General features: G+C 45.5%; 4 protein-coding genes across 4 annotated transcripts; 1 reads left to right on the top strand and 3 right to left on the bottom strand.

The window, feature by feature from the left end:
• Positions 1-13,321: 13,321 nt before the first annotated feature.
• Positions 13,322-41,196, bottom strand: Vangl2 (VANGL planar cell polarity protein 2). Its single transcript, XM_027418962.2, has 8 exons — positions 40,879-41,196; positions 26,950-27,211; positions 26,697-26,817; positions 23,375-23,982; positions 22,519-22,655; positions 21,915-22,050; positions 18,148-18,379; positions 13,322-17,154 (listed from the first exon to the last, which is right to left on the bottom strand). The coding sequence occupies exons 2-8, from the start codon at positions 27,018-27,020 to the stop codon at positions 16,894-16,896; spliced, it is 1,566 nt and encodes a 521-aa protein (XP_027274763.1). The 5' UTR covers positions 27,021-27,211; positions 40,879-41,196; the 3' UTR covers positions 13,322-16,893.
• A 23,870-nt stretch (positions 41,197-65,066) lies between these two features.
• Nhlh1 (nescient helix-loop-helix 1) lies at positions 65,067-65,468 on the bottom strand. The gene has a single exon (XM_027419078.1). It carries the CDS (start codon positions 65,466-65,468, stop codon positions 65,067-65,069), a length of 402 nt encoding a protein of 133 aa, XP_027274879.1.
• Positions 65,469-76,681: 11,213 nt separating this feature from the next.
• On the bottom strand, positions 76,682-93,602 carry Ncstn (nicastrin). The gene is made up of 17 exons (XM_027418961.2): positions 93,438-93,602; positions 91,976-92,080; positions 87,072-87,195; positions 86,555-86,676; positions 86,026-86,171; positions 84,082-84,232; positions 83,718-83,827; positions 83,359-83,511; positions 82,736-82,840; positions 82,534-82,611; positions 81,156-81,328; positions 79,606-79,708; positions 79,401-79,496; positions 79,029-79,116; positions 78,614-78,768; positions 78,150-78,362; positions 76,682-77,400 (listed from the first exon to the last, which is right to left on the bottom strand). Exons 1-17 carry the CDS (start codon positions 93,520-93,522, stop codon positions 77,278-77,280), a joined length of 2,130 nt encoding a protein of 709 aa, XP_027274762.1. The 5' UTR covers positions 93,523-93,602; the 3' UTR covers positions 76,682-77,277.
• A 28-nt stretch (positions 93,603-93,630) lies between these two features.
• Copa (COPI coat complex subunit alpha) lies at positions 93,631-142,188 on the top strand. Its single transcript, XM_027418960.2, has 33 exons — positions 93,631-93,788; positions 99,601-99,714; positions 101,109-101,182; positions 103,504-103,584; positions 105,391-105,467; positions 106,439-106,548; positions 111,966-112,075; positions 114,264-114,363; positions 115,840-115,975; positions 117,097-117,179; positions 120,946-121,096; positions 122,030-122,096; positions 123,528-123,603; positions 125,520-125,602; positions 126,469-126,608; positions 127,130-127,215; positions 127,319-127,457; positions 128,474-128,636; positions 128,735-128,881; positions 129,925-130,114; positions 130,230-130,325; positions 134,263-134,351; positions 134,627-134,750; positions 136,378-136,467; positions 136,634-136,743; positions 137,646-137,723; positions 137,891-137,959; positions 138,825-138,961; positions 139,183-139,369; positions 139,454-139,564; positions 139,806-139,967; positions 141,098-141,292; positions 141,553-142,188. Exons 1-33 carry the CDS (start codon positions 93,749-93,751, stop codon positions 141,610-141,612), a joined length of 3,675 nt encoding a protein of 1,224 aa, XP_027274761.1. The 5' UTR covers positions 93,631-93,748; the 3' UTR covers positions 141,613-142,188.
• The last annotated feature ends 717 nt before the right edge of the window (positions 142,189-142,905 follow it).

The following is a 142,905-nucleotide window of genomic DNA, read 5'->3' as shown; positions in this document are numbered from 1 at the left end:
GAAAACTGATTCCCCACAGACCAATCTGAGGGTGGCAATTCCTCAGGTGAGGATTCCCCCTCTCCAGGTAACTCTAGTTGTACCAAGGTGACAAAAACTAACCAGTTCACCATGCTTCGTTTTACAAACACAAAAGTTCATGCTTAAAGAAACTAAGCAAACAGGTTCCTTGCTTCTACACCAGTGTTTCACGGGCCACTCTGAGCTACCTCTAGGGAAGTTAAGGACCAATCATGAGCTATTTGAGGCTGATGGCATACCTTATATGATGCAGCAAGACCAGAATGGTATCCAAGACCAGAATGGTATCCAATGAGTGTCTATGAAATTGCTTCTTTTTTTTCTTTTGGTTTGGTTTGGTTTGGTTTTTTTGAGACAGGGTCTCTCTGTGTAGCTTTGGAGCTTGTCCTAGAACTCACTTTGTAGACCAGGCGTGGCCTCAAACTCACAGAGATCCGCCTGCCTGCCTCTGCCTCCTGAGTGCTGGGAGTGTGCCACCACCACCCAGCTTTATATGTGGCTTCTATTTTTCAAATTCTCTTCTTTGGGTGGCTGTGGTAATGGTGATGGCTATATAGCCCAGGGCCTCACACTGCTAGGCAAGCACTCCACCTCTGAGCTACATCTCCAGCCCAATACTTTATCATTTGCATATCTATTACCCCATTTGTGCTTCTCAACAAGCTCATATAATAAACAAAATCGCTATTGTGCTTTCCTTATTTGTAAGTGAAAGAAACATGTTTGCAGAGGTCCTTATCTTGCCCTAGGGCCTCACAATGACTCCTAGAGGCAACTTCATGGGCCTTCATCCTTGCTTCTCAACTCTACATTTACTCTAAGCAGGGGAGTTCCTTTCCTGTTTCTCCCTACATGCATGCATCCGTACTGTTCTCCCTAAAGCAGAAAGAAATCAGATGTATATTCAGTGCTCAATCTGAACAGGTGCTATGAGAAGATCTGGAGCAATGGGAAAAGAAACCAAAGGATGCTAAGATTCCTGTATCCACACAGGAAGATGGGAGCAGAGTCCTGCTGTATTTTAAGAAGTCTTAGAAAGACATTGAAGCTCATGTAGTCCAACACTGAGTCACACACATAAAACAGCGGGGAGGGGGAGGGGGGCCCAGATTTTCATTTTCTATCTATGACCAGTACTCAACTTCTACATGCACTACTCATTGGTTTGCTGTCACAATCCTCAGCTTGCTGACTTAAATCATCCCTTATACTCCTTAAAATATCTAAAGCAGGTGACTCGCACTTGTTTGACTTGATGGCAGGCTGGCAAACAGTGTGAAAGGGAACTTGTGAGTCCTCCCAATCGTGATATCTGCCTCAGCTGCCTGGGGGTGTTAAGAAGCACTCCATACTGAGTGTGTTGAAGTGTCCTCAAGACACCATAATTGCAAAGTGACCACATGGAAACAATACATGAAAAAGAAGAAAGAATGGACACACAATTAGCAATTCCATTACTCTCGCTTTTGCACAGGGAACACTGATGACTCAGACTGCAAAAGTCAACAGGAAGGTGATAAACAGCAGAGGTGGCAGGGGAGGGGAGAGGATTGTAACTTTTGTATCATTTAATAAATCACATTAAAAGGAGTGGGTCTCCATCTCTGCTACTTGTCAGCCTGCATGACACTGAATTCCGGGAATGCTGTCAAAATGACGATCTGAAAAGACTCTATATAAGATCTCAAAAGAACCACCTAAGTCAGAATACCTTCGTGACTTAGGCTTAAGAAGAGATTTTTTTAAGAGATAGTCTACTAGCCAACCTACAGTCTTTTCCGCTCTACCAACTGAGCTCCCTAGCCACTAGGGTAAAGATTAACAACCCCATGTAATCACAGATAAAGATAAGGTATGGTCAGGCAAGACTTCCAGGGTACCAGGAGCAGCAGCTGGGAGTCTGCAAGGCTGCTTTCTTCTAAGGGGTCTTTCTGCCTCGCCAGGGCTAGCAAACGGCTCAGTTGTTCTACTCTGAAACAACTAAAAATAAAACAAAAAAGTTTTACAAACTATTTCTATAACACATAGGAAATAGGAGGTACATGTTATGAAAACAGGATGGACTGTAACAACAGCTCCCACCCCACCCAACTACTCCACCCTACTGCGTTAGCAGGAGGCATAAAAGGTGGAAAGTTCAGTCCATATCCAGAAGAATAAGAAAATTTACAATCCCGAGTCTCAACAGGCTTAGTCTTAAAACAACAGGAACAAAATATAAAGTATGTTTGACAATTTTGCATTAAACCCATTACTTTGTATGCTGACAAAAATAATAATAGTAGAGGCATGTTGCTGGGCACAGTGATTCACGCCTTTGATTCCAGCACTTGGGAAGGCAGTGCCAGGTAGATAGATCTCTGTGAGCTCCCAGCCAGCCAGTATTTAAAATAATAATCCCCTAAGCCAGTGGTTCTCAACCTGTGGGTCATGCCGCCCTTTGAGGGAAATTGAATGACCTTTTCACAGGGGTCGCCTAAGACCATCCTGCATATCAGATATTTATATTACAATTCATAACAGTAGCAAAATTTCAGTTATGAAGTAGCAACAAAAAATAATTTTAAGGTTAGGGTCACCACAACATGAGGAACTGTATTAAAAGGTCACAGCATAGGAAGAACTACTTAGGGCCTAAACTATGATGCCACCAATATTAAAGTCTAGCTTCTGAGACACTGTTTTGTTGAGCTAACCCTTTATTGACATGAAAATTACCCCCTGGCAGCTCCCACCATAAATTATAATCAAATTTAATAAACTCAGAACAAAATAAACACTAAAAGCCAGGAGTGGTAGTGTTGCCTTTAGTCCCAGTCTTGAGAGGCAGAGGCAGGCAGATCTCTGTGAGTTCCAGGCCTGTGTGGTCTACGTAGCAAGTACCAGGCCTGCAAAGTTACGTAGTGAACTCTTGGCACAAAACAAATGAAAAGTAAATCCATGAATACTAAGGCTGAGCGTGTACTCTGAGAAATAGTGTTCTCACTATTTTTCTTTTATCCGGATGATCCTCCTTCAAGACACTTACAGAGATATATGTGACTCTGTGCACAGTGTCTTGACTTATCATGAATGATCAGTGCCTTTTGCTTTGTGATTCTGGTGAGCCCTAGCTTTAAAGTGTGGTCCAGCAGAAAGACCTTCTTAGCGGTTTATCTAGTGCTGACTGGCAGTTACGACCCAGCCATGGACCCAGCCTCAGTACCATATGAAGCACTTTTTTGAGACAGGGTCTCATGTATCCTACACTGACCTGAAATCTTTACATTGACCAAGGACAACCTTGAATTTCTGATCCTCCTACATCCACCTCTTGCGTGCCAGATTACAGGTATGTGCCAGATTGCAGGTATGTGCCACCGAGTCTGGTTTTTGTGGTGCCGGGGACCCAGAGTCTAGGCAAGCACATTCTTATTTACCTATTAAGTAAATTCATTCTTGGATGGTAATAGTGAAGGTAAATTTGAGAGATATCATCCCATATCACTTAAGAGGATCTAACTGATGAACTGGGAGTAACAAGCTGCCAGTGATGGGAAACCTGGAAAATGTTAATGAACACTTTGGTCCTCTTCAGCCATCCCTAGGCTGTTGGCTATTATTTGGATCTAATAATTACCCTGCAGTGGATGAGGGCCACAGTAGTAGTTAAGGTTTTAACTCATAATTATTAAATAAAACACCAACCTGCCCAGCCCTCCTGTCTGTGATACACTGCGCCCCAGAGGTGCTTATGATGTTGAATTCTTAAGTGGCAAACTTACTGAGGTCCCAGGGAAAGCCCTCCCTTTGGTGCCTGAATAAAGTCTGTCCTGAGGAAGTCTTAGCCCTGTGCTTCTGTGTCTCTGGGGGTTAGCTTGAAGCTCCACACTCCTGCATTCCTGTTGAAAACACTAATTTTATAAGTGAACAAAGGGTTGTGACCTGATTGCCAAAGGGAAGGTCGAAAGCATCTCTCCTTAGTATCTCTCTCCCTTCCCAGGGCCTCAATGAAGGACCATGATTGCACCATCACTGGTCTTAATAACATGCCATTCTTGGTTCTAATGCCAAGAAATCTTTGAGCAACCTTGTAAGGTTCAGTGCGACTTCAACACTCACTTCTTAGCAACTACTTGGACAGTATCATCACAGAACACAAAGGATAAAGTCTCTTGGACCAAAAAGGATGGTTTTTGTTTGTTTTATTTTGGGGTGTGTGTGTCTGTGTGTGTGTGTGTCTGTGTGTGTGTGTCTGTGTGTGTGTGTGTCTGTGTGTGTGTGTGTGTATATGTGTGTCTGTGTGTGTCTGTGTGTCTGTGTATGTCTGTGTGTGTCTGTGTGTGTGTGTCTGTGTGTGTGTGTGTGTGTCTGTGTGTATATGTGTGTGTATGTGTGTATGTATGTGTGTGTATGTGTGTATGTGTGTGTGTATGTTTGTGTATGTATGTATGTGTGTCTGTGTGTGTGTGTGTATGTGTGTATGTGTGTGTATGTGTGTGTGTATGTTTGTGTATGTATGTAAGTGTGTCTGTGTGTATGTGTATGTGTGTGTATGTGTGTATGTGTGTGTATGTTTGTGTATGTATGTATGTGTGTATGTGTGTTTATGTGTATGTGTGTGTTTGTGTGTGTGTGTGACCTGTGCATGCATTCATGTGAGTGTAAGTGTGCTCATACCAGGGTGCACACGTGCCATGGTACACAAGTGGTCAGACGACAATTTCAGGCATCCATCTTCACCTTCAACCTTATTTATGGCAGGGTCTTTTCTTGTCTGGTTGTTTGTTTGTTTGTTTGTTTGGGGTTTTTTTTAGTTTTTTATTTTGGTGTTTTGGTTTTTGGTTTATTTGAGACAGGATTTCTCTGTATAGTACTAGCTGTCCTTGTTCTGGAGAACAGACTGTCCTTGAACTCACTCTGCCTCCCAACTGCTAGCATTTAAAGGTGAGCACTACCACCACCCAGAAGCAGGGTCTCCTCTTGTTTTTCCACTATGCATATATAGCCAGGCTTGCTGGTCCTGGGGCTCTTGGGAATTCTGCCTGTCCTGTCTTTACTTTCATTCTGCACCTATTGCAATAACTATAAATATCTGGAATCCTTTAAACATAGTAGAAGTCCCGAATACCCTTTTGTTCTATCAGTAGTGTTGACAAGAAGTTTCTGGCAGAAGATAAATCACACAGTATGTAAGCTGCTGCTTTAACATCATGGTGTTTTTTTAAGATTTATTTTCAACTTTTTAAATTGTGTGTGTGTGTGCATGTGTGTATGTGTATGTGTGTGTATGTGTGTGTATGTGTATGTGTGTGTATGTGTGTGTATGTGTATGTGTGTATATGTGTGTGTGTGTGTGTGTGTGTGTGTGTGTGTGTGAGTGCGGTGCCTGTGGAAGTCAGAGGAAGGTGTCAGGTCCCCTGGGTTGGAGTTACAGGTGCTTGTGAGCTGCCACACGTGTCTTCTGGTAAGCTAACTCAGGTCTCCTGTAGGCAGAGGATTTCAGTGATCAAATCCCAGCATCATGGCTCTTATTTGAACCATTATGCTTTTGTATAAACTCCACATATAAGGCCATCTTACAATGTATCATTTTAAAGTCCCACAGAAATCACAATTTGATGCATTTATGCAATCATATAACATGAGCAATAGTGACTTTACTGAGATACTTATTATAGTTATGAGGCTTTCTTATAATAATTTTTGTATTTTGAGATAGGTCAAGCTAGCCTGAAAGACATTATACAGTGATTCTCCTGCCTCAGCCTCTCAAATGCCAAGAATACAGATGTGCACCATCCACACTCAGCAAACAATTTTGACCTCTTGTGTCAAGCATTATTTCTTATTAAGGCAAGTTTGATCCCCTTAAACTTCACGTGTACATAAACTTTTTCTTAGGGCCTTGCCACTCTAAGTAAGGACTGACTAACAGCATTTCCCGGCACTGCAGACTGAACTGTGTGATCAGAATCCAGATGCTGAAACCTCACCTAATTTGATGTTCTTTGAGGAAATGAGGGCATGAAAGAGGGGCCTCATGATAGTATTAGTGACCTGGCTAGAAATCAGAAACTATCTCTTTCTCTCTCTCTCTCTCTCTCTCTCTCTCTCTCTCTCTCTCTCTCTCTCTCTCTCCAACGTGATACAAGGTTTTAGCTTCCAGAACAATAAGAAATTAAGAAGTTCTGTTAAGTCACCCAATCTGTGGTATTTTGTCATGAGAACCCAAGCCAACTAAGACACCAGACCCTCAAGATGTATACTCCCAGCCTGGTGGTGGTGGCGGCGGCCCACTCCTTTAATCCCAGAAGTACAGGCAGGCAAGCAGATCTCTGAGTTCGAGGCCAACCTGGTCTACAGAGCAAATTCCAGGATAGTCAGGGCTACACAGAGTCAGAAGCTGCATTCCCAGAAGGTGCTGGAGTGATCTGCCTATGTGTCATAGGCACAGTGACAAATTGAGACACTACTTGGGGGAGCTGTTTCAAGGTAGAATAAAACCAACTGAACATTTCAATTCATGAAAGAAAGATTCCTTGTGTCCAGCTTTTTAATATGCTCCAAATCAAGAGTCACCGATTGGGCGTTGGTGGCACACGCCTTTAATCCCAACACTCAGGAGGCAGAAGCAGGCGGATCTCTGTGAGTTCGAGGCCAGCCTGGTCTCCAGAGCTAGTGCCAGAACAGGCTCCAAAGCTACACAGAGAAACCCTGTCTCAAAAAAAAAAAAAAAAAAAAAAAAAAAAAAGAGGCACCAATTGATTCCATAGCAGTCCTTGCAAGCGAAATCTACACATTAGCTGTGCCTGCTTTCTTGCCAGCTTGTTGACCCCATCTTTGTGGGGCAAGGTACTGTGTTAGGAGATAAGGGCAGAAGCAGAAGATAACACCCCCCACTGGAATTCATCTAGACTATAAAAACTCTCCCAGTCTATTCCACCCTCGAATTACATGTTAAAGTGTCAGTGGGAACTAACATCAACGGGAACTTGTAAAGGGCAAGACCCAGCCCTACCCACCTTATCTCCCAGCATAGTGAGACTCATGCAAATTTTGGCATCTGTGGTACATCACGAGGCCCAACCTTCCCTCTTCAGATGCTCCGGTTACACTTCCATGTCTAGAACTACATACACATGGCTGTACTGGGTGTTTTGCTTAGGGTTTTTTGTTTGTTTGTGTTTTATATAGACTTCAGTTTTCTAAGAGTGTGATTTCTCAGGAAAATTGAATCTAATGCAGATATTTTCCTTACCCCACCCCCTGCTCCCTCACATACACAGCCTCCCCCGTTCAGCACCCTGTACTCAAGGCGGACATGGGTCACAATTGGTAACCCTACAACGATGCACATTATCAAAGCCCATAGTTGACATTGGGGTTCAGTCTTGTTACGGTACATTATGGATTTGAACAGAGTATGAGAATGTGTTCACTATAGTAACATACACTACCACTATAGTAACATACATAGTCTCACTGCCCTAGAAAGAAGCCTACTTTTCCAGTTTTAACCACATATTTGCCCTGGTCATGCTGCAAGCAACACAGACTGGTTCTGTGCAAAAGCAAAAATGAATAAGATACAACCATATCCAAACTTTTTTCAGCCACGGATTCTCTCTCTCTCTCTCTCTCTCTCTCTCTCTCTCTCTCTCTCTCTCTCTCTGGCAGATTTTTTTATTTGAACTAGAAACAAGATTGTTTTACATGACAATCTCAGTTCCCTCTCCCTCCCGTCCTCCCCTACTACCACCCCGCCCCCCAGCTAAAACCCTATCTATCACATATCCTTTCTGCTCCCCCTGGATGGTGAGACCTTCCACAGGGTGTCATCAGTGTCCATTGTAACCTTTGCAGCCACAGATCCTCTTACAAGATACCAGAGTACAGACAGCCTTGCAAGGAGTGGCTTCAAGATTTACACACTCACACACTGCTTGCTTCAGTCGGCCTGTGCCTATGCCATGGACCTCCTGTAGGGAGAATGCAATGTGTTTCCTTAGTTGTCAACAGGAGACAAAATGACACTTCCCCACTTGTGCTAGCAAAAGTCCTGGAAGCTCCTAGGGAATGGGAGTGATGTTTGATTTACCTTTGCATCCCAATATCTAGTACAAACAAATGTCTTCCCAAAACTTACTGAGGTAAGAATCCGTTGCATTGCCCAGGTTTCATAAGTCATCTAAACCAGTATCTTTTCCCCCTATTCTACTTAAATGTGGCGTTTACTACGTATTATGTCTGTCCTGCCCTTTGTAATAATTTCCATTGTAGCAGGCCTTTTCTTTGGGGCTACCAACCAACTCCCAAACCATGACACGGAGACTTATTATTAGTTTTTAATGCTAGTCCTTAGTTTAGCTATTATTTTAATCTGTTCCTCTTTATCTACATTTTGCCTTGGGCTTTTACCTTTTATCCTTCTTGTATATCTTACTTTCACTGCTTCTTGTATCTGGCTGTTAGTTGTCTGGCTTCTGGCCCGGGATGTGTCCCTCTCTTTTCTTAGTTCTTCCTCTCCTGTCTAGATTCCTCCTCCTATTTATTCTCTCTGCCCTCCAGTCCTGCCTATTCCTTTTCTGCCCAGTTATTGGCCATTCCACTTTTTATTAGATCAATCCTGTGCTTTAGGTAGGCAAGATGAAACAGCAACACATCTTTACATAGTTTAATAAATGCAGTATAACCGAATATAACACATCTTTACATCGTTAACAGAGACAGCAGAAACAAATGTAACACACCTTTACACATGTAAAGTAATATTCTGTAGCAAAAACAAATGCAACACATCTTTACCTAGTTAAAGTAATATTCCACACCATTTTACTCGCTATTTAAAATGATGACGAGCTACAGAGCGCTATCTACCGTGTGCCCTGGATTTCTCCCTCTCTCCCTCCCTCCCTCCTTCTTACCACTTAAAAATACACTAATGCTGCAGTGGTTTTCCAAAAGCTGACTTTCTCCCATCCAACCTTCCCAGCAATTGGAAGAGACTTTCCATCACTTGCTTAGACTGATAAATAAAATCAGGAGCTCTCAGTAGCTAGCTCTCATCTCCATAGAAAGGAGTGAACTGTCTGTCCTGCTCCCCCAAAACACAAGTACCAAATCACTAAGAACTAGGCACAACGTGTCACTTCACCAAGAACCGCAGCCGGCTATTTCTTTTTTCCAGCTACATTGCAAAGCCAAAGACTACAGACATCACATCTGAGCAGTAACATCAAGTAGTTTGGTCATGACCTTGACAATCCGCTAAGCTGAGTGCCTATCTTCTTCAGTGATAGATAAAGTGCTTCCAAACTGTACCTTCTCAGCTAACGGTTACAAATATGCTTTGTTTACGTGACAAATGGCTGAGATCATGACTTTCACTCTTAGCAAATCCCTAAATAAGGTCTTCCTGACAAGTATTGAGCTCTGGCCTTAAGTTGATTACTTCCTGCACTAGCCTTTTTGGTTAGTTTTGGTTTTTGGTTTTTTTGGGTCAGGGTTTCTCTGTACAGCCCTGGATATCCTGGAACTTGCTCTATAGACCAGGCTGGGCTCAAATTCAGAGATTCACCTGCCTCAGCCTCCAGGGTGGTGGGTCTAAAAGCATGGTGTCCCATACCCAGCCTGGACCAGCTTTCTTTTTTTTTTTCAAGACAGTGTTTCTCTGTGGCTTTTGGAGGCTGTCCTGGAACTAGCTCTTGTTGACCAGGCTGGTCTTGAACTCACAGAGATCTGCCTGCTTCTGCCTCACAAGTGCTGGGATTAATTAAAGGTGTGCACCACCACCACTGGGCCTGGACCAGCTTTTAAGGAAAGAGGTCCATTATGTTAAAGAGACTGCTTAAAGGTCCACACAGGTCAGTTCGGTGAGAGCAGTATCACGGCCAATATCTTTACCAGCCAAGGTAAAATACTTTAGTACCAGACATCAAGTCACCAAACAAAAACTTAGTGTACTAAAAGGCATTTATTTTTTATTTCAATAATTTCAAATTTTTGAGGTAGAAATCTGGTCACAGTAAGTCAAAATTTGACTGTGAGGTGAACTGAAAACAGTAAATAGAAGTTTTCTTCTACAATGATGCAGTTTCAAGAGAAGTATTTTTGTGTTCACATAAGAAAGACATTTTAAAGGAGAAGCAAGGGGCTGGGATGCAGCTGAATTGGTAGAGTGCTTGCCCAGCATCCATGAAAGCCCTGGGTTCAACCCCTAGGGCCACCTAGATTGAACATGGTTGTGCAGGCCTATAAACACAGCACTCGGGAGGTGAGAGCAGGGCAATCAGGAATTGAAGGATGGTGGATGAGCTCTCAGCAAGCCACAGCTTAGAGTTCCCCATCGTCTTTTGGGAACAAGGTTGCAGAGCAGCAGGGGAGAGCTGGTCTCCCAGTGGGAACAGTGGAGCAGCTGGTGACACAGCCCAGATTCCTCATTCTGTCTTGTAATCATTGTGCACCCATTTTGATATTAATAAAAGGTAACACAATCCCCAGACTTCCCTCATTACGTGACGACCCTCATTGGACATCAGATGTAAATCAAGGCAGGGCATTTGTTTCCTGGCCTCCCAGTTCCGAAATAATCACATAGAGGCTTAATGTTAATTACAAACTGCTTGGCCTATAACTCAGGCTTATTGCTAACTAGCTCTTACATTTAAATTAATCCATTTCTATTAATCTGTGTATAGCCACATGGCCGTGACATTTACCAGCCTGCTGGCATCTTGTTTCTTGGACAGCTGGCTTGCATCACTGACTCCACCCTTCTTTCTCCCTGTATTCAGTTTGGCTTTCTTGCCTAGCTGTATCCTGCCTTGCTACCTAGCCAAAGCAGCTTCTTTATTAACCAAGGAAAAGTCACACATATTAACAGTGTACAAAAAAGTTATCCCACAGTATTTATTGAGACAGGGTTTCTCTGTGTAGTCTGGCTGTTCAGGAACTCACTCTGTAGACCGGACTGGCCTCAAACTCAGAGATCTGCCTGCCTCTGCCTCCCGAGCGCAGGGATTGACAGCTGCTCCACCACTGCCCAGCCCAGGTGCGATACTGAATGAAACACTCCACAAATCGAGGGAGAATATCTGGAATCCGGGAATTCAAAGCCAGTTTGGGGTACATAGTAAGACCTTTCTCCTCTCTCTTAAGATTTTTCTTTTGAACATTTCTTTAAGTGTTTCTCAGCCATTTGAGATTCCTCTATTGAGAATTGTTTAGATCTGTACTCCATTTTTAAATTGGATTATTTGATTTGTTGATGTCTAGTTCATATATATATTATATATATATATATATATATATATATATATATATATGCCCTCTATCAGATGTGTAGTTGGTAAAAACATTTTCCTATTCTGTAGGCTGCTGCTTTGTCCTAATGACACTGTCCTTTGCCTTACAGAAGCTTTTCAGTTTCATGAGGTCCTATTTGTTAATTGTTGACATTAGTGCCTATGATTGATGTTGTTATGGAAGTTGTTTCCTGTACCAATGCATTCAAGGCTATTCCCCACTTTCTCTTCTATCAGGTTCAGTGTATCTGGTTTTACGTTGAGGTATTTGATCCACTTGGGCTTGAGTTTTGTGCAGGGTGATAAATATGGATTTATTTGCATTCTTCTACATGAAGACATCCAGTTAGACCAGCACCATTTGTTGAAGATGCTTTCTTTTTCCCATTTTGCATTTCTGACTTCTTTATCAAAAATCATGTGTCCACGGGTATATGGATTTATGTCTGAGTCTTTGACTCAATTCCACTGATAAACATGTCAGTTTTTTAGCCATCAGTAAAATGCAAATCAAAATCGAGAGACCATCTTACACCTGTCAGATGGCTAAGATCAATCACACAAGCGACAGTTCATGCTGGTGAGGATGTAGAGCAATAGAGCAAAGGGAACACTCCTCCATTACTGCTGGAAGTGCAAACATGTACAGCCACTATGGAAATCAATATGGCAGTTCCTCGGAAAATTGAGAATTGATCTGCCTCAAGACCCAACTCTACTACTTTTGGGCATATACCCTAAAGATGCTCCATCCTACCACAAGGACACTTGATCAATTATGTTCTTAGTGGCTTTATTCATAATAGCCAGAAACAACCCATGTGACCCTCAATCAAAGAATGGATAAAGAATATGTGGTACATTTACACATGGAGTATTACTCAGCTGTTAGAAAAAATAACATCATGAAATTTGTAGGCAAATGAATAGAACTAGAAAAAGATATCATCCTGAGTTATATAACCCAGAAAGACAAACATGATCGGTGCCTAGCCCAATCATCATCAGAGAGGCTTCCTTTGGCATCTGATGGGAACAGATGTAAAAACTCACAGTCAAACATTAGGTGGAGCTTGAGGAACTCAAGGGGCGGGGGAGATTGTAGGAGCCAAAGGGATCAAGGTCACCAGGAGAATTAGTTCAGAGAATCAACTAAGCAGAGCTCATAAGGGCTCACCGAGACTAAAGCAACAATCCCAGAGCCTGCATGGTCCTCTGCATAAATGTTATGGTTGTTTAGCTTGTGGTTTTTATACGACTCTTAACGGTGGGAGTAGGGGTGTCTCTGACTCTTTTACTGCTCTCAGGACCCTTTTCCTCCTACTGAGTTGCCTTGTCCAGCCTTGATATGAGGATTTGTACCTAGTCTTAATTGCAGCTTATTATACCGTTTTCTGTTGATATCTCTGGGTAGCCCACTCTTTTTGAAGGGAAACAGAGGATCAGTGGAACTGGGGGAAAAGGACTGGAAGAGGTGAGGGAGGGAAAACTGTAGTGGGGGGTGTATTATGTAAGAGAAAAATAAATAAAAAGAAAAAATGTGTGTGGCTGCATTTCTCACAGGCCTTAAACTCAGTCCTCTGTAAGAGCAACAGTGCTCTTACCACTGAGCATCTCTCCGGCCCCAGGATTCCATCTTTTAAAAATAAACACAACCAGGGGTGACGTTTGGGGACTTTTATAAATAAAACATGTGAGGAGCCATGACATCAGTATTTTCTGGTTTGGAACGCCCACTCCAGTCCTTCACTTGGACACTATGCACACACAAGCTTACTAGGGAAGACACAGACTGAAAGCAATCCCTCTCTCCTCATCCCCCCAAAAGATTAACCATTGCAGCTCTCTCTGCTCAGAATCAAGCAGTTTCCTTTCTCCCCTCATTCTTCTCCACTCTGCCTGGGGCCTGTGGCAAGACAAGGCTCACACTGCCCCCTACTGCCCAGTAACATATTCTCTCTTCCTTGACCACCTTTAGTCCCACTTGAAAAAAGAAAAGCAACAGAATACCCCCACAAAAGTCAAATGTCTTTATTTTATATATAAAAAAAATTTGTACAGTTTTAGTTCCTATGTTTAAGAAAAAATCCCTAAAATTGCCATAATGTTTAATCCACTGCAAACTGTAAAAACAAGCTTTTTATATATTAAAAAAAATTTACATTTTACAATTTTCTACATGCATGCACAAGGTCTCAGCTCTGTAACCAAGAAGAAAGAGGAAGAAAGAGAGGGAAGGAAGGAAGGAAGGAAGGAAGGAAGGAAGGAAGGAAGGAAGGAAGGAAGGAAAGAAAAAGGGAGGAAGGAAGAAAGGAAGAAAGAAAGGAAGATAAAATGAAAGGGGGGAAGAAAACAGAATTTAAAAAAGTCTAGATCCAACCATGGAAAATTCTACATTTACAATCTCACTTGGAAGAGACTCAAGAAGTCCCTTCCTTTTGCACACAGAAGAACAAATTACAACAATCACACACAGAACAGAATCCATCAGTAGATGTTGCCCCACAGGGAGAACGGGGGGGGGGGGGGGTTGACAGACACCGGGGAGGGACAAGGGAGAGCTAGATCCAACCAACAGGGAAAGCACAAACCCTGGGAAACAAACATTTGTTTGTGAGGACTTCCCAGGAATCCTGTCTCCTTAAATCAGGGTTTGCTGTGGGAACGCTGTGGCTGGCTAGGAGCAAAAGCATAAGGTAAGAGATGGGAGGAAGGGGTTCGAAGGGAGAGAGATTGGAGGGACATAAATAAAAACAAAGAGAAACTAGAAAGGGACCAATGGGGACAAGTGACAGAGTGGCGAGGTAGGTGAAGGACTGAGGCACGGTGTCCTGGTGTGGAGGGAAGAGAGGTAAGCACTCCAAGGTCATCAAAACAAAGGCCAAGTTGTGCAGTGGAGATGAGCTAGGATGCCACACAGACAGAGAAACAAGCGCACTGAAGTAGCCCAGCAAAGCATCCCCTATGGGGATGGCGCTGGGCTGGGTAGGCACATTCCTACAGTGGAAGAATAGAACCGAGTGAGTGCTGGGGCAGGATTGGAGGGGGAGGGGCTGCTCAGAGGAACTGAGTCAGCTACCCACCCATAGCAGTTCACAGCATGAAGACAGCGTCCTATTCTGGAGAAGCAAAAGACAGACACACAGACACACATCTCTCTCTCCTCTCTCTCTCTCTCTCTCTCTCTCTCTCTCTCTCTCTCTCTCTCTCTCTCTCTACACACACACACACACACACACACACACACGCACGCACGCACGCACGCACGCACGCACGCACGCACGCACGCACGCACACGCATGCACGCACGCACAGAGCTATACACCTGACAATTCATCCTGACATTTTAAAACCTAATAACAACCGAAGTAGACAAAGATACCACAGTTCTGACACAAAGGACCAAAACGCTACCATTCTTAGTCACAGCCCTTAGTGCTTAGACAGGGAGTCAAGGAAACTCTTTCTCTTCGTTTTAGGGAAAAGGAATGAAAATATCACAGTGATTTAAAAACATGGCAGGTTCTTAAAATAAACACTCCATGCCCCTAACCCTAGGGCATCAACTAAGATCCCAAATATTTTCCTTCTGCCCACCCCCCGCCCACTGCTCAAACCAACAACCACACCCCATTCTTGCCCACAAAGGCAGCAACCCCAATCACCATCCAGGCCCTGCTATTCCAGGGTAGTGAAGTATTCACGGGACCCAAAAAGGACTCCTCTGAAACCTGATTTTCTTCCTTTTTTTTAAAAAAAAAAAAAAGAAGATACCATCCCATGACCCACGTACAGATTTATTTCTCTGGAGTCTATCCAGGAACCTCTACCACAGCCCTAGGCTCACCTTGAGGCCCTGTCTAAGTCAGCTCTAAAAGCCCATTCCCGTGGGAACAAAATAAGCGCTAACGGATGAGCCCCTTAGTAAGGGGTAGGTGGGCTGTGGATCCCACAGCCTCTCATCGAGATCAATGGGGATCAAATCTCGGCGTGTGCTTGGCACAGCAAATGCCAGTAACATTTCCAGGGAAGCGGAGGGCCTATGCAGGGGCTTTGGGACTGGTTTACAGAAGTGGCCCAGAGGCATTGCTCCACCCCAGCCCTCAGGACCATCCTCCACAGGGATCCCGGAAGGATGGATGTGGATATTTCCTATTTCTATTCCTTGTGATAAAAAATAATTTAAAGGTGTCTGATTTAAAGGCTCAAATTGGCTCTGAAAATATCCAAGAAAGGGTTAGTGAATCCTGCTCAAAGTGAGCTTTAAATTACTGAGATTCAGATTCGGTGCAAAGACTCTGTTAGTTAAGATGGGGTGAGGAGCCACAAAAGGCAGGAATCCTGGTCCCTCACTCCAATACAGAGCCTAGAAAGCGAGGCAGGGAGAAGAGGATGGGACCCTGGAAGGCCATGGAAAAGAGACCCCTGAGGCAAAGAACTGGACTTAAGGCAGGGCATGAAAAGGAGCTGCTGGCCCTTCCCCTAAGAAGAGATGAGGCCACAGGTCTCTAGAGCTGGAAGTTAGCAGGACTGGGGTAGCTGGAGCAGAAAAGAAAAATATCTTAGACCACAGGGTTGGTCGGGGTCCGCATATCATCAAGTCAGCATGCATCCTTCACGGGTAAGGGTGGGAATGAACGGCTCAGAAAGGATGAGGGTAAGTGACAAGGGTCTCTCCAACCTCAGGGGTCTATCCTGCCCTTCCCCTCAGGAGTTGTCCACAGCCCTGGAAAAGTGGTCAAAGCAGTTTGCCTATGATCATGTGCTCACACAAGTTAGAAATAGCAGTGAAGACTCCTGGGTAGAAGATGGGACTTCCTGCTTGGGGTGTGTGTGTGTGGGTGTGTGGGTGTGTGTGGGTGTGTGGGTGTGTGTGTGTGTGTGTGTGTGTGTGTGTGTGTGTGTGTGTGTGTGTGTTTAGCAGGAAAGTACAGCTGTAACAAAGGGAAGCTAGTAACACTGCAGGGAAAATACTAATGCTGGGACTATTGTCACAGGTGCATCCTTGCCCAGGGATTCAGGGCTATGGGAGGGGACAGAGAATAAGGTTAGCTGCTGTCCTGCAGGAGTTTGGCACCATGGCTCTCTGGGGTCAAAGCTGTGCCCCCCAGAGAAACCCTATTAGGGTCCACTGGAGAGCAGGGCTCTAAGAACTTAGGTTTGCTAAGTGGGAGCTTAGGGTTAGGGTACAATCAAGAAGGCCCTGTGCCCTTTGAGAAAGGACTTCCATCCAGGGGACACTCTGGGGAAGAACTGGGTAAGAGGCACTGTTTCCTGCAGAGCCTGGAATGATACAAACTTGGGGGGCAGGGTGGTTCCCAGATACTGTTAAAGCAAGGTGGTCTCTCCAGATTTACACGGGAAAACTGGGGAAGAGGGGTGGAGACCAGATATAGGATAAGTTAATTCAAGTAAAAAACAAAACAAAAACAAGAGCAAGAGGAAGTAGGGCGGCAGAAATGTGACAGGGTCAGAGACCCAAGCCACTCCCACTCTGCAGGACCCCACATCCCCCTCCCCTGATGCTGCAAAGTCACACAGAGCACTCTGCAGGAACCCCACATCCCCCTCCCCTGATGCTGCAAAGTCACACAGAGGTCTCCGACTGCAGCCGCATGACGAACTTATGTGACTTGGGATCCACAAATTCCTCAGAGAGTTTGAAGAACGGCACCTTCTTGGTGCTCACCACCAGGCTGAAGTCCTGGCGCTTTAAGAGGAAAACGATGCCATCCTTAAGCCCATTGGTCACCGGCTCCTCGCTCACCAATGTCCACTGTTTGGCCAGCCAACGTTCCTTGTGGTATTGGATGGTGGGTCCAGCTGCCAGATACCGCTCCAGGAAGGCCTGAGGAAGGGAGAAGACACTGCCTGGGCATCTTTCCTGCCCACCCATCCTTCAATCCTTGCCACAAAGCTTCCAAAGTTAGCCAAGATGTTTCGAGCTCATTCTATCCACGTGAACAAGCTTCTTCAAATGCAAGAGCAGAAGAGGGCCTGAGAGAAGCCTGATGTATAGATGAGGAGGATGGCATGCACAGACGTGATAGAGCTCCAGTCAGGAACAGAATTCACCCCCATCCTTGCCAGGCTGTTCCCAGGGCAACTCGACCCTCATTCTTCCTTCTTCCTTCCTTCCCTTCCATACAGCTTATATGATTAGCACCATGTAGTTCTGCACGCAGAGGGAAGTAGGCCAAGCAAAGATTCCAATGCAAAATTGTGTGCATATATACCTGTGTGTGTTTACGTGTGTTTACACATGTGCACATGTATGTGTATGCATGTATGTATGCATGTGTGTATACATGTGTGTATGCATATCTGTGTATGTGTGTATATACATGTGTGTGTGTATGCGAGTGTGTGTGTGTGTGTGCACGCGCGTGCATGTTTTTGCTGGTAACTGAAATCAAGAACTCAGCTAGAGCACTGAGCTACATCCCCAGCCTCTTTATCACCCACTCCCCAAAGAAGGCTCCGAGAAAGCCATTCTAGGAAGCTGGCAGCTGGGTTGAGGTAAGCAATGGCTAAAAGGAAGCACAGGCAAAAGCTTACTTTGTGGGCGAAGAGTCAGGAGGTTAAAGGTGAGACTTGGAATGTAGACATTCCAGAGCCTTATAAAGAAGAGAAACGGGCCTCTGACATGCCCCAAATGGTTCCGAAGCCTAACCTTGCCTCCTCCACTCCACAGACAGGACAGATGGAGTGGGGATGAGAAAAGAGGTTACAGAGAAGACAAAGAGAGGGAAGGTGAGTGAGGAGAGAACAGGGAAAATGGCCAAGGACAAAAGGAACGAGACGCTGGACACAGAGAAAAGTCTGGAAGCAGCAGGCCTACCTTAGGCGTCATGTCGTGAGTGATGCAGAACTCCAGGTGCTGCAGGATGCTCTCCATAGTGTGGTAAGGCTGCTGCTTGGTGGTGCGAAGGTACTTCTGCATGGCGCGGGCCATGGACGCAAAGATGGCTTGCGCTGCTTCCCGGGGATCCATCACCTCCCTGGGGTTCTTCTGCTCCTCTTCCTGCAGCCGCTTAATGTGAGTGAAGGCCTCCTCCACAGCCACCACGAGCCTGGGGGACAGGCGGTATCTGCAGCACATGCCCACTGCTCATCCTACCCTCTACCCATTCACTGGCTCTGACTGTTGCAGCCACAGTGAGGTCAGGCCTCTCTGCTCTCCCTGAAGTGACTGAGGCCCATTTGGAGCCAAGGGCTCCAATGGGGATTAGGAGATGGGATCGGTGTTTTCCTCACAGGCAACAAGTTGTAGAACTCAGTGGACTCAGACTAGGGACTTAAAGTGAAAAGGCCTAGCATCAAATCTAGAAAGACACCTAGGAACTATGTACTGAGAAGGCCAAGTATCCCATAGGACCCTAGGAAAAGACTCCACACCACACTACACTATACAAAAATTGATAGATATGAGTCAAGGGAAATGGCTCATCATCATTATTTGTTATCATTATTACAGTTATTTATATGAGGGGGGCATGTACATGCCTTCTGTGAAGGTTACAGAAGTCCCTTCTCTCTTTCCCACATACAGATTCTGGGAATTGAACTCAGGTCATCAGGCTTGGCAGTAAGAGCCTTTACTCCTGGCTCTGGAAATGGCATTTCTATTCAGCCACAGTAGCAAGGCAGGGCTGACACCTGACTGGGGCAGATGCGGGGTGGGGGTTATCTACAGCAGCTAAAGCCAACAAAGAACTGGTATCTGAAATATACAAAGAATTCACTACAAATCAGGAAGGAAAGGGTAAGAATCTTTAAAATAACGAATAAAAGAAGAGGTTGGTAAGGTAGTTCAGCAGCAAAAGGGACTTGCCACCAAGCCTGACAACCTAAGTTCTGTACCCGAGACCTGCATAGTGGAAGAAAACCCACACCCAAAAGTTGTCCTCTGACTTCCATACGAACCCTGAAGTGTGTGTGGCCACATATACACATAAACAAATACATGTAATTTTTTTAATGGGCAAAGGAGCCAGGAATGATGACACATTCCTATAATCCCAGCACTTGGTAAACAGAGGCTGGAGAATCACAGATCCAGTCCAGGCTTATCTACATAGTGAGACTGTTTCAAAAAACTAAGTAAATTCAAATAAAATCAGACCAAGGAAGTAAAGGATTCATATGAAACCTGAAAGAAACTAGGCAAGTAGAGATACAAAGTAAACATTAGTAAGGGGTTGGAGAGATGGATCAGTGGTTAAGGGCACCAGCTGCTCTTTCAGAGGACCCAGGTTCGGTTCCTAGCCCCCACACGACAGTTCACAGATGTATGTAACTCCAGCTGCAAGGGATCCCATGTCCTTTTCTACCTCCCTGGGCACCAGGCACACACATGGTACACACACATGCAGGCAAAACACTAATTCACATAAAATAATATTTTTAATTTTTAAAAATAAATAAAACATTAATAAGATGCTTCTTCATCAAAATGAAAGATAACCAGCCAGGCAGTGTTGGTGCACGCCTTTAATCCCAGCAGTCTGGATGCAGAGGCAGGTGGATCTCTCTGAGTTCGAGGCCAGCCTGGTCTACAGAGTGAGTTCCAGGACAGCTAGGACTGCTACACAGAGAAACCCTGTCTCGAAAAATTTAAAAAAAAAAATTTTTTTAAAGGAAGCCAACTATAATCCTAACAATGGATAGGAAGTCAGAGGCATTCTATGAATTACAGCGCACCAACAACATGCCATGAACGGGGCATACAGAACATATGAGTGAACCTCAAAATACATTAAAGAGGAAGAAGAAAAAACTCAGTCTAGCAGGAAGACCTGTATGAATTCGAGGTCAGCCTGTCTACATAACGAGTTCCAAGCCAGCCAAGGCTATATAGATGACTTTATCTCAAAAAAAAAAACAAAAACAAAACAAAAGTCAGTCTACACTAACTACACAGAGCCAACAAACCAACAACTCATCATTTGTACAAAAACACAAGCAGATTTTTAAGGAACTCAAACTAGACTCAAGTAGATGAAGAAAGACTACGAAGAAACTAGGACCACAGAGCTGAGGACAGTAAGAAATATTCTGTACTCTAAGTCCAAAAACCAAAATAAAACCCACTGCCCTAAGAGTAGGACTGGCCTGGAGTGACAGGACAAGAAAGGATGTGAGGTCTATATCCCAGAATCAGACACCTCAGGACCTCCCATGAGCTGATGAGGGAACTCTGGGCTGGTTCATGCAATCTGTCTGCATGTCTCCTTTCTGTGCATCCTTTTGCCTCCCTAAGTTTCTTAGCCAAGTTTCTTTTGAAAAGATCTTTTTGTTTCAGGTGAACTAACGTTTCCTATCAGCTACAAGCGAGATAACGGGGAGAGGAAATAAACCCATGTGCCAAGATATCCAGGACCCTAACCAGGGGGAATGTCACAGAATTAGAACTGGTGGTCTTTGTTCTCCAGGGGACACCAGCTATATTAAGACCAAGACTGCATTGCCTCTCTGCATTGAAGCCTAGAATAGGAAGTAGGCAGACGGCGGGGTGGATGTTCTAGTTCCACATTTCTGCTCATCTCTTCTCTGGTGCAATCCTGGAAGCTCCAGGTAGAGCCTGGCAACAGCAGGCATTGAGAAAGATTCTTCCAGCATGATTTAAGTTCTTATGACAAAGAGAAAAGTGAAGACAGCATTTAAGAATTTACCAAAAGAGGCCAGGTGTGGTGGGACACACCTTTAATCCCAGCTCTGGAGAGGAAGAGACAATCAAATCTCTATGAGTTTGAGGCCAGCCTGAGCAACACAGTAAGTTCCAGGCTAGCCAGGGCTACATAGTAAGACCCTGTCTCAACAAAAAAAAAAAAAAAAAAAAAAAAAAAAAAAAAAAAATCCAAGGATGATGGCCTACACTTTTAATCCCAGCACCAGGGAAGGAAAGACCAGCAGATCTCTGGGACTTGGTGGTCAGCCAGCTTAGTCTAGCCTACTTGGTGAGTTCCAGAGCAATGAAGGACCATCTCAAAACACAAAGTGAACAACACCTGAGGAACAATAGCTCAGATTGTCCTCTGGCCTCCACATGTATGCACATACAAATACACACATCCAAACACAAACATACATACACACACACACACACACACACACACACACACACACATAACAGATAATTATCCTTTTGGGCCTGAAAAACTAGTCTTCCCTGCAGATGACAAAAGTCAGAAAGAGTAGGCTCCTGTTAGAAAAAGCTGGAAACTGTGGGGAGACATGACATGAAAGTGGTTCCATCAAAAGCCAGGGAGCTTGGAAGAGAAGCCCAGGCTCAGAGGAGAGCTGTACAGATTTTTAGCCTTCAAGGTCCAAGCAGATGTTCCAGAACACCTGAACCTGACCCATGGAACAGAGTGATAGTAAATGTGCTATTTCACTGCTGCTGAGTCTGTGCTAACCAGTCACGGAAGCACCAGAAAATGAATATGCAAAACACTGTTCTATCATCACGCTCTATTTCCAGCAGGTATAAGAGCCTCTTGGACTTCCTCTCCCCAGTTCATCCCACAGGCACCCCATCCCCTTTCTGTTGGCTCTTCCCCTCCCTCGGGTATTACCAAGCCCTGAACTCACACAGCCGGTACCCACCTGGCCCTGCGCTTTCGCACTCTGCGCTCATGCTCAGCTTCCTCATAGTAGTACTCATTGTGACTGTTGTCCCGCCGCCGTGCTGCTGCCGCAATCACAGCCCTTGACTGGCCAGTGGAGTTATTGGTGCTGTTTTCTGCACGGGATCAGGATAGAGGAGATGGTCAATAAAAGAGTATAGCCTCTGCGCTTTGTTGGAGCTCTGGGAAAATGGCCTGACACATCCAGAGGATATGTCCCCACCACCCAGCAATGCCTCCCAGTCCCAGCCCTCCTGGCCACCTCTGGGAGAAACCGCAGGAAAGCAACCAGGAAGGCATTGGAAGGGCAGAAGTCCTGCTTATAAGCCTCCTGATGCAGAAGGCTTTGCAGTTCAGGGCCGAAGGACAGAGAGACCAGGGCTCTGAGAAGACACAGGTGCTAAACCAGGGAATACACTGTAGCATAAAGAGGATCAGCAGCTAAGACCAGCTACCTGAAGTCAAGGGAAATGACAGAACAGAGGGGGCTGGGACACAGGCCAGAGAAAGGAAAAGGCAAGGGAAGTAGCTTGGAGTCCTGTTTAGGAAGAGGCCGGGAGGGGCGGAGGAGCAGGGCCGCTCACCCTCTCCGAGAGAATACACCTTGAAGCCAGACACTTTCTTGGCCAGGACGGACTTGGGCAGGTTGAGGAGGGCGGGGTTGTAGACAGGGAAGTCATGGTAATACTTCTCCAGGATCCACACTGCCACTCGCTGGATGCTGTTGGGGAGACGGTAGGGGGGAGGGAGAAGGGACAGACAAGGGGCGCAGGGGAAGGGACACATCAGGGCAGGTCGGCAGGGCTGGAGAGGACACATGACAGGGACAAGCTGCTTCCAGGAAGCCTGGCTCAAGCCTGAGGTCTACTTACCAGACCCCTAACCTTTCCCAAGGCCGGGTCTTCTAGTCATTTCCTAGCATGCTGAAGCCCAGGGGTTAAAGGGCACCAGCCAAAGGTCTCCTCATCCCCCTCTAACAGCCTCCCAAGGTTACTGACAGGACCTGGGAGGTGCCACTGATGCTCTGCACAGCCAGGAGGAGGAAGGGGGACATCCTGCCCACAAGCCTGGTGGGAGTGACTTTCTATCTCTAGTAACATTCACTGACTTCTCACCGGAAGCTGTGCCTCCAAGAAAAGGTTAGAAACCTTCTGTTTATGCTCCACACCCCTCTCCCCTTTGATCCATCCTCCTCTAAGATTTTGAATTGCCTATCACTCCCCATTCACAAATCACAGGCATTTTGCCCACAATCCAACATATGACTTTGCCATTAGGCTGAAAATGCCACTGAACTCTCTTATTGTGTGCAAACGTCCTTCCACCCAGCCCCTCTAATGCATCATTTATTGTCCTCACCATCACACCCTCCCCCTCCCCCCAAACCCTTTCAGGTCTCATCTTCCTATGCAAGTCCCACCTACTGCCACGCACCCATACCTGAGATGGCCGACGTTGTAGAAGCGGCTGGCCCCATCTGTGGACCGCACCACCTTGAGTGTGAACTGGGGCTGCAGCTGGCGCAGCTCCAGCAGAACTACGGCCAGGTAGTGCACAAAGAGTAGGGCATCCACCAGCGAAACAGCAAACTGAACCACACCCTGGTAGCTGCGCTCGCGGGCATCCAAGATGCGCACGCCATAGAAGAGCCAGTAGGAGACAACAAGCAGAAAGACGAGCACCATGAGCAGGGCGCGCAACACGAAGACTCGTGGCAACGAGGCCTTGGGACGGCGGAAGAACAGAGCCCAGCTGCCCAACAGCAGGATGAGCAGCTTGAAGGCCACGGAGATGAAGAGGCCCTCGCATGCTGTCCCACACGGTTCCAGCTCCTCCCGCCACAGTAGTGGAGGCAGAAGCAGGAAAGCCAGCGGGGTGAGGAAAGAGAGCAGTGCCAGAGTGGCCCCTGCTGCCACGCCCAAGTGGCGTGAACAATCCAGCGGGACACTGTCCTCCATGTCCTTTGCGATGCGTGTGAGGTCATCGTGGGAGATACTGTGCTCAGAGGTGCCTGTGACTACAGTTGTTGTTTCTCCCCAGTTGTCATCCTACAGTCGGAAAGGGGAGGAAGAAGAAAGGGTAAGCAGAGAAGACAGAGGAGCACATGGGAAAGCAGACAGCAGAAAGAAGGGAGGAAATCAACAAAAATACAGTCATCAGAGAATTCACTGAGCTCCACCATGTGCCCATCGCATCGCTGCAGAAATCGAAATATAAAACCCAAGTCCTTGGGGAGCTGCACAGAGATCGGGGAGGAAAACATGACATGTGCGGTGACGACCCCCAAAAAACAGAGCACAGGACAACTGGCAAGGAAACAGCTTGGGCAGTGACAATGACCCAAGGGCAGGTTTGCCAGGCAAAGCAGGACCCGAGATGACCTCCAGCGGCTGGTGACACGCAAAAGCTCATCTGAATTAGTGGTTCCCAAACCCAGCTGCACACATTAGAATCACCTAGGGAGTTCGGAAAACATACCAATTATGCAAAGTGAGATCTGCTTGTCAACCTTTTTTTAAAAAGCTCCCGAGATGATTATAATGCTCAGCCACGATTGGGAACCCTGAACTAAATGATCTCCCGGGGCTGCTGTCAGAATGCACTCTGCGGGCCAGCAGTGTGGGAGTCACGTGGGAGCACGTGAGAAACGCAGAACCACACGCCGGCCCTCGTTTACTGAGCCACAGTCTGCACTTAACAAGATGCCCGGGAACTATTTCAACTTAGGGCTCTCCTAAGTTTCTTCCAGCTTTTGCAGAAGTCCATGGTTTCAACAGAAGACAGACAGAGATTTGGGGAGCTGGAGATGCAGGGGCAGAGAGCAGAGAGCCTAGGAAAGGGAAGTCAAAAGCCATTTGTGCAGGCCATGTGGCAATGCCAGGCTAAGCGACAGACATCTATCCCATCAAGAGAGGTTACCCATGATGATCCCAGCACACAGGAGGCTGAAGCAGGGGGACTGTGTGAGCTCAAGATTAGCCGGGGCCATAGATCAAGACAGTCTCAAAGAAGAGAAAAAAAAGGGGGGGCTGTAATCCTAGCATTTGGGGAGGTAGAGGAAGAATGATCAAAGGTTCAAAGCCATCCTCAGTTACATTAGTAAGTTCAAGGCCAGCCTGAGCTACATGAGACCTTGTCTTTTTAAAAAGCCATCCACCCTCCAACCATGAGACGCTACCACTGTTTGCTCACTAAGGGACAAGAGGAGATAGGACGAGCTGTGAATGATCTAAATAGGATATGGGAAACACTGCAGACTCAGGGTCACCGTGGGTCTCTATGAAGCCAGCTCTGCTGGGCAACCATCTGAAGAACCATGGTACAGGGTCTGTGGAGGTAAGCAGTGGACAAGCTGGGCTCCTCGGGTGCCCTTCAGAGTGTGATCTACCCAAATCTGTTTTTCTGGCTAGAGACCATCCTACAAAGAAATCTCGAGACCACCAGGACTTTCAGTACCCACAATTCACTTCCAGGGCAGCCTGGGCACATGGAGTCATACCCTGAAACCAAGGGGATGCAGGTTCCAGGACTGAGCCACACAGTGCAGGGTAGGGTAGAGGGTGTCCTGGAAGGGCCAATGACTAGCAAGTTGAGGAATCTCCTCTCCCAAGGATGGGGAAAGAATCCCATCTGAATATAGAAAGCAGAAAAGCTGGCCACTGTCAGCTGTGGGACTAGAACCACACCCTCACTTGGTGACCCCAGATACACTGTCTACCCTCTCAAGGATCAAGGCCTAGTCATGTCTCAAGATCACTTCAAAAATCTCCGAGGCCTGGATCGCTGAGGAAAAAGAAGCTAAGCGTCTCCATTGCCTGATGATTCCAAGAAGAAAGTGCAGGAAAAATAAGACTTGGGCAATCTCAGTGTCACTGCAAATCCTGTCCCTCCTAAATTCCAGGACTGTGTTTTGCCTGCTGTCCTCTCGACCCAGGGAATGCAGTGAACCAGAAGTTAGGGCAGAAACAAGGGCTCCCTCTGCCCCGGGGAATTCTTTTCCAGGGTGCCTCCTTTAACTGCTCAGCCTCTCCTCTTCTAGCTCCATTTATTCTTCTTCCCAAAGCTCTTTTCTCTAGAACCTAGATGATGCTGTTTCATATGCTAACAGCAGGGGGCGTAAACCTCAGACTATAGGGACACCTGTGGTCTACGGCTGTCCTACTGCAGCCTGCACCAGCCTGACTTGCTGACAGGGGCTTCGGAGAAGTTGAGACATTTCTCCTTACTCAGCAAAACCCTTGAGAAAGGGTAGGAGCTAGTGCTTCCGAAAGGGTTTCCTCTAAAATCCCCTGAATTCCAACAAGGCTCCACTGTAGAACACTAAACAAAGGAAGGGAATAGTAGAGCACACCTGTAAGCCCTACATTTGGGAGTCAGAGGCTGAAGGATTCCATTTTTAAACCAGTCTGGAGGCCAGGCATAGTAGCACACACCTTTAATCCCAGCATTAATGGGGCAGAGGCGGGCAGATCTCTGTAAGTTCAATGCTAGCCAGGGCCACACTCTGAGATCCTGTCTCAAAACAAACAAAACTACAAAACAAAACCCAAGACCAGTCTGGGCTACATAATGAGTTCAAGTCTAGCTTGGGCTACAAAAGGAGACCCTATCTTGAAAAACAAAAAGATACCCTTCTGGATCCTGTATCTACCCTAGGAGACCAGATATCTCTCTCAGCCCTTCCCTTGCCTAGTGGAGTCTCCACATCCCCGAAAGGGATCAGGAAATGTCAACTCTAAACCACTTTATCCCCAGTACTCACCCGTTCATCTCCCCTCGTGGACTCATTGTCCAGCAGGGGCTCTCCTGGAGCTTGGATTGTCACCGATTTATCTCCACGGCTCCCATCCCGGCTCTTAGAGCGGTGTCGGTCCCGGCGGTCCCTGCAGCAGGAAGCCAGAGAAACAGACCAAAAGGTCAAGAGGGGAATCTTTTAGCGGTCCCCTGCCCCCGCCCACCTCAACCTATACCACCTCTCCACCAGCCAGACCGCTCCACCATTCAGCCGTACCCACCTGTGCTTTCGGGAGCTGCGGGAATGGCCCGACTTGTAAGAATAGCCCGAGTACTGGGACTCGGTGTCCATGGCGTCTGAACGCCGTGCCTTGTAGCGCTCCAGGATCGCGGGCTGGGGCCTCTTGGGGGGCCCCACAGCCACCTCCTTCAGCACGGGCTTCTTCAGGCCAAGAGGCACCTTTAGGAAGTCAACTGTCACCCTGAGGGACTCTATTTTGCTGGACGAGTGGGCTTATCTCAGAGAAATTCAAGCGACGATCCCTAAGGAGATAAAGCAGTTGCTTAGGAGTAGCTGGGGCTCCCCATGGGTGAGGACACAAAAGAAAACTATCCCCAAATGTCACCAGAAGCTCTGGGTAGCCCAGACACAAAAGTGAGAATACCTCATTTTTGGTTCCCATTCTGTCCAATAGGTTCAGCTCCTCCTGCTCTGCCAGCTAGAAAGATCCTCCATACACAGTGTCCCCAGTATTCAGGGATGGGGAAATGCTGGTACAAGCTCCCAGGGCAAGAAGGACACCCCAAATAACCCAGCTTGGATGCCCCATTGGGAAGAATCAATATAGTACTTTCCTATTCTCAGCCAGGAAAACATTAACTTACAGACATGTGTATGTATAAGCTCACAAAGACTCTCTCTCTCTCTCTCTCTCTCTCTCTCTCTCTCTCTCTCTCTGTCTCTCTCCCTCTCCCTCTCTCTCTCTGTCTCATTGATGGGTGGATGGAGGATGAAGACTGACAGCATGGTGAAGTAATAGAAGCATCCTCCAAAACCCTAAAACCTCTGGTTAAGCAAGATCCAAGTCTCTCTCCACTCTGGGCTGATGGGCAGCCTTCTTTATCTACACTGCAGTCTATCTCTGCAGCAGAGTATGGTATCTCCTCCCTAATTTTCCAAGCGCCACCCACCATCCTCCAGAGCCCAGCCCCAACTCTCACAAAAGCCCTAGCTACTCTAGCAACCTGGGTCATCTTCTCCACTGCTGCTGGCAACAGGAACTTCAGTCATCAACCGTGCCCTGAGCACTTCCTGTCTTCACTCACTGATGGAGCAAGCCTCTCAAAGTCACCTACTTTGAACTACGTACTTTGCTATGCCCTGGGTATTGTGGTGTAACTGACTCTGAGTTTATGGTCTGGGAAGATGTGCACTAAACAGCTAAGCCAATAAATACAAGCAGCCATGTGAGTGGGGTGAGGGTTAGATGACAACAGGCAAGTGTATCGGGGATTGAACCCTGTGTTCTCAGCAAGCATGCTACCACCGAGCTAGCTACATCTCCAGGCCCATGGAGATAAACTGAGTGTCTGGAAACATGAGAAGAAAGACACTTAAACGGATGCCCAAGAAAGGAAGAGAAAGTCCCAGGACGGGAAGGAATTGATAACCACATCAGGGAAGGCCAGATCAAGAAAGGGCTCTGTGCACTTAACAACCAGCACAGCTGAGGACAACAAAGGACGACAGAAGCAGCGGGAGGCAAGCGAAGAGGTCGGGTTTTACTCGAAGGTTATCAGGAAGCCTATTTAGCTGTCCAGATTTGGGTTGGAAAGAAGAAAAGGCAGAAATGGAAAGATCAGTGAGGAGGTCTCATGGCAGGAAGACTTGGCCACCAGAACCAAGGAGGAGGTAAGAAATGGACTCACAGAACCAACCAGACCCGATGAAAGGCTGACTGAGTGGGTGAGTAGCAACAAAACACCCAGTCAAGCACCACAAGATAAGTAAGTAAAATGCAATAAAAAAAAAAAAAAAAAAGTCTAGCTTGAGCAAGGGAGAAGTTACTGAGTATCTGGTAAGGCGGTGGAGAAGGAGAAGACCCATTTGGGAGGACAGTGTTTATGAAACAGCATGTGTGGAGATGAGCAAACGTGTTGAGGAGGGCTGTGAGTACTGGCTGTGGGGAATGCACAGCTGGGCATCCAAAGAGCTGGAGTCTGAGCTGGAGGTATGGGTCACAGGCAGAGACCGCACACTGAGCTCAGGAGAGGACCATGTAATTGGATGCAAGGACTCCAAACTGCACATGGGGGGGGGGGGGGGGGTCAAGCAAAGAGGCCGAGAAGGAGAAACCAGAGGCCAGCACAGTGTAATCTCAAGGCAGTCAACAAGACAAGCGGACTTCCAGGGAGGAATAGGTACAACCAGGTCCAACGCTGCTGAGAAGTCCATTGTTTTACCCACTGGAACAGACTTGCTTTTTGGAGTTACCCCTTTTCCAACCACTTTAAATCACCAGCAACTGGAGAATGAGCAGAATAAGTCATACGTATTTGCAGACACCTCCCCTCCTGTGGGTACAGGGCAAGTAACCGATTACCCACCTAGTAAACGAATACGCTTGTCTGACCATCAGGGAAACTGCCTTTGCGGGGAGATAAGCATCATCAATGTGAAATCTATTCATTTCTCCTCCGAACAGAGTCACATGGAAGCAATCCATGAGCCAGTGATATAAATACCCCCACAACAAAGCAGTAGGTGATAGAGACATACTTTGGGGGCAGATAGACTTCAACCCAAACCTGAACCTCTCTCTCTAAGACAGGACCACAAACAGGGCCCATGCCATGTTCACCCCTCAGTCTACAAATTACATGTTGGGTTCCTCTACCCCTCCCCTGGGAACCCACTCTACTGGTTTACTCCTCCATACGGTTTAGACAATCGCGGCTGCGATGTTTTTGATGTGGTTCCCACCTATTCTTTCTAGTTCTCCTCTTAAAAACTGAACTTTGCCAGGAGGCTCTAAGACCAACAGATGGTGGGGTAGTGGTGGGTGAAGTAAAATGCAAACAAGTGCCATAGATTAGATGCAGACAGACACGAAAGCCCTCTTGCTCATCATCCTCACCCCAAATACCTGCACTCTATCTGCCAGAGCCAACAGCAGAAAGAGCCTGGGATTTACACAAAGATCTGGATTTAAAACGAACCTCTCCCAATGCTGAGTTTTGTGACTGTGGACAAGTTTCTGACCCTTCTGTGCTTACCACCTGGTGCGCCCTTTGGTAAAACAAGAGGTGATGATACCTCTCCTTCATGGGGTAGCTCTGAGGAACACAGGGATGAAGGAAGTGTGCTTCCATAGAACGTGCAGCCACTAATAGTTAAGCAATTAATAAGCTCTCAAACTCCAGTCCCCAGCCACTTCCTCTGAAACTAGGGAAGGCGGTGGTATAAATAAAGTATACGACTAAATAAAGAACTCTCTCTCGAACACACCCCTACCAGACCCACTACTGCAAACACACCCAGATGTGAGGTGAAGCTGCTCTGTTTCCCCTGCAGATAAATTTCAAGCCACACAGGGTGCCAGCCATCTCCCAACTCTTTGTTCTGAGCTACTTAGCCTGCAGCCCCCTCCCATTCTCCCTAGCAAAAGACAAACCCCACATAGAGGGAGCTACCCAAAATGCAACAATACATACTCTTCCCTCAACTACCAAACACAGGGGGCACAAAGGACCATAACTTATGAAGCCTTTGCCTGCTATCCTTTTGGGTACCCAAGGCAGCTAATCCCAGCATTGGGGAAGGATAAAAGGTAGGCAGAAAGATGGGCAGAAGTTCCCCCTTACTTAATCGGTCTCAAGAATCAGATTTGGAGGGTCTCCCGGGTGGGCAGCGTTCCCAGGAAACAAGCTGGGGGAGGGGACCCATGGATGAGATCAACAAGTAGAAATGTCAGAGCGATGAGAAGACAGGAGAGAAGTCTGGACTTGGCACAGGGCAGAGAGCTGCACCCAGCTGAGGGGCAGAGGGTGGGAGGCTGTAAAAAGCAAATGTGCCCCACTTTCCACTCACCCCCACTTCTCAGGACACAAACACAGGCACCTAGTCCCCTACTCAAACCAGCCATGGATTATCTGGGGTTAAAAGGAGGCCAAAGAGGAGAGAGGGAGAGCAGAGAGAGCCCCACACAAAAAGGAGACCCTTCTCCCCTCCAAAGGCCTTTCAGAAATAAAATTAATGGAATGTCTCAGTATCGTCCCAAGGGAATTGGGGGGAGGGCTGAGGGGAATGTGGGGGCTTTTGTCCCGGCTGCCCAGCTTCTCCCACATTGATCACCATAGCAACCAAAGCCCCCTGTTGCCTAGGTGATGGCAGCCAGGTCCTGGAACCCATACCCAGCATCCAAAGCGAGAAAGGTTATAGAGGTGGGGGAATGGGACAGGGGGAGAGAATGGGGTTTCTCCTCTGGCAGCCCCAGCTTTTGTCTGAGCTCGGGATCGGGTTTCTTCAAGAAACAATCGGAGGCCTCTAGAAAAAAATAAACTGAAAACCTGGCAAGAGGGCCCTGGGGTACATGGAACTCGGGTGGATGTGGGTGTGGGGTAAACACAGAACATAACAGGACCAAATGACCCTGCCTCATTGGCCACTCACAGGCACAGCCGAGTGAACAGTCGTGTTCTGCGTGTGCGCACGCATGCACATACACACAAGGCGCCTCACGTGTGGCAGGTGCTCAGGACAACAACCAGGCATAGGAGTCTCTTGTCACCGCCCCCTTTTGCCGCTGCTCTAGCCCAGCGGTGCAGTTCAGGTCTTCAGAGCTGGGGTGGGGACATGAGGCAGAACACAATGAAGATACGTCTGGGAAGAAGCCAGGGTGACTCAGCCAGAGGAGAAAGGTGGGGAAGGGACCGGTCACAAGCGCACACCTCAGAAGGGGCTGGCTGTTCTTCATCTATAAGGATGTAACAGGGCTGGAGTAGCAGGACTATGGGGCAGAGGGGTGCCTGGGTTTCATAAGACAAGAAGCTAAAAGTTCTGCGATTCTTTGACAGAGATCTGTCCCTGCCAGGCCCCATTTCCTCTTCTCAGCCAGGGACCAGGAAGGGTGGTCCTGCCTGGGCACAGTTAATCCTTTGGGGCCTCCTGAATAGGCATCCATCTGTGGGACCTTGCCTGTTACAGCCCTCTGATTCCTACACAAGAGACAGACAGGGTCTTCCTGTATCTGGCCTGGCCCCATTTCTGCAGCACAACACGTACACAGGTGAGTGACTCCTAAGTTGCAGGCACAAGTGCTGAGTGTCTACTTTGGGGTTTACTTAGCTATCTGGCCAGGAGCGGAACACCTAGTCATAAGATCATCAAGACATAGGGCAAAGGTTCAGAGGTTCATCTGGTCTTCACCGCACTATCCCCTGAGTTTCAGAGATGAGTCCAAACAGCTGGCACTGTCAGGCAATAGTGGAGGCTCAAGGCTTTTGATTTGGGTGAAATACACACCTAGCCTGGATCCCTAAAGAAAGTGGTGGAGCTCTCTGGTTCTCCTTCATCTCTCCTACACTAGGAGACAGTGAACTGACCCACCCAATTCTCTGGGCAGCTGCAAGCATTAGCTGAATAGCAACTCAAGAGGGAAATTCTGGTCAGTGTTCACTACTCCATGACAGCCCATTCTGGCCTCTTACTGCTGGCAGAAATTCTCTTGAAAGGCACTGAGATTCTTCTGCAAGCCTCCCTCTTGCCCTTTCAACAGACACCACCACAAGAAGCTGAGGGAAGTGGGAGATTTGCTGTCTCCTGCCCTGGGCCTTCCCATCAGGGACAAAGAGTCAGAAGTCAGGCAGGCCTAAGCCCAATGGCAAAGAATCCATACCTAACCAGCCACCACTCCAAAGAGCCTTAGCCCTCCTTCATTCCTCCCCACCCAACCTTAGACACGGACAAGCCACCCATGCCAAGAGACTCATGCTACATCCTTCCCATCTCAGAAAGAACCAAGGCACAGAATGGGCAAGAGCCACCCTTGGCCTAAAAATGGGCTCCAGACTCACTCTTCTGCCCTCAGAAAAGATCCAGTGACTCTAGTGACCCAAGAGGCCAAAGAAGGAAGCTGGATCTCAGGGGGCCCAGTGGGAAGGCTTCAAAGCTAGGTGCCCAGGAGCTGGCACCAGGTGCCCCACCCCCGTACTGCTAACCAAGCACTCTCCTGAGAGGGCCAGACATGAGCTCACCATCCTCACAGCCCCGGGGTGGGGGCAGGAGCCTTCTCCTAAGCAGGGGAGGGGCAGAATAGCAGGGGAAGTGCCCACAGATGGGCTCCTGCCAGGGTACCAGATACTAACTAGAAAGGAGTTAGAAGGCAGAGCCACACCCCTTTCCACCTTCTGCAATATCTCTAGATGTAAAGCAGGGAAGTGTGGAGGATACCCTCCACATCTAGACACAAAACACTGACACACATACACACACGCACACATTCTAGTTCCCCTTCTGAAACCTGGAATGGTTCCTGCCTGCCCCACCCAGCTCCACCCACCCTGGCTAGGCAGGTTCTGTAGAGACCTGTTCTGCTCTCTCTGGCACCCCTACCCCCATCTGGTTCTCAAGTCCCTGCCCCCAATCCAAAACACACACACACACACACACACACACACACACACACACACACACACACACACCATGCACGCATGCATGCACACATACAAACACACGCATAGCCCATAGCATCCCATCTTCTAGTTTCCCCTAGCCCCATGCCTGGTCAGTCTGGAGTGGGATATTGAGGGATGAATATTCCCTTTGGCATCTTTCCCAGGTTGAGGCTACAGGGAGAGAGAGGACACAGAACTTGTACAGAGGCAACCAGGACTGGAATGCCAGGATGCTCTATTTAATTTTCACCACCCACAGGGCTTTAAGCTGCTGCCTCCCAGGCTGTGGCAAAAGAGGCCCCTCCCCACACACCAGGTGAGGTGAGGATGGACTAAGGAGGAAAATGGCAGGACAACAGGAAGTAAATGAGCTAGGCAGACCCACAGGCCCACTTCCCGCACACAGTCATCCAAATGCCTCCCTGTCTGCATGGCCTGATATCCTAAGTAGGCCTCAACTGTCCTTAACCCCAAGAAACCTCAAAGCCTGCTCACCCAGCCCCTGCCTCAAGGAAGGAAGAGTTATTTAGGAAAGGGAAGTCAGCCAACCTCAGGCTGGCAATGTGGACCAGGAGAGCTTAGATGTAGAGAAGGAGTGTGGGGGAAGAAAGACATATGGGACGCTGTGGGTGAAGGCCGGATTGTATAGGAAGCCGTAGAGTGAGCCTCAAAGTGTGAGACACGGTGTGCCGGGTGTGTGTGTGTGTGTGTGTGTGTGTGTGTGTGTGTGTGTGGCAGGCCTGGGTTTCTCCATAAAACCTCCTCCACCTACCGCAACCCAGGGCCACTCATATCGAGGAACACTGAAAGGCCTCCGCCCCCCCCACACACAACACCCACCTCCCTCACACCAGATTCTCACTGAAGATTATCAACTCCCCCGTCCTTCTAGCTCCCACTTCCATTCCTGGAGTAAAGCAGGTGACAAAGTATGTGTTTCTGTTCACACATGACTGTTTTCTGAGTTACCACCTCACGCCTCAGGCTTGGCACCTTTTCTGTCCGACCTCCTCCTTTATCCTAAAAAGACAGAGCCCCCATTCACAAGCCCCCTCTTGTCTTCTGTCCAGGCTGGGGGAGCCAGGCACTGTGAGAGTAGAACTTGAAGTACTTCAGTTACAACCATGGGAAAATCCTATGACAGTGATGGCCAGGTCCCTCTCCACACAAGACTCCAAGAGCTACGGCGGCGAAGTGTTAACCGCCAGCAACAGTGAAGCTTATTCTCTGAGCTGCAGCTCCTGCTCCACACAGAAAGGAAGAGAGAGCTTCAGCTCCAATGGAGCCTGACGTGGCCTAGACAATGAGGTGCCCATCCTGGGAAAAGATGGGGTTTCTCCATAACACCCCATCTGGTTCTCATCCTTGGAGGATGTCTCCACTCATCAGGCTATATGGACTGGAGCTAGCTTTCCAAGGCGAAAGAGAAATTAGTCACGTCCAAGATTAAAGCCAAGAATGAGCAATCAGATAGAACTGGGATGACAGCATGGACAGATGACAAGAGCACTTTGGGAAAAGGAAGACCAAAGAGCAAAGAAATCACAGAGATCAAGCACAGCCATCTTGAAGACTCCCTTGCCTTCTCTAAACTTATTTTCCTGTCTGTAAAATGGGGAAAATAGTTCCTTATATAATGTATCCAGTAAATCACACAAGCTGTAACATACAAGATGCTCAATAAGGCCAGGTGTGATGGCCACGGCTGTGTGATTCCAGCACTTGAGAGGCAGAGACAGGCAAATCTCTGTGAGTTGCAGGCCGGCCTAGTCTACAGAACAAGTTCCAGGCCAGTCAGGGCCACACAGTGAGATCTCTTAAAAAGGATAGATAGATAGATAGATAGATAGATACATACATACATACATACATACATACATACATACATACATACATGGATAGATGGTAAATGGATGGATGGATAGACGATAGATGGTAGATGATAGAGAGATACATGCATACATGGATAATAGATGGTAGATACAGAGATAATAGATAGACAGACAGACAGACAGATGATAGATGGTAGAGAGATAATAGACAGACAGACAGACAGACAGACAGACAGACAGATGATAGATAGACGGTAGATAAAAACTAATGCTCAGTAAAATGTTGGTTTCCCAGCTGCTTTAGTTACTGCATCTACTTCCTTTCCTCAGGCTTCATTATTTAAAAGTAGATTCCATTCAGAATGAGGAGGAATCATCTTTGGGTACAGAGGTGGTTCCTCCCCAACATAGGCCTCAGCCAGAAACTAATCCCATAGTAATCTGTTTCCTAGGGAGCTCTTGGATCCCTAGGAAGAGATCCAAGAAGCTTCTCTCTTCTCCTCCTCCCTCTTCCTCAGTGAGGTCAGGCCTAGGACCCAATGGCTTCCCACTGTCTTAGGCTCTCATCCTAGCTGCTCATAGATGGGTAGAGGAAGGAGGCACCAAGCCTCCTGCCCCAGCCCCCGGCTACTGCCCACTCTCCCCTCTCAGGGCCGCGCCCTGATGACCAGGATAGGCCCAGTGCTGCTGAGTCCATGCTCACTTCTCCCAAACCCCATTCCCAGCTGTCTTGTCTGTAATTACCAACCTTGCCAGGGGCATCAGACTGGCATTGCAACAGCTCATTTCCAAAGGGCCCCACCATTGAAGCCTGTGCCTCCCACTCTGTACCAAGCAGAGGGGGGGATAAAAGATGAAAAGAATCCTGCCCCGCCCACTGTAGTTCTGTCCAGATCACAGCAGAGAAGGTGACAAAGGGTTGTCGAAGACCAAGCAGGATAGACAGTCCGTCGGCACCTCTGCTATCAAAACCACGTGGAGCACAGGATTACCCACCTGTAGAGGGTGGGAGGTTTCAGGTCAACTCAGAGAGGAGGTTGATCGAAGGTAAAGCAGGAAAGAGCGTAGAAGGGCACAGGTGGGAGCTTCGAGGAGAGAAGAGCAAAGAGTAGGTTTAAAAAAAGTCTGAGAGGAGGTAATACCATCCCAGTTTCTCTCCCTGATGCCAACAAACACCACAGGACATTTTTTAAATTTGCTAATTGTTAATTTTGTTTTATAGCTAGGGAAACTGAGACCAAATCCTAACTTTGTACTTCAAGTTCCAGCAGTAACAAACACAGTCCTTGTTTATGCTCAGCCTCTACCAGCAAGCCCCTCCCTGTCTTCTATGCTTTAAAAATGGGTACAAAGGGCCCGGCGGTGGTGGCGCACGCCTTTAGTCCCAGCACTCGGGAGGCAGAAGCAGGCTAGTTCCAGGACAGGCTCCAAAGCTACACAGAGAAACCCTGTCTCAAAAAAAAAAAAAAAAAAAAAAAACAATGGCTATAAAGGGCCTTGCGTGATAGCACAGGACTTTAATTCCTGCACCTAAGAACCAGAGAAGCAGGCAGATATCTACGAGATCCAGGCCAGCCAAAGAAAAAAACAAGATGATGTAGATAGATAGACAGACAGACAGACAGACAGACAGACAGACAGGGTCATCTAAGGAACATGCATGTCGTAGAATATTACTAAGGCATAAAAAGGGGTGAGATATATATATATATATATATATATATATATAATAATATATATATATGCTGCCACATGAATAAGCCTTGCAAACATGCTGAGCAGAGGAAGCCTGACATTAAAATGATGAAATTTAGAGGAAATAGCCAGAACAGGTAACTCCACAGAGACAGAGTGCAGGTTGGCAGTGAACAAGAGGGCACTGGGAACTAAGCTTAAAGTGTCTGCAGTTCTTTCGGGGCTAGTGAAAATGTTCCATACCTAGACAGAAATGGTTGCCCGGTATTGTGTGTGTGCACTAAATCCCATTTCTCTTTAATGTTCATTTCATGTTAACTTCTAAAACTCCAATGGCCAACACATCTCCTTCAGGAACCTCGCCCAAAACTCCACCTCAGAACCAAACTCTCCGCTGCAAGGGCCTCCAGAATACACCTCCATCCGGCACTCAGGGGCTTACGGGGATCGACGTGTTCAAGCACGTTTCCCCCTGGGAACAGTGTCTTCTTCACCCTTCCATCCCCCGTGCTTCATACAACACCTGGCAGAAAGCGGAGTGTGCTGAATGTGATCTGCCAGGAGTGCACAAAGTAAGCTCGCTCCCCCGCCCTACTGCCCAGACATCCATCCCTTACTACATCCGTCATTCACTAAGTCATTTCCCCTGTGCCAAGGCACTGAGGAACACACTCCTCCCAGGCTATTTCACTTGCTCCTCATAAACCTAAGAACTAGAGCTTATCATCAACCCCAGGGAACAGGTGAGGCTTACAAAAGTTATCCGTTTTGTCTGAGGTCACAGAATTAGGATGTGGCAAAGCAAGAAGTTAAGAGCAAACTGTCAACATGGGAGAGAGGGCACAGAGTAGGAAGAGGGACTTGGGATTCCTTGTGGATGGGTTCAGAGTGGGCTTGGAGGATGATGTCTTAAAACACCTGGGAGGCTAAGGAATGAAGCTTAGTTACATGAATCAGGTCACATTGCTCTCAGCACTAAGTGAAACTGTCTGACTCTTCCTTTTGTCCTCATAGTGGAGGAGCCAGCAAAAAAGAAAAGTGTATTCCCTAAGGCTCAGAGGGAATGAAGGGGCCAGGGAAAGCAGGATCTTCCTCCTCAAGTCCTACAAGAAGGTGAGAGACAGAAAGGAAGGCAGCCCAGTGGGAACGAGAGAAGTAGAAAGCAGGACCAAGACAACAGAGAAGGGGGGGGAGGGCAATGTGGCCACTGGTTCCCAGTCTGGAAGTACTTTTTGAAATGGCACTTCCTATTGTCTAACCACAATTCCTCCCGCTTGGAGGACAACTCCTACTGGTAGGGAGCATAAACTGAGCAAATAAGGTATGCCAGAAAGCTAGGGCACTTGCCTTAGACACAGCGTTTTGCCGGCTTGGGAAAAACCATCTGATAGGCATCTGGTTTGAAGAAATGGAACAATTGGGGGAAAAAAATCTGGTCTTTTCCTTGCCTGCTCCTCTTCCTAGTCCAACAGTTTCTAAACCCCTCCACTCTTTCCCCAGGCTTTATGAAGGGTAGGGAGCTCTGAGGGCTAAAGATGGAACATTCCAACTGCACATGCCCATTAGAGACCAACATTCCAGTTGCAATTACCCAGGGACTCTAATGGCCATGTGCAACTACAGCCCCTCTCTTAAAACCGGTGTCTCCGCCTAACTAACCTCTGGCAGCAAGAGGAAAATGGTTGAGAACATGCAGCTGGAAACAAGACCTGGGTCCCAGAGGAGATGACCACCCCTTTCTTCTCTTCACCCCAAAAGAGAATGAACAAGAGCAAAGAGGAAAAGGAGGTAGCTGCTGCTTCTCAGGGAGGAAGAGATGTCTTCATGGCCTCTGACTTCCCACCCACTCTCATGATGACGAACACAGCCCCTTCCCACCATGTGGATATCTGGCCTCTGGCAAGCTCAGCGCCAGCACACGAGCACACACACACACACACACACACACACACACACACACACACACACACCATCCAAAGAGTGCTTCTCATCAAGAAACTGCAGGATAAACTACGCAGACACACTTGCAGAAACTCCCAGAGAAGCACTCCATGTCACTCGCTCAATCCTGCAGCTCCTCCCAGGTCTCATGCCACTGTGCATGCTTCTTCTCGCCTCCAGCCCACACGCCTCAGGATCGGATTGTATAGACAGGGCAGAGTTGGAGGGCTCTGAAGTAGCCACCTTCAAGATGGCTTTCCAAGAGAGCTGTGACCTCAGAGAAAGTAACTGGGGCAGAGAAGCCAAGCATGTGGCCTCACTACGCACTAAAGTCCATCCTGTAACAGTGGAGAAGGTCATTACTCTTATTTGTGTTCTTGACTCCTTGAATCCCAAAATTTCTTTAGGACTACAGAGCCCCTCCACCTCCCCTGAACCTATTTCCCATTCCCCACAATACACACCGTCTTCCAGAAAAGCCCGTCTTTCCAAATAAGCACCACCTAAGACAATGCACTACAACCCAAATGCACAACCCCCAATAGGGTCTCAGATACTCAAGACAGTACCCTTGAACCAAACAGAGCCATTTAAATCCTGCAGACAGCTTCCCTGTGGGCTTTCTGCCAGGAAAATCTGCCTGCAGAGACAAGAGGTACCCCAAAAACACACTCAAAAATACACGCCCTAGCAAAGGCAGGCACACTGACATCTACCCATCAGTACAGGTTACTCACAAGAGCACAGATACACACACACACACCCCTTCCCACCACACAGGTGCACACACACCTACCCACACACACTAGCCATTCTGCTCTTATAAACCCACCTTCTCTAATACCTACCCACATCTTTCCTATAAGCCTCTCTCTCAGCACATACACACAGATACACACCCCTTCCCTAGAGTATACACACAAATACATACCCAAACACAGCAGATACGTGGTCAGCTCTCTCTCTCTCTCTCTCTCTCTCTCTCTCTCTCTCTCTCTCACACACACACACACACACCACACACAGAGCAGAGAGAGAGAGAGAGAGAGAGAGAGAGAGAGAGAGAGAGAGAGAGAGAGAGAGAGAGAGAGAGAGAAACATCTATACATCCAAACCCAGGGCCCACCTGCAGGAACACGCAGCACGTCAAGGCGTGTGCACACACACACACACACACACACACACACACACACACACATATAAAAACAAAGAATCATGCATACTGATCCCCCTATCAACCCTTAAAACTCACTAATATAGTGCTAAAGGCCTTCGATGAGTAAATAGGACGAGGGAGAGAGATGATGTCGTCTCCCCACACACCCCGACACACATTCCCCGGTATCGCCGCAAGTCCCATCCTTGGGCTACACACATACACATACATACATACATACATACATACACACACACACACACACACACACACACACACACACACACACACACACACACACACACACACACACACACACACACACACACACACACACACACACACACACACACACACACACACACACACACACACACACACACACACACAGCTGTCCAGGGCCATCTCTCAGGGATCCACTCTACACCCTGAACATATACCTGCCCCTTCCCTCCCCACACTTCAAAGGTGTATATGCATCCCTCCATACCTTCTGCTTCCAGTACCTCCAGCCTCCAATCCTTCCACGGCCTCTCCCACCACCTCCAACACACGCTTCCCAATCCCCGGCTTCAATGGGCTCCCTTGGGATCGTTCAAGCGCCCGACCCGGGCCCCCGGCCCAGGAAAGTCCCCGGCTCTTAAGGCCTGGGCTCCGCCCCTTCCCCACGCGCCCCTTCCCCTCCCCAAAGTTGAGGGTACTCCGCGGTGCAGTGGAGAACAGACCGGAAGGGGGTTGCCGCAAGCCCCCCTTCCCCCAGAAGCCACCCCGCTTTCTCCAGGGCCGGGCGCTCACTGGTCCTTTGCATGATTTCCTTCTTTTTTCTGCGGCTTTCTTTCTTTCTTTCTTTCCTTTTTTTTTTCTTTTTTTGCAAACTTTGCCCGCGCCCCCGCGGCCCGCCCGCCACTCACCCGCCGCTGCGAACAGCCGGGCGGACTAGGCGCACGCCCCGCTCCTCTCCGCTCCGCTCCGCGCCTTTGTATCCGCAGCGCACCGGGTCGCTCCGAACTCCGCGCTCCAGGAGCGGCAGCGCGGCCGATGGGGGTTGTCGAGGGGGGCTCCTGCGGTCGCTCACCCCGGCTCCGTCCCACACCACTCGCCTCTCTCCCCCTCGAGGCCCCGGGGGCAGGGGGCCGGGGGACTGCAGGGTGCTCAGGCTCCCATGGCGGGACCGAGGACCGAGCAATCGGGGATCAGGAATCGGATCCCGAGCCGGCGGCGGAGGGGGAGGGGACAGAGGGGGAGGGGACCGGAGGGGGGCAGGGGGCGGGGAGCGCGCTCCCAGGTGCCGCCTCCCGGCTGTTCCCGCGGCCGCCGCCCCTCCCGCCGCTGCGTCCATTGTCTGCGGCCCGGCTCTTCCCCAAGTCGCGGCTCCCCCAGCTCTGCGCCTGGCCATGCCCTGCGCCCTCGGGATCCTGGGAACCCGCTCCGCGTTTGCGGACCTGGCCAGGAAGGTGGGCTTGATGCTGCCTCGGTTCTTGGCTTTGGTCCAACCCGCAGCCCCTCTTGGAGCTGTCTTCTGAGACCCCCCCGCTCCCCACCCCCGTTGAAGACCTTTCCCCTAGGCCCTGATGCTGGCCATATTCTCTTCTTTGGGACCACAAACCCGGCCACACAAAATCCAATGGAATCTGAGACGTGGGAAGAGTGATCCCCCTCCCAACCCCGGCCCAGAGCTGAGTGAGAAAAGGGTCATCCCTGATTTTAATTAGTGACAAGAGACAGGCCCCACTCCTATGTATACGGAATTTCTCTGACACCATCGCCACCATACCCCCCCTTCTTCCAAAAAAATAATTTAATTACTTGGTGTTCTAGCTGTGAGCGACGACCGCCTAGTCAGACTGGGACGCTCTCTCATTAACACGTTTTCCTCCCCTCTGGTTTGAGTGTTGGGATTAATTACAAAGGGAATTCTGCCCTACGGGAACGGGGGAGGGGGAGACGGAGACGTGGGCCCGCGACTTTGGGCGGCGGAGGGGAGGGGGCCTTCGCCCAGGAAGCCTAGAGTAAAAAATGCCTGGGTCGGGTGCGTAACTCTTAGCTCCCCACCCTAGGACTTTTGGGTAGTTGAGGGTTGCAGGTGGGATCCGGGGAGTAGTATAGGTTAGCATAACATATTTGGCACATTTAAGGCATTCCCACTTCGGAGCACACTAAGAAACAAACCAGTTCCTAAAGCGAGAAGGAACCCAACAGGGGTGAGCCCATCATAAAGTGACTGTTTGAAGGCCAGACTACCCTCCGAGGGAGTGAAAGCAAAAGTATTATTACACTGCCGCTAGTATTATTTACCCTGTAACCTGCCACTTACCTAGAACAGTACCGCTTCAAAAGCATCTTCACACAGGTCTCAACACCCCCACCTTTCAATTCTGATACTTACCCTTCCCAACCCTGTGATTAAGAAATCCCAGAGAAGGCCACTCCTGGCCCCTGTTCCTTTCTCTGATTGGAGTCTTTCCTAAAACTCAGTCTCATCATCCTAACCAGTCCCCACATTGGGGACAGATTGTCTTTGTCTGCGTTATGACTGTTCAAAGGTGAAGAGTCTAAACAAATGCATCCCATCTACCTTGCCAAAGCCTTGCTTTTCCTCAGCGACTGTTCCCCCATTAGCACCAAGACTTCAGGTAACAGCCATCCTTTCAAGTACCAGACTCTGTGCAAGCACACTGGCCCTCATTCACCTATTTCCATCATGTGCTGACACTGGGCGGCTCTGAGGAGGTCCCATAACACCAGGAATGTAAGGGAAGGACTCTTAGCAGCAGAGCAGGAGATAGGAAAGACATCGGAGTCCCCAGCCCTGTCCAAAGCACACATCCAATGCTGAGTTTGTAATTTGACAGTATTGGGGCTGCCACGTCACTGGCAGGCTCTCTGTTATGTTTAGTGTATATTATATTCATGTTTTGCCAGCTGGTTTCCCAGACCTCAGAAGGCCCCAAAGAATTGGAAATGAGTTTCTGAGGTCAGAATTACAAATGATTTTGTAGACTGACCCCAGCTAAAGCTTGAAATGTATGTCAAGATGTCATGTTAATACATGAGACTTCAGGATTAAAATCTGTTAGGTGTGAGCCTGGAATACACTCAGTCCTTCCTTTCTCCCCTCTGAGGATGAGACATAATTGAGAAATTATGTCTGCGATGAAAATACTGTCTTATAGAGCTTTCCGACATTAAATGTTACTGTTCTAGTGTGTCCCATCCAACAGCTCTCTGCACCACCCTCCACTCTCACCCTTAGGATGAATTTCACTCATCCTCAAATCACAGAGTAGAAGCCAAGACCCAAAGACAAGGGTCATGTATTCAGGTCTTAGCCTAATTCTTTAGGAAGAAAAGCACTGAGGCAGGTGATATCTAACCACAATTTCCCTGAGTAAGGCAACAAGCTGGAAACTAGGGAGGCCAGGAGCCCGAAGGACCAAGTACAATTGGACTTTGAGGGTATCTGTGTGTGTGTGTGTGTGTGTGTGTGTGTGTTTGTTCTGTTATATAGTCTGGGTCTCTTTATGTAGTCAACCTCGCTTGGGATTTAAAACCCTCCTGTCTCAGCCTCCCAAATACCACCACGTCTGGCTTACCATTCTTGGATGTGAATGCACAATCAACTTACTGATTTATTCAAACCTCAATTCTATTCATATAAAAAGTACTAATGAGGTAACAGAGAGAGCCCACTCCATAGACCCACAAGGCCCCAGTGAATTCTCAGTCAAGCTTCCCTTCCCTTCCCTTCCCATTCCATGCCTAGGGCACCCTGGTTCTTTCCTGGTTTCTTTCTTGTTCAGGGAAGGAGATTCCTAGTCCAAAGTCAAGGCCTTTGGCAAAAGCTCTCTTAAGTCCTTGCCAACTCATGGTCCTGGGCAGTAAGGATGGAACAAGCAGACATCCCAGGCATGACTCAGAAACCCTGGGAGGTTTTGTCTTTCAAGAAAGATTCAAAAAGTGAGACTAGCTTCGATTCAGGAGGACAGTCCAGGCTATAGAAAAAATGCCTGCTTCCTGTGGCAAGAAAGCTGTCCTGTTCTTATGATAAAGATTAGGTCTTCTGCTTTAATGGAAAGTAGGACTTTAAAAAAAAAAGTTTTGCTCTTTAAAAAAATTATCATCTTTATTTTTTGTATATGAGTGTTTTGTCTGCACGTATGCCTCATGTGTGCCTGATACCTAAGGAGGCCAGAAGAAGGTTTTGGATTCCCTGCAACTAGAGTTATAGGCAGTTATGGGTGGCCATTAAGTGCTGGGAACACAGAGTGTTTCAATGTGACTGACTAGAGATTTTAGGTACTTATCAGGTTTGGTGACCACAGTGAGGTACCCACAGGCCAGATCTCCATCTTCTCGCTGTTTATGGATAAAACCTAGGGGTAAGACAGTGCTCCTCTTAGCCCTTGCTCACCTTCCTGGAAGGGCTGTTCTCAGTTCTGACAAAAGTATTTGTAAACCAGAATGATGACACACTCAGTGTCCCACAGATAGATAGATCGGGACATTTCAAGGCTACCTTGGGCTACATACTGAGTTCCAGGCCAGCTTGAGTTGCATAGCATGACCCCATCTCAGAAAAACAAGGGACTGGGGATATGGCTCGATGATTGGCACAACCAATGTAAGCTCTCTGTTCGACCGAGCATGGGTGTTTCTAAACCCAACCTATACTATAGAATTGCTGATTTCTTATCTTTTAATGAAATAACAAAAACCCTTAACTGGTCAAGACCTCTTCTAACACTCTAGAGTTGGTGTAAGGTGCCTCTCTCACAAAAGAACCTGACTTCTTTAAGAACAAGGAATCAACTGGAATGTGCCGGGACACACCTTTAGCCCCAGTGGATCTCTATGAGTTAGCCTCTCATTTCTACCAGGAGAGCCTGGTCTACATAGGGAGTTCCCAGCAAACCAGGGCTACATGGCGAAATTCAATCTCAAACAAAACAGAAACAGAAGAAGGAGAGGAAGGAAGAGGAGGACTGACTGGCACGGTATCTAGACCTCTGGAGTATGAAAACCACTGGGTTGCTGCCCAATCCCTTCCTTTCTAACTTCTTTCTTTCCTCTATTTTCATCTGTCTCACGCTTTTGTGGCTCTCTCTACTCACTTAGCCCTTCCTAATTGTGAGTTTCCTCGAATCCAATTCCATTATCACCAATCTAAAAAGTTACCTACAAATTAAGCCAGTGGTTCTCAACCTTCATCATAGATTACAATCAATCTCAGGTGAAACCCTGAAAGTATAGCAATGCCCAGGACTTATCCCATGCTAATCAAACCAGAAACGTCCAAGGTATCGTCCAACTATGGGCAGTTTTTTTTAGTTACCTTAAGTGATAGTTCCAATGTAAGAATCGCTACTATAACTTTGTTTTTGTTACGTTTCTGTTCCTGTGATAAAACACTATGACCAAAGCAACTTATAGAAGGAAGGGTTTATTTGGCTTGCAGTTCTAGAGGGATGAGAGTCCACTGCGGTAGAGAAATGGGGCGGGAAACAGCAGACGTGGTAGCTGGAGCAGACACTGGCGGCTCACATCTGGAACTGGCAGTAGGAAGCAGAGGGAGCAAGACTGAAGTGGCACCGTGCTTTAAACTCTTAAAGCCTGCCTCCAATGGCATACGTTCTTCAATAAGGCTATACCCAGATCCTCTCCAAATAGTGCCGCCAATTGGGGACAAAGCACTCAACTGCCAGGTAGTGTGGGGAGGGGGGCATCTCATTCACCACCATAAAATTTTTGATTTCCTTCCTCCTCTCTGGAAGAACAAACGACTGTCCTACCTTTTTTGGGACTACTGCCCCCACCCCACCCCACCCCACCCCTGCAGGAGACAGGTCTTGTCCTTTTCCACTTCTGTCAGCCATCCCCAGTCTCTCCCATACCCGACTTTGACCTTTTCACTCTCCTGCGTCTCACATAACAAAATCAAATCCCAGCCAGGCAGTGGAAGAGCACGCCTTTAATCCCAGCACTTGGGAGGCAGAGGCCAGTGGATTTCTGTGAGCTGTGTTCAAGGTCAGCATGCTCTACAGAGCAAGTTCCAGGACAGCCAGGGCTACACAGAGAAAGCCTGTCTCAAAACAAGCAAGCAAACAAACAAACAAACCTCCACTCAGTGCCCATCTTTGCTTCAGCTTTCTCTTCCTTCTCTTCCCTCCCCCCACCACAACCCACCCACCCACCACAGCTACGTAACCAAGGATGGTCTTGAACTTCCCTTCTTCCTTCCCGAGTGGTAAGTGCTGGGACTACTGGTAAGTGCCATGATGTCCAGTTTATATGGAGCTGGGGACCGAGCCCAGAGTGTCACACATGCTTGATAAGCACTCTGCCAACTGAGCTATACCCACAGTCTCACCTCATCTTCTTAAAGGAACAGCTTCCTCTTCAGTGCCCTTCCTTCTGCCTTCGCTATGAAGCTTGCCGGGTGGGATGTCCTTCCTCCTCTTAAATGCCCGGAATCCACCCCTGTGCTCCTTTAGTCTTCATACTGCTCTCCCAGAACAACGCCGTCTTCTGTCAATTTAGTCAGTGCTCACGTACTGACACTTCAGACTCCGGGTCTCTCATCTTAGCTTCAAATTCAAGTTTCCAACTCCCTGCTAGGCATTTAGACATGTATATTCTTTGGCCACCTATCCTAGTTAGGATTACTATTGCTGTGATGAAACACTATGACCAAAAGCAGGTTGGGGAAGGGAGGGTTCATTTGACTTTATGCTTTCACGTCACTGTTCATCATTAAAAGAAGCCAGGACAGGAACTCAAACAGGGCAGGATCCTGGAGGCAGGGACTGATGTAGAGGCCATGGAAGAGAGCTGCTTACCGGCTTGCTCCCCATGGCTTGCTCAACCTGCTTTCATATAGAACTCAAGATCACCAGCCCAGGGGTGGCCCCACCCACAATGGACTGGGCCTTCCCATATCAATCACCAATTAAGAAAATGCCCTACAGCTGTGGTTCTCAACCTATGGGTCTCGACCCCTTGAGGGGGGTTAAACAACACTTTCACAGGGATTGCCTAAGATCATCCTGCTTATCAGATATTTATGTTACCATTCATAACAGTAGTAAAATTACAGTTATGGGGCTGGAGAGATGGCTCAGAGGTTAAGAGCACAGGTTGTTCTTCCAGAGGACCTGAGTTCAATTCCCAGCAACCATCTGTAATGAGATCTGGTGTCCTTTTCTGGCCTGCAGGCATGCATGCAGCCAGAACACTGTATGCATAATAAATAAATAAATATTTTTTAAAAAACTTTTAAAAATTACAGTTATGAAATAGCAACAAAAATAATTTTATGGTTGGGGGTTACCACAGCATGAAGAACTATATTAAAAGTCACAGTGTCAGGAAGGTTGAGAAGCAGCTGCCTGTGAGGCTTGTCTACAACTCAATTTCATGGAGGCATTTTCTCAATTGAGGTTCCCTCTGCTCCAGTGACTCTGCTTTGTGTCAAATTCACATAACACTATCCATCACAGTACCTAAAATATACAGTTTTTCAAAGGAACACATTATCTTCCTTTAGTGCCCAACTTGATTTATTCAGAACACCACCACTTCCAAATCCATTTCATCCCCTCCAACCCATCCTATTACCAATGGGATTTTACTTTAAAAAAAAAAAAAAGGTTTCTTTTGGGGTCTGGAGAAATGGCTCAGAGATTAAAAGCACTGGCTGCCCTTCCAGAGGTCCTGAGTTCAATTCCCAGCAGCCACATGGTGGCTCACAACCATGTCTAGTGAGATCTGGTGCCCTCTTCTGGCCAGCAGACATACATGCAGGCAGAACACGACATTTTTTCAAAAGATTTGTTTTGTTTTTTTTTTTATGTGTATTATGTATGTGTATGTCTGAGGGCATGTCATGTGTGTGCAAGTGCCTGCAGAGGCTAGAAGAGAGTGTTAGATCTGCCTGGAATCACAGGCAGTTGTGAGCTAATCAATGCAGATGCTGAGAACCAGCCTCCAGTCCTCTGGAAGAGCAACCAGCTCTCTTAAACCAAGAGCCAGCTCTCTGGACCCTCAGTGTAAACTCTTCTACAAAACTGAAGCAGGAGAAACTGAAGCAGCTCATTTTATGAGGACAGGTCAATACTGGAAAACCACTTTTTGCCAGGTTGGGTGGCCCTGTTAGCTACTCTGGCGGCTGAGGTAGAAGGATTGCAAATTCAAGGCCTGCCTAGACTGCAGAGTGACTTGAAGGCCAGCCTGAGCAACTTAGAGAAACCTTGTCTCAAAAGTAAAAAGGGGTGGGGGCATGCACATTCAAACGTCGCACACAATGACAAAGAGGGCTGGGGATATAGAGCAATGGTACAGTATGTGCGAAGCCCTTAATTCAAATTCCAGAGATGGTGCAGGGATCGACTATTTCTATATACACTAGTTGTCTTGGTGTCCTGGAGCTGCCCTAACAATGACCACAGACTGTGATGGCAAGCAAGGTCAAATTCACAACTACAAAAGGTTAAACTTCAGCAGAGTTCTCTCTCTCTCTCTCTCTCTCTCTCTCTCTCTCTCTCTCTCTCTCTGTGTGTGTGTGTGTGTGTGTGTGTGTGTGTGTGTGTGTGTGTGTCTATCTATATGAGTGTTTTACCTGCCTGTATGTCTGTATACCACATTTATGTCTGGTGTCCAAAGAGGCTGGAAGGCATCAAATACCCCGAAACTGGAGTTAAAAACAGTTGCAAACTGCCATGTGGGTGCTGGAAGCAAACCCAGATCCTCTGGAAGAGCATCCAGTGCTCTTAACCTGAGCCACCTCTCTAAACCCCAAGAGATCTCATAGAGGAATACAATACAATCCTTAACATTAGCAGTGATACACACACAATGAAAATACAGTTTAGCTGCTGCAGTGTTGCAAGCCTATGCTTCCAACCACTCGGGAGACTGCAGCAAAAGGGTGGCTGGAGGGCAAGGCCAGCCTAGAGATCATAGCAAGACCCCTGTCACAAAAGCAGGGAAGTGAGCAGGGCTTGAAGATATACCCCAAGGGTAGAGATCATGAGGTCCTGAATTAGTCACAATACTATAAAAATTCTATTTATAAGAGCATAAAACAGGGACTGGAGAGATGACTGCTCTTCCAGAGGTCCTGAGTTCAATTTCCAGCAACCACATGGTGGCTCACAACCATCTGTAATAAGATCTGGTGCCCTCTTCTAGCATACATGCAGGTAGAACACTCTATACATAATAAATACATACATACATGCATTCATGCATATATACATACATACATACATACATACATACATACATACATACATAAATCTTTTTTTTAAAAAAAAAGGCCATAAAACATTGCAGTGTTATCAGGCAGTGGTGGTGCACGCCTTTAATCCCAGCACTTCAGTGAAGCTTTTCTTAATAGAGATTCCCTCCTCTCAGTTTACATCAACTTGACATAAAATTATCCAGGACAGGATCTTACTGCCTGCCAGCCCTAATGACCTGAGTTTGATTCATGGAACCCACATGACAGAAGGAGAGAATGGACTGTAAATTGTCGGACCACATGTTCACCATGGCATATGTACACACACACACACACATACACACACACACTAAATAAATATTTAAAACTTTTAATACATTTTTTAATGTCCCAAAACTAAAGCCGGGGCTGGGAATGTAGCTCGGGTGCTGAAGTGCTTGCCTAGCATGAGTGAATCTCTGGGTTCAGCCCTTGATACAGCATACATTGGCATGGCTCTGGACACCTATAATCCCAGCACTAAAAGGCAGGTAGGAGAATTAGAAGTTCAATGACAACCTTGACTACATAGGAAGTTAGAGGTCAACCTGGACTACCTGAGGCTCTGTATCAAAAAAAAAGAAAAGAAAGAAAGAAAGAAAGAAAGAAAGAAAGGCTAGAAAATGAAAATAAAAACATTGCAAAGTAAGAAGTATTTTTTAAATATTGATATTTTATTAAATGTATGGGGTAACTGGGTGACCTGTGAAGAAAATAAAGTTGGGTTACTACCTGGGTTTTACATCTAATGAAATTCAGAAAGTGGGGCTGAGAATGGCACTCAGTGGTAGAACATGTACTTACCAGGCATAAAGCTCTGGGTTCCAACCCGAGTACCAAAGGACAAGAAACAACAATAATTATAATGGAACATGTAGAGTTTTTTTTCTGTTACGATTCTAGAGTAGAGAAGACTAAGACCCAACATGCAAACATTTTCTTCATAAACTGGGACTGGTGACTGTAGCCTGTAATCCCATCTACTTAGGAGGCTGAGGCAGGAGGCTCTTATCTGGGCTACATGAGTTCATGTCCATTCTGGACCATTTGTTAAGATCTTGTCTCAAAATAAAAAGTAAAATTAGGGCTGGATATCTAGTTCAGTGGCACAGCACTTGTCTACTCCTTTATTTAATCCCTGGCAACACAAAAATTAACTAACTAAATTTGGCATGGTTAAAGTTACTATCTATAACCCTGTGGCTCCTGCAATTTTATAATCCTAAAGAACTTAGAATGAGTTAGAAAATTCCAAACAATCAAGCAGAAAAATAATATCTTTCCCTTTATATCACTTTCCCTAAGTAGTAAAATTTAATAGTCGGATAATATGAAATGTTAATGAAGTCTTCCTACCAAGGAAATGGAACTCAACATGAGCTACTGGTATGGATATAAATCTGTGTGTTTTATAGGACAATTTAGAAGTATCTATGAAAATTGAATATGTGTATAGTCTATGATCCAATTCCATTTTTAGGAATATATTATTAACTAACCCTGAAAATGATACACAAAACAACATAATCAAGGACATTTATTGCAGAAAATGGGGAAAATCTTATATTGTAGCTTTCAGAGTATGCACATAGTATATATATCTATAGATATAAAACATGAACTATATACCATACATTGCATTTGAAATTCTATCCCTTGTAAAAAAGCAGAATATTTGGGCTAATAATGCTATCATCAAGAACTCCCCAAGACTATCTAACAAACACTACAACAGCAGACATGATAGGCTCCTTTTGAATTGTTGGTCGGGGCTGTCCAGAAGACTTCCAAAACATTATTGGCTATTTGCTGTTGCCTTTGGTTGCCTACCAGAAGGTGAAAGGTAAGTCCCTATTGCTGAAGATATATGCACTTTGGACACAGGACCCAGAGGGCCTGAGCTGGATCTGATTTGAAAGTCTCCTCCCTGATGAACAGCTTTGATGGTACCGGAAGGTATCATCCAAGCCTCCGAGAGAGGGAAGTAACCGACAGTCCTACCCAGGCTTGACACCTATGAACCGCAATATTGGCTAACATGTCACAGTAACATAAGAGTGTAATAGTGGCATACATATCTTAGAGGAACCAACAGCCCTCTAATTGGATTTAGGAACTGATCAACAAGAGGGAAATCATGCCTGGTACTGTAAATACAACCAACAACCCAGGACTAGAGAAGTCATGGGTCTTGGAAGAGAACCTAAAACCACCACTTTACTAAACCAACAGAACCCCTAACTGTAGCCTAAATATTTATCCTTACATCCACAGATGCATGTAGCTCCCACCCCTCATCAAATAAGCTTCTATTTTGTAGTGGTCATTATAAAAACCACAGCCGATCAGGTTGGAGAGATGGCTCAGCAGTTAAGAGGACTGGCTGCTCTTCCAGAGGACCTTGGTTCAATTCCCAGCACCCACATGGCAGCTCATAACTATCTGTGTCTCCAGTTCCAGGGGATCTGACACCCTCACACAGAATATACACAGTCAAAACACCAATGCACATTAAATAAAGAAATCTTTAAAGAAAAAAAAAGGTACAACTGATCAAAATGCAAATAAGAGATTGTGTGGTACTCAGCCCTAGATGATACACCTTCAACACAATTCTTGCATATAAGACTCGGTGATCATTCCAAAAGAAGGGGCAGAAAGATTGAAAGAGCCAGAGGAACAGAGGATTTTGCTGTGAGATTATGTTACCTAGAAATGTCAGAGAGGCTACACAAAGGAAATCTCATCAACATGGCTGCCTAAACAAGATCTGCACAATGACACCAATAGACATGCTAACATGCAAGGGGCCTAACCCTAGTCAAAGGACTACAGGCAATTAAAGAATGCTGGTGTCATTGATTGAGGGGGCCATGTCCCAGCTCCAGCACGCAATAGAGTATATACAGCTTTAGCCACATGCTTCTGGCTTTAGAGTCAAGGATACAAGAAAGGGGTTATGGAATCACCCTCTGCAACTAAGGAAAGCATATACCAGGGGTATTCCTGCATAGAGGCCTAGAGAGGTCATTAGATGACGCTGTGAAGGTGAAGCCTGGGAGACCCTAAGATTCTGGAGATGCCAGAGTCATGGGATACCTGCAGAGGAAGGCTGCTAACAGGAATGGAACAAGCCTAGAGAAAAAAATGTGTTGTAGTCAACAATGCTGAAAGGAGTTGGAGATCTGAAGAGCACTTTGACATCTGACATGGAGATGCAGAGTTTGGAGTTTGCCCTGCTGGGCTTCAGTCTAGTATTTCCTCCCTATGATCCCTTCCCTCCATTTTGGATTGGCAATGTTTATTATTGGTATTCAGGCATCTGTACTGGCCTGCCCTTGGGATCCAGACAGGATACACCCTCAGCTGCAGCCACCAACAGCACTGCCTGTGCACATTTACTTTGTTCCCTTGCTCACCTCCTCTCTCTCTCTCTCTCTCTCTCTCTCTCTCTCTCTCTCTCTCTCTCTCTCTCTGCACCACTTTTGTCCTCAGGGCAGTCTCTACCCCTTTTTGCCCCCCTCTCTGCCCCCTTCTCTCTCCTCTTCAAATAAACCTCCCATGTGAGCCTTGTTGCATGGTGTGACTTTTCTTCACAGCATTTTAAAATAAATTACAACATATATCTGATGGGAGAGCTTGTAGGTTCAAGATACCTTTATTCAGATAAATACCAGCCAAACGCAAGCCAGAGCATGCCAGGGGCAGCTGAGCAGTGAGACCAGGGATAAGGGGAAGAAGGGCTTCCATGAGCTCTGTGGTCCCTTAAGAGTCCATGCCGTATCATCCTGACCTTACCTTGACCACGCCTTTACAGGCGTGGTCAGGCACACCTGTAGCCAGCCTCTAACAGGCGTGGCTTACTGTCCCCTACATATATCCTGTGCCATTGTATGTTGGAACTGTGTGATCTACTTTTTATTTTGATTTTACAAGAGACCACAGTTAAGAGATTACATGAATCTCAGAAGAGACTTTGAACTTCGGACTTTTAAACATGGTTGAGACTGTGGTAGACTATGAGGACTTTTGAAGATGGACTGGATGCAGTTTTGCATTACGATACTGCTACAAGTCTAGGAGGGCCAGGGAGTGGAATGTGGTGATTTGAATGAAAATGGATCCCATAGGCTCATAGGGAGTGGGACTATTAAGAATTGTGGCCTTATTGGAGGAAGTGTATCAATGGGAGTAGGCTTGGAGGTTTCAGATGCTCAATCTAGACCCAGTGTCACTCTCTCTTCTTGTTGTCTTCTTGTTGTTTCAGCTACCTCTCCAGTATCATGTCTGCTTGCATGCTGCCATGTTTCCCACCATGACAATAATGGACTAAACCTCTGAACTGTAAGTGAGACAGGCCCAGTTAAATGTTTTTCTTTAGAAGAGTTGCTGTGGTCATGGTGTCTCTTCACAGAAATAGAAATCCTAACTAAGACAGAGGGCAATCATGGAGACAAGCTTTCACAGAGAAGGAGCACAGGGGAGCAGGGTCTGGCTTGGGGTTATTGGAGAAACATGCCACATCTAAGAGGGTTTTAGAGGTGAAGACATCCGTGTTGTCTTGAAAGGTGAGTAAGACTTACACAGATGAAGTGCAGAGCATGTAAAGGACTGGAAGAGAAACCATGCAAAAGTAGGAAATACTTTGGAATATGCCAGAGAGTGCTGAGCTCGTGAGAGCTGCCAGACCATAAAATACAAGGATGGAATGGCATCTGGGGATGGACAGAGTGGCAGGAGAAGCACCATGAAGGGATTTTCATCCCAACTGAGAGAATGTGAGTTTTATTCTGGAAATCATGGGGAGCCATGGGAAAGGCCTAACGCAGATGAATACTGGTTAGATTTGTGGTTGGGTAAGTCTGATGTCAGACTGCACTGTGGACTCAAGAGGAGGGATCTGGGAGGTAAGAGGGGCATCTAAGCAACTGCAAAAGTTCCATGGAAATAAAACAGAGGCACTGGTGGACATACAAGACAGTTCAAGCCCCGTTTAGGAAGTTAAATCATAGCCTGTGATGACAGGCTGCAGGCGCTGTGGGATATTCGATCACACTGTGAATCCTGAGTTTGAGTTTGTGTTAATTAAATAAAATCAACCTTGGGTCAAAAGGCAGAGCCAGCAACTAGTTGACAGAAAGTAGTCATAGAGAATCAGAGGGAGTCTGGAAGACAGACAGAGAGATGGATAGGAAGTAGTAGGGAGGGACTTTGAGTGTGGAGGTCTTTTTTGGTTTGGCAGAGCAGAAGGAGGCTCTCTTTCTGAGACAACAGTGAAGAGGAAGGTCAGCTGGTTGCTCCTCAGCCTCTCTGAGCTAGCAGGTTTTCACCCCCGCCTCTGACTCCCGAGTCTTACTGATTAATAGAAGATAGAGATTTAGTTAAAAACTACATTTGGTGGCAGCAGCAGGAGGCAGATCTGGCCAGACACAAAAGTCCCACGGATTGCTGCCTGAGAAGTGAGCCAGTAACCGTGGCACCATACTCACTGGCTGAAGCAGCAGTAGCTTCAGGAGCAGCCACTGTGCGGAGGTTAAACAATGTGCAGTCGGGAGGAGAGAAAGAAAGTGTGATAGCCAGGGCAATGGAATGCTGGTGGTGTGCTGAACTGCCAGCTCTGGTGGGGAACAGCAAGAGAGGTGTGGGAAGAAGATAAAAGAACCTCTTCGGGCATGTAGAGTTGGAGATTTCTGGAATGATCTCGGTAAAGAGACCCAGATCTTCAGCTACGAACCCAAGAAGGAAATGTCCTCCTAGACAGCGCCACAGAAGGAGCCCCAGACATTGGTAGTACAGCTTGTTCTCTTGCGCCATCACCGCGGCCACCACACTCATCACAACCCCCACCACACTCATTACCACACCCATCACGACCCCCACAAAGCTTCTCCTACTTTGTGCTGTGCTTTGGAAAGCAGAAACTCACTTCCTCCAGTCACCCTTACTATAAGGCTGGGAGATCTCTCCCACTATATATGTGCACTAAGTTACTGCGTCCTGTTGAATTCACCATTTAAAGAGCTTTCCTAAACCATTTTCTCTTCCCCATTGCCACTGCCCAAATACAAGCCCTTATGCAATTAGCTTTGCAACAGCTCCCTACCCAGATATAAGCCCTATGATTGTGTGTGTGTGTCTCATTGCCTGTGTGAGATATATATCATAATATATCTCTATTTCACTATATACATCACTATATACAAAACTCTCTCTTCAACTCTCTCTTCCTATGTCTTTGTGGTGGTGGGGGATTGGAGTCAAGGCTGTTGTCTTGGTTTGATTGGACATTATCTACCTTACCTGACCATCATCCAACCCTCTCCTGTCCCACTAGCCCCTAGAATTTTTGTCCCAGTGATACCAAACTGCACACTTTTCTATTGCTGGAAGAGATGCCATGACCAAGGCAACTCATTAAAAAAAATTAATTGGGGCTTGCTTACAGTTTCAGAGAGTTAGTAGAGTAGGTGGGAGCATGGCAGGAGGCCAGCAGTCATGGTACATTTGATCCACAAACAAGAGACTGAAAGAAAGAGTCGAGTAGAATGGTATAAGCTTTTTGACACCTTGAAGCCTACCCCCAGTGCACATTTTCCAACAAGACCACACCTCCTAGTCCTTCCCAAACAGTTCCACCAACTGAGGACCAAGCATTCAAACATGCAAGCTTATGGGGGCCATTTTCATCCAAACCATACTTACTACAAATCCCAGGCTAGCCTTGAACTCAAAGTACTCAGTATTTAAAGTACCCGGGTTATAGGAGTGCACCAGTATGCTTACCCTAAAAGTAACATTTAGTTTTTTTAAAGATTTTATTTTATTTTATTTTTAATTATGTGTGTATGTGTGGGTATGTGCACACCAATGTAGTGCTTTCAGAGGCCAGAAGATGGCATCAAATCCCCTGGAGCTGAAGTTTCAGGCAGTTGTGAGTCTGAGGGCTGGGAACAGAATTTGGGTTCTTTGCCAGAGTATTATGCATTCTTAATTGCTGAATCATCTTTTCAGCTCCTTAAAGTGACATTTTTAAGGCATAAAATAATGGTGGAACCTATGTGCCCTATTAGAGCCTGTCCATGTTTGCTTTCCCGTCAATGTGTAGCAAAGGATTAGACATCATCTACCTTACCTGACCGTCATCCAACCCTCTCCTGTCCCACTAGCCCCTAGAATTTTTGTCCCAGTGATACCAAACTGCACAGTAAACCTTCTCAGGGATCCACACCCTCACTTCAATCTCACTTCAATGACACTTTCTCCCTGGAATATTGCTGTCCCAGAGAGAGTTCCCCAGGAAATGGATGTGGGTTTTTAGCTTCAAAAGCAGTGGGATTTTCCACACTCTGAAAAAAATTTTAAAAAAGGCTGTTTTCTTTTTTGGTTGTGTTTTATGTTTTCTGCTTGTTATTTTCATTGCTGGAGACTGAACACAGGGCCTCACACAGACATCATAAGTGAGCATTCTATCGCTGAACCGTATCCACGGTGGGAACAGGGCTCTTTGACTCTGACACTGTACACGGTTAAGTGATCCCAGGAGTGAACGTGTTGAGTGTGAGGCAATCTCAGGATTGCAACAGAGGCCTCTGGTACTCCCACAAGGACTCTCAGGCACAGGACGGCCGTACCAACCAGTCATTGCTTGCAGACGCCCCCGGAGAGAGAGCCTTCTTCCTCCCAAGGCATGTCCTGGAGAGAGACTCACCTGTGAGTCAGCCCTCCCACACCTGGGAAGAGAGGGCCTCTGTCCAGTGAAGAAGGGAACTGCAAAGGGGACTCTTGGCGGCATGCTACAGCGGTCACAGTAATCACCTTGCTGACCTGAGGGGCCATTGACCCTCAGAACCCACTCAGATTTTACCTGTCCCTGCCCTCATCAGTCTTCCTCCCATCACTTCCATCCCTCGAATATAACTTAGTTGTCTCCGTGTCTATGCCCACACAGCCCATCCTAAATAGACGGGGGAAGGGTGCTGAGCTTGGACTGGAACCTGCAGCAGCACTGGAAACACACGGCTTTTCAGTAGATACTTGTTGCCTTGTACGGAATAGAATCCTCTAAGATTATAAAAGGGAAAACTGGACTTGAATGCTGTGGAAGATAAAAGAAGAAAAAAAAAAGAGGTAACTAGCAGACAGGCTGTGACCTCGGACCCTTACCTCTCCCCTTGCTTCTCTTGGAAGATCCAAGCCCTCCGTGTTAGAGGAAAGCAAAGATCTGATCTCAGAATGAAGCCGGGGCGGGAACCAGAGAAACCAAAAACTGCAACATGTAAACAGCCATGTGGCTGATGGAGCTGAAAGGAAGAAGTAAAACACAGAGGGAGAGAAGGGGCCTCCAGGCAAGACAAGAGCACCGCGCCTTGTTCTTGCTGCCTACCTAACAGCCGCCACCCAGGTTCCTACATAAAAGAAAGGCATGGAGGGACTGGACAGTGGCTCAGAGGTCGTGCGTGTACACTGTTTTTTCGGAGGACCAGAGTTTGATCCCCAGGACCCACATCAGGTCGCTCATAATCACCTGTAACTCTAGCTTTGGGGCACTCAGCACTTCTGACCTCCACTGGGGTGGGTGTGTGTGTGTGTGTGTGTGTGTGTGTGTGTGTGTGTGTGTGTGTGTGTGTGTGTTTGTGTGTGTGTGTGTGCGTGCACCCACAAGAAACAAGCATCAGGGTGCAGGTGCATACACACACCAAATGAAACAGCCACAGACAAAATTATTTGAAATTCTAATCTATGAACAGACGTAATAAAACACAAAATCTAGTCATGCCTAGTCAACACCCCACATTCCCCAATTTCTCAGGAACAGAAACCCAGGTTGCATGTCCCGCCAGCAATTTCTCTGCTCTTTGTCCCAAGACTGAAAGTTTCTTCCCTTTCTCAGTTTCTCAGCTTCTCTCCATCAGGAAGAGGAAGACTGAAGACCAGCTCTACTAGTGGCCAGCAGGGGGCAGTGTTCAACAAGCAATGACCAAGGTTTTGCAGAAAGGAATTGGAGAAGCCAAAGAAAAAAGTCCTTACAGACTTCTCTGACACCCTGCTCTAGATCTTCAACCACCCCCGCTTCCTTGGCTATGATTTCTCCAGTCTGAGTTTAGTATATCTCACAGCTTTCTTATTCCCAACTCTCCAAAGAGGATTGACTCGGAACCAATTTTCAGGAACCTTATAAGAAAGAGGCTTGATTCCAGGGCCTCTTCTCTAAGGCTGGATACACCCTCCCTAATGCATAGCTGGTCTGGTGGAAGAGGAGCTGCATGTCAGACCCTTCCACCACTGTATCCTGTTACCTCATATAGTGAACAAAATATACAGAAGTGCAGGTTGACCCTGCTGGTTACTGCCCCCGTGGTGTCATTTGATGAGCATGTGTGGAACAGAGCTCTCGCGCGCGCGCTCTCTCTCTCGCTCTCTCTCTTGCTCGCTCTCTCGCTCTCTCGCTCTTGCTCTCTCGCTCTCGCTCTTCTTTTACTGAGACAGAGTTTCTGTGTAGCTCTGGCTGTCCTAGAACTCTCTCTGTAGATCAGGCTGGCCTTGAACTCAGAGACCCATCTACCTCTACTTCATGAGTTCTGGGGTTAAAGACTTGCCCCACCACTCACTGCCAGGCATAGGGAGCACTTTTATGCCAATCTCGTTTAATCCTCCTAGCACTCTGACAGGTCTTAATTATCTTCCCACTCTACAGATGAACAAGTTGACAGCAGAACAGGCAGTTTGTTTATAGTCACGTAGAGTAAAGATGAAGCAGGTGTGGTGGCCCACACCTGTAATCCCAGAGCTCAGAAGCCAGAGGCAGGAGGATGGCAGCAAGTTCTCTGTCTCAAAAGTACTAAAAGGAAGAGGAGAGGGAAGAGGGGAAGAAAGAGGAAGGGAGGGAGGGAGGGAGGGAAGGGAAGGGAACTGGGTCACCACCAGTCCTCTGGCTGCCAGGTATGGGCTGGGCTTTCTCTCCCTCTGTACAGTGCTGCCACTGCCTGGCCCTGTTTCCTCCCCACCCCCAATCGTACAGACAGGGGTTTGCATGTTCTTTTCCCGGGTTAATGACCTGTGGTGGCGACTTTCTTGGTAACTCACCTTCCATACCTGGTCAAATTTGAAGGCACAGGAAAGGGCATTAGAAAGAAGCAGAAAGATAAAGGATGGGGCCTTCCAGAAGAAAAGAAGAGGAGGCAAACAAGGCAAGCACTCCATGGGGTACGGAGAAGGAAGGGCTGGGTGAGCTGAGAGAGAAGCACCAGCATTCTATGCCCAGGCTGAAAGGGGCACAGACAGGGCCTCCATTGTGTGGGTACAAAGGAGCCATATGTCTGCCAGTCTACCGCACTCGTGTGTGTGTGTGTGTGTGTGTGTGTGTGTGTGAGTGTGTGTGCGCGCTCGTGCACGCTCGCTCTCTCTCTCTCCCTCTCTCTCCCTCCCTCTCTCAATCTCTCTCTCTCCCTCCCTCTCTCAATCTCTCTCTCTCCCTCCCTCCCTCCCTCTCTCTCCCTCTCCCTCTCTCTCTCTCTCTCTCTCTCTCTCTCTCTCTCTCGTGCGCACACGCACCTGCACACGCATGTGCAAGGACTGGCTTAGAGACCCTATTTGAAGCCCTTGGGGTCTTGCCTTCTGCTGTCACTGAGTTAAGGCTTTCTGAGATAGAGGGCAGGGGAGCAATTATATAGCAGACAAAACTAGAAGATCAGGGCCTGTGGTCGCCAGGGGATGAGCAACTCCAAGAGGCCTAGAAGAGGAAGAAAGGGATGAAGTGTCCAGATGGTCCCTCGTCTGGATCCCCCAAGTAACTGACTGTACCTCTTACCTGACATCCCCCTTCACTCACACCCTGCTGGCTCTGGCTCTGGGTTTTTGTTTGTTTGTTTGTTTTGTTTTGTTTTGCTTTGTTTGTCTTGTCATTTCATTTTGTTTTTTCTTTTGGTTTTTTTGTTTGTTTTGGTTTTTTTGGGGGGGGTGGCTTGAGATAGGGTCTTGCCATGTAACCCTGGTTGGCCCAGAACTCTCTGTATAACCAAAACTGGCCTCGAACTTGGGAGCATCCACTTGTCTCTGCCTCCTAGTGCTGGGGTTCCAGGCATGCGTCACCGTGCCCTCTGGGGCAGTGTGAAATGAGCTGTGTTGTTCTAGCCCTGTCCTATCTCACTGCCTGTCAGCTTTGAGCTTCCACTTTTCTTCCCTTCGCTCAGCCCAGGGGCTGCCATCTCCCTCGCTGCTCCTTTCTGCGCCCCTCCCCATCTCCTGGTCTCTCTTCCCCCCCTCACTCGCTGCCTCCTTCCCTGTCTTGCCATGCAGAGCAGAGCGGCAGCCGAGGCCAATTGATTATCTGTAGAAATTCGGAGTGAGCAGCACAACAGCTGCAGCCGCCCTCTCTCATCACCCTCGGGCCCTGAGGGACCTGGGAGGGGAGGGGCCCCTAACCCTCTGCTCTCCAGCCTGGGAGTAGGGGCGGAGGTGGTCCCCCAGCACAGAGGCATACCCAGGATCCTGGGACCTGCTTATGATTCCAGTCTGTCGTCATAGTAAGTCACATCACTTTTCTAGATAGTCACCTGTAATCCAAGCTTTCTGGAGGCTGAAACAGGTGGTTGGCAAGTTAAAGGCCAGCCTGGGCTATTTAGTGTGGCTTTGTATCAAAATGAGCAAATAAATAAATAAATAATCAAAGGTGTTGGCCATGCACCCGTGTAACTCTAGCCCTGGGGAGACTGAGGCAGGAGGATGGCAAGTCAGAGGCCAGGCTGAGCTGTATAGTGATACTTGGTCTCAAGTTTTTAAAAAAATTAAAAATTAGGGCCAAGTGATGGTGGTGCACACCTTTAATCCCAGCACTTGGGAGGCAGAGGCAGGTGGATCTCTATGAGTTCAAGGCCAGCCTGGTCTACAGAGAGAGTTTCAGTACAGCCAGGGCTACACAGAAAAATGCTGTCTTGAAAAACAAACAATCAAAAAATTTAAAAGGAAGAGAGGTAAGGATTGGGGGGGGGGGCACGGACTGGACTGAGGGATCGTCCGGGTCCTTCCACACTGCTGTTTTGTAGTGTTCAGATTTCCCTGACCTCAGTTCAACCCACCCTCTTGCCAGACTCTGGGTTAGGATGTTTCATTGAACTCACAGAGAAGACACTAAATCTTAGCAGTCCCTTTCCAATTCTGATACAAACCCCTAATGCTCACACTACAGTCACCCTTCAAGTACTGGATGACATCTCAGTATGTCCTTCCCACTGCGTTTATGTTCAGCCATCTTACATGGCTCTAAGTTAGGAAAGCCTCTTCTACCGTCTCTAGCCAGAGTTCCATCTGGAGTGAGAATGTGCTCTAGGTGTCTTTATAGACTAGATGCTCCAGTCCCCTGCTTGGATTCCTCTTTATAGGGCAGGTGACCCTGAGGCTGGACAGCTCCAGGTACTACAAAACCTGTCAGGGGTTTTTCTTGGAATTAAAATCTACTATCCTCTAGCCTGTACTCAGCGGACATGATTCTAACTTCTGAGGCACACAGAATGTACATTTTTGTTTCTTCATTCAGTATTTGAAGATGAGGATGGTTTTACCTCTAAATCTACTCTTTGCTTGCTTTGTTTTCTGAGGCAGGCTCTCACCTATCCCAGTTTGGCCTCAACTATAGCTGAGAATAACTTTGATCCAACTGCCTCCACCTTGGAGTGCCAGGGTTAGAGGTGCACAGCCAACCCCTTTTATGCAATGCCAGGGATCAAGTCCAGGTTTTTGTGCATGCTAGGCATACACTTTACCAACTGAACTGCCCCTAACTATACTACAAATAGTATGTGTGTATATGTGTGTGCATATATATATTCTAGCCCCTTTTATCAAGACAGTTTTATTTAACTGCCCCCATCCTCCTCCTACCCCGTAGTAGAGCACTTGCCTACAATGTGTGAGGCCTCTGGTCCTTTCCCCAGCATCAAATCAAAAACAAAACAAAAGCCCCAAATGTATCTTCTGTTTTCCTTGTAGTGTGATCTCCAGAACTTTCACCTTCTTAACGATGCAATAGGCCTCTCTGTTTTATCAGTGTTCCTGTTAAAAGTCAGGTGCCCAAAAGAGCGCCACCTGTCAGGTTGGGTCATTTTAAAGAGGCTGGGATTTATCAATAAACCGCTGTAATTCTAGCACTTGGGAGGTTAGCAGGTGGGAAGATCTCAAATTTAAGATTGTCCTAGGCTATGTGTCAAGTTTAAAGCCAGCCTGGTTTGCAAGAAATTGAGTTTTAAGAAGTCAAAGGCAAGTCGGGGTGGTGGTGGTGGTGGAGCACGCCTTTAATCCCAGCACTCGGGAGGCAGGTGGATCTCTGTGAGTTCCAGGCCAGCCTGGTCTACAGAGCAAGTTTCAGGACAGGCTCCAAAGCTATAGAGAAACCCTATTTCAAAAAAACTAACTAACTAACTAACTAAATAAATAAATAAAATTAACCCAGCCTGAGCTACATGAGTCCCCGTCTTCAATCTGCCCACTTGCCCCCACACACACACAAAAGAAGTCGAATCTGAGTCTTAACTGTGTCCCTAATAGCTGTGTGACCTTGGACAAGGCTCTCTGGGCTTAAATGTCTTTATCAATTGATATTAGGGTCTTTTCTAGACTCCCTCTGAAGCCGGTTCAGCACCTTTTCCCCCTTTGCTGTTTTTGGGCAGGATCTCAGGCTAGACTTTGAACCCATGACTGCCTACCTCAGCCTAGGCTTGAACCAGTGACTGCCCAACTGCCTTAGCCTTACAAACCCAGCCACTCAGCACTCCTTTTTTAAAATCCCTTTCCTCATTCTCTCAGTATCATGCCCTCCATCGTGCTCTATCTTGCATCTAACCGTGGGAAGCACAGGACAGGCCAAGAGCTGAGGTTCAATTAATGCTGACCTAGCCTGGAGATGATAAAAGAAAAGGCAGTGCATTGATTTTATAACACGGCTTTCTCCAGCAGCATGGACCTACAGATATGGGTTTAACTTGGGTTCTGTTGGGATGCTCAGCTGCCTTCTCTCAAGACCATAGTGAAAAGGATCTGAAAACAGAAAGCGTCGCTCAGTGAATTCTAAGATGGAATGTGTGGGGTCTCTGGTAGGAGACCCCAGGCCTATGCATGACCTCTTTTCTCTGTCTTCATGTATTTACCACACAAAGCTCTCACCATGCAGACACTCTGGAGAGGCTTTGATGCCTGGGCCCCTCGATGCTATCTACCTGACACAATCTTCAGGCCAGCTTCCCAACACAAAGCAGCCGCAGCCACATCTGGTTCTAGATCGAGGTCACTTTAATTTTTCTTTTTGTAAGAAATTAGGAATGTAACCAGAGAGAGACTTACACACAGGCCACCAGACGCAGATCCTGGGGTCTGCTCTTGGTGGTACTGGAAAAAGCAGGGTGGATAAAAGAAATGGAGGTGGATAGGACTGGAGTGGGGTTGTCAGGATGGGAGGGACTGGGAGAGGACGCCCAGAAGGCGGGAGGCTGGGGGAGGAGCGCTATTCCAGAGGAAAGGGGATGGGGACAGACAGACGGAGCTGAGGAAAGGGCACTGGTATGGTGGATGAAGGGATCCCCACACATACCTGCACTGGAGAAGGAGCAAGAAAAGGAAAGAAGTTAGCAGGGAGAAAGGAGAGTCCCAGCTAGAGCTAGCTGTGGGGAGTCCCCCTCACCATACCCCAAAGTGCATAACTCAGTGATAAATAGTAATATTTATAAATAAATAAATGAATAAATAAATAAATACATAAATAAATAAATATCCTTGTAGAGCTAGGAGTTTGGTGTGAGGGTGGATGGAGCACAGAAAAGCCGTGAGTTCATTTCTTCTCCAGGGATTCTAAGGCCATCGACTCCCGTTGCACAGGCTACAATGGGCAGGTGGGGCTCAGCAGCATGGGTGGGGCACCTTCCTTTCCATGGCAGCTTAAGGAAGGAAGGGGGAAAATAATAAGAAGGCCCCAGAGCATGCACAGCGGGAAGTAGCAGGCATCCCCTTGCATCTGACGGAGGAGTTGATGGGGTTTGCATGTTCTCAAGGTCTGGGAGGGGAGCAACTGCTGCTGTGATGCCCAGCCAGGGCCTGGGCCTTCTGCAAGGTGCCCTGGGCTGTTTGGAGATATCATTGTCATCCCAAGACTGAGGTTTTCATTTTTCTAGCCTGCACAGGGAAAGGGAGAAAACTGGAATGGCAGACATGGGAAGAGACAGGGGAGTGGCCAGACAGCTCCAAGAAGGCAAGGCACTCAGGACCAAGATCTGAGGTCTGTATATTCTAAGCCTCAGGAACAAGATAGACAAAGGAAAGGCAGACTTTTTCTATAACCCCTGGCTACTCAGGAGTCACCTCACTCATTTCTCTGTATCCGAAGAGCCCATCCCTCCCCTAGCCATGGCTAGAGAAGTCTGGGACTTAGGAACCCTCTCCCGACTCTGCCCCTGACCATTTCCCGTTCGGATTCTGATGCTGTGTCCCATCATTGCCAGAAGAGAATCTGGGTCTGGGGTCTCTGAAAACTTGGACATAGGGCAGAAGAGGCAGCAGCTGAGTCGAGGTTAGGACTAGTAAATCCAGCAAGGACTCCATTCTGACCACTGTGGCAAGCAGCTCCGACCAGATAGGCTCTAACAACTCTCTGAAGGAACCCATGAGAACATCCCTCACATGCCTAGGTCAATGAAAAGAAACTGGCCTTCAGGACCAGCGGTGTGGGCCCGGTCCTCTGGGATGGGAAGGAGACGGCCATTCTAAGTAATGCGTGGTGACAGGGGGCTCTGGAGAGGCCCCGGGAGGAGGGGAGGATCCAGGGCGGGAGGCGGGCTGAGTTCAGACATCCAGCACGTGATTCAGGTAGGAGATATAGCAGATGGCCAGACGCAGGATCTCAATCTTGGAGAGCTTCTTGTCTGGGGGCAGAGTGGGCAGCAGCTTGCGCAGCTCGGCGAAGGCCAAATTGAAGGCTTCCACGCGGATGCGCTCCCGCGTGGCATGTGCCGTGCGGTACTTGGCCGTGGCGCGGCGCCGGCGCCTGCGCTCCTCTCGGCTCAGGTGCTGCAGGTCTTTGCGGCCAGACTCTCCGAGCTCCGAGCTCCGGGCCTGGCCCACTCCAGTATCCCCCGACCCAGCACCATCCGGGCCGGGCCCGCCCCCACAGTCGCTAAAGCCCGACTCGGTCTCCGAGTGGGTGGGAGGCAGGTCCAGCTCCATGGTGTCGGAGTTAAGCATCATGATGGAAGCCTCCGGCCTAATGAAAACCGGATCACCTCCCCACCCCTCCCGCTCGGAGCTTGAAAACTGGGCTGTGGGAGAGGCAGGAAGGGCCTGGAGTGCCGGGCCGGGCCACTGAGCTCAGGAAAGCAGTCACTTTAAGGTTCCATGGTCAGGGTTCCAGCCGGGAGCCTGAAACAGAGAAGGAGAATTAAGAATTGACCGCTGAAGTGGTGGGCAGCTCAGGGCTGGGAGAAGAGTTGAGTGTCAGGGCTGTCCGGAAGCTAGCGAGACCAGCAGGTGGAAAGGAGTGGGAGGAAAAACAGAGAAAAGAGAAAGTACTAGGAAAGACACAGCAGGCATGTTAACACTGAACGAGAGAACTGAAGACCTAAAACCACTGAATTCCTAGAAGAAAACAGAGGGGAAATCTTTCGAGACACTGGACTTGGCAGTCATTTCTTGAATATGAGAACAGAAGCATAAGCAAAACAACAACAACAATAAGCCAAACTTAACCTAAGGAGAACAATTACCACAACCTATGTTATAAGGAAACAGTCCTGTACCATGCATATACCTGATAATAAGTTCGTATCCACAGTATATAAACAAGTTCTTAGCCAGGTGTGGCAGCGAATGCCGGTGCACCACAGCACTCGGAAGACTGAGGAAGGAGGATTGTGGATTTGAGACTTGATACATAGTGATAATCTCAAAAGAGGAAAGTCTGGAACAACCAAAATATGGCATAACCTAATTTTCAAGTGGGAAAAGGACTTGACAGACATTTCTTCAAAGATAATGCACACATGGCCATTTCATAACATGCTTATGAAAGTACATGGCACATCACTGATCACTAAAAATGCAAATTAAAACCACAGAGAAACATCACCTCACATCCACTAGAGAGAAAAAAACAAAAACAAAATACAAACAAACTAAAAGTAGATCAGTGTTGGTAAGAATGTGAAGAAGGACGCTTGTAAAGTGGCACGGCTGCTATGGAAAACAGCTTAGATGTCCGTCAGAAAAAAAAAAATGAAACTGGAAATACACTATGTTTTAGCATTCATGAGATATTGGCACACCCATGCTCCTAGCAGTGGCAGAAGCAACTCAAATGTTCTCCAGTGGAGGAGTGGATGAACAGAACAAAAATACAATGTATACATAATAGACCATGAGCTATGAATAGGAAGGGGGATCCCTGTTGTACTGCAAGGTCAACTAACCCTTGAGGACATTATACTAGTGAAGTAAGAACTCACAAAAAGACAAGTCCTATGACTGCACTCGCTTAAGTTTCTAAAGTAGCCTAACTCATAGAAACAGAAAGTGGAGTGGTGGTTGCCAGGGGCTGGAGGGAGAGGCAAAGAAGAGCTGTTTTATAAGGAACATAGAATTTCACATTCACAAGATGAAAACGTTCTAGAGATCAGTTTCACACTCTCAGGCTCTACCCTCATCTTTTGTGATAGCACATTTTTTGCTATGTGTTTTTTTGTGGGGGGGGGCATATAATAATAAACAAGGGGAAAGGCGGAGTAATAGCCCCAAGGGAAGTTGTCGGAAACTCTAGCCCTTTCCCAATAGTAGGGGGAGGACTGCAAGCCTTGGCTTTGGAACCTTCTGCCCCCTTGCTTCTTGCAGGGGGAGGGGATGCAAACACAGAGACTGGACATTGTTGAGTGGATTGGGATATATGGGGCTTGGCACAACATCACCACAGTAGACATTAGGTCTACCACCCTGCCCATTAGAACCAAAGAAAACATTCCCTGTCAGCACACACTGCTGCTTGGGACCACCAGGCTCCCCAGCTTGCTCCTTCACACATTTAGCCCTTGCCATTCCATGGCCTCTTGGAAATTCTGCAAGGAAGACTGTGGGAAACTCACCCACAGCCTGTGCCATGGCCTGCAAAGGAGACCTAGGAAGTTTCTGGGAGCTACCCTTATGGAGGCCAGCTAAGTTTGCTTGTCCCAGAATCACGGGTCTTTTGCAGTGAGCTCAAGCTTTAACAGAAACAGAGTATTGTGGCTCCTTCCCAGTCACCATCCCCTTCGTCTCCAGCCCTGGCTCTCCATCTGACAGTCTCGAGGGACACACCCTTTCTCCGAGGCTCACCCCCATCCCACCACACAGAAGACAGGTTTGAGACCAGAGCTGTTACTAAGCTCTTGCAGGGGGCGAGGGGACACAAGACCACCGCAGCTAATGGTGGAGAGACACCTACATACCAACCACAACATGAAACAGAAGCTGATTAAAGCTGTAACTATGAACACTATGAACATCCTATATATCCTAGGGACCAAAGAAAGAGGAGAGGAGAGAAATAGTGTGGGGTGGTGGGAGAGCATCCCCCAGTACATGTGGTGTCCCTAATTCCCCACTCCAAGGCGGACTGGAACCAAGAGTTCAGCCTTGGGTTCCTGGTACTTCTATCACAACTGGAACCCCTCTCTGTCCAATACCCATGTCCCTGCACCCTCCATCACTCTCCGATGCTCTCCCTCCCTGCTCCCCATCTGTCACGACCCATCTCCACCTGCCCCTCCCTTCTTCCCACCTCCACTCCCAGCAGCAGCTTCTGTTTTCCCATCAACTCTTTCCTCCATGTCCGGTCTCCAAGCGTCAGGCTCCAAGGAGCAGGGAAGCAACAATTCCAAGCATCCAAAACAGGGGTTCCCATCCTACTTTCTCCAACAGCAGCTGACTGAGGTTGCCCAAAGAATCCAAGAGACGTGGGGAGAGAGAGAGGCAGAGGTTGAGAGAGACCCAGCAGGGGGAAGGTTCCAGGAGGGGACTCTAGCCAGAGACTGGGAGCGGCATGCCCACACTTCCCCAGCCCAAGGTTCCCCCTTACCTAGAAGGACTCTGCCAAAGGATCCAAGTGGGTGAGCGAGGGGGGCAGTGTGGAGAGCTCCAGTCTCTTCGGGCTGCTCAAGGGTCATCTGTCTGCAAAGTTAGTAACCAGTTTCTAGAGCTCTTAGGGACAGCTTGTCGTGACTTAACAGGCTCCGGGACGGATGAGGGGGGGACACATGGTGGAAATATAGGGCCTAGGCAGAAGGGGTGATCCTAGTCAAGCACTGGAGTCACCCACACTCACACTCACACTCAAATGCACACTCATACACACAGGCACATACACACCTGAACTGGTCCAGCCTTATGTGTTTATATATATATGGAGATACACACACACCCCCAGCTCTCCATTGGCTGGCCCAGGCAGCCCCCTCATCAATATTAAACAGCCAGGCCAGGCAGCCATTGGCAGAGGGATCTGGGAACCCCTTGGGAGCTGGGGGCGGGGGCTGGCCCTGAGGGGGCGGGGAGTGGGGGAGCAGGGACATCTGTTCTCCATGCATATTTCATAAGCAAGAAATAGAGAGCTGGGGAAGGGGTGGGGCTGGGGCGAAAGCCAGGGCAAGACCACAGATGAACCCCCTCGGTCTCCACACTAGAGGTAGCAGGGCAGAGCCTCCAAAGAAGCTGGATTTAAAATAGTTCCATTCTGAGTCCCAGAGTGACTTTGACTGCCCCTTCTTCATATCTCCCTACCCCTGGGAAGACGGCTCTCCCTAGCACTAACAGCGAAACTATGAACAGACTAAGACACCAGCACTAAAATGTGGAAGAGGACCCAAAAGTCCTCCCCCTAAGTAAGCTCTCATACAGACAGTATTCATAGCTTAACATGCTGGTCAGGTCCTAGCCCTTGACATCCTGGGTCGCAAGCACCCTGACAGTCTCTTTTCCAGACCCCTTTCTCCCACCTACCCCATCAACAGTCCAGGAGTCGGGTCAGGTTCTAGATAGAGAATCCCTCACCCCCATAGGAAGTTTTTCTAGACTGGCAAGCCCAAGCTGATCCACGGAGAATCGGGAGCTTGGGAAGAAAGTGGTAAGAGCTAATAGGAGAGGACGGAGGAGATCCAAGAGAGGCAGAACAGAGATTGGAAGGACTGGAGGAGAGGAGGGCAGGGCAGTCCAGGCTGCCTGAGTGTGCAGGCCATCAAATGAGCATCAAGGAAAGGAGATACAAAATCATGTGCAAATGAGCACCGATTACGTTCACATCGACAGCTCAGCCGCCTCCAGGGTCTGTGCCCGTGCATATGTGTGTGTTTGTGTCTGTGTGGGTGCGTTGCAGGGTGGCCTGAGAGGGGAGCAAGTTTCTGGGGCCAAGGGAAGCACAGAGAAGCAGTGGGCTGGGTTTCAGGATGGAAACGCTCCCATGCTTTCAGCTGGAGGACGTTTCCTTTGAGCCTCAGTGTCAGAAACAAACCATGACTGGAGAGACTCTAGACACAGTGAGCTACAGCAAAAGGGGCACTGTTAGCTGTATGACCTTGGACGAGCAATGACCTTTGAGCCTCAGTTTGTTTTTTGTTTTTTCTTTAAAACAGGGTAAATTAAAACTGTTTAGGTTGCCATGGAGATCAAGTGAGGTAATGCTTGTAGTAAGCATAGACCCTAGTAGGAGCCCAGGCTGTGGGAGGGATTTGCCACTTCACTGTACCTTCTCAACCTTTTCTGGGCTTTCTCCAGGGTGAGGCCTTCCCTATAGGGAATCCTATAATTCCTCCCCAAGCTCACTCTCCTCTCCCCACCCCCAGGTCTGGGAGGTGCCAACTCCCACCTGGGCAGGCCCAGACAGGTGCCCAGGCGCCAGCAGATGGGCTGAGCTGGAGGGGAAAGAGGGCCTGAGGAGAGGGTGGGGGGGGCAGGGGATCAGGTGGCGGCTTGGTTCTTGCATCATCATTACCATGGTGCTGATTAAAAACCAATCTCTACCTAATGAGCCCCCAGCAACCACAGTCCTGTTTCCCCACCCTCCTGCCCTCCAACCCATCCAAGAAATTGGGAGACTGAGACACGGGAGAAAGTGCCATGGGAGAGATGGGAGAAGATAGGGAGAGGCAGAGGACAATGATGACGAGAAGAGATGCTGAGACATGGAGGAGACACGGAGAAAAAGAAGGATGTCACCACAAGATGACAGAGACATAGGGGAGACAGACAGGCAGAGGAGGAGGGTGGGGCCAGGACGTGGAGATGCAAGGAGAGAGAGAGAAACTCGGGGAAGAAACCTGACAAGAGACTGACAGGGAGATTCAGGTGTGGAGGGCCATACTCAGGGATGGGGAAATGCTAATAGAAAGTCTGAGAGAAGCTGTGGGGCAGAGGGGGTATAGACACGGAGAGAGCAGAGAGCGGACAGTTGTCAGGAAGAGAAAAACTATGAGTGAAAAGCTAGAGAGACACAATAATCAAGTATTAAGGTGTCACCAAAACGGGGACCCCAGACCCCAAAGGGTAAGGAAGGTGCTGAGGAGCACAGATGCAGAGAGACTACCAAGCAGAAAGGACTGATGGGGGGGGGTGGACACTGGAGGAGGGAGCCAGACTCCTGTTGCCAGCCTCTCCCCTGCAGGCTATTTAGCTCAGATACTTTCAGCCCTGCAAGCCCTGTCCCTGAAGCATTCTGCCCTAGCTGTCCCACATGCTCTGGGGACTACTTCTTCCTCCACTGCATCTGTCATCCCAAGATCTTAGGCTCTGGGGATCCCCAGTCCCAGGCCTCACTCAGGAATTCAGGTTTTACCTCTTAGGGCAGCAGGCAGCTAATAAAGAGGCACTAATAGCACAGAGCCATCAACAGCAGTATATCTACTAACCTGGAGTCTGCTGGACCTCGGTCCAGGTCCTTGCGACCTTGGACAAGTCATGTAACCTTCCCTGGATTCTCTTCACCATCTATAATATGGGCATAATGTTGCCTTCTCTGTAGGGCTGTTGCAACACCCAGTGAAACAGTTCGTGGGAGACTGCTGAGTGAACTGTAGAGTGTTCACCCCATCTCTGTAAATGCAAGGTGGTTAAAAGGATACAGGAAGTTTCAGTCACACGTGTATGTAAGGCAACATGACTGAGGGAATCTGAGGTGAACTCTCCATGTTGAAATCCGAGGTGAACTCTCCACGTTGAGAGCTGTGTGTGTGTGTGTGTGTGTGTTTTGCGTAGGGGCTGTCTTCCCTGCAAGGAAGATGAGAGGAGCAGGCCTTGGGGATAGAGAAAATGATTATGCCTATGTGGTTTATTGTTATTTTGCATTTTATAGGTATTTACTTTTTCAGATTATGGATCACAAATTTCTTTCTATCCTTAGGCAGACTGTGAGGTTCTGAGGGGGAGAGGTTTGGGGAGTAGGTCAGACACAGGGGCTAGGGCTAGTCCTTGAGGGTGAGGGGAGGGCCTAGAGAAGCTGGGAAGCAGTGGGCTTGGCAGGAGAGGGGGTGACATATGTGGGGAGCCCTGGGGACCCAACCAGGCAAATGGCTGGCAGGGAGAGCAGACAGTGTTAACTCTTGCTGTGCCGCACTGCCTGACCCTTCTCTGCGAGTGGCTGGGGTTGAGGTGTTATTGTGTCAGCTGCTGGAGGTGTGTATGTTGGGTCACAGGGGCCAAGGCAGGCAGGAGAAGCCTGAGCAGGAGCTACTGTCACTTAGAAATGGCAGCTGTGAGTTAATGTGTCTTCATCTTGGTTTCCACATGGTCTCTGTCAGTCTGTCTTTCTGTCTCTACCTCTCTGTGCCTCTAGAAGGTGACAGCGGGTCTCCACTCTGGCTAACTACACAATCTGTCACTCTCTGCGCTGCCAGCCCAGCTGGAAGCCCCCCTTCTCAGCACCCAGCCCAAGCCCTCTGCCCCTGGCCCCCTAGGCCTTATCGCCTTTGTCTCTCAAGGCGGCCTCTCCTTTCTTCCTTTCTCTTCACTCACCTCAGAGCCCATCTCCAATCTCATTACAGCCTCAGCCTCCAACCACTGCACCCCCCAACCCCCATGCCCCTCCCTTCCCTCCCCCACCCATCTGTCTTCCCTGAAGCTCTCCTCTTTGTGTTGTCCCATCTGTCACCACCAGCACTGGGTCTACTCCCCTCCTGGCCACACCCGCCTGGCCTTTCTCCCCTTGGGCTCAGTTCCCTCTCCCACCCCTCCTCCTCCAGCCCTGCTGGGGACCCAACTTCCTCTGTTCCCTTTCACTATCTTGTTTTTTTCAGGCTGTCCCCTCTTACTTCTGGTTTTAGTTCTACTCCTCTAGTATCTGACTTGTGGGTTGGGGGAAGAGTGAGGACTCCAGGGTCCCAGCCCCTAAGCCCTGAGCAACCACTTAGTTGGGACAGAGGATGGTAATATTGGCTCACAGTTGCATCATCTCGGTGAATGACTTCTCCTAGGCCCCCTGAGATGACCCTCCACTCTTGCTCCATGTTTCCATTTGGGCTCAGGGCTTACACTGCCCTTCTGCACCACACGAGTGTGAGGCCGCCATACCTTGTTAAGTCTGAATTCATGAAAAATAAAAATTTATCCAGAAGCCCACTGGGACCCCTGGCCTCCCAAGCACTTCTGATTCTCCAGCACTTGTCTTTTCTTTTCTTTTTGGCTTTTTGAGACAGGGTTTCTCTGTGTTACAGCCCTGGATGCTCCTGGAACTCTCTGTAGACCAGGCTGGCCTCAAACTCACAGAGATCTGCCTGCCTCTGTCTCTCGAGTGCTGGGATTAAAGGCGTGCGCCACCACTGCCCAGTTTTTTTTTTTTTATTTCTTATTATTGCAGTCTTTTCTTCTATTTCTTTTTTGTCCTTCCTTTTCTCCTTCCTTCCTTCCATCTTCCTCCCTCCCTCCTCCTTCTCTCACCTTCCCTCCTTCCTTCCTTTTCCTCTTTATTTCTTTTGAGGAAATGATGTCATATTTATCAAATCTCTACTGTTCCTGGGCTAGGGACAATAGTGTCCCTTTCTAGAGTTGATCCTTGTGCTATCTTGAGAGTTGATGAGTTGATTATTTTTTTTGAAGTGGTCCTTTCCTGGAGGAACTTAGGGAAAAGAAAGAGGAGGCTAGAACTCTGGTTGCTCCTTCACAGGACCAGACAGCCAGTGTGAGAGAGCAGCCCATTGTCAAAGACTACACTCTAGAGAGAACACTGGAGCCCAGAGAGGGGCAATATCCCTCCCAGTGTCACACAAGCACCAAAAACTCTGGTCCTGAGCTCTTCCCACCACACGAGACTCCTCTTCACTGACCTTTGCCTGAAGCATCCTGCTGTCCTCTGAACTTGGGTAGAACCTGGCTAAGTCTGATCTAGTATGGAGCATACACAGCTTTGCTGGGTTAGCTTGTGCCACATTCCTTCTCTCCATCTAAACTTTGGGATCTTAAAGAAAAGATACTGTATGTGTGTCTTATGCTTTTACCTTGCAGGAACAAAGGGCTTCCCCTGTAGTCATGCTCAGTAAATGCTTAGTACTGCTACGGCTGTTGGCAGAAGACATGTTCTTGTCTCACCTCAGTCTCTCCTTTATTGGATGTTCCTATGTAAGCAGCATCACTCCTCCAGGCTAGATTCCCCCATTTATCAAATCAAATGAGAGAGCCTCTGGACATGGTGGCACATGCCTGTATTTCCAGCAGTCAAGATAATGAGGCAGGAGTAAGGGAGTCTGAGGCTAACCTGGCTTCCCAGAAAGACTCTGTCTCAGAAAAAAAATGCACACAATTTCTAAGGTCTTAGAAATTGTAAGTCTCTGGATGTAGAGAGTATGGGAAAAAGCAGTGGGGAAGAGGAAGATGACACATGTGTATGAAAATGCCATAACAAAAACTCACAGTTTTGTATGCTAACTTGAAAGAAAAGAGGGCAGGGCTGGAGAGGTGTCTCCGCAGTTAAGAGCACTGTCTGCTCTTCCAGAGGACCAGGGTTCAATTCCCAGCACCCACACAGTAGCTCACAACTGCCTGTAACTCCTGTTCCAGGGCAGGCAAAACACCAATGTACATAAAATACAAATAAATGAATTTTTAAAAGAAGAGTAAAAAAAAAAAAAGGTTGGCTGTGGCACACTCCTTAAATTCTACCACTCAAAGGGCAGAGGCAGGAGGATCTCTGTGAGTTTGAAGTCAGCAAGTGCCAGGCTAACTGGGACTACATAGTGAAACCCTACCTCAAAATTAATTAATTTCCCTCAAAGGCACAAAGTTCTATTGAGTAAGGTACAGAGCACCAGAATACAGATTAAAAAAAAAAAAATCTTGGACCAAAGAGATGACTTAGCAAATAAAAGTGCTTGCCATGTAAGCCTGACAACCCTTTGATTCCTGGGTCTCAAGATAGGAAAGAACTGACTCCCCAAAGTTGTCCTCTGACCACACATCCTATGGCACACAGACACACACAGAGACACACACACACACAGACACACAGACACACAGACACACAGACACACAGACAGACACACACACACACACACACACACACACACGTAAATACCTCTTCCTAGAACGTACCTTTGGGCAGCAACCACGACATTAAAAGAGAAAGCAGTAATCCCGTTTATTCAAATAGACTGGTGAAGACACCAGCTGGAGGAAGCCTCCTGATACTGTGTCACAGAGGGTACTCAGCCTGGTATCAAGGCATAGGGGGTCATTCATTCAACATTCTACCTGGGCTGGAAGAGAAGGGCCGATATGAACTGACAAGAGTAGGGCAAGAGAGAGGCCCTTGGGAAGGGAGAGGGGCTAGAAAATGACACATTGCAGAAGGCACGGGCCTGTCTAGGGGAACAAAGGAAAACTAAGGGATTACAAAGTACTGTGGCCCTAAGATGTTGCAGGCCAGCTGGTCTTCAGGGGCACAAAGGTACCTCTTGTGGGGCCACCACACTGCTCTGAGAGAGGGAGAGTGTCTGGGAGTCCCTGAAGGTCAGTCTCAGAAGCTATGCTCCCTCCATGGAGCGTGGCCTCTGCAAAGACCATGGGGAACTGGGTTCTACTGTTGTTGGCATGGGGGGCAGGGGCTGATGTATAGGGAGTGGTGCAACACGGGCCAAGACAGCACTGGGGAGACACAGATGAGACTCTGTATTCCTCCCTACAACAGGAAGCATCTTTTCCTCTTCTTTTTCACACATCCCAATCCCTTGACTCTGCCCAAGCCTCTGTTTCGCTTCTCTGTTTAGCCCCCTCTCTGGTACTCAGCCATGTCCCCGCTTCCTGAAGCTGCCAGCAGGATGAGGGAGTTTACTGCTCTGTCCGCTGGGAGACCTGTTGGCCAAGTGAGGCATGGAGCCGGCCCAGCCGATGGCGGCAGCTGTGCTCAGCTCCCACCAGCGCCAGCACAGCGCACAGCTTATCCAGCTCCAACTGGGGGCTGGCAGGGGGGCAGCAGGGTATATTTCCTATCTCAGAACCCTAAACATGCCTCCTCCAGGGAGCCTGGAGAGAAACCTGGAGAAAAATCATCTCCTCTCTACAGGATTCTCAAAAAGGTAAACAGCTCAACCAAGAACAGTGTCTGAACTGTGAAGACAACCAGTTTTCCATCTCCGCGGGTCTTTAGGTATGTGTGAGCAATAGCCTTCTGGCCAGCAACAAGGACAGAAAGCCCACTTAGGCTCCCACCCCTGCTGGCTCCCTTCTCCCACCCTCGGCTGACTCAGCCACGGCCCACGATCACTTGCAGCTCTGCTCTGCTCTACAATTTGGCCTCCATGAGGACTCGGGGAGTTTTGTCTCCATGAGCTCAGGTTCTTTCTGAAGCAGTCCCCAAATGACTCTTGTGTTGAGCTACAAAAAGCCCACCACTACTGGAGGGACATCCAAGAACCTTCTGGTGTGGCCCCAGCCTCACCCACTGCTTCTCCTCATGGTTCAGGCACACTGAGTGCTCTTACCACTTCCCAATCGCATACCTTTGCTGGTGGTGGAGTCTCAACCCTGACCCAGTCACTTCTTCTGCCCGGCATCCCATCCCATCTGCAGCAAATCACAAGGCTCTGTTTGCTACACTAAATATTACACCCGGGTGTGAGTCTGCCGTGTCTCTCACTCCAACCCTGAGCTCCTCCAGGCTAAGGGTTGCATCTTCTTCAACTCTGTACCTGCTCAGAGTGAATGAGTAGAAACTGCTAATAGTCTTCTAAGAGGGGCTCTGGGGCTGTCAGAGCCCTTCTTCACTTCTCCTGAGTTTTAACAGTATCTTACTTCTGGTGAGCAAGGCAGCACACACTGTGTTCCAGCCCAGGGTCACTGAACATGGTGACCTGGGAAGAATACAAAGCAACAAGTACAAATTGTATGGGATAATTTTAATGAAATTTGCTATTTATATATTTACAAAAAAAAGAAAAAGATAAAAGAAAAAAACCCCAACAAAAATAGATATTACAGTTTAATAATAAAAAGTACAACTGAGCACTGTGGGCTAGAGGTGGGATACCCACCTAACAGCATGCCCACCTTAACATGTCATCTGGGGACCCGGGGAAATGACAGTGAGAAAGACACAGCTGGCTCAGCCAGAGAGAACCCATTCTTCTCTCCAAGGGTTCGGGCGGGTGGTTTGACCCTGATGCTCAATCCTTCACATCGTTCTTCCTGGTCCAGCAGGTGGCTGGGTACGGGGGTGAGGGTAGGGTGACAGTGGGATCAGAGAGAGGTACAGGATGCAAAGATAAGAGGTATCCCAAGAAAAGGCAGATGAGGGTGGGCAACTGGGGAGTTAAAACAGGAGCAGGAAGCTTTTATCGTAATTCCTGGTATTAGAGAAGGAGGAACACATAGGAAAGGGAAGCGGGGAAGGGGAGGCAGCTGTCCACCTCTCCCTGTCTCCCCTCACAGTCATCCATGTGTCAATCCCAGTCTAAGACAGACCCAGAGACAGTCCAGTGAAAATTAGTGCTTTGTTCCTAGTGGAACAACTGATCTAGGAAATGAAGTCCAAAGCTGGCAGGGAGAGCTGGAGTCCTCTTCAGTAAGACACGGCTCCTGGCTCTCGGGGAGCAACGAAAAGGACATCGGCTTTGGCATTGATGCAGTAAGTGACGATGAGAGAGAAGATGAGGATGCCGAAGCCCACGGTCAGGGTGATAAACTGCAAGGGTGAAGGCGTGAGCGGGAGAGAAAAGAGTTCTCAGATGCCACAGTCTAAGGGAACTCAGGAGGAAACAACACGAGAATTCTGGCAGTAGACTCAAGTACCAAGAGCAGGGAACAACCACGGGCAGCATCCTCCCAATGAGCAGACTGGGCTCACCTTAGGTGAACAGAGCACCTGTCTATGTTTTTTTGTTTTTTTTTTTTTCTGAGACAGGGTTTCTCTGTGGCTTTGGAGGTTGTCCTGGAACTCGCTCTTGTAGACCAGGCTGGTCTCGAACTCACAGAGATCCACCTGCCTCTGCCTCCCGAGTGCTGGGATTAAAGGCGTGAGCCACCACCGCCCAGTTGTGTTCTTTGTTTAAGTGAAGTGAAGGTAGGTAGGACCTAAGACTTTGGTCCTCTGGCATTATACTTATGCTCATGACTTACTTATAACAGGGGCTCAATAACTATTCTACTGACTCCGCCCAGCTGTGCTATAAAGTAAATGCTAGGCAAGAGTGGGAGGTACAGAAGACCTTCTTAGACCCAAACAAGACTTTCCTAAATAGGTACGCATTCCAACTATCAGCACAGAGAGGCCTCCTAATGGGTAGCAATGCAGATCAGGCACAGGGTGGCACTGGTTTTGCTGTAAATCTGGGGCAAATGAGAAACAGCAGAAAGGAACCTAACAGAACTGAGACAAGAGGTAGAGAAAAGACCCCAACGGAACTCTGCCACCTCCCTCCAGTCCAGTCTCACCTCAAGTTCTTTGCTGGCAACTAGGAATATCCGAGCTTGGATGTCTTTCCAGCGGCTCTCGGCCCATGTAGAATACTCTGTGGAGCCCCACTGACTCAGTTCAAAGGCAGGGGACAAGGCCCTGGCCAGCCGTACTGTGGAGCGCACACACCGAGGGAGCCGCTCTGTCTTGTTGGAATTCAAAGGGCCTTGTACCCATGAGTAATCATACAGCTGCAGGAGAAGGCGGGCTGAGGGGACATTCTTCTCACTTGCTACCCGTGTCCCTGTTAGCACCAAATTCCAGCCAACTTCACCCCACAGGTGGCCCAATTTCACTCAGGCTACCGCTTCCTCAGCACACAGGTTCACAGGACCCTATCCCTCAGCCTTTCCTTGCCAGTCCCCACATCTGCCCTGCAGATTCCCAGCTCTCCCAAGGGAAAGAGGCCCCAGGGCACCTCCCACACCCCACTGCCACTCACAGCCTTGCTCTCATTTGGGACTTTACTTGGATCCTGGCACTGCTCTCGGGTGAGGTTGGTCACCTTGCCAGTCAGGTTTGCCAAGGCATACTGTACAACGTAAGTCGTGTTGGTAGGGCTGGTGACAGCGATGTAATGTTGAAGAGGTCCATCATCTGATTGCAGGCCAAAGGGAAACGAGGATTTTGAAGGTGAGGTCAAGGTGGGCAGAACCAGAAAGAACCCAGAATTGGCAGGAGCCAGAAGAGAGAAGGTTAAGAGAAAAGGGCCCAATAAACACCAAGAAAAAGAAAGGAAAACCAGGAGAAAAAAAGAAGAGAGGGGAAAAAAAGAGTAAAGATTAAAGTAAAAATGATGCCTTTCTCCCTATATTTTGTCATGCAGGGATTCCCCCCTTCTCACAGCAGATGCTTACCCAAATAGGACCTTAGGTCCTGTCTGAGGATAGACTGAAACCATGAGTTGTTGGCTCTAACCAGGAACCCATAGAGCAGACGTGTAACCTAGGATTGGAACACAGAGAAGAAAAAAAAAAAAAAAAATGATGTGACTTGCAGCAAGACCAGAGAAACAATGAGCAGAGATCAGTTATACCTGGGCTGGGAGACAGTGGCCAATTCACAAGGATGTAGATGAAGCCTACTCAAGAACTCTTGAGGGAATCATCCTTGTAGGCATGAACAGACATGCTAAACTCCAAAGTTTAGAAAGCTGGCAAGGACCATAGAGAAGGGGAGTGGCCTGTGTTAACAGAAACAGACAGGACTAGGGGCCCATCTTTTCTTACTGTTTGGGGATCAGCCTGAATCGAGTCACTGAAGTTGGTTCCTCCTGCAAGCTCATACAATGCTCGTGCCAGCACTGTGGCCACATTCGCCAGTGCCTGCAGCAGGTGAGGAGAAGGGCTGGATGGCTCACCTGTCTCGCAGAGGTTCACTTGTACCATTTCTGTTGTATTTCCCATGCTCCCACCCAGTCCAGGTCAGTACTACCTTCGCAGTGTCTGTCACAAAGTTCAGATCCTCTTCTGGGCTCTGCCGCTCAGGATAGGTCACGTTAATGTTCTCAGCAGTGTCATAAATGCTCTGGTAATACCTGCCAGAAAAGTCAGTATGAGCCCTGGCTATATGAAGCCAGGTCCTGGGCCCTTTCCTATCAAAATGTCCTTATGTGGGAACTTGCTGTCTTAGGTTTCATCATCCAGTAGGAAATGAGAGAGAAAATTAGGCTCCACTATTAAAGAGATATTAGAAATGGGGAAGTAGGAATGACAGTGAGGTAAACCAATTTGAATCCTCTGCTGCTAGACAAAGTATAAAAAATAAGCCAGCCCTAAGCACTGGACACACAGGAGGCTGGTTAGCTTTTCAGAGAACTACTGCCCTGTATGAGTGTTTCCACGAATGCTCACAGTGACAGAGGGCAAGCTGTTGGTGCTAGCTAAGATCAGAGACGCTTACAGACACACACTTTGGATCAGATCACTGTGATGATCCCTGTGAGCTCCAAGGAAACAAATTTTTTGTTTGTTTGTTTTTTGTTTGTTTTTCGAGATGGGGTTTCTCTGTGTATCCTGGCACTCACTCTGTAGACCAGGCTGGCCTCGAACTCACAGAGATCTGCCTGCCTCGCCTCCCGAGTGCTGGGAATAAAGGCGTGCGCCACCAATGCCAGGCCCAAGGAAACAAATTTTAAAGAGCACCCTTAGCCTTCCTACTCAAATGCCTGTTATGCAGGAATAAATTGCTGCCCTATGCAGAGCCAAGACAGCCACATAATCAAGTGAATTATTTCTTACCCCAAAGTACCACACACACACACACCACACCATACCATACACACAAAAGAAAGAAAGAAAGAAAGAAAGAAAGAAAGAAAGAAAGAAAGAGAGGAAGAAAGAAAGAAAGAGAAGAGAGAGATTTGAAAAGCTGATAGTAATCTAGATCTGTCACCCCCTGTGAGTAAGAAAGGATCTTTGCTCAGATCAGAGAATCAAAGTTTAAACACTTTTATTTAAAACCTTATTTGATTCTAGTGAGGCTAGAGTTAGAGCCATTTAGCCTGAGTGAGAATCCCGTTATCCCTGGCCTCAAGTTAGGAGCATCATGAGAACCAAGAGAGGTAATATGGTGCCTTCTTATCTTCAGAGTCCCCTGGTGCACTAAGCCACAGGCACCTAACAACATGTTACATTTCAGAGTAAGAACACTGCTTGTGGACCCCAAACAGGACCACTCTTGTCCTCCACCTAAGGAAGCCCATTTTAACTTTCCATGCTTTAGCTTGAGATGATGCCCTTGGGAACTCAGATGCCAGGAAAGCCTGGGAAAAGTGCAGCCATAGCTAAGGATATAGCACTAGGAGTGCTAAGGGTTAAGGACCAGGTCCAGGCCTCCTGTGAATAGGTTACTCGGTGAAGAATCCAAACTTCCTAGAGTTTTTGGAGGAAGTGTATAGGGTGGGAGAAGACAGCAATCTTCCTCCCAGACTTCAGACTAGAGTGCCTCTGAAAACAAAGAAGGTGCAGGGCCCAGTGACTTACCGGTTATGGAAGGAACCAGAGTGGTCAGCCAGTACCACACCAGAGATGTTTCGAGCCCGAAGAAATCGTTGTAGAGATGATGGTGGAAGGGCCTGTGACTGATTCTGTCTCCTGAGGACAACTTCAGGGACACCAGCACCACTCTTCTCCAGAGTGACCAGAAGGTCCTCCACCTGAGGAAGGAACAGAAGCAGACTGCTGGGAACGTGGAGGGAGTGGGAGCCTACGCTCTCGTAGATATATTCTTCAAACGCTCTGGAATCAAAACTGAATTTCCTATAGTTCCCATGGTTCTTTCTACAGTTAGGAAATTAGAGCACAAAGAGGCCTGTTTTATTTTATTTTTTTTTACATTTATAGGTAAGTTCTATCCTCGGGACTCTGCCTTATCCTCAGTGGATATTTCATGTGTCATTTGTCGTGCAGAAGTGGAGGGAGCCAATCAACAACAAAAACGCCAAATACATAATTCTGTAGGCGCTGCGGGAGTTCAGAGCGGGGGACAGAAAAGGCTGGAGCGGCAACAAGAGAAAAGCAGGCACATGGCTGCACTTGGCAGGGAGTAAGGGCCACGAGTAAGCATGAACAAAGAGGAGGGCAGAGGCAAGAGCGACGGCTCAGTGGTTAAGAGCACTCGTTGCTTTTGCAGAGGACCCAGTACACCATCAGTACCAAGATGGTGGTTCATAATCATCTGTAATTCCAATCCTAGGGGCTCTGCCCGACCTCCTTGAGCACACACACACATATGGCATATTTATACAGGCAAATACGCATACATATAAAATTAATCTATGTCCAATCCCCCGCCCCAATAAAGTGGAGGGCAATATGGGCAGGAGCCTGATGCAGGCCAGACTCTGGCCGACAGCCTTGACAACTGGGTCCGTGAGACAGCAAGAATAGAACAGGAGGAGCAAGTCACACCAGGTGGCAGGTGTACACCTTTAATCCCAGCACTTGGGAGGCAGAGGCAGACAAATCTGAGTTTAAGGGCAACCTGGTCTACAAAGTGAGTTTTAGGACAGACAGCCAGGGCCACACAGAGAAACCCTGTCTTGAAAAAGAAACAAAAACAGAAACAAAAAAAGAAAGGAAGAAAGGGAAGCAAAGAAGAAGAAGAAGGAGAAGGAGAAGAAGAAGAAGAAGAAGAAGAAGAAGAAGAAGAAGAAGAAGAAGAAGAAGAAGAAGAAGAAGAAGAAGAAAAAGAAGAAGTCACTCACCTGTCAGCAGTATTTAGGAGCTGAATGATCAGAGAGAACTACCTATTCCAGGAATCCAATGAGATACCACTGTGTTTATGATGCTTTTCACAAAGCAGTGGTGTTCATCTTTAGTCAACAATTAATTTTATCCTTTCTCTTATCTGTTGGGTTACCTGGTTCTTCACAGATTCATTTTTCTGAGACATGGGATCTGTGTGCATCCAGAGATCTAGTGAAGTTCTTAAGGCCACCTGGGAAGGATAAAGAGCAACATGTCTGATCTGTCTCCTGCTGTGACCCTTGTCAGGGGATGGGTAGTGTCTGCAGAGCAAGGTGTTTAAGTTCAAGAAAGAGGTGGAGGGTAGAGGCTCACACCTGTCCCAGCTCCACAAATGAGTCAATGTTCTCTAGCCGCACAGGAAACTTGCCGTTCTCCATGTCATAGACCATCCTTGAGCTGCCAATGTAGTCAAAAGTTTCCTGAGGGGTGGAGATAGGAGAGATTCCCAAGGGATAGGGCAGTCTGAGGTCAACAGAGCGGGTTGCTATCTTGGGTCATCTCAGCCGATAGTCATCTTACAGCCATGTGATCTACCACCCCCCATATCTTCCCAGTTGTCTCTCACATGTATGCATCATGGGGTTTTTTTGAGCCTAGATGTGGGGAAAGCAGCCTTTGTAAAGGCTCAAAGCAAACACCAGCTGTTACACAGTTGCTTCTTGACTCACCCCTATCCCCACAGCTCTGGCTGCTGTTACCTTACACTTAAGCCAGGCTGAAGCACCACAGGGATTGGGACAGTAAACATGAAAGGAAGCCTCAAACAGATTTTGTTAATGGGAGAAGGAAAGCGACACATCAATTCAGGAAATATAAGCTCCCTAAAACAGAGAGACATATGCAGAAACTCTGACTAACAGCTCAGGTCAGCAATTCCTCTCCCACCGTTACCATCCCCTTCCTCCTTGTCATCCTGCCCCAGGGAAGAAGCCCTTACCCCCTGGAAGAAGACAAACATCACATTGCGGGGTAGGGTGGCCACATCGGATGCCTTGTGCAAAGCTTCAGCTGCAGCCAGCTGAGTGACATAGGAGGCTACAGCACTTTCTGCCCCTGGGGCCACATTCCAGAAAAAGGACCGGCTATCCAGCTGAAATAGCAGAAAACAAGATAGGGTGCTGTACTTTAAAACTGGACCATTAGAGCCAAGCCAAGCTCCTTCTCTTTGGAGCAAGTACTAGGACCACGGAGTCCAACAGCCCAGCTCCCTCTCCACTTAAGGCTCCCCAATGTGTTCACTCTAAAATCAGATACATCCAGAGAGCCCTGCCCATGCTGCACAGGGGCAACACTCACCCGGGTGGCAGCAACCACAACCCTGTCATCGGGTTCTAATGCCCCAGATGTATTTATAGGCTTCAGCATGCTCCATACGTTGTAGTCGGATAAGGGGTCACAGACGATTTCTGAGTAGGACACCAAACAATGAGAGATCACAGGACTAAGGGAGAGGGTAGGATAGAGACGGCCTTCAAGGCTGTTTAGACCCAGGCCTCGCAAACTCCAGAGACCGTTTTCTCCACCTTCAACAGCTCTGGCTCCCTGCCTCTTCTCCTCGGGATTCTCCCATCCAGTGCCTGCTGCCTGGGCCCGTTCTTCCCTCCCTGGCTGGGTCCACCACCTTCACCACAGTCCACCTGCTCGACGTGGCTCTGCCTACCTGGGTTGATGCTGAAGGTGCTCTGGATGAAGCTGCGCCGCATGCAGGTGGCGGTGCTGATGACGGCATGCATGTGTGAGAAGAGCTGCATGGCACACAGTGGGAATCTTGGTGCAGAGCCGTTCTGAGCCAGATTGTGATCTTGATAGCACTGGAGAGGAGATGGACCCCACTGAGACAGCTAGCTGTGGAGGTCCTCTCTCGCTTTCCAGGAAGGGGAAGGCCCAGCTCCATTCTTAAGCCACTCCCTTTTGGGAGACATAAGTCCCCAAGCTACAGGTGTCCTGGGATAACCATATAAGGTCAAAGAAAAAAATTCCTCAATCAGTACAAATAGCATGGACTCAACAGATTGGCTGGAGCAGACAAACTTATCCAATTCTAACAGGTGTGGTCCAAGCTTCAGTCATCACTGGGTCTTGCTACACAGTTTACAAAGGCCCCAAACTCATAATCCTCTTTCAGCTTCCCAAGCAATGACAGTACAGGTGTGTGCTACTGTGCCTGGCTTCAGCCACTGTTCAGAGTGACCTGAAATTAGGAGCACTGGCTAGAAATAAAGAATAAAAATTCACAGCAGCTTGACCAGCAACTCATTTTGTTATTGTAAAGACAAATCTCTTAGCTTCTCTTATCTTAGAATGAAGACACCACACTAGACAGAACCAGGATATATTAGACCTGTAAACAACTGATCTGGCTGGGTGGTAGTGGCGCACGCCTTTAATCCCAGCACTTGGCAGGCAGAAGCAGGTGAATCTCTATGAGTTTGAGGCCAGCCTGGTCTACAGAGTGAGTTCCAGGACAGCCAGGACTACACAGAGAAACCCTGTCTCAAAAAAAAAAAAAGGAAGAAAGGAAGGAAGGAAGGAGGGAGGGAGGAGGGAGGAGGAGGGAGGGAGGGAGGGAGGGAAAACTGATCTGAGATAAGAGTGTTTGCTGTGCAAACATGAAGAGCTATGTTCCAATCCTAGGACCCATGTAAAAAGCTAGACATGGCTGAGCACCTGTAACCCCAGTGATGTTGGGAGAAAAGACAAGAGGACTGCAGGTGCTTGCTGGCTGCCAGCCTAGGTTCAGGTTTCCTGTCTCAAGGGAGTCAGGTGGAGAATGAGAGAACAGGATATCTGATGTCCTCCTCTGGCCTTTACATTATGTCCTCATGTAAACACATGTGCATACATACATATCACAGACAGAGAGAGAGACAGAGAGAGAGTGCGCCTCAGGGATTTACTGAACTCAACCTCTCAAATCCTAGTTCAATGCTCCCTGTTTTTGTTTTGATCTTTATCAGACAAGGTCTCACCGCGTTGGCCAGGCTGGCCTATTCTTGCCTGTGCCTGGGATTAAGCATGAGGCATCATGCCTGATTCCAGTGTTCTTTTTATGTGGCTCTTTTGGTTTTGGTTTTGTTTTATTCTGAGGCAGGGTTTCTCTGTGTAGCCCTGGCTGTCCTTGAACTCCTTCTGTAGACCAGGCTGGCTTTGACCTCAAGAGAGCTGCCTGCCTCTGCCTCCCGAGTGCAGGGATTAAAGGCATGTGCCACCATTGCCAGCTTTTTATCTGGTTCTTAATCACGGCTGAACACCTTGCTTCATATTCTTCTTCCATGGATTTCTGCCCAGTCTAAAACCTTTCATTGCTATAATATCAGACAGGGAAAAAAAGGTAGAGGGAAGTGTCAAGACACTAAACTTTTCACTTCTTGCTCTGTTTGTGAGACAAGAGCTTACTATGTAGCCCTGGTTGGTCTAGAACTCGCTTTGTATCTGCCTCTTGAATGCTGGGACTCGGGCATGGCTTGATCAAACTCCCTGGTTGTTTTCAGGAGCCATCTTTCAAGGTGTACACTAGCAGAACAAGCTTCCCTCCAAACAGGACAGGAACATGAAAATAATCCTCTTTCTCCCTGGGACTGCTAGAAGCTGGCAGAGTCAGTACCTGCTTGATGACCTTGGTCTCGTTCTCATCTTCAAGAAGAAAGATGGGAAAACTAAAGTCTTCATAAGCCAAGCCATTGCCCAGTTCATTCCACAATGTCTGTTTGCAGTGAGCAAACTCTGACCCATAGGAGTTGGAGTAAATACCTGAAGGAAGGAAGCAGGAAGGGGTGTAGGGAACAGTTTATTGAGATACCAAGTATTTAGGGACCAGAGAAGGTTAGGATACCATAGGGCTACAAGTACAAAAAGAGGCAATCATGAATCTATCATCAGCCCCACTAGAATAGATACAGGTATCAGGGAACCCTAGGCTGGCAGAGTAGGCATCTGAGCATGTGACAAAAAGGAATGACGGCAGAGGACGAGGGAAAGACGATGAAGTGGGGTGGGGGTGGAGGGAAGGGACTGGGGAGGGGTCAGTTGTGCACGGCCCACACAGACCTATGGCTCTGCCCCTAAAACCTGACATGGGTACAACAACCAGCTTTGTATAATAGAAGAGTTTCGTGATCTTTTGAGGCTCTTACCGAACCCATCATTTGGGCACTGCACACTAGGAGAGAAGCTTGAAGTTGAGTTGGGCTTGGCTAGAGTCACTGCAAGACCAGCAATTCTGCTTGTTCTCCCCTTCAGCTTTTCCATCACAGCCCTGCAACAGAGAAGGCCACGAAAGAAGACAGGAAGGCATCAGACAGATTAGTACTCAGGATGGAAACAACTGGAGTTAGGGACTCAGAACCACCAACTCACTTCTCTTTTGGGGCTTAACTTCTGAGTCTGGACTATGGTCCACCCTGAGTTCAGGATCTCCTTTACCTTGTCCCTAAGTGATTTTGGACACTGTTCCTTCTCCCCCTAAGGTCTAATTTTGAGATCAATAGGATGATTCCTTTATATAATATAATATATATTATATTTATATAATATAAACCCTGCTTTCTATCCCATACCAGACTAGAGCGATGGGAGTTTCCATTCATCAGTACAAGGACCAAATTTTTCTTTCTCTAGACACAGTCTCAGGAAGACACATGAAGCTCTTACCTGTTAAAGAGCTTGCCCTCCAGTAGAACCATGTAAGGGGGGTTGGGGCCATCTGTCAACACCCACTGCAGGTCCTCTTCTCTCTCCACTACGTGGAGAACCCCTGTATCCCCACTAATAGAAGCTGTCGGGACAGAATGGGTCAAATTAAAGCTCCCACAGTTGTTAACTCTGCAGATTTTTCTCTTTAAACAGGGTCTCACTATGTAACCCTGGCTGACCTGAACTGACTGTGTAGACCAGGCTGGCCTTGAATTTGCAGTGATCCTCCTGCCTCTGCTTCTGAGTGCTGTGATTCAAGGCCACCACATCCAGCTTCTGCAGATCTTTTATCTCTAAAGACGTCACAAAATATTAGGATAAACACTGCCACGTCTACACTTGAAGAGCTGAACTACCCCAGCTCCATTTGAATGGGGAAAAGTAGAGCAGAAGCCCAAGAGGACTCATTAGAAGTCTTTCTGAATTTTTTTTTTTTTTAAGTTTGAACTTAGGTCATTAGGATTGTATAGCAAGCACTTTTACCGTTTGAGTCATCTTGCTGGCCTTTATAGCGCTTTTTATTAGATGCTGGAAAGGCTCTGCAATTTTCACTTTTTTTCCCCCAAAATCTTTTTTTTAAGTTTTATATATTTATTATATATGCATGTATGCCAGAAGAGAGCACCAGATCTCATTACAGATGGTTGTGAGCCACCATGTGGTTGCTGGGAAATGAACTCAGGACCTTTGGAAAAGCAGCCAGTGCTCTTAACCACTGTACCATATCTCCAGCACTTTTTTTGTACAATTCTAACAAGCCCACTTAACTATATACACAAAATTCTAAAATACTAGACATTCAAGTTTCAAAATCCGAATTTTCCACCAGAAAATGCCAGACTCTCCATTTCCAGCTCAGACTTCTAGCTTTGATCTTGCTTGAAAAGATATAGATTTCGCCGCCTCAATAGCTTTCTTGGGCAGCCATCCTCCAGCCTCCTTCGGGAATGACTTTATTTACTCCTAGCCAGTTTTAGGTGATTTTAATCTAGAGCTCCAAGCTCTCTAGAACAGAGCTTCCCAGTTGATAGGCCTGGGATGGATTGAAGACAGGCTGATAATCACTGGCTCCTTCCTGGGAACCCAGGATTTCAAAAGACCCTCAATTGTCCAACAAGAGTAGACTCTTCATTTACCCAAGATGACCTATAAATAATACCCATTTTTATAGGTATAAGGATGCTAAGTCTGGTATTTCTATACATCTCATGATGTGACAAAGACTGGGAAGCACCGTTTCAGAGGATGGATGGTCCACAGTCCAAGATGTCTAGAATTTGACATGATATCCCAAGTCTCTAGGGATCCATATAGTGACATCTTAAAGGAGACTGGATGTGCTATTCAAGAGTTAATTTAGCCCCACCCCTCAACACTGCTGTGGAGTAGACCTACAATGAAAGTCTTCTTTGCTTTGTTTTTTTTGTCACTAGGGACTGAGTCAGAGGCCCCGTGGACAATACTTACACTACCAGTGAACTGTACCCCCAGTCACTGTAATTTTAGGAAATATAAGTGTTTGCATCTTCTCTCAGTGGGGCCTAGATATATGTATTCTTCTAAAATTACCATATGTCATTCTTGGCTATAGGCAGTCCGACATAAGAACTATACTTCTAGACACAGCACTGAAATATTTGCAACTGGCAGAAGACTGAAAACAATCAACTACTTCCCAATTGATAACCAAACAGAACTCTTCTCCCAGGACATCTAACAAAAAGTAAATGCAGTGGAAGGGTCTACAACATCTTGCCTATGGCTTATATATAATAAATCCTTAGCAGGATCGTGTCCATGGTAACAATAAAACATGGAGAATAGCAGAGTCAGGGACAGCTTTAGTTAAGATCCAGACACTCAGGAAGGTTTTAAGTAAAACAGTAGAAAGAAGAAAATAGTACTTGCTAAAGCTCTTAAAACATGAGAAAAACAAAAGCTAGTGTAGTAAATTAAGAATAAATAAATAAAGGTAACCAGCTCTAGTGGGGGCAGGGAAGAGACAAACTGTGTGATTCTAGACTCCAGAAACCTGGATTCCAATCCAGGTCCTAACTGGTGATTGCATAGTTTTAAGCAATGTGTTTGCTTTCTCTGGACCTTCAGAAAGGAACAGTTTTCTTATCCCTATTCATCTTATGCAGTGGAGCTGGAGGAAAACAAAAAGTTACATGTAGCTCTCTTTGAACACTTTAAGGATCCAACAGAAGTAGGTCATAGTAACCATAAAATCAAATATGGAGCTCAAATGTTCTCCTCAGTCTCATTATGCTCCCAACCCTAATTAAAAAGGGTGTTGGCTGTGAAGGAATGGACAGATGTGATGAAGCAAGACTCAGAAACAAGTAGGTTGAAAAGGAAACCAGATCCTAATGAGGAAATGGCCAGAGTCCGGCCCCTCCCTCTTTTCTCTGCACTAGCTTTGGCTTTATCTCCAGAGGCTACTGCCTTGCTTCCCACAGGACTGCAAGAAAAACATGTAACATAATGATTCATCTCCAAAGGACAGTTTTCAGAGCCCAGCTTCAGGAGGATGGGGTCCCTGCAGTCAGGCTCTGACAAGTCAAGGAGTCTGATCTCAGCCTACCCAGGATCTAGTTCTCCTTCATCCACAGCTCAGATAAGAAACCAAATCCAACAAAAACCTTAAGGCTGTCTGTAACCAATGAATCCACTTGCAGTGTTTCCTGTGTGGGGGACATGGGACTATTCGCTTGTAGTATAGCTCACGGAAGTATAGACAGAAAAGTATTAACTACTTCCCTGGGCAAATTCCTTACATTCCAGTAACTGAGTTTCTTTCTACCAAGACAGATGGTTTCTGGACCACATAATACTGTTTGATACTTTATTCCACATCAACAACAGACATTTATTTAAAAAGTCTTTGAAACAGGAAATGGAGGACCAGGCCTACAATGTCAGCATTAGGAAGCCTAAGGCAAGGAGATCACAAGTTCAAGACCAGTCTGGGTTATATAATGAGATCCTGTCTTAAAAAACATAAAAAGGAAAAAAAGATACTTTTACTTTCAGCTTTGCATATCATTACTTCAGCCACTATTAAAAGGATAAACTAAAATTTAGAAGTGATCAATTTTATGATAAAGCCAAGATCAGACCCTGCTTATCTGTAAAATGATATCCTGACAGAGCTACTGTTCTTGGAAGACTAAATCTGATGATAATAGATAGCTTAAGCAGAAAACAAGCTGTGATTTTTAATTTTTTTTTTTTAGTATGTATAGTACTCAGAGACTGAATTCAGGGCCTTGTACATATAGGCACATGCTCTACCACTGAGTTACACTTCCAGCAACTTATACAGTGTTGAGAGCGATAGTGCTGTCATGATATTCTGCGTTGGAACACATTTACAAAGTACAAGGATAAGTCCAAATACTTCATTTATTTCTCTTACAACTATTTATTTGATGGATGGGATTGGCAATAGGGTCTCTAGTTCAGGCTGGCTTTAGCAACCGACCTCCTGGGTGTTGTGATCATAGCCGTGCTACTATATATAATTCATATGGTGCTAGGGACTAAAGTCAGGACTTTGGATTTGCTAGGAAAGCACTCTACTGACTACTTAAACCCCAGCCCTTACTTGGCATTTGTGTGTACGTGTGTGCAGATGCCTGATAGCAGACAACATCAGCTATCTGTCCAGTCTTCTATCTTGTTTGTGAAAGGATCTCTTTGTTGTTTTTCTGCTGTACACAACAGACTACCTGGCCTGTGAGTTTCCATAGACTCTCTGTCTTTGCATCCAGTCTCTCTATAGGAGTGCTAGGGTTATAAACAGTCACATTACAACTCTAGTTTTTTGTTTTTTTTTTTTTTAAATGTGGGTTCTAGAGATTCAAATTCAGATTGCCATGCATACCCGACAGCTTTTCTTTGACCCACTGAGCCGTGTCTGCAGCCCTTAGTTGTCATTAAAAAACAGAACAAATAAAAACAAATATTTTTAAAAACTATTCATGTGCATGAGCGTTTCGCCTGCATGCATGTATGTGCTCAGTGCCCGCAGAGGTTAGAAGCATCATCAGACCTCCTGGAACAGGAGTAATGGACAGTTGAGAGTCACCATGTGAGTACTGGGAACCAAAAACCAGCCTACTGCAAGAGCAACAAGTGCTCTTAATCACTGAACCATCTCTACAGTCCCCCTGCTTAGCATTTGTAATGCCTTTTCTTCAACTAGTTTACTGCCCTTGAAGAAGCTGAGTGGGGGGGCTTGTTGGGGATACTAGCTTGAGGGTAGGGATTCAAACAACAGTATCAAAAATAACAACTGAAAGCTTAGACAAATAGTGGTACATGTTTGCAGTCCCAGAAGCCTAAAGCCAGACTGGGGTATACAGCAAGGTTCTGTTCAAATGAAAAAAAGAAAAAAAGCCATTTGGGTTAAAAAAAAAAAAAAAAAAAGATCACTCAGAGTGCCAGAGTGATGATTAGATTCCATAGAATGTGAGATTTCTTTTTACTTAGACAACTGTATGGTAAGAGAGTTAAGAGTCACACCAGGATTCAGATCCTAGCATGATTTCTTACTATCATGATGATGCTGGGGAAGAGAAGCAATTCTTTTAAGTTTTAGTTCCACAGTTTGTACAATGTTAACAACAAGGATTGTTGCAGAGGTAAAAGTAAAATGCACATATTAAAACAGCATTTACTAAATTTTAGCTCTTATTATCTTGCCTGGTTTGACAGATGATAATCACTTCCTATACACACACACACACTTTAATTTGAATGCCAAGATTCTTAAGCAGGACACGAGTATTTCTGAGTATCCAGGATACACACTGAATTATTAATGGCCACAAATACAAATCCCAAGTTCAACTTACACTGGCAGCCAATCTGATGAGTGGCATTGAGCAGGCGGACACAAGGAGCTGTTCTATTTAAGGGGATGTAGATTTTCCTCTCCACTGAGTTTCCCCGACACAATCCTGACCAGAAGATAAACAATATTAGCAAAAAGGGAAAGGTATTCGGTATTAGCGTCTATCATAATTAGCTTGATTCATGGTTTAGGTAAATCATTCACTAGTCATATTGTCTAACATGGGATTAATGATCATTGTTTTCACTTCTTTAGCCATATTATTGGAACATAACTGTTGTATAAGTATTTAGCTATGTATCTTAGGAAGTTATTAAACTCCATGAAGATCAATTAACAATAAAGCTAAAATATAATTTGTCAAAAGAAAAGCCTTTGAAAAAGCATCTAGCTGTATGGGTAAATACTTCTGCTTTTCTATTTTGTATGTATATTACTAATTAGTTAGAAAAATACTTCTGGTCTAAGAATATAGATTACCAAAACAAACAAAGAAAAGCATTCAACAACAAAACCCAGCTAAGAATCTGAACAGACCTAGGAGAAACCTTATGCCACACACCTGTTAGGTGAATCAAACACCTGATCATTTGTGTGCACACCTAGAGTATGGGGCAGCTACAGTTTCTCCCTTGAAGATGGTCAAAAACAGTGTGAAGTAGGGGAGATACAGTCATGGGTATAAACAGAAATGATTGCATTTTAGGGCTTAACTAAAAAGCCATATACATATAAGGAAACACAGCTCTGCTTAATTTCTTAGTTGAACATACTAGAAAGAATTACAGATGTGTGAGTGAGTGTAATTCACAATTGCAAAATTAGTAAATATTAGATTTTAAAAAATGAAAATATTCATCTACATTAAATGTCTAAAATTCCTTGAATCATTACTTCCCTCCTAGCAGTTTAAAGCGGCCAAGGCCACGTTAGCCTCACTTTAGAAAATAAAGAAAATAAGGGACACACTATTAGTGTAGAACACTGACAGGAGGAAATGAGCGCTCTCTCTCTTTCTCTCTCTCTCTCTGTCTCTGTCTCTCTGTCTCTCTCTCTCTTTTCCAGTGTTGCAGAAGCGCCCACAAGACAAGACTTTTGGTCTCAAAATTACTAAACCAGCGAAGGGAGGTTGAGCTTTTTACACCTGTCCCTTTTGACTGTGGGTGGGGTGGCTGGGGCTTTAAAGAAAACGGGGCATGCGAATAAGGAAGAAGAGAATCAGGTTGGAAACCCAAAAAGGGGTTGGAGAGAACTAAGGGAAACGACGTGCCTCGGGAGGTAAGAAATGAAGGTCCAGGCCAAGGGGGAACTTATGTCATGGGAACGAAAGACAAGAAGGATTTACAGGGCGGGGGGGACAGAGGGGCAAAGGGAACCAGAAGGGCGACAACGCCTGCACTTGCGATGGGCCGATCGGGACGGTTCTCCTTACGGAGCGGAGCTCCGGGGTGGGGTGGCCTCACCTGCCAGTATCACGGAAAAAGACAGAAGGAGAAGAAGACCCCGACTTCCTGGGTCAGGCCCAGAGCCGCCCCTAGTTGTAGCCATCTTGCCTCTCCGCTGAGCGGAAGCCTCGGGCCCCTTCCAGCCTCGTATCGGCCTCTCTAGGCTTCCGCTGGCACCGTCTCTGTGGCCCAGGGCTCCAGAGACCGGAAGTTAGTGTCTGAGGCGCTTCCGGGAGCCACGACCTCGGGTAGCTGACGTGGAGACTTTGGGAAGGCAACCGGGAGCGGCGGGGCTGGGTAGTCGGACCTGGGAGCCCGAGGCCTGAAGGATGCTAACCAAATTCGAGACCAAGAGCGCGCGGGTCAAAGGTAGTGAGGAGGAAGAGGGGAACAGCGCAGCTTGGGGGTTGGGGGCGGTGCTGTCACTAAGGAAGAGAGAACCGGCGGGCGGGCGGGCTCGCCCACCGGCTTGGGCCCGCTCGAACCCAGCGGAATAGCCGAGGGAGGCGGCCTAGGGCTGGCGGAGTCTCCGCACTCTGCGCTTCTCAGTGAGTCCCGGGGTTTGGTTTACTCGTGAAATGGCTCCTACATTGAAGAGATCACTAGGCCCGCTTCCTGCTCCATCCACCTCTTCTGGGGGCTGCGCTCCGGCTTTTACTCTCTCTGTTGTTAAGGCCTTGTGACTTTTATGCTTTTTGATGACCGTATTCTACGGAGTACCCCCGGGGCTGGGTTCTCAGCCTCTGTCACTGTGTCGCTTCTGGAGTCAGGCACCGGCTACTGCCTTAGCCTGTCTGCACCGTCTCCATGTCCAGTGCTTCCGTTGGACGTTATTGCCTGCTTGCTTACAGACCCCTAAAATCCAGAAACTGTAAGACTGTTCGATGAACGAAATACAAGATGCTTTGTATTAGGTTTGAATATCACATAAACGATTTTTTTGGTAATATTTTTTTGAAGAACGAATGCCTGAGATCACACTCTTTCGTAATGTTGAAATTAGAAGAGCAGAGAATTAAGCCTACAGAAATCTGGTTAAAAATATATCTGGAATATTTCCTAAAAATGCATTATAGTGAAGTGATTTGGAATTTGTTCTTTGGAGTCAAGTGGACTTGCTGAGGAATTCTGAAACATCCACTAACAAGCTATATGACCTTAGGTGGCATACTTACGATCTCTAAATCTCTGCATTCTTATTTTTAAAAATAAAGGTAATTAACATTATAAAGAGAATAAAAATGTGAAAGTATATTAAATATGTTTATAATAATTCCTGGCCAGACTCAGTAACTCAAAAACTGGAGGCTATTTAATGTGAGGCTATATTCTGAGCAGTTTCTGAGTCTTGTGGGAATTTTGGTCATGAAGGGTACCATTGAGAGTTCCTACTACCACCATGACTATGTAGAGAGTCTGTCTCAAAACGGAAAAAAAAAAAAAGAAAAAAGAAAGAACTGTCATCTCTGGTGCCAGTCACAGTGGCTTTAATCCCAGCACTCTGGAGCCAGATGCAGGTGGATCTCTGTGAGTTAGAGGCCAGCCTGGTCTATACAGTGAACTCCAGGCCAGTCAAAGCTACACAGTGAAGCATTATTCCCCCCCCCCCAAAAAAAAGGTTTAGGGCTAGAGAGAGATGGCTCCATTAACAAGATTTACTGCTTTTTGTTTGTTTGTTTGTTTGTTTGTTTTGAGACAGGGTTTCTCTGTGTAGCCTTGACTGTCCTGGAACTCACTCTGTAAACCAGGCTGACCTGGAACTCAGAGAGATCTGCCTGCCTCTGCCTCCTGAGTGCTGGGATGTACCACCACCACTGCCACCGCCTAGCTGAATTACTGCTCTTGCAGAGGACTTGAGTTTGTTTCCCAGTTCCCATGTTTGGCAGCTCACAACCACCTGTAAATTTAGCTCCAGATGATCTGATCCCGTCTTCTGGGCTCCATGGGGCACCTGAACTCAAGTGCCCAAACGTAATTTAAAAAACAAACAAACAAACAAAACCAGTTTCTGAGTTTGAAATGAGTCTTCATTTCCTATTCTTTTTAGATGTCTTCTCAGTCTGTAGAAAGGTGTAGAGGGGATGAGTATTAAGAGTTCATGGAAATTGTTGAATCGGGGTTAAGAGTGTATGCTGTTCGTACAGTTTGATTTCCATCATCCATGTCACGTGGCTCACAACTGCCTATCACTCAGCTCTGTGGGATCCAGTGCCCTTGTCTGTTCCCCTTTAGGCATCTGTACTAATGTGCACATAACTTCCACACGGACACACATAGTTAAAGATTTTTAAAAATTTTAAGTGCTAAGTTGGACGCTGTGGTTTGTGTCTGTAAATCCCAGCACATGAGAGGCTGAGGCAAGAGAATTGCTGTGAATTGGAGGCTACATGGTGAAACCTGTCCAAAAGAAAACGAAAAGGTGTTACCAGTAATCATAAAAATAAAAGAAACACCATGCAAAATAGGTGCCTTCATAAACTTGCTGATATTCATATACTATGTCTTTACAACTAAGCAATAGCTACCAGAGTTGGACGTTGTGGCTCTCATCTGTAAGCCCAGCACGTGGGAGGCTAAGGCAAAAGGGTTGCTGCAAGTCTGAGACTAGCCTGAACTACAAAATGAGACCCTGTTTTAAAAAACCCAAACATTAGCCAGATAATGGTGGTGCACGCCTTTACTCCCAGCAGTCAGGAGGGAGAGAGAGAGAGAGACAGGTGGATCTCTGTGAGTTCAAAGCCAGCCTGGTCTACAAAGCTAGTTCTAGGACAGCCTCCAAAGCCACAGAGGAACTGTGTCAGGGAAAAGAAAAAGAAAACAAAAACAAAAAACAAGGAATTAAAAAAAAAATTGCTGGGTGTGGTGGCACAGAAGCAGGCAGATCTCAAACTTGAGGCAAGCGTAGTAGTAGTAGTAGTAGAAGAGAGTTTCAAGACAGCCCTGGCAAAGAAATCTTAGCTCTGGAAGACAAAAACATCAGCAACAAAGCCCCAAACATTTACCAAAACATTAAATGTGCATGTTCTAAGCCACTGAGATGGCTCAGTGAGTATAGGTGCCTGTCACCAAGCCTTGATCCCCATGACCCACATGGAAGGAGAGAGTTGATTCTCACACATATGTCATGGCCTGTGTGCATATGGACACAGACACATTATACACTCACAAATAAATGTAATAAAAACTTTTTAATGTATATGCTCTATTTTGTAGCCATTCCATTTTCAAGTCTTTAGCCTAAAGTTCTTTTTTTATTTTGTTTTGTTTTTGAGACAAGGTTTCTCTGTATAATGACCCTGGCTGTCCTAGAACTCACTCTGTAGATCAGGCTGACCTTTAATTCACAGAGACTCTCCTGCCTCTGCCTCTGCCTCTGCCTCTGCCTCTGCCTCTGCCTCTCTGCCTCTCTGCCTCTCTGCCTCTCTCTGCCTCTCTCTGCCTCTCTCTCTGCCTCTCTCTCTCTCTGCCTCTCTCTGCCTCTCTCTGCCTCTCTGCCTCTGCCTCTGCCTTCTGAGTCCTGAAAGTAAAGGTGTGCACCACTACTGCCTGGCTTCAGCAGTGGTGATTGCCAGCAACTGGAGGTGAAATGTAAATGTTTTCTAAGAATAAGGTGGTTTTCTTGTTTGTTTATATTTGGTTTTGTTTGTCCTTTTTTTTTTTTTGACCATGTCTCCCTATATAACCCATGTGGGCCTCAGGCTCCCAGATGCAGGATTACAGGTGTGTGATACCATGCTCCACTTGTGAGTTTGTGTGTGTTTGTGTGTATGTGACTAAACTCAGCACTAGGCAAGCCACCTCTCTCCCACTAAAGTAAATATCCAACTCCAAAATAGCTTAAAATACAATAGACTAGTGAGATGACTCAGTGGTTAAAGTTCTTACCACCAAGCCTGATGACCTAAGTTCAGTCCCCAAGGCCATATGGTAGGAGGGAATTGATACCTGCTAGGTTTTCTTTTTTGTTTTGTTTTGTTTTTGTTTTTGTTTGTTTGTTTTTTCAATGTTTTATACATAGCCAACATTTATATAGGTTTTCCTCGGACTTCCATGCATGCATTCTGATACATGTGTGCCCACATGAAAACACATGTGCATATATAGTAAATACATGTAATTAAACATTTTAAGTATGGTGCCTTTGTTCCTTACAGTTGTAAAAAAGAATGAGTTTCCATTAATTGAAGTGTAAAAAGATTTATGTCATATATTTAAGTGAGAAAGGTTTGCAAAATAGCATCCTATGATTCCATGTCCATAAAATAGTAAGGCCTGTGTTTATATGTAGCTGCATTAAAAACCTGGACACACTTCAAACTGCTAACAGTTTGTTCTTCCAGTTTGTTCTTTTATCACCCTGATGGAATAACAAGGACTAGATTTGTTTTCCTGCCTTAAATTGCTAAACAACTAAGCCAAACTACAAAGGTTTCAGACAGTGGTTAGTAAAGAGTCCAGGAGATTATTTCTTGAGGGAAGGGAAATAAAACTGGGCAAGTCCTATGTTTGTTTCAGTTAGTTAGAGAGAGATTCCAGCCTGTAATGAAGGAAGAAAGAAGAATCCTGTGGTTTAACTGAGGAACAAGTTTTCAGCATTTGGAACAACACAGATGGCTAAAATATGCTTGGGAAATAGCAGCAAAGGGAGAGCATTGGGGTCTGTATTGGTTCCCTGGGCCCTTGTTAGAGTGTTGATAGGTACATTCATGTGAGAAAAGTATTTTAGGATTTAGGAAAGAGCCACCAAGAGGTAGTTGTGGGACTGGAGAGATGGCTCAGTGGTTAGGAACACTTGCTGCTCTTGCAGAAGACCCAGGTTCAGTTTTCAGTACCTATGTGGTGGCTCCTAACCATTTGTAACTCCAGTTGCAGAGGATCTGATGCCCTCTTCTGACCTCCACAGGCAACAGGCATGCATGTCATGTACATAGACACATATAGGCAAAATACTCATACACATAATACATATAAAATGTATTAAAAAATTAAGTGATAGTTATGGTGGTTGTACATTCCTCTGATCCTACACTGGGAGGCTGAGGTGGGAAGATTGTGATTTGGAGGCCAGCCTACATGTAAGAGTGAGGTCTATCTGTTTTAAAAAAGAGAAAAAAAATAATAATTGAGGTAGCTGAGTAGTATTCTTCCAGAGTACCCAAATTCAGTTCCCAGAACTCATGCTGGGGCCTCACAACCACCTGTAACTCAAGTTCTAGAGGATCCAGCACATCTGGCTTATAGATACCTGCACTTGTGTGTACATGTCCACACACAGACACATACCTAAACATAATTAAAAACAATACAAAAACAAGTTTTTTTCTTTTCTTCCCTTTTTTTTTTTTTTTTTTTTTTGTGTGTGTGTGGTTTTTCGAGACAGGATTTCTCTGTGTTAACAGCCCTAGCTATCCTAGATCTAACTCTGTAGAACAGGCTGGCCTCGAACTAACAGAGATCCGCCTGCCTCTGCCTCTAGAGTGCTGGGATTAAAGGCGTGTGCCACCACTGCCCGGCACAAAACAAATCTTAATAATAATTTTTAAATGAAGAATGAAAAGAGAAAGCAGAACAGTAGTCCCTGGAGCTCACACAAAGCTGGAAATAGTCTGTGCTCCTATGAAAGAAACAAAAAGATTTTTTATTGTCTGTGGGGCTAGAGAGATGGCTCATCGATTAAGAAGGATTTCTTGACAGTATTGAGCATCCTATAGAGACCCTCTGGTGGGTATTCCCTTAGCATGGTTCCACATTAGACCTAGACTATAAAGGCAGCTGTAGACTCACAGTAACAAAACTTAAGGTAATATCTGTGAGCTGATTCCAACTATGACACACCTCAGAACAAAGCTCAGCAATGTTTAAAGGAATCTCTAACAGTAAGATTTATTGTATTTGGTGTCCAATCAAAAGCTAGCTATCAGCTGGGTAATGATACTATGTGCCTTTAATCGTAGCACTCAGGGAAGCAGAGACAGGTGAAACTCTTGAAGTTCTGGGGCAGCCAGAGCTACACAGAGATAATTTAAAAATTAGGGGGAAAGTTATCAAGTATGTTGAAGAAATAGATAGATAGCCTCTGGTTGATCTAGTTGTTCCTTTTTAAAATAAGACTCGACAAAAGATGACATCAGGGACCTTACCTCATTGTATAATTTTCTGCTTTTTTTTCCCTCTTCTCCAGGCCTTAGTTTTCATCCCAAAAGACCCTGGATCCTGACCAGTTTACACAATGGGGTCATCCAGTTATGGGACTATCGCATGTGCACTCTCATTGACAAGTTTGATGAACATGATGGTAAGTTAGTTTCTGGGGTGGGGTGGGGACTAAAGGATATATGTATTGGAGCTAGAGAGATGGCTCAGTGGTGAAAAGTTCTAACTGTTCTTGAAAAGGACCTGAGTTCAATTCCCTGCACTCACATCATTCCAGGGCTCATAACCAATCTGTAACTCCAGCTCCAAGGGATCTGGTACTCTCTTTTGGCCTCCACCAGCACTTGAACACATGTGCACATGCGTATACACATAATAAAAATGAATTTTTAATGAATATTTTTAAAGACCAAGTATTTATTATTGTATAGGGTGATTTAATCATCCCCCAAATAAGAAACCTAGTTTGACAAGGATTCCCCCTAAAACTAAAGAATGTGGAAGTGGAAAGGGGTAGAAACAAACAAACAAACAAACAAAAAAACTACAAATAGAATTCTTAAGCCAGGTGGCGGTGGCTCATGCCTTTAGCCCCAGCACTCTGGAGACAGAGGCAGACAGATCTCTGAGTTCCAGGACAGCCAGGGCCACACAGAGAAGAAAACACCTGTCTCAAAAAACAACAACAAAAGAATCTTATTAAGGTTCTTTCCACCATCTTGGCACCTGTGGAGGCCTGCTGGGTATAGAACTTCTAAAAGACAAGTATGTCTGGAAGACTGGTGTAAGACCATTTTTCCTGCCTATAAGTGAAGTCTCTGAAACCAAAGAAAGCACTCAGCTCTTCTTTAAATTAAAGGTGTTTGACCAGGTGTTGGTGGCGCACGCCTTTAATCCCAGCACTTGGGAGGCGGAGGTAGGTGGATCTCTGTGAGTTTGAGGCCAGCCTGGTCTACAGAGTTTGTTCCAGGACAGCCTCCAAAGCTACAGAGAAATCTTGTCTCGAAAAACCAATCAATCAATCAATCAATCAATAAATTGAGGGTGTTTATGGCTGAGATGAAACTGAATTCTACTTGGGCAAGAGATGTGCTTGTGTGTATAAAGCGGAAAAACAACACAGTGAGTCCTGGAGACAAAGCCAACAAAACCAGAGTGATCTGGGGAAAGGAATCTCAGGAACAGTGGCATGGTTCAGTCCTGAAGCCACCTCTCTACAAAGGCCATCGGACACAGAATCTCCATGATTGTGTACCCCTCACGGATTTAAACTAATGAAAATTAAATATATGAAAGTAGGTCTGTATTTTTGTTAAAAGAAAAAGATTCTTAATAGGGACTGATGAGATGGCTCAGAGAGTTAACAAACGCTGCCAAGCCTGAGTTACTTGACTTCCATCCCCAGGACCCATATGGTAGAAGGAGAGAGTTGACTCTGCAATTTGTCTTCTGACCTCTGCATGTACACCACACACATACACACAAATAAATAGAGGATAGATAACTTTCCTTAACATATATTGCCTTCTTCCCTAGGTCCAGTGCGAGGCATTGACTTCCATAAGCAGCAGCCACTGTTTGTCTCTGGAGGAGATGACTATAAGATTAAGGTACAGGCGATCAGTCTGTCATGGCTGGGAATAATGGATAAAAGAATGTGGTAAGATTTGGGAATTGAGGAACTGAAAGACAGGAGAATTCATTTATAGAGAACTTGGACTTGTAACATTATCCAAACCACTTGTCCAGCAAACCCTGAATACTTACTATATATCAGAAACTTTTCTTTTGTGTGGGAATTGAAAGATAAGTACAAAGTAACTTTTGTTCTCAAGGAGCCTTTATTATAATACAAGAGATAAATGTACACTCAAATAATACCACGTTACGTGTATTGGCTGATTTTGTGTGTTGACTTGATACAACCTAGAGTCTTCAGAGAAGGGACCCTTAATTGAGGAAATGCTTCCATGAGATACAGCTGTAAGGTATTTTCTCATTTAGTGATCATTGAGGGAGAGCCCAGCCCATGGTTAGGCTGCTGGTCCTGGGTTCTATAAGAAAACAGGTTGAGTAAGCTATGTGAAGCAAGCCAGTAAGCAGTTCCCCTCCGTGGCCTCTGCATCAGCTCCTGCCTCCTGGATTCTGCCCTTTTGAGTTCCCGTCCTGACTTCCTTCAGTGATGAACAGCAATGCGGAAGTACAAGCCAAATAAACCCTTTCCTCCTCAACTTGCTTTTTGGTCATGGTATTTCATTGCAGCAAGAAACCGTAAACTGGTTCAGTTAATGATATAAGAAATACTCAAAACAGGAAAGAACAGTCCAAGTATGAAGCTGTACGTGGCATAGCTGGATGTGTTTGAGAATCTCCATTTCCTTTTAGATAGATACTCTAGAATAGTGAAAGGGGGCAGAAGATAGATCTTGAAGATAGGTGAGATCGTGTGTGTATGTTTGCAGTGCTCAGGAGTTCTCTTGTTATTACACAAGCACAGAACCAATACTGGGGCTTATATGTAAGAGTGGTTTAAGATTTACATTGATTTTATTTTTTAAATTACTCAAATGATAGCAAAGAAAAGATTGGATGAATTGAGAAGGACTAAAAACATAGATACCAATGAGGAAACTTTTATAAGTACTTGTGGCAAGAGCCTGAACTTAGGCAATACCATTTGAAATAGAGAGGAGATGGAATAAGAGCTTAAGGAAAAGAACCAGTGGTTGTTTGGATATTGGAGGTATGATCGAGAAAAGTGAATGGGATATCATTGAGGTATTTTTCTCCTCCGTGCTGGGAATTGATCTGTGTACTCAGAAAGTACTCCACCACTGAGTTACGTCCCCAGCCCTAACAGGAGGTCATTAACTTAGAAAGTCAAATGTGGAGTTTTGAAGAATGGATAATTCCATATTGTCTCTAATGTGCTTGAGGAACCTAGGAGACTCACTGAAGATACTTGGGATTTGTCAGCAAGAAGGAGGAAGCTAAAGCCATAGTCTAAAAGGTGCTGCACGGGAATAGTTTGAATGATAATCTAAGAAAGAGAGAGGCACCTTTCCCTTGAGCCCATTCCCATATGAAGATATGTCTTACATTTTGTGACTTAAGAGAAGCCTGTATATATTCATGCTCTTGGGTGTGTCTTACTTTGTTCTGAGTACCTCTTTTACTCCTTGTGCTTAAGTCTGCATTAAGATATCTTTATTAAACCCCAACTCTACTTAAAGGGGAAAAGAAGAAGTATTGGTGTAGGAAAGAGTGATTTTATAGTTTGGAGATGAACCAGGGAAAAACCAAGGACGAAGGAAGTTTGGGGAAAGATGAAGTCGTCAGAATAAGAGCCAGACTAAGAAGAAACCTTTAGATTGCTGAATTAGGAGCTTATTAGTAATAGTGGCACCTTAATGTTAGGTGAGATAGTCCATAGAAGGCAGTTCTTTGAAGGTTGACTACAATAAAGGTAAAAGTGCAGCAACTTTGGTTCTCCAAAATAGATTTCAGGGCTTCGGATGTGGCTCATTTAAGTGGAATACTTACCTAACATTTTTGAAGTTTAGCACCATATAAAACTGGGTCTCAGGGCTGGAGAGATGGCTCAGCAGTTAAGAGCACTGACTGTTCTTCCAGAGGTCCTGAGTTCAATTCCCAGCAACTACATGGTGGCTCACAGCCACCTTGAATGAGATCTGCATGCAGGCAGAAGACTGTATACATAATAAATAAAATCTTTTAAAAAAAAAAATGGGTCTCAGCATTCAGGAGGCAGGATTCAAGGTCATTGTTGGCTTCATAGCAAGCACAAGGACAACCTAGGCTATGTGAAAACCCTGTCTCAAACAAGCAAGCAAACAAAAGAACCTGATAAGACTTTCATAAGTCCAAGATGTTTACATCCTATTTCTTGGTTGAATTTCTGTCTTTTCAGGTTTGGAATTATAAACTTCGGCGCTGCCTCTTCACGTTGCTTGGGCACTTAGATTATATTCGTACCACATTTTTTCATCATGTAAGTGGCTGTTGAGCTTCATTGTGTAGTGTTCCATAATTTCTCTATAGTAATTTGTATGCCTGGCCTGACCAACTAACTGATCAACCTTCCTTCCTTCCTTCCTTCCTTCCTTCCTTCCTTCCTTCCTTCCTTCCTTCCTTTCTTCCTTCCTTCCTTCCTTCCTTTTTTTTTTTTTTTTGCCATGCTGGGCAGTGGGCCTGGTGTCTTATAAATACCAGCAAAATGCTCTACCATTGAGCGATACCCACAGCAGTACTCTGTGTCCTCAAGAGCCCATGCTTTAGGATTGAGGGGGATAGTTCAGTTGGTAAGTGCTTCCACACAGGCATGGGGATATGAGTTCTATCCCCAACACCCACATAAAAAACTAAGCATGGTAGCACACAATGCTGGGAAGACAGAGACAGACAGATGAGGTTATATATAGTAAGAAATTACCAATACGGAGTCAGGTAGAAATATAAGGGTATTTAATAGGGAAAAGCCTTACTTACAGAGCGAACCAGCCAGCCGGTGGTAGTCTGTACAGCAAGAAGCAAAGAGAAACCGAAACCGAAAATGCAGTCCCCCTACTCACTCTGACCACGCCCTCACAAGCTCTCAGGTACTCTTGTAGCCAGCCCCTAAGAAGGCATGGCTACAGCTTCCCCTACAGTTATACTCAGCTTAATTGGATCCAGTGGGCTCTAAGAGGAAGTCATTGCCTTTCCATAGAAAAATGTAGGCATTTTATTTTGTTTGCTGAGCTGCCAAACAAGAGTGAGTAGTAGGCTGATCCCATGTGTGGTATTGTTATTAAGAATTAGATAGGCCCAGAAGGTCAAAGGTCGAAGTAGCATACTGTAAACATTTTGAAGTATTAACAATCAGGTTCCTCTGTCCAAGGATTTTGGGGTCTGGTGGAACCTGTTCTCCTAGCCAGGCTCAGGCTGTCTCCCTTTTTTGAGCTATCAAGTTTCTCTCTCCCTCTCTCTCCCTCTCCCTCTCCCTCTGTTTCCTTTTACTATGTAGCAGTGTCTGGCCTGGAACTCACTATGTAGACATAGTCAGGTTGACTTTGAACTCACAGAGATCCAGTGGCTTATGTCTCCCAAGTGATTGGGTTAAAGGTGAGAGCCACAATGCCTTGCCATTTCTCTGGTTTCGTAGTAGATTAGAGAGTAAGTTACAGAGATGCCTGGCCTCTTAGTCTAATTCTGTCATGTTTAAGGTGTCCCTATAATTCAGTGCTATAATTGAAGTAAGCAAGTATTTAATGATTGAGTTTGCTTATGTCCTTAAAAATCTTAAAATATGACTAATTTTGGGGTGGAGATTAGGGATATAGATTTGGTTTTGGTTTTTGAAACAGGGTCTCACTGTGTATCTCTGACTGTCCTGGAACTCACTGTATTGACCAGGTTGGCCTCCAACCCAAAGAGATTCACCTGCCTCTGCCTTTCAAGTGTTGGGATTAAAATTAAAGGCATGCCTCCCAGCATCCTGGAGGCAGAGGCAGGCAGATCTCTATGAGTTTGAGGCCAACCTGATCTACATTGTGAGTTCCAGGACAGCCAGGGCCACATAGAAAGCTTAAAAGTATGTATATGTCTCTTTGCTAAACAATAGAGCTACAACTATGAATAAGAAGCTGGGTTCTTGTGGCTACATAGTTTAAGGCTAGCCTAAACTATATAGTGAGACCCTGTCTGAAAAAAGCAAGGGCTGGGATGTAACTCAATGAGAGAATACTTGTCAAGCATTCACGATGCTCTGGTCTGACAGAACAGCATTGTTGAGGCCGTCCTCTGAAATGTCTTTCAGGAATACCCTTGGATTCTGAGTGCCTCAGATGACCAGACCATTCGAGTGTGGAACTGGCAGTCTAGAACCTGTGTCTGGTAAACCAAGAGGCAGTAGCCTCAAAAAGGGGTTTTAGGTCTTCCTAAATATTTATAATCAGCTTCTTCTCAGGTCAGTTATCTTCTTTCCCTGGCAGGCCATATCTGCTAATTAATTACTGATATTTGTAGGATTCTTTTAAATATAGTAATACCAATATGGATTTTTGTGTTATCTTAAGAAGAATAGGGTCATATAACTAGGCTTTTGGAATAGAGCGTTTAGTTCCTTTTCACTTCTATTCCCATAAAACTTGAGTTGGGATATACACAATGAGTCTAACTAGTGTTTGGACTGGTCCTCTAGTACAATTTCCATAAGAATTTCCAACAACAGCCATTAAAGGTACCCTACTAAAATCTATCAAACATATCTCCTATATTAATTGCTAAGATTGCATTAATTTTCATATTTTTATAAGTCTTTAATCTGAGATAGTACTCTCAGTTCCATGAAGTGAGTAATGTTTAAATATTAAGCAATTAGTGTCAGAAAAAGAATTATTGGAGTAGGCAAAAAGGTGCCATGCAAGTCTGGTGACCTGAGCTTGATCCATGTAAAGGTGGAAGGAGAGAACTGACCCTACCGCTTTGGTATTTGTTTATTTGCTTGGTTTTTTTCAGGACAGGGTTTCTTTGTAGCCCTGGATGTCCTGGAACTCACTCTGTAGACTAGGCTGGCCTTGAACTCAGAGGTCTGCTTCCCTCTGCCTCCTGGCTGGGATCAAAGTCATATGCCACCACTGCCTGGCAAAAAAAGAAATATATATTTCTAAAAAGGAGCTATTAGCTGGGTGTTAGCACAGGTGGCATTCTTAATACTAGTTCAGAATTGTGAGGATGATTTACATTGCCTCTACAAAAATAGAATCAGAAAAGCATCCATTGACTATGAAGAAAGTGATTTAGCTTAGGAGTCTGTTGATTTCTGCCTTTAATTTAATGTTTGTTTGTTTGTTTTTTCCTTGCAGTGTGTTAACAGGACACAACCATTATGTAATGTGTGCTCAGTTCCACCCCTCTGAAGACCTGGTGGTATCAGCTAGCCTGGACCAGACTGTCCGAGTTTGGGATATTTCTGGTGAGCTGCCCAAGTTCAGGGGACAATCTAGTCATGTCTGGCGCAAAACTGCAATTGCTTAAAACAACAAGGGTTAGAACAACAAAATTCAGAATATTCCATTCCTGTATAATATCGTTGTTTTTTAAGGTATTGAGTGTGCTTTGATAGTTCTTCATGTTAGCAGTATTTTCTATGAAAGTGGCTTACTCTAGGAAGCTGCATTGATTTTTTAGTTATCACAGATTTTCATTAAAATATGTACATCTGAATTATTAAGAACCAAGCTTTCCACTCAAGATACATATTTTACAAAAAAGAAAAAGAAAATGAGTCCCATTGCCTTATTTATAAAGAGAAAAGTCTTCCTATTGGATTGCTTCTATAACAACAAAGAATGGGAACAAATAATGGGAGTTGACAAATTTTTTATTCAGAATACTTTCTTATAAAGCTTTCTAAGATCTTTGGTTAATTAGGCCAATTCTTCCTGTCGTAGTTTATATATAATGACTTTTGAGATAAAGATTGAAATTTTAGTGTCATACAGAGATCTAAAATGTTGTCGAATGGAGAATTGAAACACCAAGAGAGGATGCTATCTATGACATGCGTGGAGGGGCTTCGTCCTGTAATAGGGAACTGAGACTCTAAATGCTAAGCTTCTCTGCCCAGTTACATAAAAAAAAAAAAAAAAAAAAAAAAAAAAAAAAACTTACTAAATAACCTTTATTTGCCACTTCAGAAATTCTAAGAAATCGAGTTCTTAGGAAAGTCATGTAAGACTGTATAAACACTGATTCTTCCCAAAATAGGAAGGGCCTCATGGGCCCTTACCTGCTTCTCTATATCATTAAAGCAGTTTGCTTTCCCTTTATACTGCTAACGTGGTAACTACCCAACTTCTCTCTGACAGTGCTGGGTTAGGGCAGTTTAGTCATTGCTGTTTTTATAAACCATTAGTGAAACAGCAAGTAAAAAATTTGGATTCCTAAATACAACATTTGGAATGTTGTAGTAGCAATTACAATTTATGTATTGTAGAAATAAGCTAAGGGAATTGGGTATGGTCTTGCATGCTGTAATGCCAGCATTTGGGAGGTAGAAACAGGAAGATCAGAAATTCAAAGTCATTCTTGAGTACATAATGAGTTCAAGGCTAGCCTGGGCTACATAAGACCCTGTCTGAAAGAACCAAACCAAAATGGGGTAGGGGTACGGAGGTCAAGTCAAGGAGAGAGGAGGGTAGTTGGAGAGTGGGGCTACTGTGTCATGCTGTCTCTGCAGTTTTCAAAAGCTTAGACTTGCAAGACAGTGGTGTAAACAAGACCGTTTGGGAGATAGGGCAGTTATGTTCATCCTCTAGGGCTTTGCCATTGCAGTTTTCCGTCAGACCGACTGGGCTATTTGAAGTACACCCAGATGAGACCAGCCATGCCAACAGGAGGAGCTCAGTACAGGCACCGTGAGCCTGTGCCCTCTCCTCACTGCCAGTTCTGGGGAGCTTAGCATTCACTCTGCAATAACCTAGCTGTGGCTTTTCAGAGGGTTTCTCCTTGCACACATTCAAGACATCCTGTCTGTCTCAGGACATATGTACCAAATGAGGTTTGCTCCCAGCTCATGCTGTCCCCACTGATCAGGGAAAGTTATGTGGAATAGTCTTAAGTTCTGTGAGAAACGTGCTAGAGGAAGTATCTTGAGTGACTTTTCTCAGTTCTCCCAGGAATAATGTACAGCTAATTCTACCCTAGAATATACATTAATTTCATACGTAAATTGTTTTTAGGTATTAGGGGTTCGTCCCCAGAACATTGGGTTGAGAAGGCTCTTACACTGTTCCACTTACTGCTTGTGCCACCTGCTGCTAGCACAGCATGTTCCCTGTGGTCTAGCTAACATGATTTGGGAAATACATTATTGAAAATCTGCTAATTAAAATAAGAAGCAATTTGGGGAAGTACAGTGGCTAGATTCTCATTTGTGACTATAAAATGCCCAGGGCAAGTAGTACTTTCTTCACCTTTTGCAGGCAGAAAACATGTTTACATGCAAATTAAGGGCCTTAGATTAGAGGAGTCAGGGAGAGTCTGACCTTAGTGGGGTTTGTGTTGCTCTTGAATGTGTGAATTGCATGGATTGATTGCTATGTGGTATTGCAACTTCTATTGTTTGTAGATTTATGGGGAGATTGTTGTGCTAACTTGCTATACTAATATGAACTTTCTTTATCATTTCTCTGCTGAATCTATTGACCTAAGTAATCCCTTAACCAGAGTGTAAGGAGATGCTTTGGTATTTAAATAAGTGGAAGAACATTTGGATTAGACTTTTTACACTTACATTTTCCTGTCCTCAAAATTAGCACACTCTTCAGAATTCCATTTTCCTTTAGTTCAGGAAAATCTGAACACAGTAAGAGAAACCAGCTTTCTCTTACGGACTGATGATAACATTTCCAACACAGGAAAGACCTTCTGAATAAGGGAATGAATACTCCCAAATTTAGGGGACTGTGAAATTTCTGGTTATTTTGACTCCCTTGAAAAGAACACTCAGTGGGTAACACCAAGAGAATGTAGAAGTCTTTAGAGGCAAAGCAATCCCTTAACACCTCTCTCATGTGGATTTAGCCCCTGGAGCTTACTATAACCTGAATATTCTTATAGCCTGGCAAACATCATTTTTTTTGGGGGGGGGGGAAGCTTTAAAAACTAGCTATGGAAGATGGGTTACTGTATTAGCTTGTGCTTCCAAGTTAACTGTCAGTTAAATTATTTTAATATGCTTACATCTTTGCATGTCAAGCCTGTGTAATTCAGGCTCACTCTTTGAAATATCTACTAAAATGTATTAATACGCTGCCAAACCCTTTCCTCATCCCTCTCTCTTTACTGCTTCCTGTGGACCCCACTGGGAGGCATACAATAATAACTGGTCCATTCTGAGAGTGTTCTCCTCTCCCTCTGGATTTGGGTAGCTGCTGTAGAAATTTTCCATCTGTCGCTCAGTCCTAGTGAGTGGCTTATCGAAGGCTCAAATATTTCTTCTCTAAGTATCTTTCACTGCCTGTCACTATTCATCTGTTTTGCCCTTCCCTTTTCCTGAATCATTGCAGGCAAGTGCAACAAAGGCTTCAATTCTGTCGTACAGCTTTCTTTTTAATGTGTTTGTTGAAGCATATTGGAGGTGAAGTTCCTCACAGCTGTCTGCTTTTGTATCTTTCTTTGAACCTATTTCATACACTAGCCTCATTAGAAAAAGTTGACAGATCCTATTAAAGGGACAAATGAAATAAGTAAAAGGCATACTTGTGCTCATGTACTTATGAAGCTTGAGGAGAGTACTTTTTTTCATCACTTTTATGTCTCTATAGCATTCTCTTAATGGGGCATAAACTAATTAAAACTCCAATGCTGATGGTAGATGCTATCCTAACGGAAACAATACATTATAGTTTAAAGCAATAGTGATAACTTCAGTCATTGAACTTAACTTTTTTTTCTTTCTCTACAGATGCCACATTTTAGTCTGAAGTTTCTTAGATTTTATTTTCAATGATATGTTTTATTTAGTCCCTGTTTTAAAATACTGTCTGTGTAAAAAATTTAACAAATGTTGCCAGGCGTTGGTGGCGCACGCCTTTAATCCCAGCACTCGGGAGGCAGAGGCAGGCGGATCTCTGTGAGTTCGAGGCCAGCCTGGTCTCCAGAGCCAGTGCCAGGATAGGCTCCAAAGCTACACAGAGAAACCCTGTCTCGAAAAAACAAACAAACAAAAAAAAACAACCAAAAAAATAAAAAAAAATAAAAATTTAACAAATGTTGAGTAACTTTATCTTACCGTTTTTTTTTCTCCCAAATATTTTAAAGATTTTTTTCCCAATTTTGTTTTGTTATGTGTAACCTGTATAATATACATGACTATTACCTATTTCTAAGGGTTGTTATCAGAATTAAATCTGATACGGTACTTTGTACTATAATTTTGGTTCTGGCTTTGACACAAATAGCTTTTCCCCACTTCTCCCTGCTTTTTCAAATAGGGCTTTGCAAAAAAGAAAAAGAAAAAAGAAAGAAAAGGAAAAAGAAAAGAAATAGGGCTTTTCTCTGTAGCCCAGGCTAGCCTGAAGCTCACTACGTGGCCCAGGCTCAACTTGTGGCAGTCCTCCTGCATCTACTTCCTGAGTGCTAAAATTGCATGTCTAAGCTACCACATCTTTAAAGATGTGTAGATGAATCATAAACATGGCTCATCCACAAATAAAACACTTCTTACCCTGCTGCTGTCTTTTGCCTATCATTTAAAAATTATCAGCCAGGGATGGCAGCTCATGCCCTTAATCCCAGCACTCAGGAGGCAGAGGCAGGTGGATCTCTGTGAATTTGATGCCAGCCTGGTGTACAGAGTGAGGTCCAGGAGGGCTAGGGCTATACAGTGAAACCCTGCCTCAAAAACCAAAAAACAACAGCAAAATTGTCAGCTAATAATTCCTCCCAGTGAAATTAGCATCTGTAGGTTAATGGAAAAATACGTATCTGTAAGCAGCCTTTTATGCAAGAACATGAAAAATCATAACAGTTTTAATTATTTGGTGTCCTGTCCAAGAGGCAAGTAGAAGGTGTGAGTACACTTTTTGCTAGTACCTTATTGCTATATCTTCTCATAGTATTTGTAATAGTTCTTCCAAACTAGATGGCTGTTTTTGTTTGATATGTATAGTTCTGCAATGCATCTGGAATGTCTCAGTATGTTGCTTCCAGTTTGGAAAACACTGAAGTGCAATCTCCTTAAATTGCTTTTATTTTGAGAATTGGAGATATGGCTCAGTGGCTAAGAGCAGTGACAACTCTTACAAAGGACCTGGAGTTCAATTCCTAGCACCCACTTGGCAGCTTCCAAACACTTGTAACTTTAGTTCCAGGAGATCTGTAGCCCTCTTCTGGCCTCTGTGGGCAGTGGACATGTATGTGGACATGTGTGTAGGCAAACACCCATATACATCAAATAATAAAATGCATTTAGAAATTAAAAGGTGAAAAAAATAAAATTTTAAGATGATGGGGAAAGGTTGCTATAGACTCTATGAAAGTAGACATTGAATGAATGATTACCATTTGAGGCCATGTTTGGGGACGTTTAAAGGATGGCACGTGCTCTAATCTGAAGTAGACAGCCTGTTGAGGTAAGAGTTCATAAACTGAGTTGTGTGGGCAATTTGGGTTGACTCCAGCAGGGGATCTTGTGAGTGTTCAGAAGGAGCTCCTGCACACGGAGGTAGGTAGACCTGCTTGAGAGTAGCGCCTTTCCTCCTTCCCTCTGTGTTTACTCGCCTGTTTCATTTTATCTTAGTCTTTCAATATACCTTTGTGTGGTTCTGCTACTTTGCTTACGACATTGTGTTTGCATCTCTTGTCCCACTCTTTAACCCTCCAAAGGTCTAAGGAAAAAAAATTTGTCTCCTGGTGCTGTGGAGTCTGATGTGAGAGGCATCACTGGGGTTGATCTGTTTGGAACTACAGATGCAGTGGTGAAGCATGTCCTTGAGGTATTTGTCTCTGTGGTCGGGGGTTCGGATGTGCTGCCCTCTAGGGGAAGATCTCAGTATGCTGTTCTTTTTCTTTTCTTTTTTTTTTTTTAAGATCTTATTTATTTATTATGTATACAACATTTTGCTTCCATGTATATCTGCACACCAGAAGAGGGCACCAGATCTCATAACGGATGGTTGTGAGCCACCATGTGGTTGCTGGGAATTGAACTCAGGACCTCTGGAAGAGCAGTCAGTGCTCTTAACCTCTGAGCCATCTCTCCAGCTCCTGTTCTTTTTATTTTCATCTCTGTATGTGATGTGTGTGGGCATGTGTGCACAACACATGTGGAGTCCAGAGGACAAGTTTGTAGAGTTCCTTCTGGTCATCTTTTTGTGGGTCCCATCCCGGGATTTGAACTGTGGCTTAGGGAGCAAGCATTTTATCCACTAAGCTGTTTTCGATGGCCCACATTTTTTCATTCTTTCAGCAAATGTTGAAGTTCCAGGCACCATTTGAGGTTTGGAGGATAGAATTGTAAGTAAGCCATCAATGAAAGGGAGAATATGTGTCATCTCAGGGAACATTATGCCATCTTGTCAATCCAGTGGGGAGAAAGGAAGAAGAGAAACTAGATTTTCTAAAATTAAAAAAAAAAATTAAAAAGTACACTGAAATGTGTACTGTTTAAGCTCACAGATGGAAAAAAATGGTACTTAGAGAAATTACACAGTTAGCCAAAGTCTAGGTATATGCAGAGAATGTTGGGATCCAAAAGTGGCTCTAACTTCGAAATCCAAATGCTTTTACAAACACATAATTTTAAAATACTTCTGAACCAAAACTGTCTTATCCATAATTCTGTTAAAGAATGAAGTACAACTAGGTAAATAGAAAAGATGCTATCTTGAAGTTATCATCCTTAAACTTTTTGGTCTTTATACTCTTAAATTTTCATAACAATCCCAAAGAGTCTATTTTTGTTTTATATCTGTTAATTTTAGCCATATTTGAAATGAAACGGGTTTCTTTATTTTTGTGTATAAGAGTGTTTTACTTTTGGGAGGAGCAAGGGAAGAGTGGAGGGAAGGGAAGTTGTGGTTGGGATGTATTGAATGAAAGAAGAATCTATTTTCAATTAGAAAAAAATGTTTTAAAGTGTTTTACTTGCAAGTATTCTGAACCAAATGAATGTCTGATGCCTTCAGAGGCCAAAAGAGGGCAATAGATCCCTTGGGACTGGAGTTACAGGCAGTTAGGAGCAATCATATATGGTTGCTGGGACCCATACTCTTAACCAATGAGCCATCTCTTCAGCCCCTTGTTTTTTGGTGTGTGTGTGTGTGTGTGTGTGTGTGTGTGTGTGTGTGTTTGGTGCTAGGAATAGAACCTGGGTACCTTGCACATATTAAGCAGTTGCTCTACCATTGAATTATACCTCCAGCCTAAAACTAAAAATCTTTAAAAATATGGACTTTGTCAGCATACATCTCATTATCTGCCAGAGCAATGATGTCATCACCTATCATGTAACTAGTGGAAAACATGGATAATAACAATAAAAGCAAGTAAAGTCTTAGGGTTAGGAAGATAGCTTTGAACTTAAAAACTTTCCAGGTGGATCGTGGAACTCCTCCAAGGGATTCCAGATTATACTTTAAGATCTTCTGCATTAACTTATAAAATAGGTCTTTATACTTTACACAATTACTTGGAGAAATAAAATATACATAGACAAGCAGAAAGGAAGGCAAAAATCCTAAATACAAATAAAACTGAATTTCCTGGTAGGAATCTTTGGAACAACCCATGAGAATTTGAAGCAATAGTGGACAGATTAACATGGTTTATTCTAATGTTTAAAGCTTTACATAATGCCACATATCTGTACTCCAGGAGGCTGAAACATAAAGGTCTGGCGTTCAAACCCAAGTCAGTCTATACAACAAGACCTTCTCTCAAAAAACCAAATCAAATGAAAATAAAACAATAGCAGCAAATGAACTTTACAGTGGCCCAGACCTTGAGTCTTTTTTCTTGAGTGTTTCAGAGGGCTGGGGAAATAGCTCTGTGGTAGAGTGCTGGCTTAGCCTATGCAAGGCCCTGAGTTAGAACACCCAAATTCCTGAAAAAGAAACGCCAGCATGATTGCTTTGAATTGTGTCTTTAAAGCTGTTTGGAAGACCCACCTTTCCTCTTTAACAGGGTCATGATCGTGGAGTAAACTGGGCTGCCTTTCACCCTACTATGCCCCTTATTGTGTCTGGGGCAGATGACCGGCAAGTGAAGATCTGGCGCATGAATGGTGAGTAAGGTATTGGTGTGGTGGTGTTTCCATATCCAAGAAAGTGACTGCTGGCCAGCAAGGGAAAGGTGCCAGGTCTTCTGGACTTTAATCTGTTTTCTGCCTGAGGTAATTATTTCCTGCTAGTTCTAAGTGCATAGTCATTGTTATCTCTTCCTTTTTCCCCATGACTGTAACCTGATTTTCAGAGACATGAGCATAGTTAAGAGTGAAAATTCATGCAGTCATTTGACAAATAGTAACTGTTGTGTTTTAGACCATGTTCAGGACTCTATTTATATTATTGTGACTAGAAAATCCCAGGCCATAGAGTTTTTATTGCTCTAAAATGTCAGATAGTGATATATACCAAGAGAACAAAACAGAGTAAAAACAAAGAATTTTTTAAATTTTTTTTTTTTTTTGGTTTTTCAAGACAGGGTTTCTCTGTGTAGTTTTGGAGCCTGTTTTGGCACACACTGTGGAGACCAGGCTGGCCTTGAACTCACAGAGATTTGCCTGCCTCTGCCTCCCGAGTGCTGGGTTTAAAGGCGTGCGCCACCTACGCCCCGGCCAAAACAAAGAATTTTTTAATATAGGTATTGTAGTCAGTAAGGGCTCAGAATGAACAGAGATGTACAGAAAAACTAGGAAACTTAGAGCTGAGATAGCATGTGATAATAGCTCCAGCTACTCAAGAGGCTTAGTCCGTAGGATTATTTGTTCCTAGGAATTCAAAGCCAGCCTGTGTAGCACAGCAAAACTTTGTCTCACCTCAAAAAAGAGGGTGTTGGGACTAGAGTAAATAACGACGACAAAAACCAAAACAAGCCAATAAAATACATAAAGAGGAAGAGACTTAAATGAAAAACATTGCCCATTTGGGGGAAAAAAATAATTTAGTATTTTGCAGTAGTACTTAGCACTTGATTAAGAGTATCACAGCTAGCTGGGCCTTGGTGGTGCACGCCTTTGATCCCAGCACTCTGAAGGCAGAGGCAGACTGATCTCTGTGAGTTCGTGGCCAGCCTGGTCTCCAGAGCAAGTGCCAGGATGGGCTCCAAAGCTACACAGAGAAACTCTGTCTCGAAAAACCAAAAAAAAAAAAAAAAAAAAAAAAGAGTTTCACAGCTAGACATGGCAGTCCGTCCTTGTAGTCTCAGCATTTATGAGTTGAGGCAAGAGGATCACAAGTACAAGGCCAGCAGAGAAACATAGCAAAACCTTGTCTCTTCAAGAGATAGCTCAGTGGACCTGCAGAGGACCTGATTTTGGTTCCTAGCACCTATGTCAGGCATTTCACAACCACCTGTTACTCCAGCTCTGGGGATTCCAATGCTGCCTTCTGGCCTCCACAGGCCTCCACAGGCACAAACCCATACAAAGATACACAGACAATTAAAAATACAAATAAAATAATATTTTTTAAAAAGGATGTTAGGTTTGTAGATTCCAGAGTTATAGAGAATTGTGATCATAATTCCTTTTGTTCTTCAGAATCAAAAGCATGGGAGGTTGACACCTGCCGGGGCCATTACAACAATGTATCTTGTGCTGTCTTCCACCCTCGCCAAGAGCTGATCCTCAGCAATTCTGAGGACAAGAGTATTCGAGTCTGGGACATGTCTAAGAGGTAAGGAAATTATTTATGTTATGTGACCAAACTCAAAAGAAGGTCCTTTCTCTGTCTTATTCTCTGTCTTTGAAAATTGGAAGCCTGGTGGGTGGTGGCGCACGCCTTTAATCCCAGCACTGAGGAGGAAGAGACAGGAGAATTTCTGTGAATTCAAAGCCAACCTGGTCTAAAAAGCAAGTTCCAGGACAGGCTCCAAAGCTACAGAGAAACCCTGTCTCAAGAAAAAAAAAAAAGAAGAAGAAGAAAGATTAAAAACCGTCCATGGTAGCACAAACCTGTAATGTCAGCACTTGGGTATTGGCAGGGGAACTTGTGGTTAGGTCGTCTTCTGCTATATGGTGAGTTGGAGGCCAACCACAGCTACCTGTGACCCTGTCTCAAAAATTAAAAAAAAAAAAATGCCAGTGAGATGGTTCAGCAGGCAAAATCACTTTCCATACAGGCTTGTTGACCTGCTTTAATCCTTGGACCTGCAGTAGAAGAAGAGAGCTATCTCCCAAAAGTTGTTCTCTGACTTCCACACAAGTAGGCCACGTTCGCAAGTGCACGCACACAGGCACACACACCTTATACAATAATACTATTTTTAAAAGGAAAGGGAAAAGTTAGACTGTTTTTTTTCTCTTTGGTATGAAGAAAAACCAAGCCCTATATTATGAAAATTTGAAGGGTATAGTTCTTTGTGGTAAAATTGCTTGCCTGTCGTTCATGGAGCCCTAAATGTAATGCCCATACTGTAAAAAATAGATAAAAAATAGAGACTGAAATGTCAATGCATTTATTAGATAGAAATCTCATGTATTTTTCTCCTCTGCACTTAAATGTGATTTTTTCCTTCTCTTGAATGTTTAGCTGAGGAGGTAAGAATTATGAAATGAAAGTACTGTAGGAAATGGTTAGGGAGAACTGACAAGTCACAAAAGTAGGGTTAGTTTGAAGCCGCCTCAGTTTGTTCCTTGAAGACTATTTCCTGATACATTAACTTCATTTACACTGTTTTCTGTGCCTAATGCACTTTTAAAGTCATCTTATATATGTTTCCTGTCCAGTTTTCTTATGTATGATGTACTGGAGATTCTTATATAACAGTTTTCTTTGTGTACCTTTTTGTTTCCTAGGACCGGGGTCCAGACTTTCCGCCGGGATCATGATCGTTTCTGGGTCCTAGCTGCCCATCCCAACCTCAACCTGTTTGCAGCAGGTTAGGGCCATTTCTCCTCCCATCCCTCTGATGTAGTTAAACGTTTCTAAGATGTGAAAGAGATTTTCATTAGCTTTGTGTCCAGTACTTGGTAATAGGATAACAAAAAGAAGCAGAATTCTCAGAGCCACCTAATTGAAACTCTTCTCATTTTTACCTCTCTACTTTGGGGGGATGGTGTTCTTCTCTACCCAGATTAGTTTAACCTTAAGCTCATTCTCTTGGATGTGTTCCTAGGAGCTCATAGAAGGCTAATATTGAACCTTAAAGTTCAAAGACTGAGAAACTAGAAGCCAAGTCTAACTCATGTGTTTGTCGAATACATAATAAATATCAGACCTTACTCTCTGTGTTGGTGTCAAGGCAGTTCATACAAGAGTCCCTGTCTTGATGGAGCTTTGAGGGCGATAGACTGTAAATAGTAGGGATATAAAGTGATGTGTGTTGAAAAATGCTTTGAACAAACATGAAGAAAAAAGAAAGGCAGTGACAGTGTGTGTACTACTGGTTTATATTGATTGTTCAGGAAGATGAAAATGAATAAGAAGGAAGGCTGTCATAGGCAAAGAAATGGAATGGGTAAAAAAGAGAAGTTCTTAGCATGGGAGGGGAGGGAGTATTAGAGATACCAGTGGGAATATAGTAAGGCATTAATTAAGAAGTAGGAAGCAAGGCTACATCAGAATTTGTTGGTTTCATAGGCTATAGCTTGTAGTTGGTTTTTTACTCTTTGCTCTTTGGGGGCCTGCCACCATGCTCCCAAATAAATATACGGAAACTTATTCTTAGGAATGTTCAGCCTTAGCGTGGACTGTTCTAGCCATCTTTTCTTAATTTAAATTATCCCATCTAACTTTTGCCTCTGGGCTTTTACCTTCCTCTATTTCTGTGTATCTTTCTTACTCAGTGGCTGGCTGGGTGCCTGAGTAGTTGACCCTAGTATCTTCTCCTTTTCTCAGTTCTCCCTCTTCTCTTTTTCTCCTTCTGTTTATTCTCTCTGCCTGGCAACCCCGCTTAGCCCTCTCCCTGGCTGTTGGCGGTTCAGCTCTTTATTAGACCAATCAGGTGTTTTAGGCAGGCAAAGTAACACAGCTTCACAAAGTTATACAAATGCAACATAAGTGAATGCAACACATCTTTACATCATTAAACAAACATTCCACAGCATAAACAAGTGTAACACATCTTAAACTAATATCCCACAACAATAGCTAGAACTTAATATTTTATTCTGACTGGGCAGTGATGGTGCACACCTCTAATCCCAGCACTTGGGAGACAGAGGTAGTTGGATCTCTATGAGTTCAAGGCCAGCCTGGTCTGCAGAGTGAGTTCAGGACAGTCAGGGCTATACAGAGAAACCCTGTCTCAAAAAATCATTTATTCCGAATGAATTAAAAGCCACTGGAAAGGAGCTAGAAAAATGGCTCAGTGGTTAAAAGCCCTTGTTGTTCTTGGAGAAAAACTGGGTTTGGCTTCAAGCACCCACATAGTTACTGACTCACTGCCTTCCATAACTCTAGTTCCAGAGGATCATATGCCCTTTTCTGACCTCTGGAGGCACACTCATACACAGAAAAATAAAAATAAAAAAAGTCAATCAAGTTCTTAAAAGAAGCCCCTGGAAGATTTTTGAGTATGGAAGTGAAGCAGGTTTATATGAGGAGAGGAGGCAGTTGGAGTATAAAAATGAGATTATTTAAGGGGTAGATGGTGCTAATCAGGAAAATACAGACTTTTTTTGGTTTTTGGTTGGTTGGTTGGTTGTGTTTTGTTTTGTTTTTGTTTTTCCAGACAGGGTTTCTCTGTGCAGCCTCTACTGTTCTCAAATTCATAGTAATGTTCCTGTCTCTACTTCCGTTGTGCTGGAAGAAGAGCATTTGCCACTACCGCCTGGTAACATTTTCTTAAAAACAATCATAAAAGCTTTTTTATTAGGCTGGGCAGTGGTACCCCACTCCTTTAATTCCAGCACGCAGGAGGCAGAGGCAGGAGGAGCTCCAAATTCAAGGCCAGCCTGGTCTACAAAATGAGTTCGAGAATAGCCAATAGTACACAGAGAGCCTCTGCATCAGAAAACAAAACAAAACAAAACAAAAAAACCAAAAAACCCAAAACCTTTTATTTAGTTACTTCATAAAGGCTTTTTCAATTAACTTTCATGTGCAGGTGAAATGGCTCAGCTGGTAAAATGTTTGCCAGTAAGCCTGACCACCTGAGTTCAATACCGGGAGCCCACATGGTAGGAGAAAACCGACTCTCCCAAGTAGTCCTCGAACTTCCACACACAAATCACCATATGCTCTCCCCCGATAAAGAAATGTAGAGAAAAGTGAACATTCATTCTTTTAAAAATACTTATTTATTTTTATGTACATGAGTGACCTGTCTTCGTGTATACTGATGTGATGGGCACAGATGGTTGTGAGCCACCATGTGGCTGCTGGGAATTGAACTCAGGACATCTGGAAGAGCAGCCAGTGCTCTTAACCGATGAGCCCTTTCTCCAGCCCCCTAATGTTCATTTTTTTTTTTTTTAAGCAGATAGTTTTTACGGGTTTCTTATTTGCTAAAGACTGAGGAAGAATCAAAAATAATATAAATTGTGCCTTCAGAGAACACATGAAATAGTGGAGTCGTGAACGCTAATGGATGCCAATGGCAAACGTTAAGGGAGTGCACAGAGAGGTGCACTTAGAAATGGTGGCATGAAACAGTGCGAAGGAGACACACAGGGCTGGGGTGGTAGTTCCTTAGTAGAGGCTTTCTCCTAACTTGTATGAGGTCCCGGATTCAAGAAGAAAGGGCAAGGAGATGAGTGACGGAAAAAGGTTCTAAGAACTATGAGAGTTTAGGAATGCATTTAGATGTTATATTCTGTTATCTGTAACTATAGCAAAATACGTTATACTGAGTACTTAAAAAACTGTTTGGAATATAAAATGAAATCAAAATATTTAAAACTGGAAAAAATAAGTGGTGAGGAAGGGATTTGGGCTGGAAAGATGCCTCATGAGTGAAGAGCACTTGCTATTCTTTTTTTTTTTTTTTTTTTTTTTTTTTGGTTTTTTGAGGCAGGGTTTCTCTGTATTGCTTTGAAGCCTGTCCTGGAACTCACTCTGTAGACTTGTTATTCTTACAGAGGACTAAGGTTCCATTGCCAGTACCCACATGATGTTCACAACTGCCTGTTACTCCAGTCCCAGGGGATCTGGCACCCTTTTTTGGCTTCCTCAGGTACCAGGCCTACACAATGTGCATATAATATGAATGCAGGTAGTCACACATAGACATAAAATAAAAACAAATAGATCTGAAAAAGAAAAGGCATTTATTTTATTCACCATTAAGGAGGTTGGAAATCTAAGATTGAACAGCCCAAACTGTCTTTGGTGGGGCTTCCTTTGGCCCAATCACAGTGTGACACAGAGCATCATGATAGGAGTGTTCAAGAGGGAAAGATCACATGACAAGGCAGGAATCCAGAGAGAATTCAGGATAAGCTTTGTATAGCAGCATTCTCCCCTGGTTACTGACCAGTATCCTTTGAGAACATGAATCCCAGGGTGCTTCTCTAATGACCTAGTGACATCTCACTAAGCCTCATCTCTTAAAGATCCTATCACCTCAGCAGCATCTCACACCAAGCTTCTACATGTGAACCCTACCCTTTTTAGCATGTGAATATATTCATCTGTGTATCTCCTATTTCTAGCAATCCTTTCTCCTACAGCTGATGGTTTCCTCTCTTCCCTCTGTTCTCTAGGCCATGATGGTGGAATGATTGTATTTAAGCTGGAACGTGAACGACCAGCCTATGCTGTTCATGGCAATATGCTGCATTATGTAAAGGACCGATTCCTCCGTCAGCTGGATTTCAACAGCTCCAAAGATGTAGCTGTGATGCAGTTGAGGAGGCAAGCCTGACCTATTTTACTTTCCAGACCCTTTCATCTGTTGCACTTCCTCAAGCCAGGGCTCTTTAACCTTCTGGGTCTCAGCTATTAGATACAGATCCCCACTGAACAAACCTCCTCAGTTTAAATCACATATGGCAGATGCAGAGGTACCAAGTGAGGAGAATGGGAGGTCCCTATTGGGACTGCTAGTGGCCCTGTGCCACGGACATTCTCTTACTAATGACTGCAAAATCTCTTGTACATCACAGAAAGCTAGCTAGAGAGTAGCCCAATTTAGTAATGTAACTTCTGTCATTTATGCCTTGAGGAACCTTGTGGTAGAGTGGGGTGATAGACATAAATGACTATAATTTAGTATAATAAGAAAATAATAAAGATTTTAAGTTGTTAGTGTATCAGAACTCTACCTTTAAAGCAAAATACCACAACCCTAAAAAGCAGAAGTGTGTCTCTGGCACAGTTGGCTCTGACGATAAGCTAACCTCTGGGATGCCTGGCCAAAGGAACTGTGCTTTGAATGCCAGCTGCAGCATGCTGAAACATTCATGGTAGCAAATACTGGCATGCAGGCTTGATAACCGCCAGCTAGCTTCACTGTGACAAAAAGATGGGTTTATGCGAACAGTCCAGGCACAGAAGAAAACAGGCAGAGAAATCCCGCCATGCTACACTGTGGTGTCCACTGCAGTTATGTATAGGAATTTGTATCAGGCAAAACTATCACCACTGACCGCCTTCTGATGAAAATTGTCTTGTGCTATTCTTTGCCGTTTGAACCATTAAAGTAGTGAAGTTTTAATGGAAAGAAAAAACACAGTATCTGTTTTCCTCAGTATACAAGTAGTGAGCATGTGTATACTGAGTGTAGACGTTGAGGGGATAAATCTTTTCTATTCTTTTACCTGTTCTATTCCCTCTTTTTTTATGTAGTGGTTCCAAGTTTCCAGTGTTCAACATGTCATACAATCCAGCAGAAAATGCAGTCCTACTGTGCACTGTAAGTAATCATGGAGTCTCTCTAGGTTCGCCTTAGCTTCTGTAAGTACCTTATTGTCCCTAAAGAACCTCTATTGACAGCCAGGCATTGGTGGCGCACGCCTTTAATCCCAGCACTCGGGAGACAGAGGCAGGCAGATCTCTGTGAGTTCAAAGCCAGCCTGGTCTCCAGAGCGAGTGCCAGGATAGGCTCCAAAGCTACACAAAGAAACCTGTCTCGAAAACAAAACAAAACAACACAAACAAACAAACAAACAAAAAAGAACCTCTATTGGCATTTTTTGGTTTTTCAAGAGAGTTTCTCTGTGTATCTTTGGCTGTCCTGGAACTCACTCTGTAGACCAGGCTGGCTTCTAACTCAGAGATCCACCTTGCCTCTGCCTCCCCAGTGCTGAGATTAAAGGTGTGCGCCACCACCACCACCACCACCATCCGACCTCTAATGGACTGTTAAAAGCTTTTTTTGCCCGAGTACTGAAAATTAAAAATATAGGCACATGCTAGTCAAATTGTCCCCTTGACTGACATTTTGTGAGAGCTAACACACAGTTGACACTCAGAGGCTCACACTAAATGGTTTCAGTTGTCATAAACTTACTAAGGGTTTGTAAAGTAGTCAAAAGAAATGTTTGGAATTGTTTGTTGTGCACAAAGGTGCCTTTTCTGTCCCCTCTGCTCAGATGAACATACAAGACCTGTGTTGGAAAGCTGCTTCTTTTCAGTGACGTCACCTTCCAAGTTATCAGGTCCCTACCTGTTTACTGCCACAAAATTTTCAAAAAATGAAGAAATGTCATTCTAACTTTAGTACCCTGGGGGCTAAGCACAAACTGCTTTCCCTATGTAACTTCTCATAGGCCATTTTCATAGGCCATTAGATCTATTTTGTATTCCTTTGCTTTTCTTTTCCCTTTTTTTTTTTTCTTTCTTTTTTTGGGGGGGTGTTTTTTGTTTTTTTGTTTTTTTGTTTTTTTGAGACAGGTTTCTCTAACAGTCCTGGCATACTTTGTAGACCAGGCTGGCCTCGAACTCACTGAGATCTGCCTGCCTATGCCTCCCAAGTGCTGAGATTAAAGGCATGCACCACCACCACCCAGCTTCCTTTTCTTTTTTCTAGTAGACTTTTAAGTTGACAAGTGTATTCAGATGAGGTACCAGGTTCCTCATCTTTTAATTTTCTGGAACATAGAGAAATCTTTGTTTTTATTCAGATAATATCTGTGTTTTTAGAGGGTAAAGAAAATAGTGGTATCATGCCTAGTTGTTTGGCAAAGAGCATTATAAATCTTACATATGGAAATAACTCAAATAACCTTTGGGTGCAGGTAATGGAACTATACTTTCAGTGTTGTCTGTGTTGCAGTACATTTTTTTGGTCAGAAAAAAAAGTTCGGTGCTGCTCACTAAACATGTTTTCCTTTTTTCTCTACAGAGAGCAAGCAATTTAGAGAATAGTACCTATGATCTATACACTATCCCCAAAGATGCAGACTCCCAGAATCCTGATGGTAGGTGCTCTTTGTCTCCTCCACTCTGCTTCAGCTCTCCTCACCCACATCATCACTTCTTTTCAAGTTGTTCACATCCCATCCGCAGGCCAGGGCTACATCACTCATGTCTGTTGGCAGGTGCTGCTGACAGTTGCACCAGAGGCAATTGTGGTGTGAAATATTCATGCTCTGCCTCCATTTTATTACCCCAGCTAGATATATATATTTTATAATTTGGTTATTAGAAACTCTCCATTTTCTCTTTCAGCACAGCATGTTATCCTAGATTATTGTCAGCTGATATGACTTTCACCCTGGTAGTTTCATTTATTTAAAAATGTGGCTCCAGTCTTGCAATGTCTCATCCTGGGACTGGGGATTTATTCTCCCCTATCTATGTCCAGATCCGATTTGCTTCCTTTTGCTTGTCAAAAAGATGAGGCTGCTAACAGCCCCATGACCCACCTGGGATCCCAGGATCCAGCTGAGACCCCTGCCTGCCTCTTTCATCACCACCATCCCTTGTTGATGTCCTTACTATTAGAACTTGCTGACAAAACACTCTCAGAATGGTTTGGAATCTCATTTATGCTCTTTTCAATGCAGTTCTTTAGTGCATTTACAGGCTTTACCCAGCATAAAGTTTATTCCACAGGCCCTGCCTTTATTAGTACATTTTGATATTTCACATCCTCCAAAGTTCTGAGAAATACTTTGCTAGCTCCGTCCCTTTTGTGAGTGCTAACAGGTCATTATTATTGTAATACTCTATTTTTTTTTATTATTTGGAGGGAATATGTATATGGCCAGGGTCTCACTGTATAGCCCAGATTAGCCTAGCACTCATTGTTCCCCTTAGTATTGGAATTATACATTATGCCAACTCAATTTACTCTTATAATTATGCTCAGGGTGAGAGGATAAGAGAAACAAGAAACCTATATATATTTGGGATCCATAAAGTAAAGTCTCCCTCACAAATTAGTCAGTTAAGCCTTCCTTGTTAACTTGTGATTTGGTGCCTCCCATCCCACCTTGGATTTTGGTCTTTTTCTTATCCGTTAACAATCAGTAGAATGTCTGTTCTCCATCCTTTAAATGGGATAATAATTATAAAGGTGTGATCCAGTAGTGGACACCAGAGAGGAGAAAGCAGAAACTGGAGTAGTATGGGTTGTGGTACAAATTTATTTTGTAAGTTCTTTGGCATTCCAGTTATCAGAAAAGTACAAAATAAGGCTGGCCAGCATGTTCTGTGCTGTTTTCCATTGGTATAACAGATAAAACTGTTTGAATATATTCTTTACAAGTTTCTCAGAGAGTCGAGTATCCATTTCAAAATTCTAATCAGCTACAAACTGAGGAACGTTTTATAACTCTCCTCAGGGCGATAATGCTGAATTGACATTCACAGAGCAACAGCTTGATGCTGTGTTGCCCAGCACCCAGCCTGTCAAGATTTAGCTGGAAGTGCTGAGTCCCACCCTGCCTGACTAGGGGGCCAGCATTAGCATGTTAAAAGCAGCAGAGCAGCTGCGTCCTGGGGCGGGGTTCTGTCACTTCTCCAGCTTGTGTAGATAGGAGGTCTTAGACTTTGACAGGCTGCTTGCTGTGCCTCAGCTTGGCCAGGAAGGCCCTGCTCGTTAGCTTGATGGAGTATGCTGTCTCCCAAGATGGGCAGTACTTCTGCCAGTATGTGGTGCTGGCTGAAATGCAGCCACTTGGCCTAGAGATAAGAGGCTTGGCAGAGGTGGGGGCTAGAGTTTGGAGGGAACGGGTGGGGAAAAGTCACTGACAGTAGCCTGAGGTTATGGCTGAATTAGTTAGGAAGCAGCTGAACTGGTGAAGCCAAAATGGCAGCTCCATGGCACCTGACTCTGTCACCTGCTAGTGGCTCACCACATGCTCCCACACTTTGGTTTTGTTCTCCTCAGCCCCTGAAGGGAAACGATCCTCAGGCCTGACAGCAGTTTGGGTTGCTCGGAATCGGTTTGCTGTCCTAGATCGCATGCATTCGGTGAGTTAAGGCTAAAAGTGGAGACCAGCTTAGGGAGTATGGTAGCAGTTCCCAATCAAGAGCACTGTTTTTACTAAGTCTCTCCAGAGCAGTTGTGATCCTTGGGTACTGGGACTCCCTCAAGCCCTGGCCCTAGCCTAATCTCTTGGGGAGGAAAAGTTGATTTGGTTGGGTTGATGTTACCAGGGTTCAGAGCTTCTGAACTAAGTGCTCTGCCACTAAACTATATCCCCAGCTTCCATTTTAAGTTTTTTGTTTGTTTGGTGTGTAATTTTAAGACTAAGACTAGTAAGGATCTGTGTAGACTGGGAGTGAACTCACTCTTTAGTTCCAACAGGGCTTGAATTTATAGTCCTGTCTCAGCCTTCCAAGTGGCTGAGATTACAGGCCTGTACCACGAGGCCCAGCCTCTCAGGATTTCTTTTAAGAGAGGTTAGAGACCATTGAGATGTCTCAGTGGGTAAGGACCCTTACCAAGGTAGATGATCTAAATTCAATCCTTGGGACCCATGTGTAGGAGAGAACTGACTTCTTCAGTTTGACCTCTGACCCCCACACATGGACACCATAATGTATGTGCCCACACACACATACACACACATACACGAGCGTGCACGCATACACTCACGCACGTGAGGCGCGGGGGGGGGGGGGCGCTAAATAAATAAACAAAAGTTGAGAGAGTTGGGAAGAAGAAAGAAAAGGCAAAGGTTAATAACCAGGTCCTGGAGTGGTCAACCTGATGTATAAATGACTTGAACGGGGGTGGGGGGGATAAACTCTATTGAAGGAATAATTGCTGAAGGACATCATTAGCTGTTAGCTTATTTATTCACTTCTTGTAATTCCACCTGTACTCATTTTAGCTTCTGATAAAGAACCTGAAGAATGAGATCACCAAGAAAATCCAGGTGCCCAACTGTGATGAAATCTTCTACGCTGGCACTGGCAACCTCCTGCTTCGGGATGCAGATTCCATCACACTCTTTGATGTCCAACAAAAGCGGTAACATGACAGGTGCCCCTGACAGACAGACGTAGTGAGGGAGAGTAGAAATCTTTAGCAGGGCTGATATATATATATATATATAAAATCTTGCCATGTGGCCGAGCTGCTGCTTGCACACATAACTCCAAGACTGTTTGTAGTTCTCTTTCCCTTCCATGGCTGTTCTACCAACCTGTGCCTGCTCTCCAGCAGTATAGCAAAAGGCTAGGTATTATTTTTGTAGTACATATCTGAACAAAGAATGCTTTCGGGTCTTAGGATGAGAAGGACACAGTTTGTGAAACGGATAGATGTGGTGTGTGTGCCCACAGAAGGGAGTAGAGAGCAAAGAACGAGGAAGGAGGCAGTGCAGACTGTGAGTCAAAACATTTTAGCTCACTGACCTACAGGGTAGGTCATGTTTCCTTGTTGTTACATTGAGAAGTTGAGTTTTACGTTAAAGATGGAAAAGACATAGGTCATAGCTTGAGACAAGGAAATTAAGCCCATTCATGATTACGTTTCTCTTGCTATCCCAGGACTCTGGCATCAGTGAAGATTTCCAAGGTGAAATATGTTATCTGGTCAGCAGACATGTCTCATGTAGCACTACTGGCCAAACATGGTAAGGCTTCATTATATCCACCATCTTAGAGCCCACTTCCTTCCTGCCAGCCTGCTGCACTCACCCTGTCCAGCAGAGCACTCATGCCCTTTGCCTCTTACAGCCATTGTGATCTGTAACCGCAAGCTGGATGCTCTGTGTAACATCCATGAGAACATTCGTGTCAAGAGTGGGGCCTGGGATGAGAGTGGGGTGTTTATCTATACCACAAGCAACCACATCAAATATGCCGTCACCACTGGGTAAGTTAATTATCTGGGACACAGTGCAAGAAGGTGTCTTCTTAAAATCACTGTGCTAGCTCAACATTCTCTATGAAAAAGCTAACAGGACATATATGTGCTAAAGATATCCGTGTGTGTTTGTGTGTGCGCGCTTGTGGGTACAGGCAGTTTCTCACAGGCTTGACAACCTTAGTTCAATCCCTAGGTTCCTCAAAGTGACTGGAGAGAACCAGCTCCCAAGAGTTAACCTACCACCACCCCCTACACACACACACACACACACACACACACACACACACACACACACACACACACACACACCTGCATTGTGTACACATACAAATACACATATACATAAAAAATTTTCAAGACTTAGGAAAACATTATAAAGGACTGGGAAGGACCAGTGAGATAGTGCTTTATGTGCGAGCCTGGTGTGTGAGCCTGGTGATCTGAGTTTGACCCCAGAACCCTTCCTTACATAGGTGGAAGGAGAGAACTAACTACCAGAGTTGTTGACTGACTTCCACACATGCTCTATGCACTGCATCGTGCATTTCTACACTACATAATACACACATACAGAATGATTTCCTCGTTTTGTTTTGTTTTTCGAGAAAGGGTTTCTCTGTGTAACAGCCTTGGCTTTGTAGACCAGGCTGGCCTTGAACTCACAGAGATCCACCTGCCTCTGCCTCCCAAGTGCTGGGATTAAAGGTGTGCGCCATCACCACCCGGCTATGATTTGTTATTTTTTAAGGGAGACTGGTCAGCAGTAGTGTGCTTTCCTAGAATGCCCAAGGCTCTAGGGTCAGTCCCTTATACTGCACAATGTAAAAACAAAAAGTCCATTGCATCTGTTCTGTTGTAGAAAAAAATAAAATCAATTAGAAACACTTCTGTCTGGCCATACCATTGTTTAAGTAGCACTCGATGAAAGGGTAGCAAGGAAAGACTGTCCTAACTTTGTTCATTGTTTACAAGATGGATTTCCTCTTGCTCCCTGAAAATTGTGCCTTTTACCCTATTCCTAGGGACCATGGGATCATCCGAACTCTGGATTTGCCCATCTATGTCACAAGAGTGAAGGGCAACAATGTATATTGCCTAGACAGGGAATGTCGTCCTCGAGTACTCACCATTGATCCCACTGAGTTCAAATTCAAGTTGGCCCTCATCAACAGAAAGTATGATGAGGTATGAAGCAAGGAAACCTAACAACATGGGTTAAGAGGCTAAGCTCCTTTTTCCTTATAAACAATCTCCATTTCCTGTCTCCCAAACCAAATGTCTAGGTACTGCACATGGTGAGGAACGCCAAACTAGTGGGCCAGTCAATCATTGCTTATCTCCAGAAGAAGGGTTATCCTGAAGTGGCCCTGCATTTTGTAAAGGATGAGAAAACTCGCTTCAGCCTAGCTCTGGAGTGCGGAAACATTGAGGTGAGAGGAATATGGTCACGTGTCCCAGATAGCTGGAGAGACGGGGAGAAGCTTAATAGAGTGCTAGGCCTGAGACTGGTCTCCAGAAAGTGTCATCTGGGCCAGAGTGGAATTTCGGATATTTTTAGGTAAATTGAACCATTTTCCTGTTGTTTCTGCTTCTTCTGTCTCTTCCTCTGCCACAATATTTCCACCTTTTACTATTTTCTTTCTTTTTTGATGGGGGAGTGTGTGTCAAATTTGAAGTAAGCTTCAAATACTGGCCAGGAGGATGAACTCTGTCCAGGTCCACTCCTGGGTTCCCAGGAGATGGCCTCTTGTTACTATTTTCAAACTACATTTAAGAATTTCTAAGCTGGGCAGTGGTGGCAAACACCTTTTGATCCCCACATTTGGGAGGCAGGGGCAGGTGGAGCTCCATGTTTGAGGCCAGCCTGGTCTACAGAGAGAGTTCCTGGATAGCCAGTACTGAGACACAGAGGAATCCTGTCTGCAAAAACCAATTTAAAAAAAAAAAAAAAAAAAAAAAAGGAAGAAAGAAAAAAGAATTTTTAGTATAGCAGCAAAATAGTAAGAAATCCAAAGAATCTGCTTATTTTCCTTGATGCTGGATAAAGTCCTTAGGCAATGTTGGGGTCCAGAGGGCACAGGCATTGTTTCTAGGAGGAAAGGACTTAGGAAGGCTGCTTTTGCAATTATGCACTTCATTTCTTCTCTTACTATTTCCTCTGCCTTTCCTGTAGCTCCTGTGGAGCTTCAGTACTAGCAGATAGGAAACAAGATAGCATAACTAAGGACTATCTGTGGAGTATGTCACTGATAGGTGTTTGCACTGTACGAGTAGATTTCAGAGAGCAAGAACACTATGGTGTGAGTCTTCATCTATGAACCCAATCATATTGTACATAGAATGCTTGATAGAAACAGAGTGGAAGTAGTGATTGCAAGTAGAGAGAATTCCTTGGGAAGTTTTAGAGACAAACGGACTCCCCTAGTTTTGAGTCAGAGTGCCCACACTGAACACTGACTTGGGAATTCTTTAGATTGCTCTAGAAGCAGCCAAAGCCCTGGATGACAAGAACTGCTGGGAGAAGCTGGGAGAAGTGGCTCTGCTACAGGGTAATCACCAGATTGTAGAAATGTGCTATCAGCGAACCAAAAACTTTGACAAGCTTTCCTTCTTGTACCTTATTACTGGCAACCTAGAGAAACTTCGCAAGATGATGAAGATTGGTGAGTTCCCTAAAACTAAGCTTGGGAAATGTGGAACTTTTTGGGGGGAGGAAGGTAAGAGGAGAGAGATCTCTAGAGAGAAGGCTTAAGTTGGTTTCTCATTGGCTTTATGCAGCTGAGATCCGAAAGGACATGAGTGGCCATTATCAGAACGCCCTTTACCTGGGTGATGTGTCAGAGAGAGTACGAATCCTTAAGAACTGTGGACAGAGTAAGTATCTATCAAGGACTCATCAACTGCTTTGAGACCTTTGCAGTAGTATTTTTGGGAATTGCTCTGTATTACACAGTGTGTGTGTTTGTGTGTGTGTGTGTGTGTGTGTGTGTGTGTGTGTATGAAAAATGACACTATGTTTAAAATTTTTCTTCTAAACCAAATGGTGGTGGAGTCAGATAAGGCATCCTGGACTTCCTTAACGTCCACTGTAGACATTAAACTTGTGCAGTTGGGCTGGAGAGATGGCTTAGAGGTTAAGAGCACTGGCTGCTCTTCCAGAGGCCCTGTTTTCAATTCCCAGCAACCACATGGGGGCTTACAATCATCTATAATGAGATCTGGTGCCCTCTTCTGGGGTGCAGACTGAATACTGTATACATAATAAATAAATAAATAAATAAATAAATGAGTCTTAAAAAAAAAAAAAACTTGTGCAGTTTACAGGACTCGATTTATTGTTACTGTTGTTTGCTGACAGCTCACTGTATACCAAATATTATGCTAGAATTTGAGATCTATTAAGGAACAAGTTCTAGGAATGCTGACTCCCATCTAATCATAGCACTCAGAAGGCTGAGGCAAGATGAGTTTAAGGCCATCCTGGGCTAAGAGTGAGACTGTGTCTCAAAAAACAAGGGGCTAGAGAAGTGGGCCAGTTGTTAAGAGCACTTGTTGTTCTTTCAGAGGACCTGAGTTCAGTTCCCTGTAGGGGTACTCACAACTCTACTTAACTATAGTTCCAGGAGATCCAATACCTTCTGGCTTCTGTGGGTACCAAGCTTACTCATGATGTACATACATTCATGCAGACAAATCACACATAAAATATAATAACTCTATTATAATTTAAGTACTAGATGTAGATATAGGGATAAGTCCAAGGTTGTTATTTGCATTGATGAAAAGCAATGAATTAATTGCTTTGTAAGAAATTACCAGGCTGGGCCGGGTGTTAGTGGTGCACGCCTTTAATCCCAGCACTCGGGAGTCAGAGACAATCGGATCTCTGTGAGTTTGAGGCCAGCCTGGTCTGCAAAGCAAGTTCTAGGAAATGCTCCAAAGCTACAGAGAAACCCTGTCTTGAACCCCCCCCCCAAAGAAACATTAGTATAAATTAAATATTCCTAAATGAAATCCAAAATTGAAATGCTTCAAAATCCAAAGAATATATAACCTTGGCTGGTCTGGAACTCACTAGCTGGAATCCAACTTCTTAAATGTATACAATGCTTAAAAATTTCTGAATTTAGCTGGGCAGTGGTGGTGCACACCTTTAATCCCAGTACTCAAGAGGCAGAGGCAGGCAGATCTCTGTGAGTTCCAGGCCAGCCTGGTCTTCAAAGTGAGTTCCAGGGCAGCCAGAGCAGTTTCACAGAGAAACCCTGTCTTGAAAAGCCAAACAAAACAAATTTCTCTTTTTTTCTTTTTAATTTATTTTTATTTCATGTGCTTTTGTGTTTTGCCTGCATGTATGTAAGTGAGAAGGTGTCAGACCGCCTGAACTGTTTACAGGCAGTTGTGACTACCATGTAGGTGCTGAACACAGGTCCTCTAGAAGAGTAGCCAGTGCTCTTAACCGCTGAACCGTCTTCTCTCCAGCCCCCAAAAAGAAATTTCTAAATTTAGATTTTATATTTTCTCAAAATTTTTATTACATTTACTTATTTATTGGGTGGAGGAGTAACTGGTGTGTGTGTGTGTGTGTGTGTGTGTGTGTGTGTGTGTGTGTGTGTGTGTGTGTGTGTGTGTGTGTGAAGTTAAAGGACAACTTAGTGGAGTTGGTTCTCCTTTTCGTGTATTGCACTTTGTACTTCTAGAATTGAACTTAGACTGCAGGCCCTTATCTATTGAGCCATCTTGAGGGTCCAAATTTCCCATTTCACATGAGGAGACTCCTACTGTAATTTCTATACAAATGTTACAAAATCCAAAAATCTCTAAAATCTGAAACGTTTACGGTCTAGTTTCCAAAGAATAATACCTAAATTATAATGGTTTTTTAATTACAAAAATTGTTTTTTAAAAACACTTAATGTATAATAGACTCTAATATAACACTTCTAGTAAGTGGCAAAAGAAGTGACAATAAACTCAGATGTTTAAATAGGAATGGAATCACGGGTCATTGTCATCAAAACAAGTTTCTTTTTACCAGATTTTTTATTTTGAAACTTTTTATTACTTAAATTCTTTTTTTCATTTTACATACCAACCCCAGTTCCCTCTCTCCCTCCCCTTCTTCTGTCTCCTCCCCCCCCCCAACCCCCTTGCTCCTCAGTAGGTGTAAAGACTTCCTTGGGGAGTCAGCAAAGTGTGGCATACCAAGTTGAGATAGGACCAAGCCCTTCTCCCCTATATCAAGGTTGAGCAAGGTATCCCACCATAGGGAACATTGGCTCCAAAAAGCCAGTTCATGCACCCAGAGTAAGTCCTGGTGCCACTGCCCTTGCTCGTATGATTCCCTCCTCCCTCCTGGAGCTTGTGGGTCACTACATCTGCTTCTGTCAGTTACTGGATGTAGGTTCTATGATGACAATTAGAGTAGTCACTAATTTGATTAAAGAGGAAGGCCAGTTCAGACATCCTCTCCACTATTGCTCGGAGTCCTAGTTGGGGTCATCTTTGTGGATTCCTGGGAATTTCCCTACATCTAGTTTCTCCCTAACTCCATAATAGCTCCCTCTACCAAGATAGCTCTCTCATCCTGTCTGTCTGTTCCCCCAACTTGGCCTTCTTGATCCCTCGTGTTCCCATCCCCCATCTCCTCCTTTCTACCTTCCCCTCCCAGATTACCTAGGAGATCTCAACTGTTTTCCCTTCCTGGGGCCCTCCAAATATATCCCAATTTGGGTCCCCCTTTTCACCTAGCTTCTGTGTGGATTGTAGCCTGGCAATCCTTTACTTTATGTCTAATATCCATTTATGAGTGCATACATACCAGAATTTTTTAAGACAGGGTTTCACTATGAAGCCCTGGCTGTCCAGAAACCCACTGGATAGATCAGATTTCTTACTTGCCCCTTGGCCTTTGCTTTTAGCTCCTCAAGTTTCTTCTCTTTTTGTTTTTATTTGGAAACCGTACTTTTTCATCCATGTTTTAAGCATGCTTCTTGGACATGCTTAAACAGACATTTGTGGTGTCTGTTGCCCCTTTCCAAGTTGTATTTAAAACAACTGAGGGAACCAATTCCCAACAGGTTTCCACATGTGCGCTGTGAGACTCCCACATGAACTTGTGTACACAATAAACATAGAAAATAATTAATAAACAAGACAAACAAAAAGGCTGGGCGGTGGTGGTGCACGCCTTTAATCCCAGCACTTGGGAGGCAGAGGCAGGTGGATCTCTGTGAGTTTGAGACCAGCCTGGTCTACAAAAGGGAGTTCCAGGACAACCTCCAAAGCCACAGAGAAACCCTGTCTCAAAAAACCAAAATAAATAGATAAATAAATAAAACATCCCCTCACATTTAGAGTATAGCTTAGCTTTGGTTCAGTGTTGTCTACTAAAGCTGCATTCAGAGTGTTGTCCAGGACTATAGACATACAAAGACCCAACAGGAGAAGAATGCATTTCCATACTCATTTGTATGGGTGTGGCCATTACTTGGGTCTTTGCTCCCCTTTGAGAGACAGTGTCATTTTGCCATGTTACCTTCTCCATCACGAAGTACCAGCATGGCACCTGGTTTCCCTCAGGACAGGTTAACCAGATGACACCCAAAATAGAATCTACAATTGTAATCTTGGGCGTGACATTTCATCATTTCGGACTATTCTGTCCATTAGAAGCTAGCTAACAACTTCAGCCTACACTTATGGTTGGGTATTATGGAAGCATTTGGATATTAGGAGATAGGGGTCACCCCCTCCCTCAGAATAACATTCTCTTGGAAATGTACTTATACCACAAAGCTTGTTTTTTCTTTAGAATCCCTGGCCTATCTCACAGCTGCTACACATGGCTTAGATGAAGAAGCTGAGAGTCTAAAGGAAACATTTGACCCTGAGAAGGAGACAGTGAGTATATACACACATGTTTCTGATAACAGGACTCATTCTCATCTTGGGATCACTTAAAACCATAAATTTTCAAAGCTACACAGAGAAACCCTGTCTCAAAAAACCAAAAAAAAAAAAAAAAAAAAAAAAGCCATAAATTTTACTCTACCAGCAAATTATAGAGAGAGGCTTAAAGATGTCTAGAGGAAGCAGAGTAACCTTTTCTTCTATATAATGCTGTCGAGAGCTTAAGAGCTATTCATGTTTAATATCTTTATTATTCCACCTCTCAGATCCCGGACATCGATCCTAATGCCAAGCTTCTCCAGCCGCCTGCACCTATCATGCCACTGGATACCAATTGGCCCTTATTGACTGTGTCCAAAGGGTTCTTTGAGGGCTCCATTGCCAGCAAGGGTAAGTGCTCATTTCTCCTATAGCACGCTATAGTAGATTGCTTGCCTAGTGTGTATGAAACTCTGGGTTCATCCCTACCATTATGCACATACTGACACACACCTGTAATACCACCAGCTAGGGATGTGGAGATAAAAGAATCAAAAATTCAAGGTCATCCTTGACCACATAGTCAGTTTTACGACAGTCCGGACTACATGAGACCACATCTTAAAAACAAACAAAAAAACAATCTTAGAAAGTACCAGTAACTGTTTTACTTGTTCTTTTTTTCTGTGTGAAGTTTCACAGATCACTGAAAAGCTAGCCAGGGCTAGGATGTAGTCTCACACACTGAGGAAATGCTTTTTGAGATCACGAGAGAAAATTTGAGCCAGGTGTGGCACATCTCTGTAATCTCGACATTAAGAAGTTGAAGCAGGAGGAACAAGAGTTCAAAGCCAGTCATCACAGATTATGTAACCAGTGTAAGATCAGGTTGGATCACATGAAACCCTTTCTCAAGTCTCTAGCCCCCCACCCCATCCCCCCAAAACAAAGAAATTGAGAAAATGATGTAGGTGGGTGCCTGTGCTGTCACTGACACCCGTAAACACGTTGATATGTTTCTCTAGTTCACCGTATATACAGTGATCTCCACTCGTTATTTTCCTGTTCATGTGCTGTGTTTGTGTCTGTGGGCACCCACTCCATACTGCCATCCTTGCCCTCTTACTTGCTTGGACATTTCCACTACTTCACCTTTATGTAAGCCCTAAGCAGACTTCGGGCATTTTGTGTCTGGCTCTGTTCTTTCCTCGGCCTCCTCATTCTCTGCACAGACTGTAGTAATGGTGATTTAGCAAAGATTTCAGGAAGAAGGTCCAAGGGTGGGCAGCCAGAGACAGCCAGATTTTAGTAACAGAGAGTTAGTTCTCTCCCACCTCAACAGGGATTGAACCCAGGACATCATGCTTGCTAGACAAGCTCTCTACCATTGAACTTAGCTATCATCACCACTCCCCCAAAAAACAACTTCTGGTTATCTCTTCTATTTCCTTTCTTTGTGGATCCTGTTGCAAGTTAGCATAACATATGTACAGCAAAAACAATAACTCAGAATATATGGTTAGGGCCGGGCGTTGGTGGCGCACGCCTTTAATCCCAGCACTTGGGAGGCAGAGGCAGGTGGATCTCTGTGAGTTCGAGACCAGCCTGGTCTACAAGAGCTAGTTCCAGGACAGCCTCCAAAGCCACGGAGAAACCCTGTCTCAAAAAACCAAATTTTACTTCAGAGCTGGTTCAGTCAGTAAAGTACCTGCCATGCAAGAATGAGAGCCTGAGTTTAGATTCTCAGCACTAGAATTGCAGACACTCATATACACAGACATTAAAAGAAAAACAAAACAAACACAAAAACCAGAACCTCGGCAATTATTATTGGGTTTTGTTTGGAGTATTTTTGTTGTTTTGAGACTTAACACAATAAAACATGTTTACTGACATTCAGAGTTAGCACTTCCTAAGTGGAAAACACATATTCCTGAGGACACAGCCCTGAGCAACTGCCTTTGGAAGCTTGCCCCTTGCCTGTAGAGATCGGACTTGATAGCCTCTAACCATTTCCCTTCTGTCCTTCCTTTGGTAGGGAAGGGAGGAGCGTTGGCTGCTGACATTGACATTGACACTGTTGGTACTGAAGGCTGGGGAGAGGATGCGGAACTGCAGTTAGATGAAGGTAGGAATGCTATTTTAGGACTCTTCTTAGATGATAGGCTCCATGGATGGAAGTTATCCATGGGGCAGTCAATAAGCTTCTAACTCATGGAGCCAATTAGATCCTAATATTTTGCTTTTTTTATGCTACCACCCAAATCTATTTTGATCCTGGATTTTCCTTTCAGATGGGTTTGTGGAGGCTTCAGAAGGTTTGGGAGAGGATGCTCTTGGCAAGGGACAAGAAGAAGGAGGTGGCTGGGATGTAGAAGAAGATCTGGAGCTCCCACCTGAGCTGGTATGTGAAGTTCCTCCCCTTTTCACCCTATAAAAACTGGCAGGTGCATGCTCGCTTTCTCTCTCTCTCTCTCTCTCTCTCTCTCTCTCTCTCTCTCTCTGCTCTCTCTCTCTTCTATCTTCTCTTTCTCTCTCTCTCTGTCTTTCTCTCTCTCTGTTCTCTCTCTCTCCTCTCTCTCTCTCTCTCTCTCTCTCTCTGTCTCTCTCTGTCTCTCTCTCTCTGTCTCTCTCTCTCTCTCTCTCTCTCTCACACACACACACACACACACACACACACATCTCTTACAGGATGCCTATCCTGAAGTCTCCACAAAGAGTGGTCCAGAGCAGCCTCCTAATCTGATAGGTTTTGAAAGAGGAGAGCTGACTGTGGACTGTAGCCTTGTTTCCATTCTTATGTAGCATTAGAGAAGGGGATACATAACCTCTCTCTAATCTAATGCTTATCTTCCACTTGAAGGGGGGGTGTTTAAAATCTTATTTGGAGCTTTTGTTATGTCATTTTCATTTTGGTGGCATGGCTTCCTATCTGTCCCTCTTATAACCATCATCTTTCTCCAGCAGAGGTAGGCATCTAAAATGTGTCTTTTATGTCCCTGGTAAGGTGGTTCCCGCAACCATCACTTCTTTTCTTGAACAGAGGTGGCCATCTAGATGGTTGTGCCTTGAAATCATCAGAACACAGTACCTGGACAGCTTTTTTAAATGTCGTGAGGTGGTCCAGCCTGCAAACATAGCTGAGTTGATCAGTGCTTGCCTGGCACGTACAAAGCCTTTGCTGAGAGCCCCACAATACATAAACCAGGCACAGTGGTAGAGGCAGGAAGATTCAGTCCTTGCTACATGGGGAGTTTGAGGCTTTGTCAGACTGTTTAAACAAAGCCTTAATTTTTCTTCCTCTAGGATATACCTGCTGGGGTTGCCGGTGGTGCTGAAGATGGCTTCTTTGTGCCCCCAACCAAGGGAACAAGCCCAACTCAAGTAAGCAGAAAAATACAATTACACAGGGATGAGTGCTCTGGGATGGTTAATATTTGATTTCTGGAGGGGGTGGGGAGATGTTGGCTACCTTTAACAGATATGGAGGAGGAGAATTGGAAAGAAAAAGGAAATTTTTCATTTGACTTAGGTTTTCTGTTTCTTACTAGATCTGGTGCAATAACTCTCAGCTTCCAGTTGATCACATCCTGGCAGGTTCTTTTGAAACAGCCATGCGGGTAAGTCTTTAAAAACCTTGGCCCTTCCTCTTGAGTGTCTATTCCAGAGTCCCAGGAGAATGGTGGACTCATCTTTTCAGCCACGTGGGAGTAGTGGTCTGACCCACAAGGGCCCACAAGAGGCTTTACAAAGGCCTCTTTCCACTCTCCACTTGGCCAGTGAGGGTTTAAGATGCATCTTCAGCCATTGCCAGTGCTGGTAGCCTGCTTTCTGGCTTACATGAGGAAAACCAGCACCTGTTCCTGCACACACTGCAAGTGTTAGGATGACAACAACTGTAACAACCATCAGTGTTTCTTTATTGTTGCTGTGTGTTATTTTAAAATACTCTATATAGATGTTTAAATGGAGATCCTATAATTACCTGTATATTGGCAATGAGAAAGCAATACAGAGATGTAAAATACCTTACCCAAGGTTGACTTAATTTTTAATAAATCCTCAGAGCTGGAGAGATGGCTCAGTGATTAAGAACACTGGCTACTCTCTAAAAGGTCCTGAGTTCAATTCCCAGGACCACATGGTGGCGTACAAACATCTGTAATGAGATCTGGTGCCCTCTTCTGGCCTGCAGACATACATGCAGATAGAACACTGTATACAAAATAAATAAATAAATCTTGAAAAAAAGAAAGAAAGAAAGAAAGAAAGAAAGAAAGAAAGAAAGAAAGAAAGAAAGAAAGAAAGAGAGAGAGAAAAGAAATCCTCCAGCAGTATAGAGGCAGAAATAGGTGGCTCTCTCTGAGTTGAGGCCAGTCTGGTGTACAAGGTGAGTTCCAGAACAGCCAGGGCAACACAGAGAAACCTTAACCTGAAAAACCAAAAAAGAAAGAAAACAAATCCTGTTTCTTTTTTGTTTGGTAGCTTCTTCATGACCAGGTGGGAGTAATCCAGTTTGGCCCCTATAAGCAACTGTTCCTACAGACATATGCCCGAGGCCGCACCACCTATCAAGCACTGCCCTGCTTGCCATCCATGTATAGTTACCCTAATCGAAACTGGTAAGTCTGCTTGCTCCTTGCTACCTCTTCCAAGTTGAAGTAGACACTTCAGATGGTAACCACAGTGAAACGGAATTGCCCTGGAGCTAAGGTTTCCAGAAGAAAAGATCTATGGCTTGTTACTTTGGAGTTTGGTTTATACCAGTTGTCATCCTGTTCCCAGCTACTTTCACAGTAGAATGACTGACTATCCTATTTTCTTCATAATTTTTCCTTTCCAGGAAGGAGGCAGGGCTAAAGAATGGTGTGCCAGCTGTGGGCCTAAAGCTTAATGACCTGATCCAACGATTACAGCTGTGCTACCAGCTCACCACAGTTGGCAAGTTTGAAGAAGCTGTGGAAAAGTTCCGTTCCATTTTGCTCAGTGTGCCTCTTCTTGTTGTGGACAATAAGCAGGAGATTGCAGAGGTAGGAGTCAAGCCACTTGCCCAATCATCCTGGGCATCTCCACAGTATTGTCTGTGTCATGACTGTTTTCTGCAACCTCTTCAGGCCCAGCAGCTCATCACCATCTGCCGTGAATACATTGTGGGTTTGTGCATGGAGATAGAAAGGAAGAAGCTGCCTAAGGAGAGCCTAGAGCAGCAGAAGCGCATCTGTGAGGTAAGATGCGTAGGGCCAGCCCTGCAAAGGCACCATCCCCATAGCCCTCTATTGGAGTTCCTCTCCATTTCTCCACCCTTATTCCTCAGATCATCAGCTCTCGTATTTTAAGAGGTAGAACTAATCTCTGTCTTATAGCCAATCATCTTTGCTTTGTATTATTTTGTTTTTTATAATTGTGTGCCTATTAATAAACAACAGCTGAACATCAGCCTGCCTTGTGTTCCTTTCTGTCCACTAGATGGCAGCCTATTTCACACACTCAAACCTGCAGCCTGTGCATATGATCCTGGTGTTGCGGACAGCCCTCAACCTTTTCTTCAAGCTCAAGAATTTCAAAACAGCTGCCACATTTGCCCGGCGCTTGCTAGAACTTGGGCCAAAGCCTGAAGTGGCCCAACAGGTACAGGGGAATTCCATTAGGGACTTTAGGGGGGCCAGATGGAAGGAATAGAAGCCCAAGGTCCTTGTCTCTGAAACAAAACAGTATAACAGCATTCAGCCCCAAACAGCCAATAGAATGACACGCTATGTGTTACTTATTGACCTTGGAGCTTCTTTTTTTCCCCCTGAAACCAAAGTAATAATTTATTCAGACATGGCATTGGGTAAGTGACATGCTAAAATACTTTATGTAGATGTTTAAATGGAGTAGACCCTATACTATACAGACTATAACTGTATTTTAGTAATGAGAAAGCAATACTGAGAAGGAAAATACCTTGCCCAAGTTTGACTCAATTTTTTTTCTATGTAGACCTGACTGTCCTAGAATTCACTATGTAGACCAGGCTGGCCTCCAATTCACAGAGGATCTGCCTGCCTCTGCCTCTGCCTCTAACTCCCCAGTACTGAGATTAAAAACATGTACCACCACACCAGGCTAGATTTAATTTTTAATTTGGCATTTGTGCTGCGTGTTACTGCTCCTTGGCTGTGCAATCTAGAATAACTCCAGTGCACCTGCAGATGATGCGTCTGTTCTTAAGCTCCAGGTGACACAGCTTGACCTCTTGTACTTCTCATACATAATCCATTATCTATGCCATCTAAAAACATTCTTCTTAGGCAATAGAAATCTGTTTTAACTCTTTCTGAGGCCAAACCCTAGTAATCTAATCCCTAGACTTTGTGAGAACTGTGGATTTAGAGCAATGGAGCCATGTTGAAAAGAGAGAAAAATTTCACTGTGTATCCCACACTGGCCCTCAAAGTCCTGAATCTCCTGTCTCTGCCTCCTCCTGAGTGCTGTGATGCACTGCTACACCCAGGAGCAATAGCAGTTGTTAATTTTTCACATCCATCTTATCCATAGGATGGGACCTATATTCCTGTAGTGTAGTGGTTGTGTTCTGTTGTTTGAGACTGGGTCTCAGTATGTAACTCAGGCTGGCCTGGAACTTGAGATCCTTCTGCTCCTAAGTGCTGGGATTGTAGATTTAGGCCATCATGCCCAGTATACAGTTGCATCTTATATCAGAGAGTACTTGTGCTGCTTTCTATCCCCTAAACAAAATGTTCTTCCCCCTTCAGACTAGGAAGATCCTGTCTGCCTGTGAGAAGAACCCCACAGACGCCTGCCAGCTCAGTTACGACATGCACAACCCCTTCGACATTTGCGCTGCATCTTACCGGCCCATCTACCGTGGAAAGCCCGTGGAGAAGTGTCCACTCAGTGGGGCCTGCTATGCCCCTGAGTTCAAGGGGCAAATCTGCAGAGTCACTACGGTAAGTCTTGTCCTCAAGAGTATCTCGAGGATATTGAGAGGAGGGGCAAGAGAAGGAAGCATGGTGGTGGTGATTTTCTCACCTTGCATCTGCCCCAGCTCCTTGAGGCAGTGACACTGGGGAGAGCTGGAGCTTCTGCCCGCTGGCCCACTTCTCAGGACCAAGCATCCATCTGACAGCTTGTTGGGGCGTGTAGGGAATGAGCTTTCTGGGGTCTCCGCCTTGTTCATCTCTAACTTCTCTGATTCCCACTTCCACAGGTGACAGAGATTGGCAAAGATGTGATTGGTCTGAGGATCAGTCCTCTTCAGTTCCGCTAAGTCTCCTTCCTTCAAGTTCGTGGATTAATCACATCCTGTCCTTCAGAGTCTCTCGCTCCACTCCCCTCCCTCCCCTAACATTCACACTTCAGCTTGTTGACATCTGGTTCTCCCAGAAACTTCATGTCCTTTCTCTCCTATGGCAAATTGGGATTTTCAGACTTGACCTTGCTCCTGCAGACCTCTCTCTCCTGAAGGTGATTTTGCCGTTCAGCTTGGGTCTTCCAAGGAACAAATGAAAACTTTGTGCAGGACATTTGTGTAGCAGATTCTTTCAGTATTTATTCCTCTCTTACCTACTGCCTTTGTTTCCACTCCACTAGAAAACAGTGGAATTTAATAAATGCCACGAAATTCATAACTATCTTGTATTTTCCTTGGGCATTTAACGTCATCAGTAGGTTTCTTCCCTCTGTGGGCCCAGACACTTGCAGACTGAGGAGTCTTTTTTTTTTTTTTTTCAAAATGTATACCATTTTTCACTGATTTGTTTTGTCCTTTATAGCCATTGTTCTTGTGTTTTGTTGCTCACATTAAAAATAAAGTAAATACTTTATTTCCCTGGCTTGCCATTTACTTCTTGGACAGTTAATTTCATGTGCCTGTTCGCATCTATGTAGCTCTCTCACCAGAGGAGATTCTTTGTTCAGAATCAATTTTTAATTATTATATACATTTTAATTAATATCACTGCAAGGAGAAAATGACATTTTTTTCTTAAGAGATATGTGCTGCATAGATCTACATTGTTGGAGAATGGTAAGAAGAGTTCTCTTGGAGCTGGGAGATGGCTCAGTGGTTAAGAGCACTGGTTGCTCTTCCAGAGAACCCAGGGTCAATTCTCAGCACCCACCTGGCAGCTCACACCTGTCTATAACTCCAGTTCCAGGGGATTTGACACTCTGACACAGACATACATGCAAGCAAAACACCAATAAAATAAAAAGTAAAAAGAGTTCTCTGTTGCATTTTTACTACAGCTTTCTATCTGTTGCTGATTACAGCCAATATTTGCTGAGCACCTATCAGTGTCCATCACTGTTCATGTATTTACAATAAGCACACAGTTGTCTTAGCTTCTTTTCCCAGTACTGTGACAAAAATACCCTGGCAAAAGCAACCACAGGGAGAAAGGGTTTCTTTATTTGACTCCCATTTCCAGCTTACAGTCAGTCCATCACTGCAGGGAAGTGAAGGTGGCAGGGGTTTGAAGCAGCTAGTCACATTAGATCCACAGTCAAGAGCAAAGAGCAAAGAATTCAAGTATTCCTGCCAGTACTCGACTAGTTTTCT

The sequence above is a fragment of the Cricetulus griseus genome, chromosome 5, assembly GCF_003668045.3.
Source record: "Cricetulus griseus strain 17A/GY chromosome 5, alternate assembly CriGri-PICRH-1.0, whole genome shotgun sequence".
Lineage (NCBI taxonomy): Eukaryota > Metazoa > Chordata > Mammalia > Rodentia > Cricetidae > Cricetulus > Cricetulus griseus.
The sequence above is the reverse complement of the archived record's forward strand: the minus strand, read 5'-3'. Positions and strand labels throughout refer to the sequence as shown.

Excerpts from the sequence above, each read along its gene's own strand:
- Copa (XM_027418960.2), top strand. The coding sequence starts at position 93,749 with ATGCTAACCAAATTCGAGACCAAGAGCGCGCGGGTCAAAG. Across the intron at positions 105,468-106,438 it reads CAGTCTAGAACCTGTGTCTG|TGTGTTAACAGGACACAACC; the intron begins GTAAACCAAGAG and ends TTTTCCTTGCAG. Across the intron at positions 134,751-136,377 it reads GGGCTCCATTGCCAGCAAGG|GGAAGGGAGGAGCGTTGGCT; the intron begins GTAAGTGCTCAT and ends TTCCTTTGGTAG.
- Vangl2 (XM_027418962.2), bottom strand. The coding sequence starts at position 27,020 with ATGGACACCGAGTCCCAGTACTCGGGCTATTCTTACAAGTCGGGCCAT. Across the intron at positions 23,983-26,696 it reads CCACGAGGGGAGATGAACGG|GATGACAACTGGGGAGAAAC; the intron begins GTGAGTACTGGG and ends TTCCGACTGTAG. Across the intron at positions 17,155-18,147 it reads CTCACGACATGACGCCTAAG|GCCTTCCTGGAGCGGTATCT; the intron begins GTAGGCCTGCTG and ends TCCCTTCCTCAG.
- Ncstn (XM_027418961.2), bottom strand. The coding sequence starts at position 93,522 with ATGGCTACAACTAGGGGCGGCTCTGGGCCTGACCCAGGAAGTCGGGGT. Across the intron at positions 86,172-86,554 it reads GTGCCCAAATGATGGGTTCG|GTATTTACTCCAACTCCTAT; the intron begins GTAAGAGCCTCA and ends TCCTTCCTTCAG. Across the intron at positions 82,612-82,735 it reads CATTTGTGGAGCTGGGACAG|GTGGCCTTAAGAACTTCACT; the intron begins GTGTGAGCCTCT and ends TATCCTTCCCAG.
- Nhlh1 (XM_027419078.1), bottom strand. The coding sequence starts at position 65,468 with ATGATGCTTAACTCCGACACCATGGAGCTGGACCTGCCTCCCACCCAC.